The 144,179-nt window shown below is 41.0% G+C and overlaps 2 protein-coding genes across 10 annotated transcripts; one reads left to right on the plus strand and one right to left on the minus strand.

Moving 5' to 3' along the window:
* Positions 1-15,092: 15,092 nt before the first annotated feature.
* Positions 15,093-33,389, plus strand: NUP50 (nucleoporin 50). 6 transcript variants are annotated; one of them, XR_013958907.1, is made up of 9 exons: positions 15,093-15,412; positions 18,218-18,296; positions 19,564-19,647; positions 22,440-22,641; positions 23,948-24,607; positions 25,898-25,973; positions 27,033-27,151; positions 28,897-29,207; positions 29,301-29,439. XR_013958907.1 is itself a non-coding variant. In XM_080639212.1 (8 exons), exons 2-8 carry the CDS (start codon positions 18,228-18,230, stop codon positions 29,738-29,740), a joined length of 1,239 nt encoding a protein of 412 aa, XP_080495338.1. In that variant the 5' UTR covers positions 15,093-15,412; positions 18,218-18,227; the 3' UTR covers positions 29,741-33,389. The 6 variants fall into 6 exon arrangements, 4 of the variants coding, with proteins under 4 accessions (XP_080495338.1, XP_080495337.1, XP_080495336.1 ...); XR_013958908.1 differs by lacking the exon at positions 28,897-29,207 and adding an exon at positions 28,543-28,652 and having other exon boundaries at positions 29,301-29,410; XM_080639212.1 differs by lacking the exons at positions 28,897-29,207; positions 29,301-29,439 and adding an exon at positions 29,712-33,389.
* Positions 33,390-34,446: 1,057 nt separating this feature from the next.
* On the minus strand, positions 34,447-109,155 carry KIAA0930. Of its 4 annotated transcripts, none has more exons than XM_080639207.1 (11): positions 108,727-109,155; positions 73,807-73,955; positions 59,277-59,420; positions 53,659-53,763; positions 52,287-52,364; positions 49,669-49,770; positions 49,082-49,222; positions 46,778-46,972; positions 44,474-44,636; positions 43,190-43,345; positions 34,447-39,372 (listed from the first exon to the last, which is right to left on the minus strand). In XM_080639207.1, exons 1-11 carry the CDS (start codon positions 108,869-108,871, stop codon positions 39,332-39,334), a joined length of 1,419 nt encoding a protein of 472 aa, XP_080495333.1. In that variant the 5' UTR covers positions 108,872-109,155; the 3' UTR covers positions 34,447-39,331. The 4 variants fall into 4 exon arrangements, with proteins under 4 accessions (XP_080495333.1, XP_080495332.1, XP_080495335.1 ...); XM_080639206.1 differs by having other exon boundaries at positions 53,659-53,766; XM_080639209.1 differs by lacking the exon at positions 59,277-59,420.
* Positions 109,156-144,179: the final 35,024 nt, after the last annotated feature.

The following is a 144,179-nucleotide window of genomic DNA, read 5'->3' on the forward strand; positions in this document are numbered from 1 at the left end:
TATCCATACTAGCCTGTGTACATAGTGTACTGTATATCTATAAACCAGCAGACACTATCCACAAAAGCATGTGCCTCTCAGTGTCCTCCATACCACCTTTAAGTTCACTCCCTCACAGAAAACAGCTGTCATGCATCATAGGACAGTTACTGCGTACTATGGATGCCCTACATTTATGTTAAGAAACGTTTTGTAATTCTCCTTACATTTGACAGCATTTTTAGATTGATTTCCAACAGAACCCATTTCATTCAGTGTACACAGTGGATGACAGCCTCATAACACTTTGCTTTTTCCTCATTCAATGAGAGACTCAAGCCTTTCTTACTGCATGCTATTCAAATCCTGCTCTAAAACTTAAAATAATGAATTCCCCCCAACCCTTTTTCTTTTCCCTCGTAAGATTTCTCAGCAAAAAGCATGCCTGGTTGTCTCCTGAGTAGCGAGTTTACTCTTACAAATACCTAGCAGGTACAAAGAGTGGTGCTGGTGGCAGCTGAAGACCTGAGATCAAAAGAATCCCCTGATGTTAAACGCTAAGTTGAGGTATTGCTTCCAACAGAGAGGGCAACCCCAGCACAGAGCACCACTTGTGGAACATTTTAACTAGTGGCTAGTGCTGAACTGTGCCTTCTGCAGCTTTCTACTAGTTTTGAATTTTTAGGGATCAATTGCAGTTTCTGTGAATCTGAAGTCTCACTGAAGTCCTTATCAGTGAATTTTAAGTATGATGAATATTGTGGCTTTAAATCCATTTGAAATTGGAAAATCTTACTCATAGTACAGATTTTTTAACAAGTGATCACTAATAGTGTGTTCCTCATTTTTGCATCTCCAGATAATGGACTAAAATTTGCAGATGTCGCAAGCATTCAAGGCTGTAAATTAAATCAACTGACGCTGTGCCTAAATATATAAAGTACTGATAACACTAATTGCTGTAAAAAGCAAACAAAATGCCCCATTCTAAGAGATGTTTCTCTTAGCAAAGCCCTTCTCTTCCTCTCCCTTCCAGCTCCATATTTCTTAACTCATAATCAAAACTGGCTATTAGATAGCACACCTTTACACAGGATAGAGCAAAACACAGATTACTTGAGTCCTATGTACATTAGGTGACAGGCTCAGGTAGTGCAATGAAAATATGAAAATATATTGCTTTAAGATGGAACGTGCCTCATAAGCATGAGTGTTGCACATCTGCAGCACAAATTATCCAGAAACCTGGATAATCCTCGCATGGATAAATCATAGAATCAGAATCATAAAGTTGTTTGGGTTGGAAAGGACCTTAAGATCATCTAGTTCCAACCCCCCTACCACAGAGAACAGAACAGAATCTCTTCTCAAAGGGGAGATTGTATAGCAAGCAGCAGAAAGACCATAAATTGCTTTCTGTCCACATTAGGTAAAGAATGATGGTTTCCACTGTGTCAAATTCCAGACACTTAGCCTGAAACTTGTTATAAAAGGCTGTAACAGAAAGAATAGAGGCAGGATTCAGTTTTGAGATGAAGACATAAATCTAGGTGTCTACATGCAGGTGATTATACATGCACTTGGTCAACATGACCTAGTGGTAGATACCACTATCTATAAAGTTTTCAGCCCAGCCATAACATGTCTACTTTAGAGTAATCGAAATCAGTCTTTGGCCTCCACTGACCTAATTACAGAGCCAATGGTAATTTGCAGTCAACAAGAGCTCATGCACATCCAGCACAGGCAGAGGCCCAGACTATTAGTTCTTGAAAACATTAATCTCATTTATAACAATAAAAAAGAGAGTCCAACCATGAGGGAAATGGTTTCCTCTGGCTCAGGCAGCCTCAGCAAGTGGCACCAGTAATTTTCACAGACCTGTCCATCACCACATGAATTAAGTTTATAACCAGGTGGAATCCCTGTGGAACGAGATGCAGAAAAAGGGCCCTCATCTTCCTGAGCAAAGCAGAAGACAGAATAACTTTGTACTACCAGAGATGCCTCCATTTATCCCACGTGGAATAGGTATGAAGAAAAGCAAAATTTAACATATTATGCCTGGAGGTCTCCAGTTCATCTGCATTTGTATGTGTCCCACAATCTAAGTTGCTTATGAGGAAGCCTACTGGAGTGAAGTATGCTTGTTGAGGATGTTCAAGATTGTACATCTTCCTCTGACCTTTCATTAACACCAGCCTATACCAGGAACACAGAAGTAATACAGCTGGCCCTGTGTGAGCTTGGATTCACCAGGAATCTTGCTAGGGAAAGACGAGTTGGTAGCAAGGAACAATGGTGCTACCACCATTGATGAAAGAGTGGAAGAAGAAAAGAGGCTGTTACATTGTTAACTAAGTTAAAGGTTTAGAGTTCTCAGAAATACAGGAGGAAGAAGGTACAAAGTCTCCCAAACATGCGCTTACTAGGAGTGTGAGACTGAATCTCTTCAGGTGCTCAAGTGCTAAAACATCCCTAAGCCCTCTATAGAGGGCTCCAGAGATTTAGAATAGCACCTAAAATATAAAAAAGCTATTTAACAGTGGTATCAACAGGCAGCTGAAGATCAGGAAAACTTATAAAATGTAGGTAATGTGCAGAAAGCCATGTACCAGAAACAGTTTTGACATAGGGTTTCAGAAGGTCAGCCTTATAGACTGTTGTAGCCAAAGGAAATTAGGAAAGGACCATCTAAGGAAAAGCAGGGAACTAGCTCTATACATAAAATAACATGTCATTGTGCTAGATATTCATCAGGCAATGGAGTGATAAGAGGAATCATTGCCACTCCCTCTCCCCAGAGTTTTGTGAGTCTACCCAAATACCCACCTAGCGTCACAAAAGCAAGGCCAGATCTAATGAAAAACAGTTCAACAACTTCTACTGAACTAATTGCAAAGTATTTGAGGCTTCTGGAAGTTTGGCTCATGACAGCTAAGATAATTTTAAGTATTGAGAAACCTGTTCTTGATTAGCATGTCTTTACCTAAATGAATACACAAAGTCTTTTTAATGATAAGCTTGCTGACACTTTACAAAAGACTAGAAGTTTTGTAGCTGGGAACTAGGACACAATAAAAATCATACAAACAAATGAAGATTCATAACAAAATGTGCCTTTGCCTTGTTGTCCACCAGGTTAAATCACCAGCTATCCAGAGTTCTTCATGCACACTGCTTGAGTTCTTTTGGCTCAGAACAGGCAACAAATGCTGGCGAGCAAATGGGGCTTTCTGTTGATTTTCCCCCCAGCTTCCTTCAGTCAATAGCAGATTGAATTTCATTTTTCTAACAATGACTATAGGCTTAGAATAACAACTCTTACATTTCCCACAGAGATGATGGAAAGCAACAACAACAATAAAAAAATCCTACACAAACATTCTGGCCATCTGGACACTGAAAGGCAGAAATAATGCCTCTCTACAGCTAGGCTTTTGTTACATGCCCACAATCTCACTGTGGGTAGAATTAGGTGCTGTGTTTCTACCAACTATCATATGTAGATAATAACGTGACTTGATATTCATAAAGAAATAGTTTTCTATAAATATAGAAAATGTTAATAAACCTGGTGGCTTCTTAAAAGTTTATGGAGATACAGCCAAAACTATGACATCTCTTTGTAAAATGAGAAAAAGCTTACATGTGAAAAATAGCTCAAGTAATTAGTATTTTTTAAATTAAGACAGTTCCTGCTGCACAAATCTGCAAACTTGGTACAAACTAATCTTTTGTTTGAAGTCTGGTAGAGCAGAATTTACATTACAGTCAGAGAAGGAGAAAAATTGACAGTCTTGACCTATTTTGCAGCTAAGACTGAGCAGAAGAGTGCTGTAAGCACTTTTGGATTGCTGAGATATGTTACTATGACAAAATACTTCACTCTTTCAGAACATGATTCACCTTAATACTGGTGTGTTTGTAAATATTAATTAGGGCTAATGACCCCACTTTGAAGTAAGTAATTACTATTACAATGATGGTACAGTTCTAATAATGTACAGAAAAAACTTGAAAATGGCATCAAAGAAATCTCTTTTCACAGACATTTTTCTAACTGAGGTAGCAGAAACCAAACTAAACAGACATTCCCCTGACTTGGAATTTTGACTTTGAAATAGTCAAATCTTCTTTGGACAAATTCATTATACGAAGATTGCACATTAGTTAAGGAGTATTTTACTGAAACATGCTCCACTACCCAGTATAGGGAATAGTGCAGAAAAAATCCTACCCTTTCCTTTCCCCAATTTTTAAACAAAATTATTAAAACACACACACACACAAATAAGGGAAACATTTTATTTCATTTTGGACAGATCATATCAACTGCTTCTGAATTTTGTAATTTTTGCCTTTGACAATGAAAATGTTTCAAGTTAATATGAAATTCTAATTTTTAGAATATTTTAGGGAAGGAATTATTAATAATTCACATAGCTCCTCTACTGTACTGACCCTCTTTAAGATGTGGTAGAGCTCTATCTCCTTGGGGAAATGGGTGTCATGTCTTCCAGAGCTCTTTGATGCACAGGGATGAACATGCCTCATGCATCACCCCTTAGAAGCCTATATAAATGTGCTAACTAGCCTAGACAGCCACCTTTGGTACTTGGCAGCACTGGAGATGAGCATAGCACATTAGGAACAGCTTACAGCAGGGACAATCCTATTAAGAGACAACAGGAATGGCAGTTCTGCTCATTCCCTACAACAGTATTCTAAAAAAGGTGAGTTTTCATACATTCTCAAATGTTTCCCTTGCTGGGGAGAACAGTCGTATTTAACACACCCTGGCTTTAGTGGAATTGAGAAAAAAAGTAACTAAAAAAATTGGAAACACTGCAAAGAGGTTTCGGCCTAACTTTACATAAATGAATAGGGAATTGAGAAATAACAACTGGAATCCACACGTTACACACCACTAGAAGAAATGTTCCCATTTCTTAGCCATATTAATGGAAAAGGTTTGGATTTTATTATGTAAGTATGGTTTATTTTTAATGTAAACACTAATCCTTCTCTAAGAAATTTATTTCATTCTCATTTTTTTCATCAACTTTCAAATTTCTAAGTCAGTCCATATTCTGCAATGCAGCTTTTGTAAAAGATCTGTCACATGATGCCTGACTTTGCAATTGTGATTTTTGCTATTGAGGAGTTATTCAGTTTTGTTATTTAAGAATAAACTCTATTTCATTTCCACTCATATTCTTTCTCACTGAGGACCATGAGACAGTATGATATCCTGAGTGGCTAATTAAGAGATTGGTGGTGACATTTCAGCAAATTCAATTCCCTGCTGCGAGATATTCCTTTAATTCCCTCTTTTACAATTTTTGGCTAGAAAGAAACAGACAAGAAAATAAAGCCTTTTTATAGTTATTTTGAGGTACTTGGGGTTTTAACAATTGATCAGGTAAACACTGCAAAACACAAAATAACAAGAGGAAAACCCGTAACAACACTCTAATGCTGCACCGACCTGTATTTTGTTACCTGCCAACAGAAAAGTAGGTGCCAATGCCTGTATTATCACACAGCGCCAAATATTTCTAGTCATCAAGTCTTTTCCACAGTGTAGGTCAGGAGTCCTTCACATTAAAATACTTGTTAGTAATTCTTCTGAAACCTTCCAGGCAACAATGTCCAACCATACAAGCATAAAAAATAGAATGAGGAAATGCCAAGAATCCTACTAAGTGACCCCAGAAAACTCCTTATCGAAAGAGCATTTTATAAATGGACCTTTTCTTTAGCACTAGGAGTTGACAGGTAAAGCAATTTAAAAAGCTACACTTCTGGAATAATAAAAAGTGCAAACAGTAGAGAACATGTTTATCTCCTTTAATAAAAAATGTATTTAATAAAAAAGAAGATATTTTTTATTTTCCTGTTTATTACATTTCAGCATGATATCTCCATTCAACTTCTTGGCTTTTTTTCAGCAAACTACACCTGAAATGCCTCACCCTTGGTAAAAACAGAAGCCTCATGCCTTTAACGGACCTGGCATGGTGGGTGATGCAATCATGTGGGCAGTGACCTTTTCAGTTTAAATCGAATGTGTCTTGTGAGGGCAACGCTGGATTCGTCTTTCAGTTCCTCTTTACATGTTCTCTGCCCCCTACCGAGACAAAATTACAATCTCTATTTTCAGCATTCAGGCTGAAGATGGAGTCGGATGCAAACCCCTGTCTCTCTTGTCTTATACAGTTATTTCTGATGATTATTTTTGCTGCTGGAACAAGACACTATTTAGCATTTTCTAGAACAGGACTTCATACAGCTCTAGTGTAGCTGCAAACCAGAGCTTGATTTAACCCAGCTGAACAAACAGCTTAACTGCAAGCCTTGGAGTGAATCTCTATTCCTCCAGCGCACGTTTGGAGTTGGTATTTTAACTGGAACCAGTCTAAATGTTTCAAAAAAAAAAAAAAAACCTCTATGGGAGTTTTCACGCATCACTAAGACTCTGCCTAACCATGCTTTTTGGTTACTTCGTCCAAATACTTCATGGATCAGAAATCTGTGCCAAAATCTGCTCAAGGCAGGTTATGGTTCCTTGAGTCTGCAGCACACATGCAATTCATGGGATTGGTATCACTTGCGCCAGCTGGCAAAGGATGAGTGGGCCACCTGGCAGCCAAGGCTGGCTGGAGTGCAGGCACCCCCCAAACACCCCTTCTCTCACTTTCTGCTCACCAGGAGACCGGAGCCAGCTCACACCTGCCAGAAAGCGATCAGATGCAATCTCTATCTGGCAGTGCTGGTTTGCCCCAGAGGGGTTACGCTGGAGGCAGAGTCTGATCTTAAGACTGTTGCAATAATGAAAAGGAATAATTTTAAAGCCATTGTAATGGGATATTCTGATTACAAGAGAAGTGATTGACCTACAGATTGCTAACATCAGTGTTGTCTGATGCTGATGTGAAAATTCAGCTCCCTGGGCAGCAGAAAGTATTTTCATGTACTGTACTTTCATTGCTCACTCTGGAAAACAATCAGTTATTACAAAAGCATAGGAGTCACCTGGCTTACATCCACCTAGGATGACACATAGTGCCATAATCACGGTTTTGGTTGCTTAGACCATAGGACTTGCATTGGGAAGCCCGGTCTACTGGAGGCTGATGTGGCCTGTTTGACACAGAAGGGAGCGAGCTGCTTTGGACAGAGACTTGCCAGGCTGGCCAAGGCAGCTTTAAAATAGATTTGTTGGGGGAGGAGAGCACCGATCCATCCCAACGCTGCCAGTCAGATGCCAGTACTTGTAATGAATGCTTGGAGCAATGTAGAGCTACTTCAGCCACTCCAGCTAATAAGTCGGCTTTATTTGGAGCTTGGCTCAGATGCCTCTATACAAATAGACATAGTATGGAGAATAAACAAGAGGAATTAAGAGATGTGTGCACATCTATGGGGACATGGTATCACTGGATCATGGGAACATGGTGGGATGGCTCCTATGACTGTAGTGTTGGAATGGTAGGTTATAGGCTCTTTAGGAAAGACAAGCTGGGCTGGAGAGTATGGAACTCTGGCTGGGGACAGGTGATGGGCCAACTAAGAGTTTGTGGGTTAGGGTCAAAGGGAGAACTGCTATGGGGACATTACTGTGGGGGTCTGATAGAGGCCACCAGATCAGGAGGACTGCTCTATAGACAGACAGTAGCAGCCTCATGCCCTTGTCCTCATGAGGGACTTCAACCACCTCGATATCTGTTGGAGGAATGGTACGGGCCAACACAAGAAATCCAGGAGGTTCCTTGATTGTGTAGAAGACAACCTCCTCTTGCAAGTAACAGAGGAGCCTACAAGGAGAGTTGGTATGACCTCATACTCACCAGCAGGGAGGGTCATGCCACCTCCAGGTGGCTGGAAATGTGACGCTCCAAGGCAGCCTTCGCTGTAGCTATCATGAGATGGTTGAGTTCGAGATCCTCAGGACAGTGAGAAGAGCATGCAGCAAGCTCACTGCCCTGGACTTCAAGAGAGCAAACTTTGGCCTCTTCAGGAACCTGCTTAGTAAGGTTCCATGGGATATAGCCCTAGAGGGCAGGGGAGCCCAAGGATATGGCTGATATTCAAGGATCACCTGCTCCAAGGTCAGGAGTGTTGTGTCCTGACAAGAAGGAAATGGGGCAGGAAGGCCTTCATGAATGCATAAGGAGCTGCTGAGAAAACTCAGAAGGAAAAAGGAAGCTTATATAAGGTGAAAGCGAGGACAGGCGACCTGGGAAGAATACAGGGAAATCGTCCAGGAAGCTAGGACCAGGTCAGGAAAGCTAAGGCCCAGTTAGAATTGAGTCTGGCCAGGGATGTCAAAGATAACACGAAGGGCTTCTATAGGTATGTTGCAAACAAAAGACAGACTAGGGACAACGTAGGCCCTCTCCAGAAGCTATCAGGAGAACTGGCTACCCTGGATTTGGAGAAGGCTGAGGTTCTCAACGACTTCTTTGCCTCAGCCTTCATCAGTTTTGGCCATGCCATTCAAGTCTTACAAAGCAAACGCAGGGACTGTTAGAACTGAAGACCTTAGGCCCACTGTAGGAGAGGATCAGGTTCAAGATCATCTAAGGAACCTGAGTTCAGGTTAGGTATAAAGAAGAAGTTCTTCCCTTATGAGGGTGGAGAGGCACTGGGGCAGGTTGCCCAAAGAAGTGGTAAACGCTCCATCCCTGGCAGTGTTCAAGGCCAGGCCGGACAGAGCCTTGGGCGACACGGTCTAATATGAGGTGTCCCTGCCCACGGCAGTGGGTTGGAACTAGATGATCTTAAGGTCCTTTCCAATCCAAACCATTCTGCGATTCCATCATACCCCTCACCATACCGTGGCTGACCATGGAGGTGGGCATTCCCTTGAAGATCAAGTGGCTTAATTTACTACATGAAGGATTGCAAGCTCTCTGACACACTTATCTCTTTTCTCAAAAGTATATAATTTCTTATACTAACAAAATTATAGTAGAGATTTGTAAGACTAAACAAGCTGTGATCAAACTCAATAAGCTTATTTAGCTTTATTCTTTATTTTCCAGAAGAAGCATATATAGAAATGTGGTGCTAGAGCCTGAAAAGCATACTGCCAATATCAGGTTGTTTTTTTGCTTAGTTGCATTTGTGGGGGGTTTTTTGTTTGTTTTAATAAGAGGATTAAGTATTTAAGCTTTTCATTTTTACTTTTACTTAGAAGCTTAAGTAAACTCTATACACACGTTCAGGTAGTTTATAGTGAAGTGTAACTACAGCAATCATTTTAGCAGACATTCATCTGGACATAGTGGACTATGTGGAAGACAAATACAAAGTTTAGTTCAGTTCAGCATCTTTCAAAATAAGACCCTGAGCCTCTTAACACCCACACCTTTGAACAGGCCTACTGAGTTTAAGACTGCTCAATCATGTTAGCACTGAGGATTCCATACCTAAATTCAGTGCTGTTGCATCCAATGAAAAATGCATTACACTTCAGGTGGTAATATTTCAAGATGTGCTACATGAAAGCACTCTGGAAAGAAAATGGCACATCCATGCACTGTAACAACTGCAAAGTTACATAAAGCAGAGATGACTCAATTTAAACTAAAAGTTATTCAGAAATAGATAGCTTTGTACTTTTATGCAATTGTCTATCATACTGTACTACAAGGTGAGAATATAAACTAGGCAAAAAGTATTCATAAATGAATGTTTAGAAACTGAAGAGAGATCTCAAATATCTTGTTTTGGGCCAGGCCACTATCCTTGTTCCAAGTGCTCAAGGTATCAGAGTTGGGACTCAGCAAAGGATTTTGACAAAATCCTGAAAATGTAGTAAAAATGTTTGATTTATAGGAACAGAAAAATACACATTTATACAACTATTCCAAATTATCAGCTCTCCTTTTCCTAATTCACTTCAGCTCCAATTTATGCTCCAATCTTTAAGGCATACAAGTTCAGTAAAGGCTAACTTCAACCTCTAGCACAACTTGGGAGAAAATGGCATACTATCACTGTTTTAAAAAGCAGCCCTAAAGAGTATGAATAGCATACTCTGGAGAATACTCTTACATGGTTTATTATGCAGACATGAATACGTCTTCTGTCTGGATTCCAATGTGCTGGGTGCTGTACAAATCTAAGAAACACAATGCCCATCCTAAAAAACTCCATAAACTGAACCGATAATGTATATATCTCTTTAAGAAGCACCGTGAATGTCACTGTGAGACTGCACATGTTAATAACCCATACAGTTCCTGACTCAGAGAACAGAGAGTACTGGAAGAAAACTAACAGGAAAACAGAAGCAAGTAGGAAGACAATATAGCAAAAAAGCTACTGTTTGCATAAATCACATGGGGGTTGTCCTTAGAAATTTGTTATTTTGTATGAAAATGCTGTACATTCCCATGCATTTCTTGATCAGTATGTTCTTTCTGAAACACAAGTAGACAGATGTTGGTGCAAGTTTGTTTATTTTAAGGTTTGCATAGGCATTTTGCTTCTGACAATTATGTTGTCAGACACATCATTTCACCTTGCAACCAGATCAGCCTGGAGACGTACCCATGTACCCTCATAATACCTTGAAATTGCCCAAAGTACATCTCAACTAGAGGTAATAGAAGGATAATGCTGGGCAAGACCTCCACAAATGATACAAAGTGTAACTGAAATATATTTGTCATTAATCTGTAATTAAAAGTTGTAATGATGAATATCTAGTGATTTTTTCTTGGTAGCCTGTAACAATATTTAATTCTTACAGAATTTCTTATGTTAGCTTCCACTCTCCATGGCTATAAATAAAGACTATTGAGACTTACTTATTCCTTCAATTGACATAACCGAGGTTTTATTATTTTTCTAACAACCTGCTACCTACTGGAGGACAAATCATCCTTCAGTCCCCTCATCTTCACTTCTCTTCATCAGACAGACAATTATTCTAACTGCTTCATTGCTCATCTCTTCTTCCCTGTTATAATCTTTTATGATTGCATGTGGATATTTTGCATCCACCTGAAAGCTTGGCGCCTAAATCTGGACAAAGTATTTTACCTGAGGGCTTCTAATTATTTCACTGTACTCATTAGTGATATCCAAGCCTTAATTCCTCTTAGAACATTGCCAAACAGTGCTTGTGATCTGCTATAAAGCCCCAGGCATCTCCAGTCTGTCTCTGTTGTACCAGTTATTCCACACTCTGCATTTGTGGAGGGTCTGCTCCTTTTATTTCTGAGGTGATACATCTTTCATTTTCTTTCTGGGATTTCCGAAGTCCCGTGCTCATTCTTAAAACACTTTCAGGTCCATCAGCTAAGTCACTGCCCTCCACTAGGAGGAATTTGCAGCGACCAATTGCACTTCTTCTGAGGAACTTCTAAGTGTTCAACACTGACTGACTGTAGTATTGCACTAAGCTGAACCTCAGTTTTTCTACTATGAGATGACATAAAAGGTCATCCTATTCAACCATGACCATCATAAACACCTCAAGAAAATAGCTTCTAAAACTTTCTTTTTAACTAAATTCTTTTAAAATGTTGTGCAGTACCCTCTTTTTAGTCACTTTTATGTTTGTCTTTGAAACCCAACCAAGAATGGGGCTCCTCTGTGTGTCACGCACTGCTCAAAGAAAGAATATTAATACTACAGAGCTGCGCAAGCAGTGTGCTTTAGAAGTGCACAGGATAGAGAAACGGTGTACAAAACAAAGGAATAGCAAAAAAGCATAATGGTTTTATGTTGAGGAAGAGAATGAGACAATCAGGGAAAAATGAAGTCAACAGTGGCTGTATGAGGGGAGCATGGCACAGGAAAAGTTAAAGGGACAGGAGTTGAAGGAGGCTGAGCTGAAGAGAATATGAAAGAAGGAATGGAGAAAAAGCAGGTGACCTGCAAAGAGAAGATGAAGTCTATTTAAAACTGCAGAATTCTCAGAACGCCTGAGGCTTTTTGCCTTCAAATTCCTGCAGCCATGCCTGCCTGCTGGCGTCTGTAGACAGAAAACTGCTTCACTGACCACTTTAGTGTCTCTCTACAGTTTCATTCTTATCTCAGCATTTCTGAACACAGATAACACAAAATACTTGGTAAATAGTACTGACCTCACCCATAGGCATCCTTCTAGTTTTGTATTACACGGACCCTCAAACATAACTACTTATTAATTTTTAGATAAATTAGACAATTAAAAAGTCTATATTCTTTGGGAGGGACAAGAATCATCCATTTGATCCAGAATTCATCAGGAGAACATGGAATGCTTCTGTATGTTTATGCAAATCGCACTTGATTAGGGTTATCTACTCCTTATTGTACTGCTATCTGCCTGGCCTTAAAAGAAATAACTTCTGTGCAGAGCATAAGGATCCTGGGAGGGGTACAGATAGAGCCATCCTGGAACAGCTCCCAGCAACTGCAGAGGTCAGACAATAGCTGAATACAACAGTAGTTACAGGCAGAATGAAAGGCGTTCTTACCACAATTCAAAGAGGTGGAGTGAAAAGCAAGCAGGAAATACAAGTGCCTTTAAAAACTGCAGAGGGAAAAAAGCTCCCTAAGCAGGAACTCGAGGGAGCTTGCCTGCAGAAGGCAGCAACTTTGAGGTTTTGGGGCTAAACAAGTGGAACACCACAAAATTCAGGGAGAAACCTCCCCAGCTTAGACAGGAAAGTTCAGGAGCACAGATCTGAAAATCTGTAAATCTTGTGATCAGACAATAGGGTCACAGTGCTTGCTAGTAACAGAGCCTTGCACATTGTTTCTGCTAACAGAACCAAAGAGCAGTTATTTTTTCTCCTTTAAGACTGTGTCTCTGTTACTGCAACTATGAAGGAGCAAGCTAGAATATACCCAAACTGTGGGAAAGGATAACCTTAACCTATTCAGAACCTTCAGGAAAGCAAGTTCCTGTGGGATATTGTCCTGGTTTAGCAGTAGCAGTCATTTTTTCTACTGGTGCAGTGCTGTGTTTTGACTTTCCGCCTCGGAACAGAGCTGATAACACTGATGTTTAGACTGACCAAGGACTTTGAGAGTCTCATGCTCTGCCAGGGAGGAGGAGAAGCTGGGAGGAAGCAGGGACAGGACACCTGACCCAAACTAACCAAAGAGGTATTCCATACCACAGCACGTCATGCCCAGGATGTAGACCTGAGAGTGCCCGGAAGGGCTGGATCATGGCAGGGTGGGGGTGAGGTACCGGTTGGTGAGCGGTTGTATTCTCTTGCTTGTTATTTCTTTTATCATTATTACTATTAGTGGTAGCAGTAGTGATTTGTGTTATACCTTAGTTATTAAACTGTTCTTATCTCAACCTGTGGGAGCTGCATTCTTTTGATTCTCCTCCCCGTCCCTCCAGGAGCGGAGGGAAGAAAGGTGTGTGTGGGGGGAAGTGGACTTCGTGGTTCTGATTTATGGCCTGGGCTTAAACCACGACAGATATTTACCACAGATAATAAGGGTATTTCAAGGGTTAGGGTTTTTAAGCAAAAGAGAACTTTTCAGAAGGGCTGCCAGATTGACAATGCAACAAAAGGCCAAAGGAGAATGGATTTTTTTGTGTGTGTTCCTGGATTAGAGGAGATATTAAAAACACAAGGAGTCAATGATGGAATCTTAAACATAAATGGGTTCTAAACCAGCAGAGTGCCAGTTAAAGATTTAATGGCACTGTGACAGTGATACATTTAATTTTATATTCAAGGCAATAACACTGGTTTACACCATTATAGTGCAGTGAGACACATTTTAAAAGTGTATCTGAAATCCCAGGAGGGCAGGTAAAATCAGTTTTCCAAATTATTACCTGAAGATGGTTCAAAATATTTGTCCATTTTAATAAAGAAGAAAAACACGTGTTGAAAATATATTGTTTGAAGGTTAGCCCAGGTAACAAAACTGAGGAGTAAGTCTATGCTTTGGGAGTCACAGTGTCACAGATACAGTATCAGTGATTCTTATTTCACAGAATCACATTTGGGTTTGAAGGGACTTTAGAGATTACCGAGTTCTAGCACCCTGCCTGTGGCACCTTCCACTAGACCAGGTTGCTCAAAGCCCCGTCCAACCTGGCCTTGAACGCTGCAGGGATGGGGCAGCCACAGCTTCTCTGGACAACCTGTGCCAGTGCCTCACCATCCGCATAGTGTAGAATTTTTTTCCTAATATCTAATCCAAATCTCCCCTCTGCTAGTTTAAATCCATTCCCCTTTGTCTTATCACTATATGCCCTTGTAAAAGGTCCCTCTCCAGATTTCTTGTAGGCCCCGTTTAGGTATTGGAAGACTGTTACAAGGTTTCCCCTCAGCCTATTTCCTGCTAAAAGCTTTTTGTTGTTTTTCCACAATTTAATCAACTTATATGCTTTAGAATAGCAAGTTCTCTCCAGAAAGTAATCTATTTCTTAAAAAAGAAAATACACTTAAGTCAAAGAGTTTCAGCCTGCCAGCATAGCACCCTAAGCCTCAGCTGTAAGCTAGCAACTACGGCAGGGCATGAGAATTGCAGCTTTTAGGTTTACTCTAACGGGCTTAATTTTTACAGCTACTGTTGCAATGTAGTACATGATTCCTGTACATGATGCAAAACTGGGAGCCATCGCTTACAACCTGTAACTGTAGCAGAGCACGGTACCTTCTCTCCAGTCACTTCACACTAAAACTAATCCCACGTACTAATACACCTCAGGGAGAACAGGCCGCAGAAGGAGCGGCAAGTAAATCCAGGCTTTATATGCACAGAGCCCGGCACACAGCTGCATCTCCCGCCGCAAGCCAGCCTGGAGCCGGCCCTCCCCCGTGAGTCAGCGGCAGCCGCTCCTACCCAGGCAAAGCCGGTAGACGGCTGTGCCGGGACGAGCGCTGCCGGCCCGGCCACGCCTAATTTCGATCCCCCTGGGGCGCCATGCGCAGCCTCATGCGAGCGGTGGAACACCACAGCCGCCCCCCCGGCACCGGAGCAACCGCCCCACCTCACACAGGCCCGCGTGACGAGGATTTGAACGGCCGGCGCGACACCCACGCGCTCCACAAGGAGCATGCGCGACCCCGTGGCTGTTGGCGAGACGAGCCCGCCCATTGGGCAGTAGCAATCATGTGACTCACGGGCCAGTACCTCCCGCAGGCCGCTGGAGGGGGATGCGCATGTGCGACGAGCACCGCGGTGGCCGGCGGCGCTCTGCTGTTTAAACGCATTTCTTCTCCCGTCGTCCAGGAGGGACAAAATGGCGGTGGCTTGACACCGGGTGAAGCGACACCGGTTAGCCGCGGAGGTTGAGGGTCCGGCCGGGGGATGGTGAGAGGGTTCCGAGCCCGGGTATCCTGTGATCACACTCCGTTTCCTGCCCGACGCAACTTCGGCCCGGCAGCGCAGCACCGCCGGGGAAGGCCGTCTGCTCGGCCCTGCGCCTGTAACGGCGTGCCCTGTGAGGGTAAGTGTCAGCTCTCCCTTCCTCTCTTTGCTCCCCGGATTGCCTGCTTTGCCCAGGCGTGGAGAGGGCACGGGGCTCGCCACTCCAGGGCTGAGGCCGGCTGTGGGCCTGGGTGGGGTGGTTAGGGCCGGCGTATCGGTGTCCCTGGAGGGAGGTCGCCACCGTTCCCGGCGGGTTGGTGCCTCCCCCGAGACGCGTGAACGGGTGTACGTCGCCCCGCGGGGCTGTCCGCCCTGGCCGGCTGCGGGCATCGCCTTCGTCAGGAGAGGAGAGAAGAACGCGTATCTGGGGTGAGAAGAAGAGAGGATCTGGCCTCATATGTCACCCGCGGGCCTCAAACGGAAGGGCTGTAGAGCCACAGGGGCGGCAGGGAGGGAGGAAGTTCTCCCTTGGAGCCTCTCCCCGGGGCCTGGTTGCGGTGCTGAGGGGCAATGGCGTTATGGGCAGTTGCACCGCGGTTGGAGGCAGCAGTACATCAAAGCGCTTAAAAATCGCAGAGCTGCTCTGTAGTGCGTGTGCGGGGGGGGGGGGGGAAGGGGTGGAAATTGGGGCAGTTCCAGGGGGCTGCAGCTAGGCCTGTGGTGAGGAAGCGAGCTTGACTTGGTATGTTAAAGTCGAAAGCCGAAACCCGAAGATCCTCACAGGACAGGGGAAACGTGGCGCAGCTGCTAGGCGGCAGCCCGGCTTCCGCCGCTCTTGCGCACCCGAAACGCCACAGGCGTTTCCTGCTCTTCTATGCACCCAGGACCGAAAAGCGTCTGCGGCGTTCTGCATCGCCCGCCTCAGGTCTTGCAAGCATGAGGAGATAGCAGAGACTTCGGCTGGACCCCGTCCTAGGTTGGGCGCTCCAGTAGCGCGGGTGTTCTAGCCTTACAGGTGATACTGTGGAATGCAAATGGTAAATTAAGCCTTGTTCTCAAACTGCTGCATTAAGTAGGGCAGCTGTAGTTACTAGGTGGATTTGGGTAGTTTAGCAAACATCTGTATTGTGGATTTTTTTTTTAATAGAGCTGTTTCTCAGTATCTCAGCCTGTACAGAACATTTACTACTAAAACTTCTTCAAGGTATTGAATGTCAGATAGAGGTGATTTTGTGTTGCTTCTTGTTTCACAGGTTAGAAAAGATATCTATGATTCTCTTGCTCCTGCCCTCAGAGATATTAGATTCTGTTGTCAGTATTAATGTAGAGCAATTGTGTAAATACACATAGGTGCAAAGTACTTGGAGCCAAGGCCAACAGGCTTACCCCTTTTCTATGAGTGGAGAACAGGCTTTGTAGTTAATGTGCATGTCATGCTTAAGTGGCCAGGTTGAGAGTGGTAATTTTATCTTCCGTGGAATCCAGTGGTGTAATTCCAGGTTTTACTAGCCTTTCAGCTCTGTCTGCTGCCAGAGAGATGCAGTCTTGTCTTCCTCTTGTTGCAGGTGTTTGTATATCCTTGTGGGAAACTGGACTGGGGAGCAAGTATGATTTTAAAATAAATATGTTTATAAGTGGGTTCCCCAGCCTGCAGAGAGTCAGGCAGGGCATGGTTGGACCTCTACTTTCACACAAAACAGTCTTTTGTCACTGTACTTGGAAAGATCCTAATAACTTGACCTTATTTGTGAAGCATGTCAAACCAGAATTAATGACTTTGATGCTTAATCCAGCTGCACAGCAGTCTTGCGAAGATTTACTGTTCTATTTACAAATATTTCACCAGCTAAACAAGGTGTTCTGTAATTATGTATTTTTATCGTTTTAGGTTCTGAAATTCAACTATTTGCAGATATTTTCTTAATCTGGTCAGGTCTTAGTAATAAACCTGAAAGGGTTTTTATGAAGACTTCTAACTTGTGTGCTTGCTTGAGACTTAAATTACTACAGAACTGCATCTCTTCTTTGCAAGGTTTTCAAATTTAGATGAATAGTAATAGTCAAACTATCAGATATAAGCATGGTTATTAAAAATAAACTTTTTTTGCATATAAAATCTGAGTGATGTGCTTGCTTGCCTTTCAGGTACAAAATATCATAGCTAGATTCAGCCTTTGTTTTGTATATAGCTGACAAGTTGCACTTTGGTAAAATGGAACTCAGAAGTTAGAACTATTATGGACATTGTTTCCTCAAAGTTATTTTCCTTTACATTGCAGAGATAACTAGCAAAACGACAATTGGCTGCTTACAGTAATGCTCCAAAATCTGTGATATGCTTTATATGTCCTTTAGAGGAAATATAATCTGATTTATTTGTAATAGATTTTTTTACAGATTTCGAATTAGTAATATTCTATTGATCCTATTTTTTCAGCTGCTGTAAAGCAACTTAACTTCTTAACTTATCTTAACTTCTCTTGCTGCTTACATGGGTATTGAGGCAAGAAGGAGTTGAATATGGAATATTTAAACCAGATTTTTTTCCCCCTTTTTTTTTTTTTTTTTTTTTTTTGCAGCCCAACAGAGTAAGTGGTGACCAGATACATGACTTATGAGACTGAAAGTAATTTTTCTAGCCAGCATTGCTGCTAGAGAAACCTCATCCCATAATTGAACTGTGTGTTTGTGTTGTTGCTTAAACTTAAGATCAAATATAATTTATCAGTATAACTTGAATCTCAAGTTCCGTTTCCTGTTGACACAACAGTCGTTAGAAACACTTGGGTTTTAACTGCCATTCCAACTTTGACCTACTTCTGTATTAACTCCGATTCCCATTATTTGTTCCAATTAAAACTCCACTGTTCTACTGTTGCTTTCAATTTAATTTCTGTGCAATTGATTCTGTGCATTTTTTTTTTTTTTTTTTTTTTGCACACAGGTGTGGAAAAATGGCAAAGCGAATTGCAGAGAAGGAACTGACTGACAGAAACTGGGATCAGGAGGATGAAGCTGAGGAGGTAAGAGATATATTAGACTCCCCTCATACCAACCCTTCAGGTAGGAGGGTAGTTATTTTACATGTGCTACTTATCTTGTGGGTGAAATCCAGTAAAATCGATTAAAAGTGTAGCAGTTAAAGATAATTTTATAGAAGTGGGGTTTTTTTTGTTTGTTCTTTTCTCCAATGAAGTTTCCGATACTTCAGACCATATGGCAAAGCAGCTTTTAACAGTTAAAATGACATCAGCAGCCAGGGGAAAGGAACTTTACATTTCTAAAGGGAACTCCAGGCTTGTTAAAATGGATAATACTTTTGAACTCTTCAGATGCATGATGGGTATTTATTAAGATCAATAAAAGCAGTTTTGGGATTTCTTGAGACAAATATTTTTCATGTCTCATGTCTTTTTTTTTTTTTTTTTTTTTTTAATTAAGGTCAGTAATAGTTAATTTCAGAACTATGTTAACATTGAGTGCTTAGTTACATAGCCAGGGGATTTAAGCAAACAGTCAAATGATCTGCTTCGGGTGACATGGTTTAGTGTGGGGTGTCCCTGCCCATGGCAGGGGGGTTGGAACTAGATGATCTTAAGGTCCTTTCCAACCCTAACTATTCTATGATTCTGTGATTGTAAAAGGGAGATTTTCACATTTCATGTCTTTTACTTACTTATGGCTGATGTATTATCTCTAAATAGACTGTGCTGCTAAACGTGTTAAATATTTAAGCTTGTAAAATGTGAGAAAGAAAACTGATAGTACTCTTCCAGAAATCTGAGTGTAAGAAAACTTAATTTCCTCATTTATTACAGGGTAATAAGTAATTAGTCATTAGCTGCCTTTGCTAATACTTGAACTACAGTGGAGTGCAGGACATTGACTTACAGCATGCATCTCAACGTACGTTCTCCAAACTGAAGATTGTAACAGTGCAGTACTGATAGATTACCTTCAGCAAAGATATCTTACAGCTTTTCTGAGGGAAAAAAAAAAAAAAAAGTCTTGAGCTACTTACTGTAATAAGATTGAGATTGCGTGAAGGGAAGTGTAATTTAGAACAATAAAGGCAGAGTTTTGAAAGAATCAACTAATGCCCAAGTAGCTGGCAAGCTAGTCACAGTGCTGCGTTTTCTGGGTGTGCTGGGTTGGTTTTTTACTTCCCTTACTTGTTTGGGAGCACCGTTACAGTTGTGTTACAAAACTGATCTCTGCCATCTCTTCAGACTATGATGATTTTATGCATTCAGAGAATTTCAGTAATGATTTCATAACGTTCTTTTAAAGGTGGGAACATTCTCAGTAGCTAGCGAAGAAGTCCTGAAGAACAGAGCTATTAAAAAAGCAAAGCGACGAAATGTTGGATCAGAGGTAATGTAATCACTGGGCATTACTGTTGTAGCTTGACTCAGTTGCTAAATGTGATATCTGTGCTCAGGTTTTTACTTATTTGGGCTTGTAGTAATACTGTATAAAGCTGTTGTTTGGAAAGTATATGCAACTAGTCAGCTTACTGTTACATAGAAAGAATAAAGCTAGAAGGAAAAAATGAGTGATACTAGTATTAGACTGAGTGAAGAGAAGTATGTATTTTTGAAGTATAAATGCAGAGTGTTTTAGACACAGTGTCATCTACATACGAGTAAAATACGATTCTAACTGCTCCAGTTCATTCTTTGCAGAGATGGAAGCCTAGCAATTGAAAGTTAATCCATACTGGAGGGCTGGGGGATGCCTCAGAGGCTAAATAAAAGCCAAAATACAAAGCTGTTCTGAGAATAAAACCATGTCTTTTGTTAAGAATGTTGGAACTTCCCCCTCACCATGTGAAGAGTTTTAGTGCCACCTACTCTTTGCAGTAACAAATTGAGAATTGAAAGGAAGTTGGCCTTTGTTACAGGTTTAGTCCTTGCAAAAGTATTAACCCAGTCCAATCAAATTGTAGTCCTTCCAAAATCCCTGACAGACACTTTGTGGTATATAGAATCGTAGAATAGTTAGGGTTGGAAAGGACCTTAAGATCACCAAGTTCCAACCCCCTGCCATGGGCAGGGACACCCCACACTAAACCATGTTACCCAAGGCTCTGTCCAACCTGGCCTTGAACACCACCAGGGATGGAGCATTCACAGCCTCCCTGGGCAACCCATTCCAGTGCCTTACCACCCTAACAGTAAAGAATTTCTTCCTTATATCCAATCTAAACTTCCCCTGTTTAAGTTTGAACCCGTTACCCCTTGTTCTGTCACTACAGTCCCTGATGAATAGTCCATCCCCAGCATCCCTATAGCCCCCCTTCAGATACTGGAAGGCTGCTATGAGGTCTCCACGCAGCCTTCTCTTCTCCAGGCTGAACAGCCCCAACTTTCTCAGCCTGTCTTCATACAGGAGGTGCTCCAGCCCCCTGATCATGTAACTTCCTGTGAAACGTTCTTTGAACAAGGTAGGCACCATGGCACATATAGGACAGAAACTTTACCCGTAGCTTAAATTGCTTTTGGATTGGGTGGGACAAAGTACAATTAGGGGGCTAGATGTTTTTCTCCAGTGTGTTTGATTTCCCTTCTGTTGTCCAGGCAGCATAAATGAGGAAGCTGTCTTATCCCACTACTGCCTACAGCGATCATAGCCACTAGTGTGATAGAGGATGCAGTTAATTAAAGGATTCCACTGGAAAGAGGCTATGCAAGAAATAAACTACAACTTAAGCAGGAGGGACTTGGGGCAAATGGAATAAGAAAAACAGAACTAGCTGAGAAAGTCAGCCAGATGATTGTAGAAGAAATAGTCAGGAGGCTGGGAGTCAGCAGTTAAGAGATCAAAGCTGGAAGAAGAGCCAGGATGTGTTGTGGTTTTAAGCCCAGATGGCAGCTAAGTACTGTACAGCCTGCTGGCTTTTCCCCCCATGGTGGGATGGGGAGGAGAACTGGGGAGGGAGCGAGGGAGAGGGTAAAACCCATCGGTTGAGATAAGAATAGTTTAATAATTAAAATAAAATGTAATAATAGTAATAAAAGGGGAGATAACAAAAAGAGGGAAGAAAATTACCTCAGCTGACACCAGGACAATAGGCTGGGCACAGTCTAGAAAGCAGAAGAGATGGCAGGACAGCTGAGGTTGCATAAGTAACCAGTGAAACTCTTACAAAAAGGCAGTCTTGAACTTCATTTATGTTCCTGATGAAGCAAGCAGAATGCTGCAAAGAAAAAGGCTGCAGTTTAACTTGAACTTCTGGAGATGTAGGTAGGACTGATCAGAGAGACACAAAGTAAAAATAGCTACCTAGAAGTGAGAAACAGGACTGCACTGGAAAAAGTAAACCACAGAGTAAAGCAAAAAGCCCATGCCCAGCAGGCAGGATACTGGAATAGAACCTGAAATGGGCAAGGTTTGCTATTTCTTAAGTGGCAAAAGCAGGTGAAACTCAGAAACAATTCTCCTTTTCCTCTGATGGCTTTTCACAGACATCGGAAGTTCACTTCCAGTAATAACATACTCATTACCTCAGAAGACGTTATACGTAGTACGTAAAAGTGGCAATGCCTATTTATGTCTAAATCACACTGCATCTTTTAAAACATGTAAGAAACTGTGCCCTAAAATCATCTGGTTATAAAGAGTTATCAGAACTAGGTAATGAGAAGGCTGCAGAAAGCATACATATGTTATCAACTGGAGTCTTTGCTTCTCCCATCAGCCACATTGGAGTATTTTGGGCAAATCACAAACGTTACATAGGTGACTACAAAGTATGCTGGTTTTGATGAGTGGCTTAAAGAGTTGGACTCAAATTGCGATTGTATATGCTATATATTTCTGAAAATAAGCCTGCAATTATATTGCTGTGTAATTATTTAAAGAAAACAAGATGCTATGAATGCCTAAATAGGTAGTCAAACACATCCGCTGCTCTGAATAACTTTTATGTAGCCACTTCCTAGATCTGGTTTATTTTCATGCCAAACATCTGAGTCCTTTAAAAATAGTAGCAATATATGTCACAAGGAAGCTGTTAACTTTGCTTACATGGCTGACTTGGAATAATGCACCCAAATGACACACTGAACCAGGGTAGTAATAAAATGAATATCAAATGGGCATAGGATTTCCATGGAGAAGATGTATGTAACAGTCTGTCTTCTGTGTTTTTTTTCTTTCCCCAGTCTGAAAGTGGAGGTGCTTTTAAAGGTTTTAAAGGCTTTGTATTGCCTTCTGGAAAAGGAGGAGGTGGCTTCAGCGGATTTGGTAATGGTGCAGGAATAAAGCCTTTAGAAGGGCTGTCTAATGGCAGCAGTAGTGTCACTAGCACACCTTCTTTCAGCAGTTTAAAGACCAGTCCTGAAACACAAACACAATCAGCATTTGGTAAGTTTTGAATAAGCATATATCTTTATCAACAAATTCAGCCATAAAATCTGCAGGGTTCTTTTAATAATGAAAAAAAAAAAAAAAACAACCCAAATTAAGACAACCTTGTAGTTCTATTTTGAGACTTTATTCCTCCTTTTAAGTTTTCTTAAAATAATTTAGACTGCTGGAAAGACAAGTTACCAAATGCATACAATTTTAAGAGGTGGAAACTAAAATTGTATTTGATCTGATACCAGAGGCAAAAGCTATATAGGCACAAATGGGACTGGAAGACATTGGTATAAGACATTCTCCAAATAGTATAAAAGAGCTGATAACATGTTCCACTTAAATAATTGTCCTAATTCTCTGAATTGAATTAAAAAAAAAAAAAAAAAAAAAGGCAAACTAATGGAAAATGTCCATTTAGTAGGACAGTTTCTTTGTGTGATTGGGTTTGGGGTTTTTTTTTAAGGTTTTGTTTCTGTATTTTTTGCAGTTCTTGGTAAATATATGCTGCATAGCTAAAATCTTAACCTTTTAAGATACAACCTTGGAATATAACCTGTACCACTTATATTGCAAGCGGTCTTATTAGAATTTTATCTGTTACATTTCAAGATACTTGAACTATTCTGGCAAGTCTGGCTCTGGTGTCATGCTTTGGTAGTCCCCAAAGAATATTAGTTCTATCCCTTTGTGTCAGAGATGCAGAAACATTAAACATGCCACAGAATAGAAATAGTGGAGTTTGAAGTTTAGAGTAAATTAAATTTCAGTGAGTTCAACTAAATTAGGAGAAACTTTAATGAGGATTTTCTTAATTTGCTTAATATGGTTTTTATGTGCAAACCACTTGAAAATGTGCAAAATCATGGGCTAGTGTGTTCAGAGTTTCATAAAGTACGAGTAGCAAGAGATAAGGGAATATTTTGTTTTAATGACTGTCAGAGCTTAGTAAAGCTTGAATTAATATTTTGGAGGTTTTGGTGAAATACTAAACTCGTCATTTTTTAAATGTTATTCTATACAAGGTTTTTTTTGGATTATTTTTTTTTTTAAATACATAGTAGATGTGCTCCATCGGCTTTGTCTAGCCCTGAACTAACTTTTCTAAACTTGGTGAGCTTAGGTGTGCTTCACAGCATTGTTTATTTGTACAGCAATACCTGGTACATAGTCTTGTGATCCAGGAGAGGTATATAACTGAGCAAGAATGAGTGATTTGATAAAGGAATACGGGGAATATTAGTTAGGCTTTTATGAGAACCTTGCTTTCTGTGGAAAAAAGTGTTCTAACCCTTGTTTTTCCTTCTGACAGGATCCACTATGTCAAATGGTCCCACTACTACTGCATTTACTGAGAAAAAGGCTGCAAGCCCAAAAACTAATGGTGGCAATCAACCATCGTCATCTGGCTATGCTCAGAGTAAAGTTTGTAGCTCTAGTGTTTACCACAAACAGTTAGCAGGTTTAAACTGTTCCGTCCGTGACTGGATAGTTAAGCATGTAAACACAAACCCACTGTGTGACCTGACACCCATCTTTAGAGACTATGAGAAGTACTTAGCAAATATTGAACAGCAACATGGGAGCACTAGCGATAGTGGCTCTGAAAATGAAAGCAACAAGACACCTGGCGCTCAGTCTGTTTCTGCATTTGGGAATGTAAAGCTACAGCAAGGATCAACGTTTTTGTTTAACAACAAAACTGAGGACACCTTGGACAAAAAACCTGAAGCTGCATCAGAAAGAAAAGACCCATCGTTAGGAGCTACATCAACAGTCTCATTTAATTTTGGCAAGAGTGTCGACAGTTCTGTTTTAGGTTCCCTTGGTTCAGGAACACTCAGTAGTTTCTCATTTTCTCCTGGGAATTCAGGTTTGTTTGGGAAAGATACAAACCAGGCTAAGTCTGTCACTGCAGTATCCACCAATGTATTGGAAGCTCAGACAGAAAGTGGCAATAGTGATGATAAAGGTAAATTCTATTTAAACTTATGATTTTCATGGTAAGCTGTGAATGTATATGACTTAAGAATACTACAAAGATGAAATAATACTAAGTTGAGCTAGATCATAATTGCCTTGAATTTGAAGGTGCAAAACTACTGCCAGTCTGGAAATAGGTTGGCCTTGCCTCCTGTTTAAATAATACTAGAAATATATGTGATATGATACATGTTTTGTATCACAAAATCTGTCATAAAAACCTTTATCACAGAATCATAGCATGGTTTAGGTCAGGAGGGACCTTAAATATCATCTAGTTCCAAACCCCCTGCCATGGGCAGGGACACCTTCCATTAGACCAGGTTGCTCAAAGCCCCATCCAGTCTGGCCTTGAACACTTTAGGGATGGGGCAGCCACAGCTTCTCTGAGAAACCTGTTCCAGTACCTCACCATCCTCATAGTCAAGAATTTCTTCCAATGTCTAATCTAGATCTCCCCTCTTCCAGTTTAAAACCATTCCTCTTTGTCCTATTCCTACATGCCCTTGTAAAAAGTCAGATTTGTACTTTCTGTAATAGAATATAATTCCTCAGCTGAATACAAGACTTGAAATGACGAGATTTTAAAGCAACTGGTATGTTCCTCTTTGAGCCTGCAGGATATTTCAATCCTGCTGCTTTTCCTAATAGGTTTATCAAGATATCCCCTCAGTAAAATGGATAAGATACAGAACAACTTCATACATCTTACTTCATAGACTGTAAGGCAAATAAATTTACATAATACTTGACAATTTAACTCATTTATCTCATCTGTGAACAGTAAGCTGATAGAAATCCTAGCAGTTGGGACTTGATGGGCATAATCCTGCCACAATGTCTTTGCTGTCATTACTGCAGTTAATTCTCCCAAATTAAACCTGGCTGTTTGGAAGCATTTATTAATGCTTTACTTGGACCCATTTGTAGAGACTATTCTTTGAAATTTTATAACTTCCTCCCTGACAGAAGGTTTTGACTTCAGCTGGACTTGTTAAGCTTTGTATTTCTGGGTTTGATTGTTTGGTGGGGGCTGGGTGTTTTCATGCCATTTAAACTGAAGATGAGGATAAAGTTGCTTGAGGTGTGTGGCTGAACAAAAATAAGGCTGTAGCTGTTTCAGAGCCCACATTGACCTAAACATACTTTGGCAATCACTTACAGGCCACACATGTATATGTCAAATACAGCATGAATAAGTTAATTCTAATACAGTGCCAAAAATACTTTCATATTATATACTTACAATGTAACATCTTTTTTTTTTTTTTATTTAAAGGAGAAGAGGAAGAAGAAGAGCCACCAAAAGTCATTGTTAATGAAATAAAAGAGGATGATGCTTTCTACTCAAAGAAGTAAGTGACTTTGACTTAGACCGGTGAATAGAATTATAACTTGGAAAATAAAGCTTACATACTTGCATATTGTTGTTGTTCACCACTGCAGTGTGTAATTAATGGTATATATGTTCTTGACTTCTTAGTTAAAAAAGTTTGTTAGGAAGCAATATAGAATATGAAGTTCTACTTGTAGAAAAGTTAATTACAGACAAAAATGTAAGATCTTATTAAAACGGTTGTGTAGCTTGGACATAGGACTATAGTAGCTTGTGTTCTGCTTGCAGTCACTGTTTAACAAACGAAGATGTTTCTGCCTTCAGGTTTTGTAAGTTTAAATTGTAGGGCTTGTACCACAGAAATGTTGTGTTGTACTTCTGAAAAATCAGTCGGGTCCTCAGCTATTTGCATAGCCTGTGATAAGACTTTTTCATCCGAAAATGCTGATTGTTGTATGAGGGAGTGAACGAGTTGTACTTCTAAGTTCAAAATGAGACTAGCTGTACTAGAAGCAGGTTTTTAAAGCATGTTCAGTAGACCAAGTAACTGCTTATCTGCTTCACACTTGGCACAGAATTTGTCCTTCTACAAATTCCTGCATTATCTGAGGGAAAGTAAATGCTCATTTGCGAAGAATGGCATTAGATTTGTTAGTTTCACTTCCAAAATGTTTTAAATTTTCCATAAAACTCCTATTATAGCTCCAGAGTAATACAGCAAGTCCTTATGGCTTTGTAATTTGTGTTTTTTAAACATCTTACAGTTATTACTCCTTACAGACCCTGAGTACAGGTTACTGTGCATTCTACTTTTCCCTGAAGTAACACACTTGTCATTTTGCCACTGAAAGAAACAATCAACTTCCTCTTTCTGATCTGGAAGTACTATCTGTTAGCACTTGAAATAAGGTCAAGGGGAACAGAGATCTATGCTACTTGCAGCTTGTTCTCTTCTGATTATTGTTACACTAGTGACTTCTGGGAATCAGATTCATACATACAGTCTGCGTGTATTTGGGAGATATCATTGCATTCTACATATTACCACAAAAAAGGTGGTGTTTTTCCTTTTGCACAGATGCAAACTGTTTTACAAAAAGGAGAATGAATTTAAAGAAAAAGGTGTAGGAACGTTACATTTAAAACCAGCAGGAAATGAAAAAACTCAACTCCTGGTCCGAGCGGATACCAATTTAGGTAAGTCAGTTTCTTCTAGTAGCAAGTCTTGATGTGAAATTCTCTGCCTATCATTAGGGTTACACAGCATAATAGACTTGATTGGTGGAAACTTTTCAACTTTTTTTTTTAGTAATTTCAAGTATTGAACAAGCAATTGGATGCCCCTAGAAAATAGTGCACATGAAGTAATATGAGGAAGCAAAAGCTTATGGTGTATGTTTTGAATGTTCCTTCCCACCCCCCTTTTTAATAGCTTTTCTCCATCCCTAACTTGAGTGCCTTGAAGTGTGGCTTAAGATCCACAAGTTACATATAATTGGGGATGAGAATGAAGAGGAAAAAAGTTTGTGCTGAGGTGTAGGACAGCTGTCATTTGTCTGCCATTCATCCTGAATATGTAAATTGTTGGCCATATGGGCAGACATGACACTGTAGCTAGTGGTAAAAGGGGGCATTATATAGGTCAGGCATGCAGGATTTTGCTGTATGCATTGCTCTTACTGCATGCTGAAGTCCAACTGTTGAACTGTGTTTCAGCTAACTTCAGCTGGATCACAAATGGTGGAGTAACCCATAGTGTGATAGTTCCTCTGAGTATCTTTTGAGATGAACATCAATACATACAGCTAATTAAAGAGGAAAAAACCCAACCATTTCTTTGCTTTTAGAAGTTAGGGGGCCTTGATATGTTACAGGTTTTTTTCCAAGTGTAATGTTGAGTGTTTACACACTCAGACTGTGCAAAATCAATTATTTGATAATCATCATTGAGAAATGTTGCTTTATTTCAGTACCTGATTGCAACACACTTGCATGTGGGGTTCACGTGCACTTGACAATTCCTATAAAACTGAATAAACATGGTGCTTACAGTAGACCTCAGTATTAAAGCCATGCTGCACTGCAGGCCATAGGTACATCTTACCTCACTTTCAGTTTATAATGTACTCTAGCAAGTCTTTATGAAGTCTCTGCAGAGGTCTGGTGAGATTGAGACTCCTGTGTTAGCCACTTCTGAATCATTACCTCTTTCAGTGGAGAGAAGGTTTGCCAGCAAAGAGCAGTTCACAGCAATAACACTAAAGGCAGATGTATGACAGTTGTCAGTGCTTTGAGCATCTCCCTGGGCATTTGAATGTGTTGAATAGAGCAGGTGAAAATTTGATTTCTCCAAGTTACCTAGTCTGTAATGCAAGTCTGAATTTTTCACTCAGCTGATGCTGATTTCCGTGATGTTGATTTTACATTCTGTTTGCCTTCATCTGAGGTGTGCTGTATTAGGAAATCTCTCCTGTTTTCTTCAGCTCACACACTTAAAGACATTTCAGCTTGGTGTTTCCAAGCATTGGTTTCTAGAAGCTGCTGCAGTCATAGTGATGCACACTTTCCTTTTTGCTATCTTCACACAGTGCTGTAATCCTTTCCTAAAATCTCACTGTGTTGAAAAACTGAACTGCAAAGGAAGGCGAAGACTGACTTTCCCCTAAACACTACTACCGTGTTCTGAACTATTTACCAGGTTTACAAACTGTGTGCATCTTCCGTGGAAGCAGATTTGAGTTTGTTTGCAACTGTTTTAATAGACCACTAATACTGAAGCTCTCAGACTCACTATGTAATTTAACAAGTTGATGTAGAGCTGCTGTTAGTAACCTGGTGGTAGACCACATCAGACATGTTGTACAATTTGATGATATAATACCATAGTTTGTCCAATATTAAATTAATGTGTCTCTGTGTGTGTGTGTGTGTGTGTGTTAAAGCTAACTTCTTGCTTCTGCTTACGTGCTCTGTGTGATGGTCAGAATGAGTAACTTGCATAAGCATCCACTAAGCACTGTGACTGGATTCCTCCTTTGCTTCGTCTCCCTTGTCCCCTTCCCTTTTTCCTGTGTGTCCCTACTATCACTTGATGTTCTTCAGAGTTCTCCCTTTAAAAGAGGAGGACACAGTATTTTCAGAGATTTCCTCATGAGGAAAGAAATCTGAGAACAGTGGCCATGAGCAGATGCTTAGGGAAGAGTAAGACAAGTATACCTGATATTTGTGAATTGCCTTCTTTCCAAGTATAAATGTAAGTCCCTATTTAGTAAGTATACTAACATCTATCCTGCAGTAAAAGCTGAAGAATTGCTAATTATAAATTTTTTTCCCCCCTCATACACAGGAAACATACTGTTGAATGTTCTAATTCCACCTAAGATGCCATGTACAAGAACCGGGAAAAACAATGTTCTTATAGTTTGTGTTCCTAACCCACCAATTGATGAGAAGAACCCAGCTGTTCCTGTCACTATGTTAATAAGGGTGAAAACAAGTGAGGATGCAGATGAGTTGCACAAAATCTTACTGGAGAAAAAGGAGGCTTAAATAAGTTGTAGTTAGTGATGTGAGGAATTATTGCCAAACTGCTGCTGCTCTTTTTTCCTTCCATAAGTTCACTTGAACACTTAACTCTTTACTCTGATATTAAGAACTGTTACAGGGATTCTGGAAAAATTCTGTGAGGAAAAGCTAAACTAGGTAATAAAAGCTTTAATAGAACACAAGTGTTGGACTGTGCTCCCTCATTTTTCAGTATCTAAATGCAGGACCTCTTGGGGATAAAGCACATTGATTTAAATTGAAGCCTGTTTTTAACACTGGTCAATTTGACTGAATGGACTGAAATCAGACTGCAAAAATATGGTACCCAAGCTTCCTCACAGACTGCAGTGCAATGCAACACCTGCCTCTCCAGAAGGGAGGATGCTGAAGTGTAACTGTTGAAACTGTTTCTAGACTCCAGATTTTTAATTTCAACTGGTCTGTAGTATTCTGGTAAGACTAAGTTTTCAAACTCTGTGACAACAGTGTGCCCCAACAACAATGATACTATATATTGTACTGTGTTTTACAGACTTGTGTGCTTTTGAGACTCTTGAGACTGCATCTCCAGCTATTTAAAAGAAAACTTGCTTGCGTAGTCTTGTTGACAGTAGTGTTTCTTAGAGAACTGTCAGTTCTGTTCTTACTGTAGCAACAAGCTAATGATGTGCAATAGTACAGGCAGACAACTGGAAGATTATCTTGGACCACAACTCCAGCTGGCATTCCCTGACTCGTGACAAGTTGAGGCAAAGGGTTGCACTTCCATTTTGGTCTCCGGAGGAATTCTTCCCTAGTCCCTTGGGGTACAGCTGAAACCCAGCAGAGGCAGAGTTGTCAGTGGTGTACTTGTCTTGCTACTGGTACTTTTCTGAAGGTAGCTTTTTTCACAAATTAATTTCAGGATTTTTACAGATCTTTGTATTGCCTCTGGCCATTACCAGGAAATACATGCATAGATGTGTGTGTCAGTCATTATTTTTCCCCATGTCCCAAAACTTCAGTGCTTTATTGTGTTACATTAAATAAAGCAGTAGTTCACAGGTTTAGGACAAATTTTCTATCATAAGTAGGGAGCCCTGGCTTAATCTATAACTTAGTTTTCAGCTGTGTTAAAATTAACCATGTGGTAGTAATTTGTTGGTCAGAACATCATTCTGGGCTCTGCTTCCATCTCAACTTTATCAGACCATATGTGGTTATTTAGTCCTTTTGCTTTTCACATCTTGTTTGCTGGAAGTTCCTTCCCTAAGAATTGGTTTTCTGCTTCACTTCCTGCTCTGGGAACTATGTAAGAGCTAGATATTTAATGTTAAACTTGAACTGCTCTCAGGTCCGTCACAGTGACCAGCTCTGGGGAAATAAAAGAGACATGACAACCTGCCTCAGGTTACTGTGGGCATGGAGGGAAAAATCCCATTCCTTAAAAAAGATAAAAGCATGATTCTGTGATGCAGTTCTTGCAGGGAACCTGGGAATCTACAGGAGTAGCATCCTGTGGTGGGGAGAAAGTAGTAGCACCAGTTGACTGAACACAGCGCACGGTACCTGCTTCCCACTGCTCCTTGGAGGAAGAAAGGGCTGCCTTTACTCTTAATTCACTGCACAATTCAGGTTATGGCCTTTCCCCTTCTCTCTCCCCCCTTAACTAAAAGGAGGAAAAAAACTCTAGGATCTTGACCAAAGTTCAAAAACAAAGGCCTTTGCTTGCTACACTTAAGTCACAGGAATTGCATTTTAACACTCAAGCGTAAAGGGAGCTCAAATATCATTTCAAATATTTGAAGTACAAACTGGTGCCTTTTTCTTTCATGTGGCTGAGTACTTACCCCTTAAAAGTGGCATTACTGTCCTCAAAATAGTGTCCTTTCTAAAAAAAAAAATAATTAAAAAATATAAAAAAATCTTGCTGATACCTAAATTGGAGGCCAGAAGCTGAAGACATGCCTGGTAGTTGTGTGAACAAAAAGCAGAATGTTGCCTGAAAGTTTATTACAGGCTCAGGTTTAATGTCCAAGGGCTCAATTAGTTTTGCATTTGTCTTCTGGCTGTAGTGTCTGAAATGTGTCTTAAATGTGTCTCCATGCAGAAGGGTTTATGGAATATAAGGCGCTGATGTTGTAGGTGAATTTCTTATGCATCCCCCAAAGAGCAACTGTAGAGGTTGTATAAGTGGTCTTGGGTTTGTGTTTACTGTTGACCGCTCATAGATGTCTAACCTTCTTCATCCACTGGAGCATGGACCAACTATCTTAAGGAAGTGAGAGACAACCAGCTTCCTCAGTATCCTTAGTTTGCCTCCACACTGAGGCAGTCTTGGTGTTTTGCATGCACCTCTTGGGCCCAATTCTAAAGCTGGCAAACTGAATTGTTTGGCTTGTGCATCTCTCCTGTTTCCAAGGGTGGGCATTCTGAGGGTGAGCACAGTGTAATGAAAAATAAGTAGAATAATAATAAATTGTGTTGGAAAAATTAAACCTTACAATACCAATGGTAGCAAATAATAATTTCTGTTAGAGGTGGGAAAGATCAAATGATGAGACACCTTAATTCTTTAGCACCATACATATCTATGGGTAAAGCTAGGGGCAGGTATATAACTGGAATCTCATGTAAATGAGAATGTCAAATATATGCATGAACATGTGATACTAAACATTTTACACAGGGAAAGTTGCCACTAAAAGAACAGGGAAGAATTTTACTGCAAATCAACATAATTAATAGTAACCCTGCCATTATCTGGACTATGACACAGTAAAAGTCAGTCATATGCTTCTCACTTAGCCTTCAGTTATAAAGCACAACCCTGCGCCAGTACTTTCACCAAAACAAATTCTTGATGATGCTTCAGTTTCTAGTGAAAAAATATTCAACTGTATCAATACTGTAAAAGACCAGAGATTATTAAATAGAAATAAAGGCTTAAATTAATTAAAAGCTAAAGTTAGTGGAAAGCATAAAAATTAATATGCTGATGCCTTCATAACAGTGTCACGTGCTATACAAGGAAGGAGCTGTGATCAGAATTCCAACTCGGTGAGACATTCCTGTATCTTGGTAGATACTTAATGTATGTAACAGTTGGATATAGGATACCTGATGTTAAAGATGCCAGTTTCCTCCCTCATCTGAATTGATGCCTTCACTGTTTGAGCTGTACATAGGTGGAGGAGTGTCTCATGGATCATGCATTCTTCCTTCTGATGTAATTTTGAAGTTTCAGCTGCTCAGAAATCTCTCCTTTCCCTCTCAACATCATCAAACCAGAAAAATCATGATTTCTGCTTCCTGTAATTCTCAGAATCATCTGTAAGGGAGATTATTACAGTTGGTTTACATTTTATTTTAGGATACTAAATTGCTATATGCAGGGATTCTTTTGTAACGTACTTAAAATTATCTATGCAGGAGCACAACAGCGTGTTCCTATAATCCCTTTTAGATGATAGATGTGAAAGTTTAAATTAATTTACAGCTCAAATGAACATCTTTTAGAACGTAAATCCATTCGGAGGTACGCTTTACTATTAAGAACTTAGCTCAGCTCCCTGTGCAGCACTGTAACATTTAAAATGTCCTTAAAGACTTTCTTTCTGATGCCTTAACTTATTTGCATTTGCTGAAAGTTTGTAGCTGGTGCCTGTGTGCAGAGATTACCTGACATTAAACAACTCAAAGTGGCATGAGCTCGTATAAATCCAATGAAAATGCTGAATGTGACGATCTGTTAATAGATTTCAAAGTGCTCTGAAGTTTTCAGAGGATACTTAAGTTTGACTTATCTTGTCATGTAACAATGTTTTCACTAGTTCTGATACATTGAGGAAGTGTACAAAAATCCATGGAAAATGTGAATAAAAGAATGAAAGATAAGTGTCTTGTGTGGATCGCTTTCGCTCTGAGTGTGTGACACTGCATTAATAAAATGAATTTTACAATCAGTTGCTTGCAGGTGAGCTCCTTGCCTAGAAAACCCTGCACGTGGCCTTAGTACTGCTAAAAGCAGCAATGTCCTACTCTGCCCCTTCCCCACACTGCTTTAAGACCTCTTGCACTGCAAAGAGCCAGTTCAGCAGAAAGGCTTCTTGCCAGGTCAGTGAGCAAAGTCGTCTCAGAGGGAGGAGGCAGGGCTGCCTCTGACAAGACAGAGGAAAACTAGTTCTTACAGGCTAAAAGAATGACTCTTGAGAACAGCCACTAAGAATTTCTCCGCTTGAATACTGAAAGATTTAAGAGCAATATTAATTGGTGTTTGCCTGATTAACGATGCAGAACTTATTTTAGATGTAGCCTAAAAGCGCTATCCTAAAGCCAGGCCACAACGTGATTCTTCTCTTCATTGGTTTGTGATAGTTTGATAAAAAACTCCACCAAAAATATCCCAAATCAACCAAACAATAAGAATAAAATCAAAACAGACTTGTCATGACAAGTGTAGATCTTGCACAAATGAACCATGAACTGCTGAGACCATGAGAGCGCCTGTCACCGAACTGTACTTCCTGCCATTAGCCACTATCATGCTGTTTAGCCCTACACCTTAATTCTGTTCATAGCTCTGGACCTACCCACTTTATGCCTGCAAATGGAAGCTACTTCTCACATGAAGATACACTTAATGGTTAGCAAAAATAAGTCAACATCTCCCCATCATCACACCCCCAGTTACAATGACGGAGAAATTCAAGAGTCTGTGTTCCATTTTTCAAGCATGCAGTTGCTATTAATAGCCACACTTCTACCAGAATTGCCCGGTATTTTTTTGGCTTCCCCCTGCAACAAAGGATAAAGAGGCTCTGCCTCCTGGGTGCCTATTTGGCAATCTCACCATAAGTGCCACAGCACATTATTCCACCCTTTATGCTCACTACCAGTAAGGAATACATTCAAACTCAAAAACCACTAGGCACAGTAGAGAGAAAACACTATTAACAGAATTCATGGTCATTTAAGAGGTCTGTTTATTGGCTGCAGGGTCCAACACTTTCTTCACTGCTGCCGTATGCAAAGTCAACTCCATTTTTGGTGCACAAAGGTTCTCCTTGCTCTTTGTTCAAAGGGCTCAGTATAGTGCCAGCATGATTTTCAGCCCATCATCTTCTAATCAACACTGATGGATCAATGAGGCAAAAAAACCCAAACCATGCAACATGTGTTAGTCTGATAAAAGTAGGCTGAGAATATTTATATATTTACACAGAGAACGTTCAACATTGTAACCTGCTTGCAGCCTTGTATTACCTTGACCAAGCATCAAAACAGCTACATTCTGGTGCAAAATACTTTTTCATTTAAGGTTTGGTGTAAAAGCTTTCACTTCACAATGCCTTTAACTGGATTCTACCACACCTATTTTTGACACAGAATTTCTACACACCAGTGTGACACACTTCTAGTCGTACCTCACAAAACAAGATACGGCATTCGCAGATATCTGACTGCTGTAACCACAAGGAATCCATTTTCCAGAGCTTTCAGCCGTGACCTTTGGAGACCATAAGTCTTTCAAACACAAAGGGTGAGTCCATAGGAGATGAACTGTTCTTCCAAGAACTATAAATTTTGCCATTTCTTGACGCTGCTACACACAACATGGATAGAATTTAAGACTACTTCATTAATTCCCTAAATAAACATTTGTTCTTAAACCCCACTGGATAACAACAGGGCTTAGGCACTTCTGAAGATTTTATCTTATATCTGTCTGTAATAAGGGGAAGCTTCAGACTACAAAAGACAGGACAAGCAATCGTCTGGGAAGGGAAAAATCAGTGACTGTCAAGAAGCAGATCAATAGTCTTGGAGTGTAGACTACGTATGTGGACTCCACATCCATACGGAACTTCAGTGACAAGGTGGGATTCTCTACATCAGGGTCTGACAGAAGAAATCTGTCTGCAGAGCCAGAGCCTTCAGTGTTTTAATTAAAACTTGGTTTAAGAATATACTTTGGGAAAACTGTTTTACTGCAATAACTCACCTGTGCAAACAATCCTGTTTTCTGGAAAGCAAACTGTGCCCAGAAATGTAAAACTGAGTAACAGTGATCCAGAGCCAAACACACTTAAGTCTTGTAAACAATGAAGACCAGGAGAATAAAAAGAGAAGGAATGTGAACCTACACGAATCAGATTAGCCAAGAGAGATTTGTGGCATTTCTAAAAATGGCTTCTTTTAGAAGGAGACTTGGAACCCACCCTGCGCTGGCTGGCTATAAGAGAACACAATCTCACACATGTCACTGTCTCTAAGGCAGAGCAATAATCTGCTAATACAAATTAATTAATTTAAGAGCTTTCTTTAGAAAACAACAGCTTTTACTTCTTAAATCAACAGCAGTGAGAAACCTGTTAAAGGGTGAGAAGATTTACATCCTTGCATTTGGCATCTATCAAGATACGTCATCTATGGAGAGTTCAAGTAGTAAACCTCTATCTCCAGAGAGAGTGAATGAGCAGAAGGAAGAAGTTAACTACTTCAATGAGGTATGGTGGGATTCTGTAAATAAATAAAGCTGCTCTGCAGAGCCTCCCAAATCTCTTAATCATGCTGCATTCTCAATCATCCACATAACTAATGAAAACCATTGTGCTCCAACAGTTAAGACATCGACAGCCACACAGCCTTTATGGCACTCCGAACACACCAGTTTATTCCTCAGCAATTGTTTAAATGGCCCAGAGGCTCAAATGGTTCACTGGTTAGGAGCTACAGAATTAAGAGCCCCTCCAAATTAAACAGGTGAGAGGCTCCTACTAACATTCCCTTTTCTTTTTTTGGTTTAGTGCAATAGCATGCTAAGGGTCCAGCTGTGCCATTTTGACCCAAGCAGAACTTTAGTTATCTTCCCCGTCAATCTGTCTATACAAGGACAATGAACTACAGTTTCCAGGGTTTGTTTAAAAGCAGAACAAAACATGGAAACTGTTTCCCCCCACTTGATAACAGAAAGTGGGAGCCAGGGACAATACATAAGAAGTCTAAGTTTAGAGAAAGAATAACTGAGAATCTGGCACATCTACTTGTTTCCAGAAAGCACTATTGACATTCAGTAGACTTTTTGAACTCTGTTTTCTATGGATGTACATCTGGGCATACCTGTACCATTTTCTATTAGAAAAGGCGAGACCTTGTACCTGCTATGTACCTACAGCATATCCACTAGCAAGATACAAGTAATAAATTGGCTCTTTTTAGGACATTTACATTGCAGTCCTTCAAAAACTAGGTATCAAAATCCACCCGCATACATATAACAAGCAGATGATACCTCCTGCATAACAGGTGTGGGATCTGAACTGTACCTTCTGTAACATTGCCCTTGTACTAATGTACTAGTTTATAATCATTCATTTGCTCTGAACTCCTATGCAGCAAGATTTGCTCGGTCTTCCAGATCACGTGAAATTAACCTATCTGAATGTTATACACAATAACAAGCATTTCAAATTACTGTCAACCGAGAAGTATTCAGGCACCTAGCACTGGGGTTCCAATCTGGATTCATTTCCTTTTCACGTGTGTTATTCCTCTAACTGTTTGACTGAAACATATCAATTGTCACTAGTAGTACAAATATTAACCCTCTCTCCCTTCCCTCCATACTGAATATTTAAAGGAAAACTGAACACTGATTGGCCTGGCCCATCAGTATGAAAGTGCAGAATAAGGAGCATCTTGAGAGGCTTCAGAGTAGGACTGGTCTTCTAGCTGAAGAGTGGCTTAACTCTCTCAGCATGGGCACAGGGAGAATATTTCTACTGACTGACATTAGGCACATTGCCTCAGGACCTCAGGTAAGCACCTAAGCTGCCTAGTGAGCTCCTTGAGAGGACACTTCAGCTGCTGACTTAGGACTCCACCTCTCTAACCTGGCTCAGGAAGAAAGCCTAGGCACTCAAGTTACATGCCTCAGGTTAGACCATGTGCACACCCTGACATACACACACAGAGAGTACCACATAGTCCCACAGAGCAAAGTTAAAAGGCTGCAATGTGAAAAGTGGCTGTGCTGGTAATGACAAAATGAACGTTTCTCTAACGCTGCTGCAACACATTTGAAGCAAACTGAAAACTGGTCAGCTGTCCCTGCCATGCACGCGTGCTGCCTAGAAATTCCATCACTCTGTGCTATGGTGACTGCTGCTGGGCCTAGCCTCAAATAGAAAAAGACCTCCTTACCATGCTGGATTCACCATGTTGGGCTGAATGATAAAGTTAATCTCTACCTTTATGCTGAAGTGGAACTATTCCCATGGAATCTGAGGAAAAAAGGCAGAAAGTCCTATTCCAGAGGTTAAGTCATCATACGCTATTGGCAGAATAACAACAAAGCACTTTGGGAGGGAGACGAAAGTACAGACTCCAAGCACGTGCCACTTCATAACTGTGGCAACAGCATTAGATTGAGGCGCTTAGAGTCTGAAAAGTGACAAAAATGGCATCTCACTTTCCCTTTGTGCATGTATGGAGTTTCCCATGCCCTAAGCAACACACTACCCCAACCCACTGCTGTGCCAGTTATGCAGTCGTAAGTAAACTAAGTATTGACTGGCTCCCATATCAAAACAGTGAACCAGACTGCAGTAGTCTCAGTATTGAATCATTTAGCTTTTCAAATGTCAAGGACAGCAGAGTTCTGCTATGTAGAGAAAGCTGCATTTTACCTGTAAACATAAGGCTTTTTTCCTGAGAGCTCCTGACACAACCTTCAGGCTTCCCACTATGCATTTTTAGTCACTTCTTAGAGCAGTATTACATTTCAATCTAGTCTTTCAAGAAAACGCGCCATGCTTTGGCATGTAACGGTACAGTGAAACACCAACCAGGAGATAAAGAATCCAGGCAAGCTGCCCAACCATTAATCAGCTCTCATGCTCTCCTTGGCTACAAATACTACCACAAGGATGACTTTATGTACTCTGAAGTCCAGTGCATGCAGGAGGATATTGGTTATTGGTAAGGTTTTTAGATTCTGGAGTCCCATTATGGCCTCCTATTTTTCCACTTGAGACTCAAACTTGTATCGATGCAGCTAACAGAGAGATAAGCAGCATTAGTACTGGATATGAACCTCAGCTTTACTATAGCAGCACATTTTAGCCTTCTTTTCACTGGCTCATTTTCTTAGCCAGTTCTTGAGGATGAAAATGTTGCTGTTCTTTGGTAGATACAAAAATCTGTCAGCAGAGTTCACCTGTCCTAACACTGACATGTGAATAAATGGGAGCATTTTCAGCCTCTTAAGCTCTGAGCCGCTGCACGTACCAAAATGGTGATGTATCTTTGTACCATCTTTTTCCTTTTCCTTTCCCAGCAGGAAATTATTCTCTCACCCCTTCAATCCCCACACGCACACACACACATTCAGACAAACATTTAAGCCAAACCGACAAGGAGAGTGTATGGGTGACAGTCTATGGAACAATGTTCATTAGCACATCATTATGAAATTCTCAGGTTGTTTCTTTCAAAGAATATAAAGTTTAACACATTCTGTACATGTTGTTGGTTTCTTAGTTATAAAGTAAACACAGTAACAAACTGTCCCTAAAGCATTGACTAGTTTTAAACACAGCCCCTTCTCGTTTTATCTTGCTCAAAGTTCTCTTCCAGTCAGAAACACTCAGGTGATGTACTGCAAGTGGGCATTCGGTGTATGACAGCAGAGGAAGGAAGAAAGAGGCACTTTTGATCGGCTGGTATTCTTGGACTTCCCTTTTTCCTGCGGAGGTTTATGTTCCTGAACACTAGATGGTAGTGTTAGCACAGAAAACCGCTGTGGTTAGGCACTTGGCAACAAGGCTCCAAGGCAGTGCCCGCTCTCTGCTATGTCATCAGAATTGGTTTCTGCCGCACTTCCAGGATATCTGGGCAAGAGGGAAAAACAAAGAGATACAGCGAACTTAGAAAAGCTCCTGAAAGTTGCCACAGCACCAGAAAGCATGAAGAACCGGAGATGCAATTGCGGACTGCAGCACAGTCCCCCTTATCCTGCTAAAGGAATTCAAAACACAATGAGTATGTGACTTTGCCTATTAAAGTCCAACTTAATTCCTCCCCAGCTGCATCCTAGTTGAAAGATGGTAGGCCACAAATATATCCCATCATGTAGAGATGACAGCTGATCTATTAATTATCATTTATAGTAGGATGAAACAACGTGCATCAGACATCGTGGTGTAATCTTCCAGAGAAACAAGTGGAAGTGCCATTAGACGGGATGCCAAGGGTTTTTCTTTTCTTGGAGAAATCCCCAAGACCCTTAGACAGACTTTTGGTCTGAAGATGTGGGGAATTATTTATTCAACTGTTTAATGCATTCTTATAGCTTGAAGCCTGTATTTCTGCACTCAAAAAAACTGCCATAAAGCCCACTCCTTTTGCTGGTTTCTCAGCTCCATGTTGTCCACATGTGACAGACTGTGAACCTGTAAAATATCTGTCATAATCACGGGCATCTTTCCAAATGTGGACAGTAAATCCAGCGTGCTGGCACAGCAGTATGTAAGTATCTGGAAACTGTGTTCCTATGTCCTTTTCAAAACTACACAGAGAACAAAGAGCATGGGAAAAGGGAGCACATGCTTAATTATGACTTAATTAAGAGGCTGTTCATACACAGCTGCACAAAAATTGATCCACAACTCCAGAGGGCTCCAGCCACACTTGTTAAGAAAGACACATAGCGGAGTCAATGCAGTAAAGGACCACAAAGAGCACTAAGGGATTGGATCATCTGACACACAAGGAGAGGCTGAGAGAAGTGTGATAATCTAGCATGGAGAGAAGGCTCAGAGCAGAGGAAGTCTTATCAATATGTATAAACTCCAGACATTTTAAAATGCGCTTTGATCACTGCCGCTGGGACTTAGTTTCTTAGTACAGGCCTCCTAAATTACCCAAGGGAGATGAGCATCTTTTCCGCTTTACCCTGCCCCACGTGTAATGCTCCCACTTGCTGGAAAGCTGCCATTAGCACAAGTACATTAATTCCAAAAAAGCACTGAAAATGGGCTCTACCCAATGTGCCAAGCTAAAGCAAACACAGGTAGTGAAAAACTGCAGATTAGAATTCTGCCTTAGAGCCCAGACATTTTGTGTCCTATTTCTGTGCATCTCAATATATACACCAACTCCTGCAACCGTATGTTAAACAAATTAAGTCTCAGAAAGGATGTTCAAGCTCAAAGCAAATATTTGAGCATGGAGGCATTTATGCCACCCACTTAAGCAAGTATTAAATGCCAGCAGGAACAATACATCTTCTGTGAACTCCAGAATGCCTGTGGTGAGAGAATGAGTGAGCTTGATAACTCCAGCTAACTAGCTGTAAGATCATCAACACAATTATCATAAGGCATAATTGCATGTTTTGCTGAACCATTGTTCAAAATCCACCCTTAATTACAGAGGAGCAATTTTTACTGGAATCTGTAATTTCTTCTAAATGGAAATCAATCTCTACTTACAGTGAAAGAGCAAATGTAGAAACATCTCCTTGCTAATTATAATTTCCACCTTTACCTTACCAGCTACGATTTCCTTCTCTGTAGAGTAAAAGCCGGTCTACTTTTGCAACAGGCTCTGAGAGCTGAGCCTGCAAATGAAGACAAGACTACTACAATCACTGTGTAATAGACAAGGTGTGTCCTCTTTTTAGACCCACACAAGAAAAAGCAGGCACTGATCAAAAGCCCACAGCTCAGAAAAAACTATTCAGCAGTCACCCCACCTGCCAGATAGGAAGAGAAGAAAGAAGATTTCAAGTTCTTAGAGGAAGTAACAATTCTAAGGATCTTCCAAGGTTAGAGACAGAACTTTACATTGAGCTGGAACCACAGCTTTATTCCAGGGGATTCAAACTTTATTCTGGTCTAGATTTTGGAGTTCAGCAATGGTTTTGCCTGAGATCAAACTTTCTTTCTGTCCGAGAAGATTACAGAATCACAGAATATCAGGAATTGGAAGGGACCTCAAAAGATCATCTAGTCCAATCCCCCTGCCGGAGCAGGAACACCTAGATGAGGTTACACAGGAAGGTGTCCAGGCGGGTTTTGAATGTCTCCAGAGAAGGAGACTCCACAACTCCCCTGGGCAGCCTGTTCCAGTGTTCTGTCACCCTCACTGAGAAGAAGTTTCTTCTCAAATTTAAGTGGAACCTCTTGTGTTCCAGTTTGAGCCCACTACTCCTTGTCTTACCATTGGTTGTCACCGAGAAAAGCCTGGCTCCATCCTCGTGACACTCCCCCTTTATATATTTATATACACTAATAAGGTCACCCCTCAGTCTCCTCTTCTCCAAACTAAAGAGACCCAGCTCCCTCAGTCTTTCCTCATAAGGGAGATGCTCCACTCCCTTAATCATCTTTGTCGCCCTGCGCTGGACTCTCTCCAGCAGGTCCCTGTCCTTCTTGAACTGAGGGGCCCAGAACTGGACACAATATTCCAGATGTGGTCTCACCAGGGCAGAGTAGAGGGGAAGGAGAACCTCTCTTGACCTACTGACCACCCCCCTTCTAATACACCCCAGGATGCCATTGGCCTTCCTGGCCACAAGGGTACAGTGCTGGCTCATGGTCATCCTCCTATCCACCAGGACCCCCAGGTCCCTTTCCCCTTCACTGCTCTCTAATAGGTTATTCCCCAACCTGTACTGGAACCTGGGGTTGTTCCTACCCAGATGTAACACTCTACACTTCCCCTTGTTATATTTCATCACATTTTTCACAGCTCAACTCTCCAGCCAGTCCAGGTCTGGGTGTTTCCAGTAGTAGGCACCAGCAATGTCTGTGTCAAAGAAATTGCTACTACGTTTAGACACAGGAGACAGCTCTTAACCACTGCTGTTTTCTTAGTTTTCAGAATTATCTCAAGAGTTCCACAGGCATCCTCACTCTGCAAGCTGGATCCTTTTAAAGGCTAACAGGCTTGCTGATTGATAAAGAGTTCAAGCAGACCAATTGTTTTCTGTAGCCCACCCGTATTTGTAGGCAGTCAAGAGTTATTTGGATGAAAATCAAAACTTCATTAACTGTCTGCAGAATGTAAAACCCAACTTACTGTACTATCCTAGCTCAGCTGAACAAATGCAGAGTTGGCTTTCATCAGTGTAGTAATTGACATAGCTGGACCAACAACATAGGGGACTCTGATGATTCATGGTATGACACACAAACATCATTATGTCTAGTTAAAGACACTGGACACCTGACAGATTTACAGACATCTTGCCTAACTCTGACCAGTCCAAGCAACTTAGATAGAAACCAAATCTAAGAGTCAAAACTGGCAAAGGACGTCACTCCAAATTCCAGAGCTGCCTTTCTGTAACCCTCCCACCCACAAGTCTTGCTACAACTACTGATGTCAGTGGATGGGCTTACAACAAGTTGCATACACTCATGAGATGGATGAACTTTCCAGTATTAAAGCAACTAGTGTTCCCCTGGGTGTTTGTCAACTTGCCTGAACCATCACAGAGCAAAATCAGCCTGCAGCCAGAGTACAGGTTGATACCCTTCTACTTGTTCATACTGATTTGCTGCTAGTCAGCAAATGAGGTTTGTGATGTTTCCTTACAAAGAATACTTTTTTCTCTGTCTTAATAGAGGAATCCCCTGATACAGAAGACTGTCTAGGAACTAAAGGACTCTCTGCTTATGTGTAAAACATGCTAAAGCTCACCTGTTAAAATCCGATGCAATGGCAAAGTGATGTAAGTTAAGTGTGCATAGAGTAGAAAGTTTTCATCTGTTCTGTTCAGCTTCAGCCACGAGCCCACCAGAGAACGTCCTGTTCCGGATAAGGACCGTGACCTCAGATTCGTTGCATTGTGCAGATCTGTAAAGGCAAAAGACAGCAAGCTCAAGGTGACTGTTGTACTTTCTGTGTTTCACTGGAACACTCCTGAAAGTCAAGTAAAAAAAAGGAAGACAAAGGAAAGCCTGCTATTCATTGTCTAGAGGTAAGTCACATGCAATACACTACTACTATTTTTTTTTATCAGTCAGGTCTTGCCTGACACAGAATTCACTATTTACAACTGAAGCTAATGAATGGTATCAGCAGCTGGCAGCATTTGTAAGCAGCCAGGAGAGGGAATGAAGCCTTTGCTACCACATTGCACAAGCAGAATCCTGACCCATACACAAAAAAATAGAATATGCCTAAAATTAAGAAGTTACTCATGTAGAAATTCACAAGTGTTAACAGAAGAAAAATTGTTTCTTATGAAGAAAATTGACATCTACCAGATAGGGGAGAGTCAGCATTAATATGCCCTCAGCCAAACTTGGTACGCTTCAGTAGTGCCATTCTTCTCATAATTAGAAGTTCACAAATAACTTTTAAACAAAAGGATACCAAGTCCACTGTCAGCTAGAGACATGTTTTATAGCTGCAGGTCTCTTCCACAGCCAGGAATGCATATGCTGCATTTTTTGAGTGTTTCTGAACTTTCCCTCCATTCCCATGAAAAAATAAGCCCTGTGCCACAGTGCTAAAAGCAGATGTTGAAGTGAACGGAGCAATTCTGGACAAGAGTGATCCAAGCTCTGGGATTCATTTGTTTAAAAGTAGGTCCTGATCCAAACAAAGAGGTCCTAGCAAAGGAAAAATATGTAACAGCAGCTACTCTAGCAAGATGCATTAACAGTGTGGGAGGAAGGAGGCTATTCCATCTCCCCACACATTACCATTATGCCAAGAGCATTGTGATCATCAAGTCAGAAGAACCTGACTCTGGTAGCTAGGATAAGTATAATTCTCTTGCTGTTTCACACTTGCACACAGCAGAAGTAAGCAAAATGGGTCCTCATGGGCTGTTCCTGTCCACAGCAGGTCTGTCCGCACTGGAGGCAGCATAGGCCAGACTAAGGCCACTGTTTATTTTTCACCTTTCATGAAATTCATCACTGGGATCTGTGCCCTCTCCAGACAAGTCTGTTTAGCAGATACTACTCCTCTCACCTCCACCGTCATCATCTCTGAAGAACTCCTCACTGTCATTTGCTGAGTGTGATTTTTTCATCTCAGCAATGCGATTTCGGGGCACTTTTCTCTTGAGGGATGGAGAGAAAAAGGATGGGCGATTGTTGCGTTCTGGGGTTGGTGGCGTGCTGAAAGAAGTGACCTGAAAGGGAAATAAAACAAATGCTAAAGGAAGTTCTGTTTGAAAAGTTCTAATGCTTCCACTAAGAAATAATCAGTCTCAAATATGTGCCACGAGGCAACGATATGTGTAAAATAAGAATCATGACTGGCATCTAGCTGTAAGGTTTATCAGCATGGCCAGAAAATGTCAACTGAGGAGTCATCTCAGCTTCGAGATGCTCATCAAGATGAAAATGTTTTGATGTATCATCAACCTCCACTGTTACAAAGTCTCTCCTGAGCTGATGACTTTTAAGAAGGATTTATAGTCATGAAAGAAGAAAATTAATAATTTAGGCACCAAGAATGTCAATTTTATTTTTGCATGTTGAAATTCAGGAAATTTAATGTATTGCACACACTAAAATTGTGCATCTTAATTTCTTTCACAAACACAAGGTAGTAGTTTCCCTGCTTAGAAGGATGTCACATGGGATCACTGTGAAAGCTCACAGTGTCTCTGTGAAGCAGGGTCATAAGGCAATTACTTAGCTCAAGATCCTGACACAAAAGTGAAGTCAATGTACGATTACATGTATATTGTATTTCAATAGAGGATGGGAAAAACAAGTTGAGATGCCCCTGAAGATTTGGTCAGTTCAAGTGATGACTAACACAAGTATATAATTGTCTATGGTAAAACACAGATTAGGGATGAAACTATAAAGACATCCTTCCTTCAGAGCAGTAGTTGCTCTTGAGTAAACCACAATTATAGTCAACCATACTTATTTCAGAAAGAACTGAAATGTAGTGCTTATATACTGGTTTTGCTAGTAATATTTTAGCTTCATCTCAAATGAAGAAAATAAATAGGGATATCTACTTTGCCAATTGAGGAAATTTTTATCTAATCTTTCTTTCTTCACAGTTAATTTCACAATCCCATAGCTATCCCTGAGGTGACACCTGATACTGCTCATCTCTGTCCATACAAATAAAGAGGGAGATGACATGTGAGTGAGGATGACAGGCAAACAGGTTGGTGTTGCACTGCAGAAAAACACTGTGTTGTCCCTCTATCATTACTGTTAAAAAAAAAAAAAGTAGAAGCATTCTACCACCCAAGTAATCTTCTCTTTAGTGCAGTTTTTTAATTCTGCAGCCATTTCATATCACACCTGGAGGGAAAACCAGAAACATATAAATCACCATTAAAACCATTAGCTAAAAGCAGCAATCATACATTATCAAAACTATTGTGACATTTTCCAGTTGACACTGGAATTTTTGGAGCCAAAAGTTCAGGAAGTCCCTCCAGGCCTGATCTCTCCTGGCTGTATCTCTACAGTAGAAAGCAAGCACATCCAGTTAACGAGCTCTGTGCTGGCAGCTCATTTTGCCTCTTAGGAAGCCAGAAACAAAAATCATACAGCTTGTATAGAGACATTCGGAAGGAGTCCTGCAGATCTTTAAATTACTCAACTTAGCTGTTTCATACACAGGAAACTATACTAGAATCCATCAGGAACCATCCATCCCAGGTCAGGACATATCCGTGTAGGTATTCTGAAGACACTGCCTAATCCGCATTAATGAAGTAAAATGCCTCTACAGAAAACAACACACAGGACTGAATAAGGGTGAAATCAGCATCTATGGACTGATTCTATTGCCATTTTACTCCAGTTGCATTAAAACTAAGCAAAAATATGGTAGTGCCTCTAAATCTGCTTTAATTTTATACAGGCTTCACGTTGGCAGCATTCATCAGTGACAAAATCTAACAGTATCATTTCCTGTGAAGGTTAGAAAGCAACCTACGTAATATACAAATTCTACATTTCTAGGTAAATCCCATCTTGTACAGAAATGGAATCTATTAATTTTCATAGAAAACAGGCAGAATCATCATTTTCCCTGGCATCAACATCGCTGTTGTTTCAACAAAACACTCCTCCAGAAGTATGAATCATCCAGTCACCTCTGTATTTAGCATGTGCTCAAGGAAAAATGAGCTAAAAATTCATCTGCATATACTGAGCGTGTTCAAAATACACACAGGGAAACCCAAGTTTAGAACCCTGATGTAAATTAATCCCAGCTTCAGTCTGTCTACTGGCTTTGGAACAAAATATGTTCATGTTTAACCTTAAGTCAGTATCTCCATCCACTACTTACTCTCTCATGCACTGGGGATTCTGGATTTGAATCTTCTTCTGTCCCATACGGTGAAGTGTCACCAGTAGAAACTCTACTCACTGCCATCTCTGCATGTCCTTTCCCTTGTGGCCCTTTCATTCGGACAAACTCCATGTTGTTGTACTTATAAAAGCCAAAAGACATTCTTTGAGCCATCTTAGCTGCAACACTCACCTACAATGCATCAAGACAGGAGAGGAAGAACACGTAACATTACCTCCATGTTTCAAAAAACAGAATGTTATCAAAGTTATCTAAGAGTAAGTAAAAAACATAGTGAAAGTCAAAAACGTAGTAGATAATGATCATTATCTGGATTCTTGAGAAGCATGTTAAGCACAATCTGAAGTGATGTCCAAAGGGGAAGCAATCTTACAGATACAAAAACAGAGGCTCAGAAAAGAATCAACTCCTTCAGCTATCCAAAAGATGGAGTTATCCAGTGGCACCCTGAGATAAAATAAAAAGGTTTTCATCCAGACCCACACAATGTGCCACACCAGATCACAAGAAGCCACATGCACAACTAAACACAGCCTGTGCAGGGACACTCATTTGAGTCCAAAATGCAATAGACATACACACACAATGCTTCAAACTAGCAAAGTGCGCTGCACAATTCTGGCACTACGTGGTGGCAAGTCAATTCAGACATTTGTGCGTCCACATTGTCAAGGCCAAAGCTTGAAGAACCAGCCTCCATGTACAACTAACCTGCCTTGCACTGCTTGCCTCAAAACCCTGACAGCTTTTGAACCCTCTTAACAGACAGAAGGGCTCAATTTCCAGTTAACACAACTGAACTGAAAACTGAACTGAGAACAGAAAAAAGGAACAAATCAATATGAAAACAGTCAAGATTTTGCCAAGTGAAACAAGTAGGACTTACCCATATGTTTAAGTGACTTATCACAACTTTCAGCAGTTTATAGCCTGAAAGGGCCAAGATGCCCATCATGTAACACAAATCATACTGCACTAAGAATTACAGAATCATTTAGGTTGGATAAGCCATCTAAGATCATGTAGTCCAACTGCTATCCCATTAATGCCAAGTCCACCACCAAAACACGTCCCTAAGGGCCACATCTACACATCTTTTAAATATCTGCAGGGATGCCAGTTCCACCACTTCCCCAGGCAGGCTGTTCCAGTGCTTGACACGCCTTGCGGTAAAGAAATTCTTTCTAAAACCCGATCTAAACCTCCCCTGATACAAAGAAAATCAAGTAACCTTCAACAGCATAGAGAGATTGCTTCTGTTCTGTCAAAAGAATGGTCAAACTTCAATTTTTACCTTTGGCCTTAATTGAGTATTTGAAGTGATAACAATGTAAAGTAGCTGTGTGGTCAAACAGGACAGTCCTAGGTTAATAGGTGACTTTGACACATCAAATCCTGTCTTTCCACTACAGGGCTTTCTTCTTACATTGTCTTTAGTGATTCTGCATTCTCATGTATTTTCATAACCCACCTACAGATTTTGTGAGGCCATAAGACAATGGTGGGACAGAGAAACAATTCCAGTTTCATGTTCCCTTAAAAAACTTCTAGAAGAGAGTGATTACTCACATTTAAAACAGAGATAAAGGAAATTATTCAGAAATTGTCCTGACAAGGGTAGAAACAAAGGGAAATGAAGTTTAGAATCACAGTAGATATTGTGGGGACTTTTTTTTGTTTGTTTCCAACCTCTCAGGACTGTCTTCATAACAGAGAAGTTTATTGGCTTTTGCACTCTCTTGACCTCAGCCGTAAGTACTGAATTTGGAGCTAGGAGTGCTGGCATGTCATATTTCTGTAGGAAAGCAAAGAAAGCTTCTTTGTGTGCCAGTGAAACTACAGTGGTCTTCTGAAAATAGCCGTCAAGTGCAAAACACGCTAAAGAAGAACACATTTTACATAAACTCTGATAACTACCTTGGTGTAAGTTCTCCATGCAAAACATACCTCTGAAGTAACCAGAAATATCTGTGACCTTTCACAAAAATGAAGGGGCACCCAGAACAATGTCATTCAGACCCATTCCTGTGTCACATTCTTTACTGCTTATTAACTTCACTACTTCATTCCTTTTGGCAAACATCAGAGTAATATATCCTGATCTGAATAGTCTCAGCTGTCCGAGCCAAAAGCCTTACTTTTCAGTTAACTTTCAAAGCCAAGAAAGACAGACTACAATGCAGATGATAAACAGGACAAAAAGCTAACATACTAAGCAGCAAAGAAAAACTGGTCAGAGCTCATCACTGCCAAGGACTCTGTCTTTCAGAAGCATCTTACCCTGTTGTCATAGACCTTCTTGAGTGCTTCATAGCGGATAGACCCCTGAAAAATCACCCCTTGGAAGGTGTTGCTTTTGTCACTGGCCACCAGCTCCACACAGACCATTTCTCCTTCTCCCACAGTCATGTCACTGAAAACCTGCCAAAGGTGCAAGATGAAACACTTTAAGGCAAACCGCAGCTGTTAAAGTTCAAATATATTCAGATTCCCAGTATTCCCCTTAGGCCCAAAACAGTTTCAACATAAATGGCAGAAGGCAAGGGAGCTGTATGCTCCACCCCAGCCTTTCAAAAAAAAAAAACAAACAACAGACTTCAGGCAGTCCACATTGCAAAACTTGTGTTGAGATAAGCAGCTCTCAAATTAGCCTGTCTTGCTTCAGTTCATCATAAAGACAGATGCCAAAATCCAGCTTTAAGCTCAGATGTCAAACATCAAAGAAACAGGAAGGTCAAATAAAATAAAAACTACTAGAAGATAAGCTCAATTAGCCAAAAGCATTTGTACAAAAGGTACAAGAAAACAGCTGATTGGGGCAGAAGACTGGATAGGACAAAACTCCGCTGCTGCAACAAGGAACTTACCTCTTCAAAGCTGTCAATCATGAAGAATATGTTGGGGTAGCTGATTTTTGACTCCTCTCCTTTACTGTCCATTGGGTGTTTGCTAGGAGATGCAAACACTTGCTGAGAAAGACATGGGGGAAAAAAACCACCAAAACATCTCAATTAAATGTACTCAGGAATGAACGCACTGGACAGAAGGCAAGTAATACCAAAACACCACAGTCCCACACTGCTCAGTCAGCCAAGGTTTTCACTTACACTAGAGATGCTGGACATGCTGCAGACAAAGCTGAGCTGGTTTCTGACTACAGCCTGTTTTGCAATAGTGATAAAACTTGTGAAATCCTTGAATTTTCACATGCAAGTTATCAAATACCAGCTGCTCCACAGTAAATGTCCTTGTGGGTACCTGACCTCTCACCATCCCATGGTACAGCTAAGGTATCTGCCTTTTCACTAACAGAGAAAACCACCTTGAGCTGTCTTTAAGTTACTGCAAAGTGCTGCAAAATAAAAGCACGCACAGCAAGAAAGTTACTGTGGAGTAGCTGACCTAGCACTATTTGCTTGTACAGTTAATTTCATTGTTACTGTTTGCTTAGTACCACAATGAGATCAACATCACTCAGTAATGAGAAGCATGGCCCTCAGCAAGACAAGCATTTGATTTCTCATCCTCAACTTCTGCTTCTGTTTCTTTCTCTCTTCACTGTGCTTCTTCTTGCATGTTCCTCCCTTTGAAGCAGCTCCTGAACTCCTTTGGTCACTTCACTTCTCAAAACAACCTGTGTTTAAATAGCTAAAGGCTTCAGATTTTATCATTCCAACAAGATTAACAAGCAGGTAAAGAGGAAGAAGAATTCATACCAGGTAGCTTTCTTTGCTTCCACCTCTGTTGGCAAACAAAATTTTGAATTAAAGAATCTGTCAAATCTCAGTACACTGTGAATGTGCCCAGACTGTCAGGCTTGTCATCCTCTCACTACAAACCACTCCACGCAAACTCATGAGAAATTGCTTTTCCTTATTTGTACTTACAAAGCCTACATGCACATTTAAATATAGGTTATTAAAAAGAAAGGTTGCTTCATGACAAGAAACAACATTAGACAGCAACAAGTTTCTGGTTGCATAGCTTAGGTACTCCACTGGTATGAACAAAATACATTTGTCGTAGGTCTGGAGTAGCATAGCAAGTCCTATCCCTGAATACGACTTGCTGTCCTAGGGCTTCTACCTGTTCACCACCTGGCTACACACTGACAGGATAATAAATTCTTTCTAAAGCAAGAACCATCAGGTCCAAAAGAGTTGGGTTTTGTTCATTTAAAACTGAGCCTCAATGGTGCATGTTACAATGAGATGCTCTACTGCAAATATGCTTTCCACAGTATATGGAATTGCCTTTTCTCTCCATAGATCAGCTTCATGATCCTGAAATTTTACTAATATTTACTGGTAAGTTCCAATGTGTGCTGAGTTTCTCCCAGAAAAGGGGAGACAAACATTCAGAAGCAGTCCCACAGTCCCACATTCCTCTAGGAATGAGTAACAGAAAACCTCCTCCTTACTCTGAACAATGCTCATAGGCACTGAGGGCAGGTACCTCATCTTCCTAGTTTTCAAATCTTCACTTTAAAGATTCTTCTCAAAAAAATTTTGCAGAAATTAATTGGGGGTGTTTCCACTAGCAAACAGTGGAAAACGCAATGAGAAATAAAAGGCCTACATGAGTGCTGAAATGTGATGTCTCAACAGCACCAGGAGAATTACGCACCTAACTAATGCAAATTGCACATACAATAATCAGTGTTGCTAGTTTTGTTTGTAGGCAAAGCAATGCTTGTTTCAAAATGGTAAAACAAAATTAAGGGATTAAAGAGCATTGGTTTATTTTAGGTAAAGCCATGCAAGCAGCTGAATGAGCTAAAGAAATGGAAATGTCTGGGAGAAACAGCCTTCTAAAGACAGCAGGAGCCTTCAAAAGAAGGATTTCTGCCAACTAAGAGAAGTTACTGCAAGATCTGCTGGAAACTGATTAAAGAAGTCCAGAGCTTCATGTTCCTATCCCCTCTGTGCTTATAATTCAGTCTTCTCTACTGTATTAAACCCCGGATTAACTGTATGCTGCACAGAAGCAAATGATATACGCCTTTGGCATGGAAAAGGAAGGAATGAGCAGCTTTAGAGAGAAAACAAGAATCTCAAAGTAATAAAAAGATAAATTGATAATCAGTAAATTTTCTACCATTCAAAACCCTATAGTACAGATACACCCTGAAGGATTCTCATAACTTTGGTCTCATAAAATTTCAGGTTTACCCTCTGACTGGTCAATAGTTGGGCATAATCCTCCCTCAGCACACACACTCTTCATCCTCCACCCAAAATCCTGTAGGCAGAGATTATAAATCTTGAAAGCATGCAGAGGTCTTTATAACGTTTCGAGCAGGGCTATAGAGGACATTTAGATGCCTGGCAGGAAAGATCACTAAACAAAGACTTGAGATGCTTCACAAGAATGCAGCTGTCAGATCCTAGCCTGAGAACCACAGCTCTGGTTTTGATACAATTTTTAGGATTAGGTAATACTGCATGCCAACCTCTTATCCACACTAATAATACAGTAATCTCACCTGAGATTTCTTCTTGTGAATATGAATATCTCCTCCATCGGAACGCGTGCACACAGCACATGTCACTACATAATCCAACTATAACAGAGCACCAGATAGAGAAATAAAGGTTTAGTTAGAAAAACAAAGCATTCATGTCTGTGAAGCAGAAGACATTCCCTCATCATTTTTTTTAGCTGTTTGGCTAAAAACCAAGATGTTTTGATATTTCCATTTTCTTTATTCTCTTCACTACACTGAAACTCCTACAATTTTCAAGCCTGTTTGTTTGTTTATTAACTCAGTGATACTGAAATTTTTTGCACAGATGCTGCTGAAGTGCACAACCTGTGGCTAAAGAAACTTCTGTGAATACTGTTTAACACTGGCTTACTGGTCAGTTGGAGGAATGAGCATGACACACACACACATATATGAGCACACTTTAAAGTAGAAATGGAAAAGATAACCTCCCTTCAAAAAGGGAAAAACATAAACACTAATGAACACAAGCAACACATTAGAGAGGTCAGAAACCATTAATGTAGCCTGCCAAGCCACCTGAAAACACATGTAAGGAGCAGGTGCAACAGCTCTGGACAGCAATGCCCAGCTGTAGCAGTATCTCTGAATTCTGACTGTAGCAAACGGATTCTGGTTTTATTGAGCAAATAATGGTGGAAGCTGCTCTGTGCAGAGAAGTTCTGCAATGAGACTTTTGGGAGGAAGGAGAGAGAATGAAGACAATTTATTTTCTAGGATGTGTGCAATGAGCCAGCAATCAACAGAACTTTTAAAGGATCTCATATGACTTTAGGAACATTCAGTTTCCCTAAGCACCAATGTAACATATGTAATAACTAAACAACTTATGAGTTAATTAAGGAAATAATTTGTGCTAGCTTTGTATTTCCAACAACAGCAACAAAAGTTTTATTAAAGTTCTAATAAAGAGCAGCAAAATCCCAGTGTAATCCATAGGACCTTTACTGCACTTCTGCCTAGCAGCTCCCCCTCTTAAGCTGCACCACTACTGTGAACTCTAACAGAAACGTTGCTTGTCTAACAGTCTTGTTCACTCTCAAAAGCCATCAAACTTGACAAAGCCTTCCATTTTGCAAAACTTCGCTACAAAGCATAAAATTCAGCCCAACTTTATTGGATATATTTACACGTTTTTGAGGAAAGCTATTAAGCCTCTACTGAAAAATAGCAAACATCTCAAGTCCTGTTCATTTAGACTCTGAAAGGCAAATTAAAACCATGTTTTCCTTACATGCTCCAGAAGTACTCAAATCCCCCAAGCTAGGGAGGAAAGGGGACAGATCAAAGCTTACCCTGAAACCTCACCAGCATAAATAGCCCATGAAAATTAGATAAGCACCACTGTTACCTTCTGCAGGATGAGGTTCAAGTAGACACTCTCTTCCCAGTCAATGTCGGGGTCACCCAGGCCAGGAAGCTTCTTAGAATCTCTCCGGTAAACTTCAACTTCAACCTGCTAAGAAAATATCACAAATCCTTGAAAGATATTACTTAAAGATACCTATATGCAAACATAAATTGACACCAGAATCTGCATGTTGTGGAGCTTCCTGCTATGTTTTTCTGTCAGAATTGGATTTTGCTGACCATACAAGGTCAGCCCTCATGGAAGACTCTGTGTGGAAGCAAAGCTGGGGATGTGAAGGGGATGTGAAGAACAGGTGAGAAAGGCAGGTCTGTGCAGGGGAATCTCAGTTATGGACAGCAGCTTCATTTATTCCTCATTGCAGGTATGGTTTAGCAAATATTAATAAAATCAGGGATACACACACATACGTATTTTTCTTACCACAGTCCCTTGGAAACGAACATGTCACTAGACTAATGTTCAACATCATCTAGCAGGTAGCTGTTGCATGTTCCCCATTGGGATGGGAATCTCTGGGAAGACAAAGTCCACTAATTAATTCCTTGCAGAGGACATTTTGGTAACCCTTCTGTATTGGGTTTATGTGGCAAGGTTTTGGTAGCAAGGGGCTCCAGGGCTGGCTTATGTGAGAAGCTGCTAGAAGCTTCCCCTATGTCTCATAGAGCCAACGCCAGCAGCTCCAAGATGGAGCCACTGCTGGCCAAGGCTGAGCCCATCAGCAATGATAGTAGCGCCTCTGGGATAATGTGTTTAAGAAGGGAGAAAACTGCACCACTGCAGCCAGAGATAGGGGTGAGAATGTGAGAGGAACAACACTGCAGACACCAAGGCCAGTGAAGAAGAAGGAAGAAGTGCTCCAGGCATCAGAACAGATGCCCCTGCAGCTTGTGGTGCAGACCATGGTGAGGTAGCACACTTAACAGATATCAAAGCTGTAAACTATCTTGACACAATACCTCAAAAAGCATTTTTTCTCTGTATTTGTGAATACTGTGACAAGTTGACAAAGCTATAAACAGGCAATTCATGAAACTTTTTTTGGCTTTGGTCAGGGCAGAGGATGAAGGGTAGTGCTCATCTGTTAGAAAACAGATTGTCACAGAAGTCAGAATATGTGAAAGAAACCAACTAGAGTAAGATTCAGCCCTATAGTAAGTGTGCATTTATTTCAACTCCTCTGGGAAGACCGAAATATAGGGAAGAACAGTTAAAGAGTATTTCAAGACTGACACTATCATCAGATACCATGATAGCCAAACACACTTTTCTATAATGCATTTTTTTAATTCACAAACATCTGTTTAAAATGCCTATAGACTCATACATCATTATTCCTTTATTTATTTTTAAAGCTCTGTCGTGGTTTAAGCCCAAGCTGTAAATCAGAACCACGCAGTCTACTGCCCCCCCCCCCCCCCCTTCTTCCCTCCGCTTCTGGAGGGACGGGGAGGAGAATCAAAAGAATGCAGCTCCCACGGGTTGAGATAAAGACAGTCCAGTAACTAAGGTATAACACAAATCACTACTGCTGCCACCAATAATAACAACGACAAGAGAAATAACAAGGGAAGAGAATACGATACCGCCTGCTGGAAAAGACAGCCCGCCCGAAAAGGGGACATGCCCTTCCGGGTAGCTCCCAGTTACATCCCCGGGCATGACGTGCTGTGGTATGGAATACCTCCTTGGCCAGTCTGGGTCAGGTGTCCTGTCCCTGCTTCCTCCCGGCCCCTCCTCCTCCCTGGCAGAGCATGAGACTCACAAAGTCCTTGGTCAGTCTAAACATCGGTGTTATCAGCTTTTTGTTCCCAGGCCAAAAGTCAAAAACACAGCGCTGCAACAGCTACTAAGAAGGAATAAAAAACTGACTGCTACTGCTGAACCCAGGACAAGCTCCTAACCATGAATTTTTTATTGGCAACAAAATCTCACAAACTAATGAGAGTTACCACAAAAAGCTAATACATCTTTCCCAGCTGAGGGAAAGAATCCAATCTAAATTCATCACCAAATAAACAAAGGTGATATTTGCACTTTCATGCCTAAAAGCACAGAAACATCACATTTGCAAGATTCCAGAAATACCCTGTGAAACAAAAGCCTTCCCTGTCTCTGAAGACATAGCAGGAGGATCAGGTAAAGGCAAGGACTGAGTAATTGCAGGGTACAACTCCAGCTCTAAGGTCAGGGTAAGCAAGATCAAGTGCTCAGCAGACACCACCTCCCTCTCTTCTGCCTCCATATCATAGAATCATAGAATAGTTAGGGTTGGAAAGGACCTTAAGATCATCTAGTTCCCATGGAACCTTTATTTTAATGCAGGCAGTTTAATCGCCTCTTAACAATAAAGTTAAAATTTTTTCAGGAATCAGCCACTAATTTTTTTCTGCTGGTGAAATTAATTGACACACTGAACTACTTCTCCCCAGCAATTACAAAGCCATTGCACAACTTTTCCACAGAATGCTCCACAACCCTTTGACAAGTAACAACAGAGAAAGGGCCCTTCTTCAATGAATTTTTCCCTATGCACTAATTTACAGTAGGATTCCTGGGTGGTACAACCTGTGAGTTAGGGCATTGTGGACTGTGAATCACCACCACGGCTATTCTCCAAACCAAGTGCTTAAGCCACACTCTATTACAAAGGAAAATAATTTAGTCAATTTAAGGAATTCAATTTTTTTGCTGGGCAATTAAACAGCACAAGGTATAGACCTCTATTCAACAGGTCAAATGAGGCATGACAGGAGTGACCTCTTCCCAGAGAGAAAGGAGCCGTAAGAAGCCAGATGCAACAGAGGCAGCACTCATCAGACCTCAGAAAGACAGAAGATGGACTTCCAAATGCTCTCTATGGCGCTGGCACCTGCTGGACGTGTTTTGCAGCTCCTGCTCGTGCCCAGGAAAGCATCCTTGGTAGGCACCAGAAGAATGAACCAGCTTTACCCAGAATTACAGTAGTAGCACCAAGAAGCCAGCGCTTGCTACAGCAGCCAGTAGTTTTGAATGCCTTACTTTCAACACCATCAAAGGATCTGCTCTATAAAACACAATCAGCCCTCACCAGGATGCTGTAATAAGCAACACCACTGCTCCCTATCTGACTAGTAATACGCTTCAAAGTGCAGGCACCCAAATTACAAATCACTTTTGAAAAAAATCTCACCCCTTATCTGATAAACACCTTTATCTGCAACATCTGTCACTCATTTCTAAACAATTCTTCCAAATATAGAAAAGGTATCCATAAGGCATCTTGACACTTTCCAGGGGCTCAACTTCCCATGCAAGTGCTCTAGGTCACAAATTAATCTCGGCTACCCTCTGCTGCCATGGTACTGGACATGTGAAGGTGGCTATGCAATATAATGTGAAATAAATCAATTGGATTGGTTCAACCCTTAGCAAATGATCCTGCTGTCACTGGCACACTGTGGAGTCTCAGGCAGGGCCAAGGACATAGGACAGACTGGGGCTGACTCAATTCAGACCCTGCAGCATCAGTCAGTAAAGGAGGCATCCAAATCAATCATTAAAAATAAATATAAAATCTAAAAACATCTCATGCAAACAACTTTAACCACAAATTTTCACCATTCTATACACCTTAACCACTAGTGTTTAAATCAGCAATCTAAATTTCTTGGCAGGCTGACCTAATTCATCTATGTCCCAAGGAAGCTTGCTCAGCATCACTGCACTTATCTTCCTGGTACTACATACGAATGGCATATATGCCATGAATAGAAAAAAACAAAACCTGAAACCTCAGAAACTCCCATTACTCAGGCTCACTATGTGCAAAAGATGTAAGACCACATAAATACTGTAGAAAGAGTTGACTTAGCTGTCATCAAGGGATTTTCTTCATTTAAATCCCAATCCAAAAAACAAGGGGTAAGTACTAGCCTTTTATATTCACTTTTATATTCAAGTGAATAATTTCAAGTGAATATAGGCATTTGTGATTGACAGCATAGGAAATAGGAGACCGGAGTGTTCACTGTTCTGACCTTTAAGTGCTCAGACAACAGCAAATAGGAGTGCTGTCAAAATCACAATGATGTCCCAGTAACAGAAACCATTATGTGAGTTTAGGTAAGTCAGTGTTGCCAGTGCTAAGCACAATGCTTCCTAAATGAAGAGAAACACCTGCTTTACAGAAGTGTTGTCTGGTATTTACATAGAAATCACAATGGTAAATGTAGGCCTATTTTTTTAAATGTATATATAAAAATATATTTAAAATATCAACCAGTAAATAAACAAGAATTTCTTAGTATACCTCATGCTTTTCATCAGAAAAGGTTTTGTGATACTCTGGGATTAATTCATGTTGTCATGTTTGTCCTTCTGGAGTTAAGAAATGATATGGCATGCTGGATTTTGGACACCTGAGTCCTCCCAAGAAAACAGGCCTTTCTCAGTCAGAGATCCAGGAGACACTGGGTCTTTTTCCAGGTCTCCTGCTGGTTCACTTGGCCATGCCTCTATGCTTGTTTATCTGGCTTTAGATTACATGTGCCTTCCTGCAAGAGTGAAAGTTTATTAATAGAAAGAACTATGTAAATAGTAATTATTTATTCCCAGTGAAATCCAAAAGCCAGACTGGATATTTCCACATTCAAGTGAACGTAATGACCCTTCTACAGTTTCAGCAAGCTGAAATCTATAATGTCACCTTCATAAAACTTTCACAGGGTTATTAAGCTGAGGCTGTAAAGGAATTACATCAGCTAGGCTGACCTCCTACGTGCCACAGGCTTTTTACCCTGCTACTTCTTCACAAAACCCAGTTAATCACATTTGATTAGACAGTGCCTGGGAAAATACCTTACTTTGAGAACTCGTTCCAATGATTAATCATCCTCTTGGCTGAAAGTGTGCAACTTTATTTAATTCAGCTGCTTTCCTTTTGCAGGCTCTGGTTCTCATCATGCCTATTTTCACTGTATTAAGAAGCTCTTTAATACTCAGGTGGGATTTGGTGGTGGGTTTTTTTTGTTTGTTTGTTTTGGTTTTGTTTTGGGGTTTTTTTGGGGTTTTTTGATCATTTATAATCTGCCAGATAAACCAGACAAAATTTCTTTAGGAGGTCTCCATGCCTCTCAGCAGGGCACCTCTGCAGAACTTGTGTTCCTTTATCACCAGTACTGGAGTTTTCTGGTATGGGCAAAACGCTGGTGTGCACTCTTACCATTTCTTGAGAACTGCACTTTTTCTGATCAGCAACACTACTGCATGCTAAATAACTTGCACTCTGTGCCTTGCCTGTCATGTCCAGAGCTTGTGTGCATGCCTGACACTGAAGTATTGAACTATACTAATAAATGGATCGACATTTCCTAAAGATCAGGCTGCGCAGTCTGATAGTCATGCCCTCATCATTCATGCAGCACCAGTGTGTCACTCACAAATTTGAACCCACTGCAATTTTATAATCCTGGTCACCAACCCCTTGCAAACACCTCCACCTGAGGTTGTTCCCGCCTTCGCCCGCTCCATTTTACCACTCCTGCTAGCCAGGACCCCCACCATCACCCTGTCATTCCTCACTCCATTTCTTTTCCCTGCTTGGCAAATGTTCTGGCTACCTTCTTGCACAGCTTTTGGGTGCTAGTATGGTCCACCTCTGGGACTTCATGGGCTTCTGTGCCACAATGCGTGTGCCTACTCCAGAGTGACAACCAGAGGTCTTCGGGAGCCTCACAGGTACTTCCAGTTGCAGCTACTCCTACCTGCAACACACATAATTACCAAAACTGTTGTCAGGAGTTACCATCTGCACAAAAAAATCCCTTATCATAAGTGTATAGGAGAAAAGTGTCTATTAACAATGATGTATTTTATTCATGAAAATACATCTTTTGAAGAGGTATATATTATGTGCTGATTATCTTTACAAAAGAACTCAAGCCACACAACACCTTGTACTAGAAGCCAATAGAATGCATGTGTAAAGTTACACACAGACAGCTGGAACACTTTTATCATAAAACCCAGAAAAACCCATCTAATACTCCAGTCTAGATTCAAAACCTTTGTGATAAACTGGATACTTCTTCCACCACACCTATTTGCTCCCCAAAATTTCCAGAATACAATCAGTTTTTTTAATTGATATTAATAATAAGAATACTGGCATATTTAGTACCTCCCCCACACCCTGAACACCTCTCACTGAGAATAGCAATAATTCTATATAGTTCCCAAGGCATTAGAGCTGTTTGATGAAACCATGTGAATAGGAAACACCCTTGTTTGCACTGCTTTGCACATAAGCCTTTGAAAAACTCCTGAAAGGAAATCTACAGTCAAAATCAATAGAGGCTATCAGCTGAGCAGCACAGAAAACATGGGGTAATAGGAACAGGGTTTGCAAGAGGCACTAGTTTGTTGGTATTCAGAAGCCATCCAAAAAAAGCAGATTCTGGTTTTCTGTTAAACAGAAATATAATGGGACTACAGGTTGATCTAGTAGTAGCACCACTCTTCAGGGTTTTTTCAGACCATAGTCACTAAAAAAAAGAGTAAAGGGGAGGAGGTTGAACATGGAAAGGGAGAGAAAGAAGATATAGTGAACAAAATTCAGACTTTTTCCACAACAGAAGCTCAGTGAGGAAATACTCCTACTGTCCCCAGAGCCAGCTCAATACAGAGTCTGAATTTTTATCTTTAGGATTTTACACTGACAGGTTTGGTTCAAAAGATCAGGAAAAAAATAGGGAAAAAAAAGTTTATTTCACAAACTAGTCCATCTTCTACAAAAGCACTGACCAAAAGAGCTAATGTCCTCCTTTCCCATGCTTCCGCTCCACTCCCAAACACACTCCTAGCTTGTTCTGCTCTTTTCTTGTGCATTATCTGCCAACTACTCATTTTACTTCCTTCCACTTTAACAATCTCTTTTTAGCACTGATGAACCTTTACATAAACGGTGTAACCCAGACAGATGTTAACAAAGCAAATTGGTATTAGCAGCAGCATAGCATGTCTCCATTTTCTAGACACTTGAACACCTGATGTTTTGTACCTCCGCAGGCACTTATTTAAGCACCTAATCACATAGCTGGGATATCTGTGTGGCATCCTGTCCCCTCACCCCAGCCACTAAACCCACAGCAATAGGAAACCAGACAGGTTTGGTACTGGCATCTATGTAGCTGCTGGCACAAGTCAGGAACTCAAGCTGTTAAGCTTTCCTGTTCCATTCAAGCAGCTTCATACGGAGTAGCACCACTCCCACAGCATGAAGTTGGAAGTAAGGATTTGTTTCACAGTCTGCAAACAGTCACAGACACACATATACCCCATCCAGACCCTCTCCAAGCAGGAGTGTTGGTGATTCAGGACATCAGAAGAGCCACCCTATTGCAGGTGTGATACTCAGCTGTTTTCACATCAGATTAATATGTAATTGATAACATACCATGCTTCATACAGCACAAGGCATTTAGTCACACATTCAGACTGTGAAAGATTACATTTTTACCAGCATAAACAATCATGGTAAATTTTTTCTCTTATGGGAATGAAAGATGTCTTAAAAGAAAAACCACGAAAAACATTTGAAATACAACACTGAAGTGGTGCTGAGTGCTAGACACTGGCCATCGAGCAGTGTCAGGACAAAAAAATAATTAATTTAACTGCAACGTTAATTTAAGTTCTACTTATATTCCCAAGATGGGCAGAACATTGAAACCCCTTTTCTATATGGATCCTTTGAATACAGATTACAAGTAATGCTACTATAGAAAGACATCTTATGGATGTGAGGGGAGAGAACTTGTGACCACAGCAGATTTTTATTAGAACCCAATGGACAGACAGCAAGAACAAATCTTAGAGCATAAGCAGTCATCTTGGGCTCCTTTAACCACAGAAACAAACCTGTTTTTCCCCAACCAAAGACATCGATTCTCACTCCCGAAACTCAGGTGTCCAGTAACTTGACAATATAGTACCTTCAATGGATTCTCAAAAGCCAATATACTTGTGGACTTCTGCATCATCTCCATGACTAATCTTACCAAGGCTGTCATTGATACAAATGCACTTTGGAGGCAGCAATCAAGCTGCAATAAGCTACTGGAATGCTTGGAAGAGCTTCTAAGAAACACATTAAGAGAAAAACCCAGGTCCTCTGATAGAAGCAGACCTCTATTAGAATGCCAAAGATAAAGGGCATTTAGTTTCTATGCTTTACTTTCAGTGTAGCTCTGAAACGCTTCAAATCCCAGCAGGCTTGCCCCTAACCATGTCAACTGAAAGAAAAAAATACATGCACACCCCCTTAGAACTTTCAGAGTATTATTTAAAGATCTAGCAACCCTGAGTTTTGAATCAGTCTCACAAATATTTCAAGCTAATTTAATACACTGGTGCTGGGAAAGGAAGAGTTATATTGATTTCTGCACCTAAAAAAATATAAATCAATTAAGCTTCATGACCCTGATTTAATGCAGAGCACTCAACCCTTGTCTGAACATTTATGGTTTTTTTACCAGCATGTGTCAGGTCTGAGACTAGCAGATATTAGAAGGTAGATTCAGTCCGAGCCAAGCTACCCAGTACCAGAAGAGGGTTTGTGTGCAATGATTCCTGTTCATTTTGCTCTTGAGGGTAACTCATTTAAAAGAAAAGGAAACTTGGAAAGTAAGACTGCTGCCTGAAACCCAGTGGCAATACTGTGTGACAAATGCCAAAATCTTTGTCATGTCTCCAGCTTTAGCACCTCCTCTAACTCACTGGAGCAAGCACAGAGACTGATCTCCAAAAATCTGCCAGAACACACCCAAACTTTCCCTGCAGTGTGGAGCTGCCATTACAGCACCATTCACTTCTTTCAGCAAAAACTTCCCACCTCTAGACCACTGAGGCATGAGTCACTCCTTGCTTCTTTGCCTACATACTAAAATGTATGAACAACAGGATGCAATGAGGTTGTAGTGAGGTGCGTATCGGTCACTTCGCCCTGTAACAAATGACAGGACAGGAGGAAACGGCCTCAAGCTGTGCCACGGGAGGTTTAGACTAGATACTAGGAAAAATTTCTCCACTGCAAGTATTGTTAAGCATTGAAACAGGATGCCCAGCAAAGTGGTGGAGTCCCCATCCCTGGAGGTAATTAAAAGATGTATAGATGTGGTGCTTAGGGACATGGTTTAGTGGTGTCCTTGGCAGTGCTAGGTTAATGGTCAGATTTATGATCTTAATGGTCTTTTCCAACCTAAACAGTTCTATAATTTCTGCAGCCTGAATTCAGAAGGAGGTATCCCAGGAGCTGCCAGGACTCCTTGGCACTGAGATAGGGCATTTTCCCAGAACAAGAAATCACCACAGTCACTTATCTCCAAAAGAGTTGTGCCTCGTGTGTATTTAACAGGCTGCAAGAAGCTGCAGTAATACAGACCTGTATATAAAGCCATGTTTTTGTTCTGTAACAGCCTGCCGAACATCATTGCAGAATGTACACCCGATAAGACAACATGAACGGATTCAACCAAGTCACCCATGAAAATCCATCTGCTCACTCATCCGCTCGGCATCGACAGACCTGTCTCTATTAAATGGGAAGAAAATCGAAGTTGCCTGGTATTTTCTGGAGCGTGCAGAGAAGCCCTATGGGAAGGGTGCATCCCCAGCTCTGTCAACATAGAGAAACTGCAGAAGGGACAATGGCATTGACAACAGATTACATTATAAGCCTTCCCTAGAATGTTCATATCTGACAGAATATTTAAAAGGGGACAACTATATTTAACAATGCCCAAATATACTAAAATAAAGAAGACAGATTATTTCAGATGCCATATGGGACTTTCCTGGGATTATGGCTACTGTAATTTTCACTGGCAGTAACTGCAGAGAACAACAAAAAGAAAACCCTGCAAAACCAAAATCCAATTCCCTTTTCCCGGACACTATTAATTATTCAGAAGTTGCACCTGATCCTCCTGGAACATACTCTGGAGCCCACATAAAGGCAGCGTAATGCCCAGTAGCTATGGCAACTTCACACCCACCTTAGCTATAAAGCTGAAACAAAGCCCACTGCAATAAAGCGACTGTAAACTGCTTTGTGCAAAAGGCAAAGGTCAGCTGCAGACAAAACCAACCATTTTATAAAAATTTGCTTCAGTATCAATTACTTTGATTTCTCTCCCCACAACCACTTTGTATAATCAAAAGCTGACCAACCGAAAGCACAGTAAACGATGTAAAAAGCTGACAGTAATTTCTAGTGTCTCTGGATAAATCCGAACAGCAAGAAGGCATCTCAGTCAGGCTCCAGAGGCTTGCAAAGGTTCCTTCAAAGGTCCAAATGGGACAAACTGTGTGCCCAACAGCAGTTGCTCATCTTTTCCAGGATGCAATTACCCAGGAAAGTCTATTCATAGCTTTGGACTCCCTCTTCCATTTGTCGGCATGAGAAATGCTGGGTTATTGGAACTTCTGCTACTTATTCATGACTTTCAAGAAGAAACTTTGCAGCCCATAGGCAGTATTCATGACCTACCATGCTGACATTTTGCTTCAACATTCAACTTGGAAGATTTACTGCAAATGCTATGTGTATTTGTCAGCAAGGGCACAGGAGGGTGTTTGCAGGTAGAATAAGAGCCTTGGAGAATGGCAGTGGATTATCCTCTTTCATCACTCAAGTTGCAGGACGGCTGATGACACATGAAAGGTGTTACTGCAATAGACACTGCTCCTACTCCAGACCATACTACTCAGGAGCAGGACGTTCACAGGTGGCTACCATCAAACATACTTTTTAAATTGAAATGTAAACAAACTATTCACCCTGTTTTGTCACACTTATCTGTAAAAGGGAGCGAAACCCATTCAAGCCAAAATTATGCAGACTAGATTGCAATAGCTGCAATATTTCCTACCTTGAAGAAGCCATGTCAGTTTAAATAAGCAGCTGAACTTGTTGGAAAATGTCTTCTCCCTTCCTCTCTTCTTTCTCACATCTCTTCTATATATTTAGGACTCCACAACAACAGCAATAACCTCATGTAAATGAGAGATGCACTTTGGAAGGGCCCAGTCACAACAGACGAGAAGAGAAGCAAGATTAGTCAGAGATTTTTACAACAGATCAGACATATGCATATGCCTCGCTATATTATTCTGCAATTTATTTTACCCATATATTTAACGGGAAAGACATTCTTGCCCTCAGAAGTGAATGGCAAAATTCTCAGCAACTTCAGAAGAGCTAGGATTTCATTTCAAGATTTGCAAAGTATTTGCAACTTACGCAAACATACCTCAAGGTAAATTTGATATTGGTGTATCTACAATATTCTAGATTGAAATGTTTAAAAACCAGGCAAACCACTGTAACTATGATCAGATCCCAAAAGGGAATAATTACATGTTCATTAATATGAACATTCACCACACAGGACCTTTTCTTTGCGACCAAAGTAATTTGCTGGATTTATAGATCTATTTGCAGTCCTGTCACTGAAAGCCACAGACCTTGTAAGGTTTGTTAGTCTGTATGTAATAAATAGATAAAGCAACAGTAATGATTATAAATCACGCAATGAGTGCTGAGGAAGCTAAAAATAAAACATGAGATTGAATAAACCATTTCTATTTGGTACAAAAATACAAAGGGCAGTAAAATACTGCATTGTAAGAATTTAATTTGTATTCTGTTGTCACTAAAAGACTCCACTTGCAATTATGAAATTGGACATACACATTTGGAAAAGAGCCATTACAAGGAGGATCACTAGCATGATTTGCACTACTTTTTTATTCCCGAGGATTGATATTAATTGAGGAGGTTAAAACACGCAGTGATTTCACCATATGTAAATTTCAGCATGGTTCCAAATCACTCAAGTTTAGCTTTTATCAGGCAAAGAGCTAGAGCTATGCTTTCTTTTCATAGTAAATTTGGCATTTTAAAGAGTAAGCTGACTAGGCTGACTGCTCTCCCTTCTTTGAATCAAACAGAACTAAATCCTTAAGGGAATAAGATGATCACAAACTAGATGGCTCGGAAACTTTTCCTTGTGCTAACCAAGAGCTTTTAGGGAGCAAGTCTTGTACACCTGTGAAGGAGAGCAAAGCAGCTAAAATTCCAGTCTTGTACCACTTCATTATACAATCCTCTTCTACCTTCCACCAATGCACAGTAACACTGAAAGGCTCAGGCTGGGGAAACGGAGGCAACTGTACCCACAGACCAGTTGACTCACAGCCTGTTCACCGAACAAGCGCAGTTGCAGTTTGAGCTTGAAAACCACAAAGTCAATTCACACATAGCCTTTATTCCCACCCATTTCTTTTCCTTTTGATATTCAGTTCTACAAAGCTATTCCCTCTACTCACATGGGTTTCAGTGCTGCTATAATTCCTTACAACCTAACCTTTCTCCTGTCATTTATTGAGCTGGTTGCAGATGACAGCTTAATGACATAAGACTGCCCTAAAGTCAATATTTCAGTTCACCTCAGGGCGAAAAGTGCTCTGATTTGCTACGTCCAGCCACTGAAATTCAAGGTTAATTATGCTGCTCATCATCCCAACTCCTTTCAGAAAAGATGAGGTATCCCTGCAAACATCCCCAATTTCAATCCACTGGCAGTCTCTCCTTCCACCCAACTGCAGTTCTGGAGGAAGAACAGACTCTGGTCTATGACTAAGTCTGAACTAAACAGTAACCTTTAAAAAGTCAGACCTCATTTACCTCTAATGAGACAGGAGTAAAAGGCAAGCAGGGCAACCTATAGCATCAGTTAGCAGCTAGAAACAGCAGCTTCCTCCTTCTTCAAAGACAGAAAACACCCTCCTTATAACCTCTGCATTCTGTAGCCCCACTCATTTGAGGGCACACACCAAACTACTTAGATCCTGCACTGTCTTCAGTATTTTTTCACTGAATTCTCACTTTCTTCATTATTATATAAGTTTATATCTCAATATTAATCACATTAAAATCAATCACAGCTCTTACAAAAATAATCAACAGGAATTCCTACCAAACGTATTCTGTTTTCTTCTTTTCAATGAGCACAATTCATTCCTTCTGGATCAGAAAGTAACAAAATCTTTGAAAACAAGGATTTAACAAGCTTACACATCTAACTGTTCCCAGTATCTGCATACTGTACATAGAGAAGCAATATGAAGAACAAGTAAATTATAAGACTGAGAAAAGCTAATGGGACCAAAAGAATTACAGGCTAACTTCAACCAGCCATAATTGAAATTACTAAGGTGAAAAGAACCCAAAAAGCCTAGTTCCATCTTTGCAACTCTAGCAATTGCAGAAGAGGTATAAAAAATGAAAAATAAGAAAAGTGCAAGTTGTTCAAATTACAGGAACAGCCTGAATGCTTGATGATGCTCATCAGACAAATGAGGGGAAAGCAATAACATGCAAACCGTAAGATACACAGGGTATGGAAACAGATTTCCCCCTGCACAGCTCTGGCACCAAGAAAGCCATTTTAACTGTGGCTAAGCAAGACAAGGATGAGAGTTAAAACATGCTGATCACTATCAGCAAAGCAAGAAATCACTGTATTTGAGTTATTGACAATGTAATCCTAGCTCCCGCCTGACACTTTGTACTTCATTAATTGCATCAGCTTTGATTCCCCAATTCAAATACTCCATGAATCTGCTAAACTGGAGAAGGCTCAAGGGAGACTTTATATTCAGGTCTTCCAGTACCTAAAAGGGATACAACAGGAAATCTGGAGAGGGGCTTTTTACAAGGGCATGTAGTGACAGGACAAGGGGGAATGGCTTTAAGATGACAGCGGAGAGATTTAGATTAGATATTAGGAAAAAATTCTTTACTGTAAGGATGCTGAGGTACTGGAATAGGCTGCCCAAGGAAGATGTGAATGCTCCATCCCTGACAGCGTTCAAGGCCAGGTTGGACAGAGCCTTGGGCAACACAGTCTAGAGGAAGGTGTCCCTGCCCACGGCAGAGGGCTGGAACTGGATCAGCTTTAATGTCCCTTCAAGTCTTGTGATTCTAAATCAGCTTTCAAAACCTGAAAATGCAGATACATATCTGAACACTTAAGCATTACCAAACATGGCACCAGACCACAGAGTAGCCAATGTTTTCAGGTGTTACAGGTTGCTCACTGTTACCTTATTCCTGTAATACTATTTCCCAACCTTTCTGAAGTCCTCCTTAGAAATCCACAAGTGCCTGAAGCAACACGTAGCATGCCTCCTGCAGAATACAGTCAGCAAAATAAGGAAAGGCATGCTACATCAGTAACAAGGGCAGCAGACTAGGACATAGGAGAAATAAGATTACAAAATGTTAATAAATCATTGTATTTCAAACCATCTCTTTTGAATGTGGAAATGCATAAATTGGGTTACTGACCAGAAAACGCAAGGGAACAACTGGTGGACAGACTAGATATCTAAATTCTAATTACTGGTGTTATTAGAGATTTGATTGCAATATTCCAGGGCTTCAATTCAATTGCATATTAATTTCCACACTGAAACCAGACATTTTCATACCCCTAATAAACAAGCTGACACTGACTGTAATCCACAGATCAAACACACAAAGTGCTGTGCTGACCTAGTAGCCTGATGGGGCTTTAGGGAGCTCCAGGCTGACACTTTTACCTTTTCCAGGGTGCAAAGCCCAGCCTAGCAGTGCTCTTCTGTCCCTCAAGCCTCCGTGACTCAGATATGCTGCATTTGCGATATTGAATTATTCATTACAATTCTATCAGATGGGGAAATTGGGTCTGGGCTTCTTCCCAACAAAGTTTTTCTCTCTGCTGCAGACAACAGAGCACCTCAGCCACATGACTCTGGGCTGCCATGTTTCACTGCAATTCATATCAAATTCACTTCTGATCCTGGCTTTCTTGTCACTTCTATCTGACTGCTTAAAAAGCATTCTTCAGAGACTGGAAGCAATAAAAGGCACTTCATTAAAAATACCCCTGCAGCCCACACCCCCTTCCTGAGTCAGGAGTCTACCAACTGTGACATCGTGAGGATATTTCAGCTGATTGCTCACTTTGCTTTAGACACAGATTTACTTTGGAAATAGGACAGAATATGAAATCATCTCCACCCTGAATGCTCATTAGCCTGCCAGGTATGTCACAAGCATATTACAAGTCACAGAGAGACCCATTTCTGTTTGGGCAGAGATGTTCTTGTCACACCTGCAGCAGTATTTTTCTCTTCACTTTTGGCAGGCAGTCTGACACAGCACACACAGGAAATGGAGACAAGTCTTGCAAAAAATGCACTGTGAGCAGAGGCTGTCAAGTATCAGCTCCTTTATGTTCATGTATTTAAACAACCAAACATCAGCAAAATAGCATGAGAAAGCACAGAAATTTCTGAGAATAATTGTAAAAGAAAAGCCAAATCTGCATTTAAGATGTTGAACTCCTTACAGAAAAACCGTAATATCAACCTGATAATGCCAGTGTCCCTTTTTCATTCTCCAAATGAGAGCAACGTTGATGGATAAGAGAATGGTCAAGGGGGGACACTTTACTGCTCTCTACAACTACCTGAAAGGAGTTGAAAAGCTGAAAAGTGGGGGTCAGTCTCTTCTCCCAATTAGCCAGTGATAGGACAAGAAGTAACGGCCTCAAGTTGTGCCAGGCGAGGTTTAGATTGGATATTAGGAAACGTTTATTCACCAAGAGGGTGCTCAGGCATTGGAACAGGCGGCCCAGGGGAGTGGTGCAGTCACCATTCCTGAAACTGTTCACAAACCGTGTACATGAGGCCCTTAGTGACATGGGTTAGTGGCAGACTTGGCAGTGCTGGGGTAACTGTTGGACTTGATGATCTTAAAGGTCTTTTCCAACCTAGCTGATTCTATGATTCTATGTTGTCCTTCTGGAGAAGCAGCCACTGCTCCTACTCACTGCAACACCTCCACAAACTTAGCACAACAGAAGAGTAGAGGCAGAACAGCTGTCTTTCTGTACTGACTTGCACATGTTGCAATCACTGTTCCCACATACTCTGTGTAAAAGGAGAGAATTCATTTGGCAAAACGATTCATTTTTTGGCTGTTTATTTCTCTGCTGCGTTCAGATAGCAACATGGAACCCCCACTGAAGTGCACCAAAAAGTTCTGGAGACATCTGTTTGCTTACAATGGATAAACAAAAAATAGCACTGCTCTGAAAGGTACAACAGGAACAGCAATGTAAGATTTTATAAACTTCCATTTCTGCTGGATGCTGAGTTCAGGTTTTCAAAGCTTCCAGCCAGACAGATGGTGATGGTGAATTAGAGATTCAGCTATGAAAATCCTGTGATTTTCAGTGGGAGTCCCGTGCCTGAAGTCATTTAGCTTTGGAAACTAACTGATCTCCCACCACAGCCAATATCTGTTGTGTCACAGGTTCAGATGCACATAAACATGTAAATGATGGCTCCTGTTCAGTTCTGTTTCTGAAGCTGCAGCCACAACATCAGTAGCCTAAGCTTTTTGAAGACTTAGCAGCCTGAATGACTACCTCATGCATTTGGCAGAGCTACTCTTCCATGCTGAAGAAAACAGAACCTACTCCAAAATCCAGGCAAGCTCAGGATACATACCAACTGTGTCTTAAATTTATCTTTTTTCACTGCTTTGTTCTATAAACACAGCACCCTTTTCAGGTGACAAAGCATGATGCAAGGCTGAATGGGTTAATACAACCTCACTCTGCTGGCCTGTCACTAAGGTTTTACTTTAGTTTCCCTACTTGGCAGCTGTCTCTGTTAACACCATACCAGCACCTTCCACAGTCCCATAAGAAAGCAAAGCTTCTCTACAGAAAGATCCAAAGCTTGCAATTCTAACAAAGCATACGCCTGTTGCGCTGGAAAGAGCCAGAGGTACTAGATCTTGATCTAACACCATTTTAAAATCAGAATCCCAAGTCCAACCACTTTAACCTTTTAAAGCTGTAGGTTTTAGCAATGTACAGGACCTTTTGTAAGTAGGGATCGGGGCTTACATTTTCCAGTAGGTCCCATCAGCTGGTGTGTGAGGCAGCAGCAAAGAGGTTTCTTGAGTCTTGACTTAACAGCGCATACAAAGCAACAAGTCAAAGCAATTCCACCTTCAAAAGCCTACTAAATCCCTAAAGAAGAGCTATGCTCCACAGTGCCCTGCCTGCACAGGTCCTGACAGATAGGGACTGTGATTTTGCTTAAAGACACAGAGAAGAAGTATTGTCGAAATTTGGCAAATAAGAAAACACCTGCAAGAGTGTTAATTGTGACATGCCAAAGAAACACAGAGTTGAATGCGCTCCTCTGGGATCCAAGAGTCTGTGTAATGGATACAGCCTAGAATACAAGATGGCAGTTCTGCCTTGGCACAGACCATATTAAAAGATTAATTGCTGTTTCACCCACACATGCACCTTTTAGAAATCGGTAGGGTGCAAATGAAAAGCAAATGGAAAGACCAGCGAGTGCATGAAGTAGATCACTTAAAAGGCCCTTTAAAATAAAATTCATGATGATAGAGAACTTTACCATCATCACCTACTGATACAGCAAATTATGAAATTTATTACTTTAGGCAGTTGTGACTAAGCTGCATCCAAAGCATTGTCATACAGATTTAAAATTGATCAAAACCTCTAATCTTGAGCCTATCAGGTTTTTGCTGCTTATCCTCTATTACACTTCAACTTAAAATCAAATGTTATTGCTGACACTCTTCAGCTCAGTAAGCACAGAAAAAACACTGCAAGCAGGCACGACTTTTAATCATACAGGACAGCCATCAAAACCTGAAAAGTGTTCGATAAATAGACACTTGCCTCTCACTGACATGAATCATTACACCATGGCATGTAAATGATGCAAACATGCCACATGAGCTCTTCATCTCAGAAAACAAACATCATCATTGTCAGCATCGAGATAAACAGCCCCTCTCCACTCAATCCAGTTTTGTTGTTGTTGTCACCAGTCCTACAGATTACTGTGCTCAAAGCAGTGCAAATCTTATTTTCATGCATATAAACTAATGCTCTGAGACGTCATGGCACAACGATTCAATTCATGCATCTCTGCCAGACTTCAGTCAACTGACAATTGCCAGGCAAATGCAAAGCACATATATAATATCTATGGAAGAACTACAATGAACTTGTTTTGCATATATCCAAGCTACAGAGAGACCTACTTCCATGGTTACCTAATATTCAACCTCTGCATGGCCCATGGAGAAATAATCATCAGACTGTTTGGCACAGCCTGGGCACAAGGCAGGAGCCAACATTCAAGACAGAATGTCCAAAACTACAAAGTAAAATAAAACCTGTCTAGTCATAATTCAAAAAAATAGGAGTAGTTGTTTAGCGTCTCACTGCACAGGACAAAAATTAGACACAGGCTCAAAAGTTAGATACAAGAGGAGTTTTAGCAGCGAGCTAAATATCAAACAGGAGATCCGCACAGATAACAAAGAATCACCAAACTATAAAGTTTTACAAAGCAGCTAAAGTACTTCAAAGCCACAGGAAAGGTCCATTTCTCAGAAGGTGAGCAAAATGCACAGTCAGGGGGGAGCTATAAAATACTGTGTGTGCTATAAGGCACACCCCCCATCTTAGCTGTTACGGCAAGCGATTCACTAATGCTGATTTTGTAATAACTGCCGCTTACAAAATCACCTTACAAATTAAGATTATTTATGATGCTTTTAGGAGGTTTAAATAAAGCTCTGAGAACAAATACAAGGGTTTATTTCACTGTCTCCTCTCCATGAGAGGTTCAAATACTTTAAACTGAATAATAAGGTAAACAGAGATTGATCAGGGTCTGTGAATCAATTTAAGTGACAAGGCTTCCTCTGAGGTTCACCTTCCTTTTTTGGGAAGGACAAGAGGTTAAACAACCCATACTTTTATTAGGTTGAACAAAGCCACAGTATTGTTTGATGTGAAACAGGAATGCATTTATAGTCATTTAAACAACAGTTAGGATGAAAAGTCCCTCCAAAAGTCTTAAAACTCCAAGGGTGCTGGCTGAAGTCAACTAAACAATTAATCTGTCAGAGATTGTGCCATCTTCTCCTTCGTGGCTGTCATGATGGAACTTGGATGAGTGGGGGAACAGCAAAGATAATTCTGCCCATTTCTGTATCGCCAACAAAAAACATTGGAAAAATTTTCTGGGACCATTTTCTCAAGGGAGCTGACAACTATGTCAGCACATTTAAACCCAGAGAACCTAGTTAAAAATACTATCACATGCACCAGGGGCAAACATCTGTGATTCTACAACACTGTAAATTATTTACATGTGTCAAGAAGTTAATCACAGTCTTTTTTAAATCCATTTATCTTCCTGTTTTTGATCCTCTGCAGCCATCTCCTTAATTCCCAATAAAACCATTATTTCTCACTTCTATATTCCCCACCTAAGAAACCTGTGATGAAATGCTGAAAAGTTTCTCAAATCTCTAATGGGAAAATACCTGTGCAGCAGTACTAGGCTACCTTATCACGTTTTCAAGAAAGAATACTTCTATAGCAGTGGATATTGTCTTCAATATAGATTCTATGATTATGAGAATACATTTGTTTCTTTACTGTTTGTTACTACTGTATCCCACCTACAGGAGGCTGCATGCATTCTGCTACTTAATACACAATGAACACAATAGGTGTTCATTCCTGATACTCTCTCAGGCAGGGCCTTTCAATTTGTAAAATATCATAACTGATTAGCAAACCAAAAATCAGCATGGATGCCCTCCCTTTCTGCATAAATGTGTGCTGACCAATATAAAAGCTTCCCCCAAAAAGCATGTAAACTCTCTATCTCCTCAAGCCTGTGATAGTGAAGCTTATTTATACTGCTGATACTTCACAGTGCAGTGTATGTTTTCACACATACTTCATATATGCATATACCACTATAAAGTATATGCACACACTGCATATACTTCACAGCATTAACCACAGTACTTCTCTATGAGCCAATTCTGCATAACTTGTGTTGGGCACAGCTGGAGATTCCTTATCCTTGGTTTGTAGTTCTTCAGATGTGTTAGGTACTCCAGATGACCAAATCCCATGTTAACTTAAATTTCCCCGGTTAAAATATGTCATTACTCACCTTTTTCCCCTCTGTACTATCCCCAGTGACATAGGACAGTTTTCGACGGACATAGAAGAGCATATCATCTTGCCGGGGTGCCCATTTCTCCATAAAATATGTTGAAAACATCCAAGTCCAGAACACAATACGGTCATCTTTGAAACACCCTAAAAAGCATAAAAAGAAAGGAGAAATGAGTTGTGGAATTAGCATGTCACATTTGATTGTGCTCAACATGACACACAAAGTCTTTGCTACGCATGGTGCAGCCAAGCCCAAATGTAGCAGAAATACCCTTCCACAGCTCAAAGCTTCTCTAGAGTGTACAGCATAGCTGTCATTTTGCATGAACCCACAGCCTGTCTTTGGCTGTTTTCAACCAAAACCACCTTCTGGCAACCAATCTGCCCCTGTGCACAACAGACACAATCAGGGACCACAACTGTGTGGCTATGCCTGTGCCACAGAGAAGGACAAGACCAGCACACTGAGCAAGAATACAGCAAAAAAGCACTCAAGTAATTTCAAAAACATGTAGCGCCAACAAGTACTCCAGCTAATGACGTGAAGCCATCGGCTTCCAAGAGGTCTATTATATGCTATATAGCCAATCCATAGCACATATTGGCAATATAGCCAATCCTTCAGAAACTACCTTACTTACACCAATACACAGAAACAAGAACACATCTATGCAGGCGAGACTGTAATTTACCCTCTCTCTGACAAAGAACAAACCCCAGCTCCTCCTCAAGGAACCGAGGAGTTCTGAATCCCAATTAAACAAGAAAAAGCAGTGGGAGAAGGTGAAAAATAGGAGAGGAAGATGCAACAAAGTCTTGTTCAAGGAGACAAATTACATCAGCAATAGCTTGGCAGTTGGCTTCTTGCCAGGAAAAGGAGGTGACATCACACTTTGTGAAGCTCTTCAAAGCACTTCACTGTAATAAAAGAGCAGAAAGTTCTGCATCTCTTCCGTGGCATAACGCTTGTACACTGTTAAAGAACAAAATTTATACAGACAAGAAGAGACGCCACTACTGTGCCTGGTGACAAGGGAGCTGAGTTTCTCCACTGCTCCTACTGGAGGCTCTTTGATGGAGTAATTGCATCCTCTCCTCAGAGCCCTACTGAGAGATAACTGCGGCTGTTAGCAGTGTTTAGCTGTCCTAAAACCTGCGAAGAAACAAAGACTAGAAGTAGCACCTGTATTTCTGAGACACAGCAAAACCCTGAAATGGATGATGGGTAGTAGCATTATGTACAAGACAGCAAAACCAGCGGGGGGTGTGTATGTATACACGTGTCGGTGCCAACCTGTCCTTCAGAACATCTATCCTTTACACATTATCCTTTGGCTTATCTCCCTAAAAGCTATACGTCAGCTGCCAGATTGGTACACACATCACTCACCAGCTCTCAGCTACCGTTCAGGTTGGTGTGTTTCCCTCCCAGCACTACACTGCATATATGAGATATGTTCTGCAGAGGAAAGAATCTTGCATGAGACAGAAGTGACATTTATTTACAGCGGTATCTGAATTAAGCTTTAGAAGATTTTTTCCAGTCAACTGCTGACACATACTGTAACAGTGAACACATTTTTTCTTAGACACTGGTGGCTAACTTCAGGGCTTCATAAAGCAATCAATCAATCTTTTAATTCACAAGTGTAACTCAGCACATTTTCCACTTCACTGTGTGTGCAATATTTGCCAGACAAATCTTTCTTCCAATCTTTAATTACTGTGGTGGGCAGGAAATTAGACTTTCAAATTTTTCAGCAGACAAATGGGTGATTGAAATCAAAATCTCCAACTAAAGCCAAAAGCAATATTGAAAACAAAATGAAATTCCACTGATGGGCCATGCACAGAATACACTAATCAACATCAAGTAGGATAGTATTTGAAAACATGTACATAGCTGGTTATATTTAAAAACAAAATAAAATGAAAAGGCTGAGAAAGAATAGAAAAAGGCCAAGGCAGTTAGCTCCTATGCAGATTAATTCCAGGCCATGCTGAAATTGCTTTATTTGCATGGCTGCAGTGAAGTCATCTCAATTACTTAAGGTGCAATAAAACATAATGTGCAATCGTGAATAAAATCTGCAATGCATTCAAGTACTACCCAGTTTTTCCAGCAGAGAAAGGGAATGAAGCACTAGAGAGATGAGATATGGGATGGCGGGCACTTGCACCATCTGAACCCCTCCCTTGGGCATGGGTGAACAGGTCTGTATGGCAAACAGCTATGTCTGACAGCCTACCACATAACAGTGGATTCAAATGTGTTCAGACTCCCAAAACCAGGCTGAGAAAAGACAGTTTTATCATTAGTCAGTATATTCACAGATACCTCAAGAAGAGAAAAACAACTATGAAGGTTTAAGACTATACTGCTGACACACGGTGAAAGGCTCTAGCACATCTGCAGGTTGGAAATTTAAATTCCATTCCTAAGCATTCAAGTAACGAAGTTGAGGAGCAGCCCCCTCAGTTGCAATAGTGAAGGTAAAAATCCCTACAGCTGTAAAGATAGAGCTCGGCTTGGTTAAGAAGTTCCATGTGGTACCAGTGACAGCCAAGGACATGAAAACCCAGTCCCATTGCCATATTTAGCCAAGAATAGAAAACCGGGCATGCATTCATTGTGACTCATTAATGGTTTCAAAGAAACTTATTAAATCTCATGAGGTTTGAGTACCTGAGTTCCCAGCCTTAATTAAATGAGGGAGGAGGAGGAAAGGGGCAGACAGGATTGCCCTGAGTTCTTCTGGAGTCTAATGTTCAGAAGTACACCCCTTTGGTTTTGCTTCATAAATGAGTAAACAAAACCCTATCTGAGCCACTCCTAAACTTACATAAGGATGATTGTTTGTTTGTTTGTTTTGGGGGGAGGAATAGTTTTTCCCTTATAAAGCAAAAATCACTGAGTTATCTAAATCCACCATAATAAACAAGTGTTAAACCCCTTCTAGATTCTGTCATTACCAGCAAAGATCTGAGAAGCTGTCACATGAGCTGCTTACACTATCAGAGAAGTTTTATGCAATAAAGCAGAGAAGTTCATGAGCTCTTCTGAACTATTTATGGGTGGTTACAACAGAACATTACTACACTCAGGAGAACAGCAGAATGGGGTAAAGTACCAGGACTCTGGGTGCTTTTACCCTTGCAAGGGAATGCAGGACGAACTAATCCAATGTATTCACCATTAACCTAAACAGAAAACCAGAGGACAAAAGTGCTGCAGCAGTGAAGCTACTTCAGCTCTGCAGCATAATGCAGAAGAAAAAAACCCTGAAAACCCTTATAGCAAAGTTGGATGGCCATCAATTCAAAACCCCACCTGCAACAGAGGAGATGTAAAATTGCCCTCCAAGCTTCAGGGATGATTGCAGACATTGCTGTAATTAAAACCAGCCTGAGGATGTTCTAACTGTTCCGACTGCAGTGGCTAAAAGACTTCTCTTGAAGCCAAGAAGAGCCAAGCCACTGCAACACAGTTGCTTTTATTAAATTTTAGTAGCAGCAGGAAGGATGAGGAACAGCCTTTAAAATCTACTATTAAAGAGCATTAACTTGGAAAGGAGACAAGAAAATCTGTAATTGTAATGCAGACTTCCTAAAACTTGAGAGGGGGAAAAATCTATTCCAATTTCAAGCCAAAAACTGTCAGATCCAGTACATCCAACCCAAGCTTGCCTTCAACTATTAGATCCCCAAAAGCACAGCATACCCTCACAGTTCTTTTGGTGGTTTACAGCATCTCACTGGAAGCTTTCCAGCTTTGCCGGGAAGAAACCTGGAAACTACTTTTAAAGTTGTTTTGGGTAATGGTTTTGAAACTGTCAGGCTAACAGTCCAACAGACAAACTTACTCTTTCCAATAGACAGAAGAAAGCACAAAGCCTTAATTTCTCAGCTTTTACCACAGCACCCTGTTGAGGGGTCTCAGCTGCACTGAAGATAGTAGAGGGAACAGTTCTGTCCCCATTACATGCCTCCCACCAAAGAAGTGGACAAACTCAGCTCACAGTTGGATTGCTGATGACCTTAACCCTCTGCTATTATTCTCCATACTACTTCTATCCACCTGGCAAGGGCTGAGATCAAAAACCGAAGCCAATTTTTCATAGCCTGGAGAATCGTGAGTTCGCAGCAGCTATCTATGACATTGGTCATCGTTTGAATAACACTCAGAAGAAGCGCATGCACACACATACTCTACTGTTAAGTTGGAAGGCCCTTAATGAAACCCGGCACTTAAAAGCTCTTCAGTATTTGGGGACACTTTTTAAAATGCTAACATTTTTTTTGTTGCCAGAGGAGAATTTAAGCCTTCTGCAACAGCAGAATTAGATGATATTTGCAAAGGAATCAAATGCCATCTATAGTTGAGAGCTTGTCGCAAGTCAGCTTCCTGAAAACACTCCTCCCCTAGCAAATTCTGCTGCTAAATAATAAAATGGAATTAAGACTTCAGACTATAAATCTTGGTACACTAAAAGTTGATTATATAATTATGAGACCTTTGTCATGAATAAATCCTAATTACAACAACTTACTGTAATGATTCATTTACATGGATTTTATCCTCATTAGAAGCAAGATTTATGCCAGCTGCTGTGTAATAAACGTCTTCCTTTTTACCTACTAGTTTTCTATTCAGCATTCATTTCGGGGAACTGACACCAGATCCACATAAGAAGTTGTGGTTATTATTATTTTTTTTTTTTAATTAATGCTTTTCAAAGTATCAGTGGACAAAGAGAAGTGTCAGCATATTATATTGCTTCAGAGGAATAGGAGGAAAGATTTTCCATTTGGTGGATAATAATTTTTTCAGCATGTACCACTTGGAGATTAGAGGAACAATAATTTCAGCTAGAAAAGGGTATAAGGCTTGCATGACTTGTTTTCACTCCTGTAGCCTGCCATGAGCTACTCTTCACCATGAAACATCGTAAAACTCATTTTATCCATTCTGCCACATTACGCATTCATCCGTAAAATGAGAATCCTTAGATGTTTAGAGGTTAATTAAATGCTTATGAAGTATTTCAGTCCCAGCATGGAAAGCAAACTACAGTTTTAAGTGATTTGCACTACGTTTAATTTTTGAGTTTAGCCAAGTATTCTGCAAGTACAAGATGAGAAGTGCTTCGCATAGACTAAAGCTGCCTTTGATATTATAAAGTTATAATTATGACTGTATAAAACCAGAATGGACATTCTCTGTCCAATGATACTTGCCAGCTGTCCAGATCATTAGAAATCTAAAGTTCTGTCTTCTTGCCATGCCCACATAAAAGAACAGCATTTAATCCTTTCAGTTTGACCTCATACAAACACAGGACTTTGCCAAACTCTCTGAAGTTCACTAGCAATCAACAATGTGAGAGCAGGGAACATAGAGGGAATGCATCCCCAAACGAGTAACCTCCAGAGCACATCCTCACAGCATGTTCCTCTCTTAAAAATATTGAGGCTGGGAAAGGAACACTGCTGCTGAAGCTAGCTGTAATGACATCACACAGTGAGAAGTGTGCTTTCGAAAGCAAGCAAGTCCTAAATCTGTCAGAAAAGACAACGTATACCTCCAACATAAGTTTTTCTGGCAGAACTCTAGCTAGAAAAGGAAGCTATCATGGTAACAGCAGCTACAGGTCCAAGACGGATGCCACAGATTAAAAATCCTGCTTTGCCACAGACAAAACCCTCTTCTCCTTACCCTAGAATGGACGTAACTATTCTCCTATCCCATCAAGTGTTGCATCTACACATCCATTAGCATAATATGAAGAGGATAAGAATATAATTAAAGATGATAGAATAATTTAATAACAAATACAGCACATGCTTCTCTAATAACAGACAGTAATTTACAAAGAAGATAGATAGAAGCTCATTTGAATTGGAATGAAGAACAGTTGAAATCAAACAGAAACATTGCTCTTCCCTTTCTTTCCATGGGCATTTTAAGAATATGTCCTTTAGCATACTTTCAAACTTGCACACATATATTAGACTTTGTTAAAGCAACACAACTGATTTAAACCTTGGCTTCATAGCATATCTATAAAGGAACAGACAAAATTTGCGCTTCAAGCATTAAGCCATCAATGTTAAAAGGCTGAGGAAAACATCATCCAATTACTCTTATAGCTGCTGTGCCATATTTACTCATTTGCCAACAAATGATATTGCCTCTCTTGTATTTCTCACCTTCTAAAGGACTAAAAGGCAGTCATCACTACGATCCCCAGAATCACGATGCAGTTTCAGTACACACCCTAAATTTCAAGCCTGTTCTCACCAGATAGTTGGCTCAAAGGCCCAAAATAACAGGAGCCAGAAGCTGGCACTTGCATAAAAGACAAATGCCATCCTCTGTGTGGAGAGGGAAAGATAAACACATTTCTATGTTCAGGAATAGACTGCAGTAATATAGTCTTCCATGAAGGCCTGTGAACAATTCCTGCAAATGATTCCATGAAATAATAGGTCCAAAATACTTGAGATTCAGAGAAACTGACCTCATTTTCAACTGATAACTTCCATTTCCTAAACCACAGAAATGACTCATTGCTGTCTGAACAGAAGTTGTGCTTAAGCCTCATGGTGAACAGGTAATGAGTGCAGGAAATAGGTAACGAGTGGTGTCCCTCAGGGATCGGTGTTGGAACCAATCTTTGTTGGCGACATGGAGAGTAGGATTGAGGCACCCTCAGCAAATTTGCCAGTGACATTAAGCTATGTAGTCTGGCTGATATGCTGGAGGGAAGGAATGCCATACAGAAGGACCTTGACATGCTTGAGAAGTGGCCAATGGCAACCTCAGGAAGTTCAACCAAGCTAAGGGCAAGGTCCCCCACCTGGGTTGGGGATAATCCCAGGCACAGCTACAGGTTGGGCAGAGAAGAGATTCAGAGCAGCCCTGCAGAGAAGGACTTGGGGGTGCTGGTCAATGAGAAACTGAGCATGAGCCAGCTTCAGTGTGTGCTTGCAGCCCAGAAAGCCAACCATATCCTGCATCAAAAGGAGCATGACCAGCAGGTCGAAGGAGGTGATCCTGCCCCTCTACTCTGCTCTCATGAGACCTCACTTGAAGTATTGTGTACAGTTCTGGTGCTCTCAACATAAGGACACAGAGCTGTTGGAGCAAGTCCAGAGGAGCCCACAAGGATGATCAGGGGACTGGAGCACCTCCCATATGAAGATAGGCTGAGAAAGTTGGGGCTGTTCAGACTGGATAAGAGAAGGCTGCGTGGAGACCTCATAGCAGCCTTCCAGTATCTGAAGGGGCCCTACAAGGATGCCAGAGAGGGACTCTTCATAAGAAACTGTAGCAATAGGACAAGGGGTAATAGGTTTAAACTTAAACAGGGGAAGTTCATGAGAGATATAAGAAAGAAGTTCTTTAACGTGAAGGTGGTTTGGCACTGGCACAGGTTGCCCAAAGAAGTGGTAAATACTCCATCCCTGGCAGTGTTTAAGACCAGGTTGGACAGAGCCTTGGAAGACACAGTCTACAGTGAGGCATCCCTGCCCATGGCAGGGGGTTGAAACTAGATGGGTGTTAAGGTCCTTTCCAACCATAACTATTCTATGATTCTATGAAATAAACAATAGTGGATAAAATGCAGTTCTGTTCTAAAGATCACAGTTTATCCTAGCCTGTAACAGGTTCCCTCCTATACCTCAGAGCTTTAACTTTGAAACTCTTGTAAATGTCAAGCCACAGTTATAGCAATACAGCTTCATGGTCCATACTTGTAAAGCACCTGTCAATCACATCACATCCCTATCCCCTGCTTGCAAAGTGATAGAATTATATCACTCTGGGAAAAAAAGAAGGAAAATGCCACAACATCAAACCTGTTGATTAAAGGACTAAAGTATAACCTTCAGGTATATTTGACATTCACTACTGATGGCTCTCCACTATCCCATGCTCCTCCTGATCCTTCAGGCTGTCCCCAGCCCAAATACAGAGAAATTTCATTATATAATTAGATACAGAGTTTGCCTAGATCATGAAGTTTTCTCTTTTATTCACATAGGCTATTCAATCACAGTCAAGGCTGGTTCATCAAGGAATATTCATCACAGAGGTGGCTTTTAGGAGATACATATTCCCTGCACCATAACCATACCCCTACCTAACCACCTGCTTTTTCACCAGATGGGGCAGATTAGTGCCATAACTGTTAAGACAGAAGCTTTGCTTTCAATATAGCACAACTTCCAAACATCTAAACGACAGACACTTCACAGTTTATCTTTGTCACCACGATTTACTGCCTTCTTCAACACAGCATGCATGTCAACTACAACCAGTTTCCTGTCTTCCTGGAAAATACAAAATAGCTCATTCATATTGCAGCATCACTTCAGGTATCATAAACAAGCTCCTCCTTTCTGCCTAGGAGAGAAAATTCATGCAAATTAAACTTGCTTGTGGTTGTTAGGAATGCATATTCTTCCCAACTACAAATCATCCATGAATAACTTTGATGACACAAAATGTGCCTTAACAAAACATCCAACAGAATGGAGACAAATCCGAATCAGACAACAAAATCTACATCCATCCATCACTCAGTTCAAACTTCCTTCTTTTGTGACGGGTCTGCAGAAATTAGTACAAGGTGTATTATACACAGAAGACATTTCTAATATTGACCGTGTTTGCTCAAATTCCAACAGCAAGAAAAAACAAGGCTAACACCTGAAGGTGGAAGTGACCAACTCCTTCTACATTACAAAAATTTCTAAAGAAATTCAAATGTTTCAAGATTAATATCATGTAACAATGCTCTCCTTTCAGTGAAACCAAAGATACTGCTTTTTCATGCTAGCATTAGAGAGTGCTTGCCCTCTTGCCAGCAGTATAAAAATACTAGCTGTTAATATGAACAACAACATAAGCCACCAGCTCTCCATGTGGAGCATTTGCTTACTGAAGACCAGAAATACGTGCCAAAGAAGCTTAATACTACTAATAATAAATAATAATAAAGATATCTTGACCCTGAAGAGCTCATAAGGAAATACTATTATGGAAACACATGAAGGATGAAATCTGAGAACTGCCATTCCAACTTATGCCCAGCAGAACATGGAATACCACACCTTGTTTCTAACAGGGGCCACGAGCCTCAAAAAGCGAAAATCAGTTCACAACAGGTAGGTATGGGATACCCTTCTGCACAACCAGGTCTCATCATAATGCTTAGCAGTTGGAGCCTGTGCTGCACCTTAAAACATGAAGATTTTTGTCCTTTCTAGAACACTGGAGTTACCCTAATTCACCTCAATAACTTCGGGAAAAAAAAAATCATCTTAAGAATATAGGAATTCCTCTTTGCAAGTTGCCAAGTCCTCAGGCTCAGTTAATAAATTCTGATAGCAAAGAGTGGTCCAGTTTTGGTTGGGATTTTTTTGGGGTGGGGGTTGTTTTGTTGGGGGGGGGGTTGAGGTTTTTTTTAATATTTCATAACACGCAGAACTAATTTTGATGAGGATAATAATAGAAAAAGTGATACTGCTCATGTCAAAACTTTAACTTTGCCACTTTGGGGAAGAAAACACATTGCAACTCAGCCAGCTAGAGTGTTCCTAGAGCAAGATAAAATCCCTTTTGCAGCTTAGCACAGGAAACTAGCATATTGTCATAGAAATGAATGAGCAATACCAGCACCTGGTTACTAAGAGCAGGTGATACATTTCCAGGGCAGTGACCACAGACAAACACAACAAATCTTAGTGCACAGCCAAAATATCCTCCAGGTGGTTTTGCTACAGATATCTCCTTCCAAAGCCTTGAATTTCTCCATTAAGTATTAGTTATTTTAAGCTTTTTTCCATAAAAAGAACAGATTTTTTTCCTTTTTTAAATGCAAACAAAAGCATCTGGGATGAAAATGAAGAACTACACTGAGAAAAGGAAAAGATTACTAGAAACACTAACAAATCTCCTGAGCCAAGACAAAGCCACCACAAATGATGCCAGATTTTTCAAGCTTCCGTAATGACCAGAATTGGTATAAGTTTTAGCGCTATTCTATTAACTACGTACTTAAAATATATGTCTCTTAAAAACACAAGCAAAAAATAACTGTTTCAATGTATTACATTAAAAATATCTGCTTTGGCTATAAAACAGGAATTTTAAATGGACTGTGATTTGTTGCAAGTGCACGCTGAGACTACAAGTGGTGACTGAATGGTAAATACCTATATCAAGAGACCAAACTAGAGTTAAGAAGTCTTGAATGTATTATAAAACTTAATGCAAAAGACATGCATGAAACAGCTCTTCCAGTCAACAGGAGTATTTCTTTAAAAAAAGGCACTCACAAGTAGCAAGCAGCAAAAAGAGAGAGATATAAACATCCTGGTAGAACAAGATTATGTCTTACAAATCTTTACATCCATGCATTTCAGGAGAAAAGAAAGAGGCCAGCTTTAAAGCTAACAGCTAACTGAAGTCAGCAGTTACAATTTTGCTCTCCAATGCTAATGAAAGACCACACCAATCTCCTTTCAGACGCTAAACTTCAAAAACTTAATTTCTCATTAAAACCAACCCCATCGAAGGAGAGAAGCAAGAGCACTTCACAGCAATAGATGGCACAAAGAAAGGCTGCCATCACAGCCAGGACTGCATTGCTCACAGATGCAGTGCTCTGGCTTTGGCTTCTGTTGCAGGCTATTTTGCCTGCCCTGGGAAGCTGCCCAGTTTCTTCTAGGGAGTAACGGATGCTTTCTCTTGAGGTCAGCTTTGCTTCTTCAAGTTGGGAAAAACAAACAGACAAAAAAACAAACAAAAACCAGATACAGCTTTTTTTTTTTTTTTTTTTTTTTTCCAAATTTTATTTAAGTCTTTGTACTTCTCGAGCCATCTCTGAATTCTCCGCTAGTATAATAATGCACGAAACGAAAGCTGTGCTGGCTGAAAAAAGCAAGATGAAACAGAAACATGCCCCATCCCTACTGGAGTAGTACTTGTAAAATTTAAGATATTATTTCAAGGCCTTACCCAGTTCTTTCTACTCCGCACTTGCACAGATTCCCGTAACTGCACAACATGCCAACAAGGTCAGGCGTGTGTATATGGCGATGCCTGCATGCTCTGCCACTGGCTACGGTGATGTGCTAATACTGTATCCCATTTGCAGCATAACAGTGATACATGTCAGCTCTTCATAGTCTGAATATCTTTAAAGTCCTTCTACTCAGGCTGCAAAGATACAAAAGGATATAATTCCAGACTTTTTTCTGTCTCCTTTTTTTGTTTCTATCTGTGAGACTCGGCCAGAATCAAATTTCCTTCCCAAACTTACTATGCATAACTGCTCTGGTATCTAAACCCTATTGAGATTTCATCAAACACTGTTTGAATGGGCCAACTTCAAAAAAAGGTGAAGCAGAGTATGAATACTGTAGTGACATCAACGAGCAGGGAACTACAGGGAAGAGCCCTCAACACAAGCCTGTTTGCCAAGTAGCCAAAGCAGATTACACAGTGCAGAACATGATAGAGTTATTGCTAAGTTGCCCTAGAACCAGCATAACTTAGAGGCAAGATAGGGTACAACAGAAACAGCAAAAAGGAAGGGGAATATGACTCATCTAATGTCTTCTAAGCCTACTTTGTTGTTTCTCTCTCCATAAAGCCCAGATTTATGGGCACCATCACAAAGAGAAAACTACATTCATTTACCCTCCATGCATACTGACATCCATCTTCCTCTGGTATTTGTATCATCTGAGACCATGGACCAAACCACAGAAGTTCCTGCATGTTTTGGGGGAAATATGGACTCTACTATCAGGCTTTGAATGCCATTTTGACACAAATACTTCTGACTATGTGGAAGGAATGCATTTCTTGAGTTAATTTTCTTAGCCAAACACCATTGAGATTCAGAATGTCTGAAAGACTAAAGCAATAAAAAAAAAAAAGGGTGAATTTAGTATTAAAAACACATAAATACATAATTATTTCACCGCCTTTCAACATAGTTCAGAAATGCTAGGTGCTTCCCTGAAAGACATGTGCTGAGCAGCCAAGAGAAATGAAATATTTCTGGTTTTACTAACAAAGACTCCAATCTTTCTTGCTTCTGGTGAAACAAGAACTTCATTCCATTATGGAAAACACCTAAGCTAATATAGTTGAGTGAGAAGCTGGTGCAATGGGCACACACTCCTTTCCTTTGTTCCAATTTCCTTATGATTGAGTTGGGATAAACAGCTTCTGATTTGCTATAAGGGAGGGGGGGGGGGGGGAAGTCACCACTGAGATCCAGCACTCGTGCTTCACAAATTAAAGACCTCAATTCATATTTACTCTCCCATCCAGCTTTCTTTTGTGTAGGAAATCTGACATCTTGATACTTTTGACATACGCATTTCTTTCTGCAGGAACAAAAATCACAGTGTATCAGCTGTCAAGCCGTCAAGATGACTAACACTCACATCACTGCCACATCACTATTGTTGTCCTGTTTAAGCACTAAAAGCGTTTGTCAGAAATTTTCTGTCAAATTAAAATACAGAAAAGAAAATAGCAGAAATCGTTGTGAAAGAGAATTCCCAGCTGGAGAAAGAAAAATAAAAATAAATCATGAGTTAATTACAAAATTATCTCTCCTCTAAATATTAACATGGATGACTGTAATACCTGGAATAAATAAGTAGTTATTCCTAAACCTGATGTGTCAGGATGATAAATTGTCAGGAAGAAGGCACTTCCATATGTTAGAATTTTGTACTGTTAGATGAAGCTTTTGACTAAAATGCGTAATCAAAAAAAGTGAGAGAAAACACACAGCCTTTCTCTAGCACAGCGCTTGTTGAAAACAGCCTAATGCCCTATTTGGTTCACAATTTTTCTCTTGGGGTGAACTAAAGTTCAAACCCTGGGCACTACCACAAGTGGCCTGGGAATACAAAGGAATACATGAAAGTATCAACTTTCCCTCATGGATGCTCACATGGCAACTCCAAATACACTTACGTATTTTCTGTTGGGAAAAATCCAAAGGATGTCATCTGTGGCTGATAGTTCCTTCTCCCACCACAAATTAGTGCTCTTGGCATGGGGACAGCAGAACAGGTGTTGAATTTACACCTCTACAGTGGCAGGTCAGATTATTAACATGAGCTAACATTGAATTCTCTTTTTTTCAGTCTGCCCAGCTGGGAGCACCCCAGGAACAGAACCAGCGACTGTTCTGCAACCTCTGCTGTGGTGGCAATCATCTCCAGCAGACAGCAGGATGGACACAGCCGGGGCTTGCAGCCTCTCAAACCCTCTCAGTATGAGTCTGCTGATCATCTATTACATGTCTTTTCACATTAATTCCAGGTATTTGTCCTCTAAAAGCCCAAGCCAGTAATCTCACAGATATGTACTGCTTACAGGCTAGAACTGCCTTCTAGAGCTCATGGAAAAGACAGCAAATTAAAGGCACTAAGCTAATAAAATAATTAGACTCAATACTACAACAGCAAGAAAAACTGAGATCCTAGTTTAATGCTTATCCAGAAAACAGCTGTGGATCAGCCAAGAAATCCATAAAAGGGTCTGTAACCTGGCTGCAGCCAAGCAAGCATTGATTTCAAGGAAATCCATACTTACACTGCGCTATAAAGCAGTGTAGTTACAAATTCAGAAAGCCACCCCACAGCATCAGTGAACTCTTACTGCATTTGGGGCTTATCATCAACCAAATTATCTGAAGGGAATCAGAATGGAAAGAAGTTGTCCCCTCTCTCTTAACATGAGAAAGTAAACAGCCCCCCTTCCTCCACTTGAGTCCAGAAAGGTGAGCTTCCTTCTTCCTTTTCATTAGCTTCAGAAACTAGAGAACCTCTTGGAGGTAAAAAGAAAGGAGATCAGCAGAAAACACCACTACAGAGAAGCAGATACCGAAGAAGTCAAAGGGTTTTCTTACATTGCTCCACCCAGCTGCATAAAGACTAAGTGTCTGAAAAAGGAGAAATCCTGAACAAAAAAAGCATATCAATTGTGTTTTCTTCAGCCTTCAGGCGATTTTCAATGCCACTTCCCTCCATCTTCTCCTCTTTGAGATGAAATTCTTCTACTCATCCCCTAGACATTGCACCAGAAGACCTGCCAGGTCTCTCCAGCCTTGCAAAACTCCACAAAAATGGCCATGCACTTCCATGAGTGGGTACACAGGTTCCTCTCAGGTGTATACGTCCACCTGTCACCAAAGATTTTTCAGCGTTTTGCCCGAGCAGTCAGGAATGATACAGTGTCATATGATGTCATCTACATCTTTCCCTGCTTAGGATGCCAATCATCCCTATCGTTGTGTTCAAAGTATCATGCATGCTTGTGCTCTTCACAGTAATGGCACAACTGTTTCAAAACCTGAGAAAAACTCACATAAAAAGCCTTGTAAACAACTGAATGAAATCCCTGTAGAAAGACATATGACACAACAATAAGGAGAGTTCTGTAAACGTGATTAAAGTCAATTTACTATCATCATATGCACTGAACAAAACGCTTCTTATAAAGGCATCATGTCCCCTTCGCCACCCAATTCTTACAAAATACTTTATGCTAAGGTAAGAGAGGGGGTAGGGAAACAAAGCACTTAAAAACCTGCTTAAGACCTGCTCAGGGACCCCAGGAGCCCTGCGAGTGGCCGCTGCGCTGCAGCACAAGGGACAGCGCCCGGCGGCCCTGCCCCTGCCGCGACGCTCCTGCCTCCTCAGCACCAGCGTAACGGCCGAGCACGGAAAACGGCTCTAGCTCCCGCCAGCACCGGGAAAAATTGCCCCCGCTCCTCCCAGCGTTCAGAACAGCTCCCCAGGCAGGGAAACTGAGTTCAACTCAAAAAGAACCCAGGAAACACGAGCTCGATGCAACGTCCAAGGACACTGGTTATGTAGACTCTCTGAATACATCACAGAGCTTGAAAAAGCCCTATGTTTTCTAAAGTGAAAATAACAATTTCAACCTGCACATGTCGACTTTAAGCCATATATATTAATTTCAGCTAACAGCTGTACAAGCAAACTGGGTTATCAGGGATAATGCACTGTATGTCATACCATTTCACAGATGTTGCAGCGTTTCACAGACCTGTTGAAGAACCACCACGCCCATGGCATGGGGTTGGAAATAGATGATGTTTAAGATGATCCCTTCCAACCCAAACCATTCCATGATTCTGTGACAATGGAAAATCTGCTTTTGTCCCAAATCTGAACCACAGCACCACACAGGCTGTGATGAAAAGGGCCAACTGAGCCAAACTCAATACAAAGGCCTATCTGCTCAAATGACCCATGTGACATCTAGGCCACAAATCTCCAATATAAGCACAAGCCACACCAAGCCAGGCCACCAAAGGTTCTCCAAACACTCAGGCAAGAGGCTCCTGCCTTCATCAACTGCCTGAAGCAGATGACCTGCATGTGGCAAGTGGCTCTGAACCAGTGTCCCAGGACAGTCCCACCCAGCCCATCCCAAAAGAGTCAGAACCTCCCCTGGTCATCAGTGGAACCTGGTACAGGAGCACTCCCCTACTCCTTTCACCTACAGCAAGCACAGGCCATAACCAAGTACAAGAAGCATGGCTACCATGCTGCTGGTCCTTACTTGGGCTGTCATCCTTCTGCCCAACACCACCAACTCATTCACAGAATCACCTATGTTGGAAAGACCTTTAAGATCATCAAGTCTAACAGTTACCTCAGCACTGCTAAGTCCACCACTAAACCATGTCCTTAAGCGCCTCATCTACACAGTTTTTGAACACTTCCAGGGATGGTGATTCCACCGCTTCCCTGGACAGCCTGTTCCAATACCTGAGCACCCTCTTGGTGAAGAAATGTTTCCCAATATCCAATCTAAACCTCCCCTGGTGCACCCTGAGGCCGTTACCTCGTCCTATCACTGGCTAGTGGGGAAAAAAAGACCAGCCACCTCCTGGTACATCCTCCTTTCAGGCAGTTGTAGAGAACAGTAGGGCCTCCCTGAGCCTTCTCTTCTCCAGACTAAACAACCACAGTTTCCTCAGCCATTCCTCATCACACTTGTGCTCCAGACCCTTCACCAGCTCTGCTGCCCTTCTCTGGACCTGCTCCAGCACATCAATGTCTCTCTTGTAGTAAGGGATCCAGAACTGACCACAGGATTTGAGGCGAGGCCTCACCAGTGCCAAGTATAGGGGGATTATTACTTCATTTAATAGCCATTTCTCCACTACATTGGCACTAACACATCAACTCAGAACCATCACTTAAAATTATCAGTTGCTCAAACGCTGACCTACAAATTACTTAAAACAATAGAGTGCCTTTCTAATATTGTTTTGAATATAACAGTGACTGAACTGCCACAAATAAGTTCAGACTCTCCTGAAGACTGATTTTCACAAAACAGCTCCCTTTAAAACCATCCCAACACTTTGTTCACCTAGCACCTCCCTATCAGTGCATTTGTAAAAGCTCTGCTCTCAGTAAACGGGCTGCCACTATCTCTCCATCATGCTCATTTTAAAGATTCATTTAACCAGGCTTTAGGCTCAGAAATTTTTTAATTGGTTATTTAACAAACAGATAAATACAACAGGTACTACAAGAACAGCTTTTCACAGTAGGCAAAGGGTTTGTCTATTTAAGTCATGTAACAAATAAAATGCACTCTTTTTAAAACAGGTTAAAATAGATATATTAAAAAAATACACAAGAACAGAAAGGAAAGCTAGGATAAACAGGCTCTGCAAAAGGTACTTCTCTCGAGCAGGGGGCTGTCTTTGCCTGAGTGGTTGTATGTGCGTGACACTAGGGGTGTCTTCTTTTTACATGGCCTGTTCCATCCACACAGACAATCAAGAAGACTCTTCCACCAGTTCTGCCTGAGAGGTGACTGGCTATCCTTGACAATTTGTCCATGCTCCACCAAGTCACACAGGGAACCAGCCAACAGAGCGGCTGAGGCTGAGAGTTAGGTGACAGCAGCCTACTTCCTCTCCCACTCATGCTCCTCCGGCCAGTCCCTGGTGAGGAGCTTGAACTGGACCTGCTGGGGGAGGCTCTTTCTTCACCCTTCCCTTCGCATCATGGCCACCAAGGTCACTTGGAGATGCAGACACTGCACTGGCAATGCCACAGGACATGTGAAGGTGTGGAAGTGCTTTTCCAGCTCCTGGGATGGAGAAACCAGACAGCACGTCCGCAGTCAGTCCTGGAGCTCCCACCATCACCTCCCCAGTGCTTTCTGAACTCCAGGGCCCGTTCCAACCACATCTAGTCAGGCAAGGGAAGTCCAACAGACAATGTCCACCTAGAAGCACCAAGGAAACAAGAGATGCAACAAAGAAACTCCCTGTTAAAGGCCTCTGGTGCAGGGCAAGGATGAAGCTTGAACTCACCCTTACAAACCACGGAGTCCATCTGGAAAAACAAACCCAAAGTACCCACAAGCCCAAACTGCCCAAATGCTAGTCCTTCCTCACCAGCCAAGAGAAAAAGTAAAGACCTGGCAGGTGGCATCCCTTCTCTGTGCCACACAAGTGATCAAGCCTCAACCTTGGTGCCACTGAGTATGGAATAAACCTGATGAGAGGTTTGGTAAAGCAGCATTACCTTACCCTTCCGTAAGAGATCACACAGAGTTTCAGCACACAAACTTCACTACACTGCCATCATCCATCAGATCCCTTAATTTGTTTTAGAGACATTTCTGGCTCTTGCTATAAGCCTTTGGAAAAGCCCTTGCAAGGGACTTGGAGGATCACAACCACCAGAGCCTGGCTACCCAAGCACTCCACAGGGGAGCTGCCAAACCACTGCTCCCTGACAGCTCAAAATCCACACAACCTGCATCACCCTATTTCCTTCCCAAACAGTTACAGGCAAGGAAGGAGAAAGACCAAAACCCTTACCCCTGTTTGCCTTCTCATACTTAAGTATTACACTAAGGCTTTGTGTAAATCTGCCTTGATTAACAAGCAGCTTGGCTACAGAACTTACTTCAAAATCAAGTAATTAAAGAGGATAGCTGGTGCTAATCTAACACATGTACACAGACTTCCTAATAAATGTAATCATAGTATTTCTGTAACACATTTTGTGTCTTTCTACCTCCCCATTAGCTACTGGCAAGCAGGAAGAGAAACACAGACACAATGCCAACAGATCAGAGCATGGCTCTTTTGTGAAGCTGCTTTCACCTGACTTGATATCACATTAGAAAAAAGAGGCATTTAGGTTGTTGATCTGTCAGTTATTCCTGGTTTATTAACAGTAAAGTTAGTTGGCCTTGCTATCCTACAACTGCCTTTAAAACCTACATGCTCTTTACCTACATTTTCCTGCAGCTCCTGTTTTAACCTCTTCTCCTCCTCTCCCTAAAAGAGCTGCCTCCTTTCTGTGCATCCAGAAAGGATAACAGACCACAACTTCTAGATTCACTACTGAAACACCTAGTCTTCATAGATACTGTACATTAACACTGCATAAGAATACAGCAATAGCACTTCTAGTCAAAGGCACAGTTAATGCATGTCTAATCCTGTGCCACAGACCTGTGTATGTGCAGCACCCAATGGAGCTCTGCTCTACTCACCTGTCCATGCTCTCCTTGGATTTACGCAAGCTTCTACAACCTACACGTATTTGTGACCATGAACCACACAACAGCTTTTACCAAACACTGTGTGTGTAGTTTTTCAGGGGGTTGTTTTCTTTGTTTCGGTTGGGTTTTTTGGGGGGTGCGTGGTTTTTTGTTGTTCTTTGGTGATGGAGTGTTTTGGCTTTTAGCTTTTTTTTTTAAACCTACAAACTTCCAATTTAGTATAATGGCTTTCTTCACAAGACGACACAGTGAGTAATTACTGTGTATAAACTGTACTTACACCACCCACTTTACAATTCTCCATCACACACAAGACCTGAAGCATTCTTCTTACAGGTTGAGAAGTCCTAGCCTACCAGTTAAACATGTCCTGTACAGAAATTATCCCCATGGCACCTCTGCTGCCCTTCATTGAACCTTATTAAGATGAGCATGTGCCATGGAATCATTCTGCAGCAAAACATTGATTTCTACCCCTTCCCTCATAACTTCTAACACCTGACTTCCTCTCCTGACTGCACTGAAGAACTATTATGGAATTACTACAGCTCCAAAACCAGGTAATACCAACTTGTTCTGTGAACACAATGTTTGAAACTCAGCTGAACCCAATATCAGAGTTTCTAATGCAACCAGGTTTGGGGCATACACGTGCCTTTCCACAAAACTATCTCCTCTTCTTCCCTGCTCTTCAAATATTCCCATTGCAGAGCTCTACCTAGCACAACTAGATGAAACATCCAGGAACAGCAGTCAAGATTTCAAATGTGCCCTTGTACAAGAGAACACACTAACGGGCCTAGAAGAGGGTATAATGGAGCTCTCATAGACAACACTTAAAATACAACCACAGTATGAAATTGCACAGCTTTGTATTGAGGAAACTGAGCCCAGAGCAATTTGGTTTGAATGGTTACAAAAATATGTAACACAGGAAAAGAGCCATAACAAAGAGGGAAACTCAGTATTTAATGTGCTTTAATTTTCCAAGATTAAATTCATGAAAGCCCTCTGCAGCAGCAATGGAAACAATTCCACTCACCTGAGGAACTCCCTTGGAACTGAAGAGCAATCAACCAACACAACCTGTTTCTCAATTGCCTTCTTACTGATAAGGTCTTGTACAGCTGTTTCTGAATTCAAAGCATACTTTTCTGCTATTTTCTGTTTTATTGAATTCCAGCCAAAAGAGAAGGGATTCGTAAAAAAAAAAAAAAAAATATCCTGAGTGTGGCTTTAGGCACATCTGTAATGTACAACGAAAGCAGAACAATATACAACACAAACGGAAGTTCTTCCACAGACTGAATTACTTTTTCTAGGTCAAATTTAGCACCTCCTTATACAGAAAACAGCTAAAAAGCAGTAGAACAACTCCCACGAAAAGATATTGTGAAAGAAAGACACCTTGGCTCAAAGACTAGATTTGTTAAGCATTCTCTTGGGGGTTTGCTGGTGTTGGGGGGGGGGGTTAATTTTCTATTTTCTTACTGAACAAAGATTTTCTGCCCAGTACTCACCTCACCATTCTAGATACCAATAACACATCTTATCTATGTATTCAACTGCTGTCTAAACCCCTTCTTGTCACCTCAGAAAACTTTAGTTTCTAGAGCACTTTGATTTCTGCTTTCTAAACTTTGCATACCATCTGCCAGTTCAATCACCTTTATCATGTTTGTTTTAACTTTGTTTTCTCCCACTGAGAGGAGAGGGGCACTCAGGAACACAGAATGAGCTTTGTAAAGGTCTAGCACGAGTTCATGTATTAAAGTCCAACTCCTCAACACATATTTGTGTAAGTCATGCAAAGAGAGTAACTCAGCTGATTCTGCAACTCATGCTCAAGTATATTCTAAGCAAATGAATACTTGTACTTAGTAACACAAACATTAAGGTGAATGCTTGTTTTCACATGACAGCCACATGATATCATACATGACAGTGCTGTAATACATTTGATGCTGGCTGCCAAAATACAACGGGCATACAAATCTTCATGAAATATTTTGAAAGACCACTAAAAGTGACAAAGATATAGCTGAACATGCCCAAGTTTGAACATTCACAAAGTGTTCACAGAGACTGGCTGGGGGCTTAGAGCTTCTTTAAACGTAGACCATCTTTTGATTCCTCCCATCTCAAAGACAAAAAAAATCTTGCTTATTTGTTACTTCATTTCATGCAAGTAACGAGAATATTGAAGTAAAACAACTGTTCACTCATACAAAACACGAGTATCAGTGATTGGATCCTGGGCACTGTGGTTTTCCCTTTATTTTCTTTGGGATGGTTTCTGTATTACTCAGAAGAGGAAGGTGGGGAAGACCTTTCTGACATCCAGATTTGTTTCAATTCTCCATTTCCATGTGCTCTTCTCCTGCTGCTGAAGACTGCTGTGTATCACTATGCCTGGGAACACAAATACAGCCTCCTCTAGGGGAAGAAAAAAAAAAAAAAAAAGAAAGAAAAAAAAAGGAGAATGTATTCTTAAAGCTCACGCCTCTCTGTCAGTCTTCTCTCTTCTATTGCTACATATGCTGTGGAAACCATCATTTTAGTTAATGCTTAACAATGAATCAAAGCCCACAGGATTTAAAAGCATGAACTACTGTGTACCACCTGCAGATACCCACTTTGAAAAAGTGGAATTCAGACTGAACTGTAAAAAATTTGAGAAGCGTTTTCCAAGATGGAGCAATCTCAGATGTTAAATTTAAAGAGAAATAATTAAATACCATATGTCAGTATGAAATACCAAATCGTGTCAGCATTTTACAAGCATCTGCCAGTTTACTTTAAATATCTAATTATAGCAAGGGTCAACATAACTGACAGGATACAGTTATCTGCTACTGAACTTTGGTGCACAGAAACTACAAACTCATTTTCACCCAACAGTTATCAGCTATTTTGCTGTAATTCAGCCCCTCATCACACATGGTAGTTCAGTTTCCCAGAAACTGCATCCAAACCCCACTCAAACCCACACGCAACTCCAGAAGGCACTGAAGCATCATTTCCAGATTTCATTTATTCACTTCGATAACACCAGAGGAATCACCTAGTTATGCCTTTCACGTTAGCAAATAATGCACATAGCTTTTGTGTTTCCTTAACTGACCAACTGCGGAGAATTCATAACAGGTGCAACCATCCTCCCTTCACAGAGGCAGCTTTGAGTCCTCTGGATACAACCTCTTTAAACCCAGTGGAAGAGGGATGAATTGTTACATGTTCCCTGTTGCTCCTTCCCGAATCACCCAGTGACAGTCCCAAACTTTCCAAGACCTAAATCAAATCTGGGAAGATCACTTGGCAACTTACGAAGTGTGCTGGCACTGCTGGAGTGCAGGAAACTTCTTCTCAGTGAGGGTGACGGAACACTGGAAGAGGCTGCCCAGGGAGGTTGTGGAGTCTCCTTCTCTGGAGACATTCAAAACCCGCCTGGACACATTCTTGTGTAACCTTATCTAGGTGTTCCTGCTCTGGCAGGGGGATTGGACTAGATGATCTTTTGAGGTCCCTTCCAATCTCTAACATACTGTGATACTGTGAAATGTGCATTTTCAACTCTAGATATACATGCTATTTTTGTTCTCTGCCAAAGCAATCACAGATCAAAGACTGCTAGTCCTGTAAATTCATGACATCCGATGTCTCCATTTTCACACTTAATAAATACCACTGTTGAAGCACTATCTGAGAGACTATTGTGGTAGATCAGGTAAAACCAGTAAATCATATTTTGGAAGAGCTCCAGCCTTATAAAACTACCTAGAGTGTGGCTGTTACAGATGTTCTCATGTATGTATCTCCCCCAGCATTTTATCTTTGCTGCAGGCTGCTAGTTAGCATCATGTTGGCAAGGCAGAAAGGAGTAATTATTACACCAGCAGTTTGCAGGGAAGCAGAGCTCTTTCCTACACATGCCTACCACCACACACTAGTATTTTCCAAATTCAGTTTCTTTGTTCTAAGCAGTACATCAGTAGCAGCTTTCTGAGTGAGCAGTTGGTAACTCTGCACTGGAAGCTGTAATTCTCACTTACCTTCTAGACCACAAACCCACTCGCTTTTAGAAGCTGACAACCAACACTTTCACCCATCTTGCGGCCAAGATTTAAAAAACCCCAACTGTTTGACACTGCATCTCTCAACTGGGGTCCAACATGACATGCATACGTAAGAACACTAGTCTACAGAAGGAGGTGGTAGTAAAAAACCCAAGCCCTTTAAAAATCCCACTTTAGATTATTTTCTAGAGTCTTCAGGCTAAAGCAAAGTGGTACTTAATGTTATGTCCAACAAATGTAACATCTTTGCCAGTGCCTAGATATTTAAGTTAATTAGTCAGCACTCCCTTTAGCATTTCCATTATTAACAACACAGGCTTCTACGATTACAAATATAGCTGTTTGGCTAAAAGTGAAGAGTGCCTGCCCACTCACATACATCCCAGTGAAACCTCCCCCTCCCTGCGAAAGCAGGCTCTTCTCTTTAAACAAACCACATTCATACGAGGAAGAAAAATGTTTCCTCTAACAGCTTATCACTTCACTCTGAAACCATCAAAGGAACAAGGAACCAGTCTGAGGCCAGCCTGTTGGCATTGCATGTAGCTTGCAAAACTGCAGATCTGGAGACCATCAATCCCCTCAACAGCACACCAGCCTTTTGTGCTGCAGGCATCTTGTGCTTTACTTGGGGCTGTCAAACAATACCTTTCCCCACACGTATAAGATTGTGATTTAGTCCACAACAGAGCTATTGAAAACAAGAAAAATTGTCTCTCTGGGAAAACAGACATTATTGATTAAAGCAGAGAAAGGAGAAACAAAGGAAGAATTTTAGTAACATGCACGACATACTAACTTCAGGCAGAAAGAACACAAAACAACTGTCCTAACACCAGCAGCACCCTACTCCCTCAGACAGAGAGCAACTACTGCAAAGCTGCTACTCAGTTTAATAAATGCAGGTCTAATCTACCATTAACATGTCAGCTGCTGGAAACATGCCATCTCTTTCCATTTGTAACCAGCACCACTACTAAAATTTTCCTCCAAAGCAGAGGAGAGCTTGCACAGCTATGAATCCCTACAGATGCAGAAGGCTTGCATATGGGTGTACTACAGTGAAGTGGCCCAGGGAATATGATACTGGATTAAATATTTAAGAACCTTCTAGCTTTTTTCCCCCTACCCTGCAATGGGACTATGGTTTGACACTTCACCTCTGTTTCTTCTGCCCTCCTTGGGTCTCTCTCCCACCCACCACATCACCCTCAACAAGCCACTCCCTCCAGACTAAAAGACTGTTATGAAATACGGTTTATAAAACCAGAAATAGTCACAACCTTTATCTGTTGGGAAATCACTACCTCTGTCCCATGACAGTTACATGGCTCCAAGTAAGAACATGTGAGTTGAGAAAGAAAGGTCTTAGAAAATTCCTCAGCAAAAGCACATGAAGGCAATGTCTGTTTCTGCTTTTCCCCACCATGGGGCTTCAGAACACCCTGGCTTGTGATGTTGCCACAACAGTTTTGAAATAAAGAACATGAATCTTAATTTTCTTCCATTCAATCATCAAAGCACTGAAGCATAGATCTTACATTTGAGGCGACAGATAAAGGCTCCAGATACAGCCGGAGAAACTCCAATTTCTATTTGTGCTTTTGTTTTCCCATATTATTTGAGAAAAAGGCCTTCAACCTCAGGGTTCAAAGACAGTTATGAACAATACAAGGTAAGTGCTACACTCTTAATTGCTGCATTTTTCACAGAATTTGTCTTAAGAAGAAACATTTGTGATTCCTTTTAAAGTTTCTTGCCAGGAAAGTAGAAAGAAGGAGATCATGCCTATGTTTGATTTCCTTTTTTTGCCCCATTCAAAACAATATAGGATGAAAAATGTAAAGTACTGGCAGATACACAGAATAATTCACCTTGGAAAGGACTTTAGAATTCAAATTTTGACCCCAAAAATCCCACAGACTGCTCTGTGTTCATGGCTTTTGTTAACAAAGCAAAATTTATGTTATTTACAGGCACTGGTTTTATTCAGATGGGGAACAAAATCATTAAGTCTCTTAACACTGCAATATATGAACTGTCAGTTCATATATTTCATATATGTTTTCGCTGTTATTATCATTTGCTCCATTTTTCTGCCAAACCAACAAGCTTGGGAGTGAAGAGGACAGTCCACACTGGATGGACCCATACTTTCCCTGACACACTCCACTGTGGCTATGCTACTGTACTCCTCCAGGATGCTGCTTACGGAGGGAGCTCTCAGCCCTCGCTCACCCTTTGTCCTTAAGACATTAGTAAAGTTGTCAGCCATAGTTCTCCCTCTGAGGTAATGGCTTATTATTTTGAAATACCAGACTGGGAATGCAGGTGCAGAGTGCCAGCAACTTCCCAAAATCACAGAAGAAATCCACAGGAGAGCGGACACTAAACCCAGACCTCTGATGTTCAGCATTAATGGTTGGTATATCCCTGCTCAGTGTGTGCATGCAGGGCTAGGGACTTCAACTGTGTTCCAGGTTAGAGTGTGACTCATTCCTCCCCCTTCTCCTGTAGGGCCAGACCACCCAGTAGAAAGAATGATGAACAATCAAACCTCAGGTTGACTAAAGACTCAAAGTCTCAAGCAAGCACTGGATGGATGACCTTCCTCTATCCCCTAGTAACACTTGAAAAAAGTCCCATGACAGTAAAATACCACTAGCTGAAGGTGATGATCCTGGCCATGTTACAGTAAGGAGCAGCCTGCCTCTGGCGTAGAGGACAGCACAACTTCCAGAAACGGGACACCAGCCTGATTAGAGTGGTACTTACATCATTAATAGATACTTGCAGCACCAGGACCATCTACAAATGTCAAATCATAAAGCCACAGAGCAAAACATTAGAGCAAGTTCAAGACAGAATTCCAAGCCAGTCCAAACATTTTAATTTCTTTATGCTGGAGATACCTAGAGATGGTATTTTAGAAATAAATGCAAAACATCAAAACTTAGAAGTAGCAAACAGCTTACCTAGGATCTTGCACTTTGCCTGCTTTTTCATTTCAGGCTCACAACCAGTTTTTCCCACTAGCTTCTAGGAGCAACTAGACATGCTAAAACAGGGGACAAGTACCAAAGGCAACATTGTTCCATTAAAAAACAGTTTTATCTTGTCATAGGATCCGTGCACTGAATTAAATATGTACATATATATATATGGGGGGGTGTGTGTATGTATCACCAAATAAGCTAGCCTGACAGTTGCTGAACAGAAGAAAGTTAAAAACTTCACAATAATTATTCTGATCCTGGAACAATTTTAAAGCTCCTACAGACCCAGAGCACCCAACACAAAGCTTTAAATCTTTGTTCCTTTTTTAACTGAAAGGAAAAGAAAGCCAATTATGACACACAATCCAGTCTGAATCTGAAGAGTCAGACCAAAGAACACAGCATAACGTAATCTTGTAATATCAAAGATCAAAGAGGATGAAATTAGTTTGTCTTTATTTACATAAACCACAGCCTACTCACAATTCACATGATGCTTTGACTAGAGTTTAGTCATCCTTGCTATGAAAAACACAGGTCATCCATTCAAGTCTTTGTTATTAGGCAGAATTACACTCCTCATTAAAACCAAGGAAAATAAAGTACTTAAACATTCCTATGAAGTGTACAGAAAGCTAGATCATGATTATTTAGGTAGCCACCTGGGTTCACAGAGATCTCTATTTCCAAGACATACTGCAGTGAGTTTGCTGCTTTGTTTCTGAAAGGATCAGGCAGCCAATAACCAAGCAAAAGTGACCTGTACAAGGCAATAAACTCATCTCCTCAAGAGACTGATTACTAAAATCACACTAAACATCTTCTGTATTATTATTATTATTATCCACCTCTCAGGGTCCTTTAAGGCAGGTAAGTAAACATATTCCTTATTTAAGATCTAACATTGCTAGACATTCAAAAGCACCTCTACCTGTTCTCTGAAAAAGCAGAGGAATAAATGTCTGGTGAAGTCTTTCACAGCTCTTAGCAGAATACTATAAATTCATTTCAAAACACTTCCCTCATCTTGATGATGTTTAAGCATCTCCAGGCAATTAAAATCAAACTCTTCTTAGTGCAAAGACAGCTCGAGCTTCACTGGCATTTCAATCCATCTCTCAAGTTCCTGCTGATCACATGAAGCCCTGCAAGACAGGACCAAGAACTCTCAACGTGCTACTTCTCCCTTTATCCAAACTCGGTCGTTAGACATGCAAACACAGATTGGAGCTAAACCTATCTATATTATTTCCAGATACAGATAATCAGAAGTAATGTATTTTTCACATATAACTGATCAAGGGAAACACTATGAAGTGTTCAAAGGGCAAATGCTGCCAATATTCCTTCAGAAGACCCTACAGGCTGCAGCTCTGGCAGACTGATAAAGTTGTAGCAACACCTAATGCAAATTTCCTTAAACAGAGAATGCAGGCATGGAGACACCCCCTGCAATTACTAATATAGTGCCTCTCTGCTCTGTGGTAGCTTACAAAAAGCTAGGCTGCTACTGAGCCAGAAGGATTTTCCTCACCCCAGCACTAAACACATCAAACCCAGGCTGCCGACTCACTGAGCACATCCCGGTTAAAGGGAAGAGACAAAGCCCAGCAATGTTATTTCCCATGCGGGAAACCAGACACAGTACAACAGATCAGGTGGCCTCAAACGCACTTCTGTTGAACTGTGCCCAGGTTACCCAACTCCTGTACAGGTGCAGTATGATGCTGCATCTGGTATTTCTGTATTTTATTTCCTGCATAGCAGTAATCAATATATTCTTTGGCATCTCACACTCGAAAAGAGCAGTCTTGATTCTCTGACATTCACCCTGCTTAGCCCAAGGGGCTGCAAACAGACCAAAGCAGTTTCACATTCTTTTGAATACCAACTGGAAGAAAGTAGCTTCACTATTCAGGGGGTTCCTGGGATCATGAAGTGATCTTGAACGCTTTCTCCTTACACCTTCTCATTCACTTCACGGTAATACTTTCCATGTCAGTAAGCGGCCACCCTGATCCTACTTAGCACATTTAAGAGCATAAGTAGATACAACAACCATTACTAACTATTTAACTGCAGGGTTTTGGTTTTCCTGAACTGTAGCTGGAACATAAGACATAACTGTATTTCAACTGTTTATGTCTTCTTTTTCTATTGACCAGCATCCTGAACACAGATGAGAGAGAGACCAACATGCTTCATTCTTCGGGAAATTAAATTTTTCTTTTCTTTAGAAAGAATCCAAACAGATATACTATTAAATTCTTAAAGGATCAATCCTGAACTGCAAAAGTAAGCTGCATTTTAATCCCTAATACAAACCTTCAAACCATCTTAAAAGTTCAAAATAGAACCCAGACTTCAAAATGGATTTGTAACTAGTTCCCTAAAGACTTAGCGAATATTCTGCTAGAACAACAAAACCAAACAGTTAAGCTATCTAGAACTACAGTATTACATATATAAGAGATGGATGTTTTAAAATACCCTGACTATTCTCACTGTCAGGCTTACAGATTCATAATTCAGGCTGACTGACTCATTCTCAAAAATTAGGTATCCAGCAATTCCCGACAGCATCCAAAAACGAAGAGCGGCATGCCTCGTTTTAAAACCAAAATTGCTTATTTAGAGGCGGCAACAAAATATCTGAAGGATATTTTGGAGTTTTTTGGTTAGGTTTGTTTGGTGTTGGTGGTTTGTGGGGTTTTTTTGTTTTTGTTTTTGCCTTTTTTTTGGGGGGGGGGGTTTCTGTTGGTGTCTTTTAAAGAAATCTTGGCTCCTTGAGGATCTCCACTCTGACTCTCATAATTTGAAGATGTATACTCTTGAGCAGGACATGAAAATCCCATAAAGTTTCATCTCCATTAAAAACAAAGAATAAACTAATAACTCAACTGCTCAAAAAAACATGTAAGAGCTGTAATAAAAGAAAGACCACATTGTATTATTGGTCTGGAATGATGTATGTCAAGCTCCTGACAGAAGCTAACCTTTCAAAGTCAAATTACAAATCCCCTGGCAACACTGGTGTGTAATGGAAAGCCTGACAGGCCATTAGTGACAAGAGCATGAACAAGGTTCTAATAAACAATGAAATGGAATTCTAAATGAACCACCATAAAGAAAAAAAAAAAAAAACAACAACAACAAACAAACAAAAACAAAAAAAAAACCAACAACAAAACAACGCAGCATTTACCCTGTAGGGCTGCAGCCCTAGAGTTTACCCCAGATGGCCATTCCCCATGACTTGATCCTACACGGATATTCCTAAATATCCTATGCTTGATTGCTGAAGTGACAGGATGGGATCCTAGGGCAGCCTAGAATCTCAAAACTTCTTCTGACATGAGTTATTTTCAGCCTTAATAATAAAGACCATGATTTGCCTCTGCCTGTAGAAGAGGATTGCTACACAATCCTCTTCTAACATGTCAAGGTCTCCCAGTCCCAGGGTGAGATAGCCATTTGTCCTGCTCTCAGTCTCACCAACCAGCACAGAAATACACCCAAAAAAAAAAAAATAAAAAATCACAGCCTCTCTTCTGCTCGCTGATACCAACAGAAGGAAGTCTCTGCAACAAAATACAAGCCACCCAGCACAGCCCTGCCAAAACGGCAATTTCCCAGCAGCAGCATTCAACTACTTTGTTCTCATTGATGCATTGCAGCTAGATGCATTACCTTAAAAACCTGCACCCTGGTTGCAAAATTACCTGCTCCAGCCCTGCTACAAACTTACCTTCCACTGGACTTGCCTATGTCTGATGAACCTGAAGTACAAATAATACTCTTTGCATGACTACTACTTGCTGCGGCCCACCCCAGTGCCGCAGCACAAGCTCTTCTCTCCCACCCAGTGGTTTCTCCTACACCACCCTGTCCAAGCACTCACAGGCATATCAAGAAAAAAAAAAAAAAAAAAAAAAAAAAAACCAACAAAAAAACCCCAGTAGCTTTAAAAATCATCTTTCCCTTCTACCTCTAAAAAATATAAATCTTATTATACCCATTTCCATTATACCTGGAATTTCTTTGCTATTTACTCATATTTCTCCAACACAAATCTGAGGTTCCATCCCCAGGATGAGCTGTTAAAGCACTTTGACTTCAAAGTACTTATTTTAACTCAGATTTAAATAAACTGTTCTGATCTCACTTTGCATTTGCAATTTCTGGAACTTTTTCTGGAAAGAATCTTCCTGGCTGGAATGCTGTGATTTTTTTTAATTTTAATTATTTTGGTTTTTTACTGATTATGAAGCACTTTATAAACATTTTTGTTTTACTATTTATAAGTTACATTAGTATCTTTTATTGCTTCAGTATTTGACTATTCATTTTTCATTGAACATTTCACATTCATTAGCTGCAAAACATTTCATAAATAGGACCAAAGAACTCGGACAAATATTAAGGTACAAGCAATAAAAGCTGTATTTTAAACTATAATTAAATCTTTCTAAAAGGCCTGAATGAAATTAAATTTTTCAACACATTTGTATATTAAACTAACTCATTATAGGTGACATTACCAGGAGTTAGTGAACTTGGTTGTGTATGTCCCTCAAGATTCTGTTAGCATAGATTTGATCTGTCATTATTCTTGCTTTTCACACTTGAGAAAAAACCAAAGCTTCTCAGGTTTGGTAGTTTCTCACCTTTGACTGGACAAGTCACTGAACTCCAGGATGATCCACAAATGAAGAAAATGCTTTGCTTCTGCATGAAAGCTACTCCTGCCAAACCAGTTCTGTACTGCTGCAAATTCACACCAGACAATTCCACCTACTCAGTGGCTACACTTTCTTCAAAGTTTCAGAAGCAAATATATATAATCCTTCTTGAATATTATAATTCAACTAAAGTTACTACACTATGATAGAATTAAGGCATGAATCTAGTACTTTCAAACCAAAATTACTCATTCTTCTTTTTAATTCTTCATTTTAACCTCTTTTGCTCTCCAAACTTTTCTTCCATCATTCTTCTACGCATGTTTTCCCAACCGAGTCTTTATGTTTCCAGCATATTTTCACAATGCTCATGTGCACAAGCACTTACTGTATGCCACCTCACCTTTCCTCCTCTCAAGAAGGCTAGACACCTATTTATTTCCAGGATTTATTCATCAAGATAATTTGGCACATGAATCATCCCACTGGCTTTACTCACATGACAAGCCCCGAGGTGCCCTGCTGCACAAACAAGTCCAAACAATCCTCTGGCTCTAAGGATGAACATTACTCCTTCTGCTGTCCCTATGCCAAGCACACCCTCCTCTGCCCTCCTCTAATACCTCCTCTACCACCAGAAAAACCAAACAGCAGAAAAACTTAATTACTGGTAAGACTATAAGGCTTTTTGCAGGGTCCAGCCTCTCCACTGGCACCTACGATCATCACCATTACAAACAGTGCTTGGTGGCAGCAGTTTTCAACTGAAGCCCATGGGGCAACCACCTGCTTCTCAGGATCGTTGTCTTCATATTTCACATGGCTACACATCTCCATTGCTGATCAGCCACAAGTCAAGACATTATTCACATCTACCTATTCATTTCTTCTTACTCATTATAATTTCCAGTATTCACAAAGTCACACCTCCATGCAAGCACACTGTGCTACATTAACAGCAGGGCAATTAGGAAAATAGGGAAACTAAGCATCTGACAACATTACACAGTAGTTTCAGCCAACACTGAAAATAAAACCCTCCCAGTTCAAGGCTTTGGCCAAAAAGGTAACTTCAGAGCCTTACGCACAGCCTGGCTGAGGACACATACAGCAAGTAAGCTGTTTCCCCAGAAGAACTATTTTTCCACAGAAATGTTCTAACAAACGGCATTTTGGAGCAAGCTCTGCACACAACACCATTGTAATACTCTATACAACTGGATGACACTCACAGCCAGCTGAAGCTTCTCAGGAAGGCATCATCCTTCCCCTCAAGCAGTGTGGTAAGGAGTCACTCATGAGTCATTATTTTTAAGCACGATGTCAGATTTGCTGTATTTTCTACCTTACATGAACAGGACAAAATGGAAGATTCCATGCAAGGAGGCTTACATTTTTGGACAATACCTGTCCAAATTCTCATATGATATTTCTGATATAAAGCAATTCCTCTCACCAAAACCCAGTGTCAGCAAAAACAGCGACTTCCTCCTTAGGCTGGGGAGTAGGGGCTCACTTAAAGGCAATACACAAAAGGAGAGAGGCTGTCCAAATTATGTCCCAGTGACTCCCATTTTATTGTTGAGGGGTTAACAGCACTCAGGGAAAACTCAGAATTCAACATCATTGCCAGCTGATATTAAGAGACTCACAACAAGTTTAAGCTACTGACACAGCTGGAATGGATTTGGGAATTACAAAAAGAAACACCACTAATATAAACCCAGATGTGGGTAAGCTCATCCTGAAACCCAACAGGTGGGTCCGTTTTGAGTAACATCACCCAGGCACAAAAAGCAGACAAAACCTCTCTATTAACCACCTGAACCTATATGGGACTGTGTCCACTTTCTGAAGTACTGAACTCAAGGAAAGCCTGCACCTCTGCTGTGCTGCCGGTGCCCAGCATATTCCAGAACAGGCCAAGTTATTCTGACTTTGTTGCACACCCTGCAACAGCATTCACTAGTGCAATCCAGACACACATAAATTTAAGCTGTAGGATTACACCTGATAACCTTCTGTTTATCTGTGAACTATATATTGTGCAACACTTCAGAAGCTCAGTGCTTTTCTTAAGAGAAGTGTTCAAACTATTTACTTCCCCATAAATAAATTACAGAATAGGGAAAAGGAGCACTCATTCACTGGGAGTGACAATGTTATATATCAGGTAACGTGCAGCACACAATGAAATTAAGATCTTGGAAAACCCTTCAATATACAAAAGCAGATATTTATAGCACAGAGAGACCCTTCAATATACAAAAGCAGATATTTATAGCACAGACTCACAGAGGAAGCTTCCAGTGTGTTCCTCCCAAACTTCAGGTAATAATATATGCAGATTTAAAAAAGCTGGTCAGATACTGTGACAATTTGCATATTCCTATGACAGCCTGAGTCTGCAAACTCTAATCCTACAAATGGTCCCACTTTGTGACTGTAGTGCTTGGGGATTAACAAGGGGAGTGCCAGCAGGAACGGATATTCAGCAGCTACTCTCAGAAACAGCCAGCATGGAACAGATTCTCCCTGAATTAAAATCACGACAGCCACCACAGCTAAAGATCTATCACATCCACAGCTGCCCAGGGCAGGGAGATCCATGGCACTTTTCCACCTGCAGTACACTGCACTTGTGAGAAAGACATAGTGGCTTGGCAAACTACAGTGCTCTCAGCTGAAAGTTCAGCTCCATTCCCTGGATATAAAAACTGAGCAGCCAAGGCACTCCTGTGGTGACATATAACCTATTTCCACACAGGTACAGACATACACAGGCAACTCTCCACAGCCAGCATCAGGCCATCAGTCCAATTTGCTAAGTAGTTCTCCTGAGGTTTTCCCTTTAAGTCTTCATCTGGTAGAAGTGCAATACTGTCCCATTACTTGTGTGATTATCCCCAAGTTACACAGCAAGACTTCTCATGATGAGCTACTGTGGATGTGTGTTCACAGGCAAGCCAAGAGGAAGCATTTCTATGTTCTTACCAGCCACCACAGTTTTTCCCTTGCCCAATTTCAGTAAAAGAAACCAATGGTGGTATTTCTTTTCCTGTGAGCATTTATCTTTATTCAAACATGATATGGCCAAACACACGCTGACAACAGCTTTTCAATGAACGAAATCTCACAGGCATTTAGATTTTGTGGCTTTTTTTCCTGTTCTGTTTACAGTTTCTTTGCCATAACACTTTATTTGGCCATGTAACATTATTACACTACATAAAGCCTGGAGATCCAAATCCATTGGAAAAAAAGAAGATAAACAGGAAAGACTCATCTCTTCTCTTTGCACAAGCTTCTTTACGTGCAAGGCAAAAATAAAGAAGGGAGAGCCCACTCCTCTCCTGGGAGACCACAGTAAGCGCCGACAGACAAAGTGACACATGAAGGTCACATAGACAACCAGAGAGATTTCCCATGCCAATCCACATCATAAAGACAGTAAATCTGGGACAAAAACTCATTCTGAGTTTTAAGGAAGACTCAGAAAGGGAAACTTTCAGGACCTTAAAATGAGCTGAAGAAGGAAGAGACAATAAATACTTCATGGAAGAAACAAGGGAAGTACTGCACATCAGCACTCATAATTTAAAATCCTGACCCTGCCAGGACTTCTGGGCATTCATCCCCTTAAAGCACAGGTTCAGTCCAGGATATACAAAAGTTCTGAATAAGGTATAAATAATTTCTCACATCAAAACCTTCTGCCTATGATCTCCTATTGCACGTAAACCCAAATGATTTCTACTCATTAGCCCAGCCAGAAGAGTTCCCTGATGCAAAGTATTTTGGTTAAGAGAGCTGTTGTTCCACTCTGTTGCCTAAAGTCAACTGAATTGCAACTTCAAACTTAAATTTTGCAACACATAAGCCTTTGCCAAAAGCTAAATAAAGACGTGTCCTGTAAAATCTGCATCAGTCGAGAGGTAAATAAACAGGATAGCCAAAAAGCTGAAGGAAACCTCCACAATCAAGAAAATTAACAGATCACCAAGAGCCACCACATTCATCATGTGTTTACTAGACCACAGCAAGCGGCGTGAAGTCATATACTCAGAGAAGGGAGGTGTCTGACTCAGAAGAGGAAAAAAACCTATAGGGATCATTTGAGAGCCATATGAGCATATGCACTGGAGAAAGTAGCACAAAATTTGTTCTGCTTGTATTCCAAAACACATGATACATAGTTTACACTTAAAGAAAACAAATGATCAGCTCATGTGCGTAGTGTCTTCTGACCATTTATCTCCAAGGGCATTTCAGACAATGGAGCAGAGACCGCTGCTCCCTCCGGTTCCCGGAGACTTCGAGGAAAAGGGGCCCATCCCCGCGGCAGCAGCACAGCCCGGCAACGCACAACAGGTTTCCAGGCCCCTGTCGCCGGTTGCACACGGCGAACCAGGCGCGGGCCGGCCTCAGCCCGCAGCCATGAAGGAGCAGAGGGGTCCCCGCTGCTGCTGAGTTCTGCCCGGCCCCGGGGCGCCTAGCCCGGCACCCACACCCAGCCCGGCGGGGAGGCCCCGGCTGCCGACTCACCGAGGCCGCTGATCTCCTGGCGGAGGCCGGCGCGGCTCCTCTCCTCCGCTATCGCCCGGAGCATCTGCTGCAGGGAGCGGTCCAGGTCGCCGTTGGCCTCCTCGTCCCTCGGCCCGGTGCGGCCGCCGCTCCTGGCAGAGGCCATGCTGCCGATGATCTCATGTCAGGCCGCCCCGCGGAGGCAGCCGCGGCACCGGGCGCTGCCGCCCCCACCGCCCGCACGGCTCTCCCGGCAGCGGCGGGCGGAGCCGGGGGCCGCCCGATGGCAACAGCGAGAAGCCCTCCTGGCCCCTCTACCTGCGGGCGGGTGAGGGGCGCGGCGCCTCTGGGCTCGCCCCTCAGAAAGTTACCGGGCACCGCCTGGAGCCCACACAGACACCGCAGTCCTCCCCACAGGCGCTGCCCGGCCGCGCTCCGCCGCTTCCTGCCACAGCAGACACGGGGGCGGTGCTGCCGGCTCCTCGTTCCGCCTCGAGGCGGTTCCGGGGCGGGGCCAGCAGCCGACGGCCCCGCCCCCGTGGCGGGAGCTTCGTTGTCCCCGGGGAGCATTTTCGTGGTAATGAGTGGATATCATAGGGTCACAGACTGGTTAGGGTTGGAAGGGACCTTAGACATCATCCACCTCCAACCCCCGCCAGAAGGTGCCCCCAACACCTTCTTACCCATCTTTGCCTCTCGCCACGTCCTACACATTTGCCCCCAGACTCCTGCCATCGCAGACAGAGCTCTCTGCCTGTTCCACTGACATCAAATCTTCTGAGCTACTGCTTCCTTCTTGTTCGCCTACTCCCTGCCAGCTGTAATCACACGTGTATAACACTACGGGGACAAAACCCAACCTAAGGCATCCTCTTGAAATATCTACCCAGAGCTGGGCCACCTCTTAGCATCAGCACGTTTTCTAGAGAGGTGTAATGTAAATCAGGAATGAGTGATCCCAGGGAAGAATCCAGCTTGTGCTGCAGAGACTGGACCTCAAGCCCTGCTGCTGCCGCTGGTGGTTATCCCCACCAGATACCAAAAACAGCCAAAGCTTCCTCAGCTCATAAATTCAGGATTTGCTAAACCACAGATGGAGAGCAATACAGCTGCCTGCCAGTCCTTCTGTGTGAACAATTTGCTCAACATTTGTTTTGTTCGCAATATCACCTTATACTCTCCTCAGTTCCTAAAATTATTGTTAAGGCTTATGCAGCCTTCTGTTCTCTCTGAAGTCCTATTTGAAACTTAGCGGGCCTTGAAGGAGGTGGTGGGAAGGAGAGAAGGGGACAAAGGGCCCAAGATTTCAGTTGACATGATTTTACAGATGAGCTTTTCGCTACAGCTAAATAAGAAAGAAAAGTTTTCAAATGCTGCACGATTATTGTCCAAAATAGCAAAGATTTAACCCATGTTTCCAGTTTCAGTTTCATGTCAGCTTCTGACACCAATAAACTAACAGACACCTGCTGGATGCTATTTACAATCATACACTGATTTCCCGTTAAAGGGGTATAGACAAGAGCATTTTCTGTGCAAGGCTGAATGGGACACTTCAGAGAAATCTGAAGTTAACCTAGCATTTTTCTAGTAAAATATCTACTTTTTTACAAAGCAATGGCAAGTGTGGATACACAATCACATGAGCTGAGCACCTCTTCCACTGTTCACTCTGATAGTTTTCTTTCTTGGAGAGAATGAAGGTTTGCAGTCACACGCTGGCCCTGTAAAAGCATGCTTTAGAGTTACTTATCCTATGGGCTTACAAAGGCGAGGAGCATCAGAAGACTGTCCTATACTGTTAGTCTCCAAGTTGTCCATGACATTGCCAAGATACGACACTTAAGACAGGAGGAAGGAATCTCTCTGCTGCAAGAGGACATCATCTCATTTGCCTCACATCATGCTGTACTACCCAGGGATTGGCCGTTTTTCCCCAGTAGATTATCTCTTGATCCAAACACCACTATCACATAAGGGGTACAAGGAAATACTTAACACCTGTAGTGCCACCAGCCTGTGGACAACCCTGCAACAGATTCTCCATTGCCTCCAACAGTTCAGCCTCTCTGCTGAACCTTGAACTCTCACCCTAAAGTTCCAGCAACCCTGCTTAAAAAAAAAATAATTAAGCAAACCTGCTGCTGCCCCATCCAGGCCTTTTGGGTAATGAAATGCTATTCCTGTCCCTATTCAGTTCCTAGCCCAACCTTCCACTTTCTCCAGCTTCTACCAAAACAGGCCAATAAATAAAATCCTCAGTTGTTTTCTCTTCATAGGCCTCCCTAGCCAAGCACACCTCCTAGTAGATCACAGCTCTTGTTCAGGAGAGGGGTAAAGTCTGTTTTCTTAAAGGGGGTATTGATTAAGTACCCTTAGGATCAGTTAGGAATCTGAAATGCTAATTGATTTTGGTTCTTAAAGATACCATGGTACTTTTTAACAGAACAAACCCCTCTGTCTAGCCGAACTCTGGTGGAGTTCTGATAGAGAGGAAGGATTGTATTCTATCTTTATTGCTCCTAAAGGTCTTCAGTGACACCTAGAACCATGTTATCACTATAATGGGTACCAGGAGTCCCATCCTACCATGCATGCTCTCACTCAACTCAATTACACACAAAATAATAAATTCTCTATCTTGCAACAGAGTAATGGGTGTTAGGGCCATGGGGTCACTTTGTGGCCTTAATGGCCCTGACCAGCCTCATCTGAGGCCTCCACAAACACGCACAGGCTGGGGACTCTTTAATCTCAGCCCTGAGACTTTCTGACCTATGGTGAAAGCGTGTTGCTGGTCTTTGGTTCTGTCCCAGTTGTGCCTATGTCTGATTATGGATGCTGTTGATCTGGAGCATAACCTGCAGGATGACTTCTCAGCCATGAATTTGTCTGATGACTGTGGAGGTACTTTTTGATGTAGGCTCTGCTTTACCGTGTTCCCTTGCTTAGGTTCTGTAGTGGCCCCAAAGGCCCTCTCAACCTGGGAGTCTCCCCCAGTTCCCTGGCCCCTGGGGAGCTTTCAGCCTGCACAGTACCCTAACAACAGATCCCTGGGCTTTCTCACACAATAATGCACTTCGTGTCCTGGTATAAAAAATGTATATTAATCAACAAGATGATTAGGCCAGATGGGTCAAAAGATAGCCTGAACTCATATTTTTAACTTAGGATGTGTGATCTATACAGCAGAAACCTAAACCAGTACAAAACCTGAAGTTCATTTTAAGCAAGTGACTTAATGTTGAGAAGAATGTCTTTTGAATTAGTCAAGCTTTACTACCTGTACATAAGTTGAGGAAGTTATTTATATAAGGCTATGTTTTCCTTACTATGTTTATTTTGGTAACAGCTAATAGTGACAGTTTGCAGTGCTTGTTAGTAAGACCACGTTGTGTGTGAATATCTAATGAGTTTGTAAGTTAGCAAATATGGGCTTATTTAATGCATTTGAATGTGTATCTAACAGATGAGCCCCCACGACAATGCCTTACAGTACTAATCCTGTCAAAACTTGTGTAGCTACTTATAGCCTGTCAGAGATCATCATTACTTACGTGCTTCAAGCTCTGTATGTGCATAAACTTTTGCAGAAATAGACTTTATAATTCTGAAGCTTTGAAAGTTGTATTCAACCTACTAAAAGCATGCAAAGTAGCTTCATTTTGTAATGTCTTTGTTGATAATAATGAATTCAGATTTATAACAGCTACATGTTGCAAATGAACATTATACCCACTTTGAAGGGCATGAAATGCAGCTTTGTGCTGAAGAGATTAAGCAATTTGCTTAAAAGTACTAATTATATTTTAGTCATAAATTGGGGTATCTCCATCTTCAGCAGCCTGCTGCTTTCTGCTCAAGGCATGCTCATGGGTCAGTGGGCCATCCAGGGAGTTTATATGCAGAAAATTACTTCTGCAATCTCTATTTAATTGCGTCTATAACTGCATCAAGGCATTTGGACTCAGAACACAGCAGGTTTGGACTTCACATTATAAATTGTGTCAAACTGGTCAGCTTGAAAGATAATTCAGAGTTACTTCTGGAACTGTCCAGTGTTCAGTACAGGACTAATTCTGCTGCAAGGATTAAACCTACAATTAAATATTCTGAAAGTTATATCCATATAATGTTGTGAGATTTTTTTCAGCTGAAACTGTCCCTTGTAATTACTCCTCTGAATGCACAGCAGAGTGCTTAAGAACTTGTATTTCTGAAGTTAGAGCTATTCTATCTGTTTAGCTTTCTTTTGTCCTTCCCCCCTTGTGCTACTCTTGTCATGACTGTCGCTACTTTCATCAGTTAATTGCCACAGGATATGCTGAATGGAAGCTGGAGATGCTCAGCCTTGCATTGTAGGAGTAGAAACATATGTCTGAACTTACATGAATCGTTTTCAGTCTAGCCTGATCCCTCTATCCTGCAGCCCAAACTACTGAGTGTTCTGCACCTGAGCCTTTTATCCTAGGCTGCTTCTCTGCTGTTCCTGAGAGTGTAATTATCTTAATACGATTGAGACATGAACTGTAGCCTTTGTGATAACAAGCTCCTGGGTTTTATAAACCACTTGTACAAATCCATGTTTCATTGTTTTCCTTGAGATGTTTCTGGGTATAGTACAAGTACAGCTCACCACTTATGAACCTACCCCAAGCCCTCCATCAGCTCAGTACATCTGAAGTCCACGTAGGAAATAACTATTTTTTTCTATTACATATACTTCCCTATGAGGAAATGGGGCAGCCCCTTGGTAAAGGCAAGCCCCTTGTGGGAAGGAAGCTTCTGCCAATCTAGGTATGGCTTTGTATTCAGGGTACAGGATTTTGATGAAAAAAATGAACTGTCTGGGAAGTTTCCTCAGACAATAGAGGCAATGTGGAGCTTGCGCAGACTAAGTATCTGCTGGGAAGTTTGTCCAAAGCAGTGACAAGCTTAGCATTGCTTTCCACTGCAGTGTTACTTGATGCTAATACATTGCTGAGTTCCTTAAGTTCAAGGAACATAAAGTATTCACCTTATTTATGTCTTTATGCATGTGTGATCTTCGGCCTGTATGTGTGTTGCAGGCTTTGAATGCCCAGGCAGTAATAATAAAGAAAAGTTCACCACCTCTAAGGGACACAGGATTTATGAACTATGAACGTGTAAAAGAGTGCTTGAGTATGACCTATGTCCTCTGAGATGATGAGAGATGTCCGGCTAAAGAGAACTGGGTGGTGAGTGTGCAGTGGTTCAGCAAGATGAGTCAGTGTTGTGAACTGACCTTGTGTGACACCGAGCTGTACCAATCTGGCTGCTTACGGGAGTCTTGCATGTTTGCAGTTCACTTCGGATGATGGTGAAGGCTTGTGCAAGACCTGTTTGTAGCCACAAAGAACAAGTTTCAACCTGCCTTAAAGAAAAAAATTAAATCCTAACAGACAGTAATAGAGAGTATAAAAGAAATTACTTTAGAAAGATTATCAAATAATTCACAATTTATAAAGAATGAAGCGATTAACTTGATTGTTTTGGGAAAAGATGTGTGATAACTTTCCAAAAAGCCCCTGAATTTTCAGCAGTAATTTATAAATAATTACATGGGAATTTGGAAATGAGTATTTAAACTCCTGAATTTTTGTGTAGACTTCTAGAAAAGTGAACACAAAATCAAATTTGAAAATGAGTAACCATTGTATGAATGCAACTAGTAATGATTGAATCTTTTACTTTCAGAAATATCTAACAAAATGGATATTTGAAAAGCTTACAATTTCTGTAATAGAACCATGGTTTTATGTTACTATTTTTAATGTTATGTTGATTATACTAAATTGTGTAATTATGTTAGTATGTCAGTATTTATTTTATTGAACGTTAGTCAGTATTTTAGATAAGAGGCAAAATCAACAAAGAACTTGTGAGCAGAAAGCAAAAGGAATCACACTCGCCAGCAGACTTGGAGTTGCTCTAATAAATGGCATAAGCAGCACCTGTAGATAAAGAACTTGGTATGATGGGTTTTCTTTAGATTCATGGTTTAAGCAAACATTCCGAATGGGTCAACTACATTCAAGACAGTTCAGCTCTGGGACAATGGAATTTTTTGAAGATGGGTCTCCAACTGCTATGGTGTGTTGGTGATTTTGAGTATCTTACTCATGACAACATGATTTTTCTGCACACTAGCTCAAGATTAGATGCTAAGGTATTAAGCTCACTTGGTTGTCTCCATAGGATTTTGCTTTTCCACCAGTGGTGAACTGAGAAAATGCAGTTAGCTAGGGTAGCTATAGCCTTAAGCTATGAAAACGGTCTGTATTTTTTAGTGGCTTGCAAAGCATTTATTGGTGCCCTGAGTGATGATTACTTCTGAGAACTCTTAGCCACGCTCCTTCCAATAAATGCTTTTATAAATCATGGGATCTGCTGTTGCAGAAAATTATAGAAATTATACCTATATGTATTTCTTAAACTGATATGCATCTAGTGAGTTCACAACAATCAATGATCACTTCAAATCATCCTAAATTTTGTTCATCTGGTATAATTACAAACAGTTGCCTCCTAAATTTCAGACTGAGTACCTTGAAGGTCACATGTTGTACTTTTATTGCACAGTAATTTTAAGTGTACAGTAATTTTAGTGTAAGTTTCGTGCACAGCAATGCCTGTAAAGTTACGCCTTGTATTTGAATCAACTGTACCTCTGAAAAATTAATATTTATTTAATAAAATTAAACAAGTTCATACTCACAAGGTAAAACACAAGAAAATAGATACAATAAGACTTTTAAATCCTAGTAAGGCCTTGATATTTCAGGAAGCCTTGGACATTACTAATCTAAACAGAGTACACACTTTCAAAAAACTGGTCCTGTCAAATAGCTGACAAGGGAAACTGCAGGAGAGGGATTGAGAGAGACTTTTTGAGGTCAGGGAAAGTCCAGAACCAAGAACTAGCTTTGCCAGAAGGCTAGCACCTAGCCTCCTAGACCAGTACCCTTGACAAATGTATCACTAAATACCTAATTAAATTCTTGCCTAACCAAGCCTTCAGCTGGTATAATTGGGGTGGTGGTTTGGTTTTGTTTTTTCACATGGACACAGGAATTGGTATGTCACTTAAACCGTCATATCAGTCTGGGTTACTTTAGACTAATTTTGCCTCAGTGATTGGCACTAAATCCACAAGGTATGAAAGTGCAAGAAACTGTATGCTGGCTTCAGTGGCACAAATTGCCTATCAGTTTGAGTGGTTTATTCTGAGGCAGAAAGATCACTTATTTTAATGGAAAAAGAAATCTGAAATTCTGCTAATGACTATAAAAGAAAACTTGACTAAAAATTATGTCAGGCTTTATGAAGACCACCTGCATCTAGTGAAAGGAATCTGAAGAGCAGTAGGTGTGTTTTGGTGTAGACTTTAGCTACACAGGTATAATTAGTGACAATGAAGGAAAGAAGCTTTATGAAAGAGCTAAAATAGTGGGCTGGGAGGCAAAAAGTGTATTGGTTCTTGCATTTTGTAACTAACATACCTCGTATCTGCACAAATCATAATGGCAAGAGTGTTTAGTGCTGCACACTCTTTTCGGAGTTATGGGTTCCCTATCCATGTAAGAGTGTATTGCTACTAATTGAGTAATTCATTAATAGTTGCTGACACTTTGAAATTCTCAGCAGAAGCAGGCTATTGAGAGAAAGGAAATGTTGAGAAAGATAATTCTAAACTTAGTAGAAGCAGACATGCAAATCAGCAATTGACACTGTCTGACCAATTCTCTTTTACAAGCCTATTGATAGAAATAGATCTATGTTCTTAGTATTTCCCATCAGCCTGGTATTTCCAGCTGAAGGCAACACTAAGCTCAGATTTTCTGAAACAGCTTATCTTTAGGTGTATGCAGCCAGATTCCTCAGTGGGGTTGGAGTGGAATTAATGCTTTCAGGATCTATTAAAATGTCTGGTTTTCAACAGTTTCTCATTCAACAAATGTCCAAGCTGCTGAAAAATGCCATCCTAAATCATGAGGGTCAGAGTAATGAAATTAATGGCTGGTTTATATCTTTGTCACCTTACTATGTCTATTAATGTTCCAGAGGAACCTATAGGAAAGGGTCTTTAAATATCAAGATAACATCTTTGATTTAATTTCTTCCTCTTCTTCTTGCTCCCTGTACTTCTCTCAAGCCACTGCTGAAATCCATCTTCCTTATGGATTAATCCCTGTTCCTGAACGTAATTGTCTTGGGCACCTTTGCCCTAGTGTCCCTGTTCTGCATATACTTGCCCAGGTGTTTCATTTTAATCAAGTACTAAACAATGACTAGGCTGAAGTGACAAATTTTGAGTAATATTGATGTATTTCACCTACTTGTGGTGCACATGAACATGGTCATTTGATTGGTAATGCATTGGTAAATGCATTCTCCATAATGATGCTTTGATGGGAAGGATAAAGGCTAAAGCTGGAGGTGTAAATAACTGGTATCTGCTGACTTGTTGCTCTTGTTTGTTCTATTTGTTGTTCTATTGTCATAGGTTTAGCAACATACAGGGGTTTAAGGACAAAACAGGCCAATAGTTCATCTCATTCAATTGCCTATATACCACAGGTCATTATGCTTCATGCAATAAACTCTACACTAAGCTCAATAAAAACAAAGGAGGATGTTAATTTCAATAGACTTTCAAAAAGCATGTTGATAAAAGCATAAATCTTGAATACATAATGTCTTATCCAAGGCTCCACCAATCTGAAGTGTAGTGAAATTAGTTTAGTTTTCCATTTTTCTAAAGGCATGTTGGTACCTGACATAAACCAGAAGTTGTTTGAAATACAGTAGAGCTTTCTGTGGCTGGACGTTATGGTTTTACTTCTGGAGAGTGTATGTGTTTTCCTACATTGTTTAGATATTGTCTCTTGTTAAAAGTAATTTATATAAACATAAATCTTATCTGAGCTTGTAGCCTCCTTTCACAATGCAGAAAGAATTCCCCAGATGGTGTTTCAGAGGGATTCTGTTTCCTAAAGTAAAAGTTTCTTTACTGTTTTGTGTACAAGCTTACTCTCTGCTGGGTACCACCAGCAGTAGAGAGTTGAACCATTTGAAGACTTGAGGTCTCTAATGTTCTTTCTGTTAGTGGCAGGTTGTTCATTGGCCAGATGTAAACTCCCACACTTTTCTAGGGAATGCTGGACTTGAAGGAGTTTATCCTACTCTAGGAATTGTGTGAAGATTATTTTTCCAGGGTTAATAGCAAAAGCAAATTACTACAAGTTAATTACCAGACATGAGATGTCCTGCTTTCCCTCCCAGTAGCTGTGACTGTTGCGGCCATCTCTGCTTGCTACTAGTGCTGAGGAGTGAGGCTCATGTCAGACTGGAGCAGTCAGAACAGGAAGAGACAGTTTGTCGTCTGCATAATCTAAGGCCATTCGTGGTTTCTGGGTTTTCCCCTGACATGGTACTTCTTCATGTAGTGGTGCTCCTCCTTAGCCAAATTTTTTTGGATTAAAAAATGTGTTCCCCGGATCAGCTTAAAAGGTAGAGACATCTGTTAGATTTAGGGAGCTTATCATGTGGCTTACCTCAGGCAAAAGGCTATGGGATTTCTTTTCCTGATGCAGTGTAATAGAAAAACAGGCAGTTAAGGAGCTTCAGGAGGCAGGATGCCTTTTTCCTCTGTAAAAAGGCTTCTCTTAGCATATTTAACATAAATAAGCTGAAGAACATCAATTTGAATTTCACTGTTCTAATTACTTGTAGAGCTTTGAGTGATTACTTGATGTCTTGAATTCAGGCAGAAACCTTTCATTCCTGAACATGAATTTGATTCCTAAGGCCAAAAGCAACAATGTATTGTGAACAGCTCTTCTTCTTTCACAGATGTCCTTTTCCATCTACCCAAAATGTGTCTGTCAGTTTCTGTCCTGGAAAATCCTTTATCTAGTAAGTGTTACTTGTGAGGAGCGCCAAGGGGTGCTTTGAGTTGAAGGCTTTACTGTGCATGCCAATGCTCATATCTAGTCCTAACTGCTTACAGGGACTGCTGAAGTTTTATGAATGTCAGATGCCAAATGCACAGAATGGTTTCCTGTGTCTTACTAGCTCTTTGTGGAAACGTTAAGGGAGAAAAGCAATTTCCTGTCAGGAAGAGCTAATGTCTCTAAGTGCAAGCATGAAGTCCCTGCAGAATGGTTTCACATGCTCTATCTACTTGCCAAACTCAATCAAGTAAATGGAAAGACTTAGTAGGTAATTAGCTAGTTTCATTGTTCATGGATGCCTGGCTGTATATTGGCTCTGACAAATGCTTTCATTCAACAGCGTAATTGATAACTGCCAGAGTTTCACTTAATGAGCTACTTTGATGTCGGCTTTACTATGGTGGCTTGATTACATCTTTGCAGATAAGCTTGGGTCAGTATCCCCATTGTGAGGCTTACGTGGTCAGAGGTGTAAACACATATACAAGTCTTTGCAATAAGTAGAAGAGTATCATGCCACTTGGGAAGATCATATGCATTTGGGCGATATGAAAAGAATAAGGGTAATATTTGCAGATTAACCCAAAGGAAAAATGTCATACATATAGCTTGGAATGCTTCAGTATCCCTTGCAACATTAAAAGGCTCTAAATTATGCTGGGTCTAATTACTATGCATGTACAAAGGAAGAGATAGTCTCTGTCCTGAAGAGATTAAACAGATTAGTTCTATTTCTTATGCACAAAGCTTTAGAAATCAATGTTAGAAGTCTTTAAAAAATCAGACATGGCAGCAATCAAGATAAAGGAATTGTCATAGCAAAAGCATCCCAAAATGTCAGGTCTTGGATGTCACCTGACATTTCACGCACAAAAATCTGTTTTCCGTAAAGCTGGCTGCAAGCCTCACTCGCATTTATTTTCTTTTAGTTTTTCCCCGTTCTCCAACCTTTTTGTTAAACCTAGGTGACTCCTGCAACCCATGAGAGAAAGGAAACCTGTTTACAGCTCAGTCTGCTCGTTCTTTACATGCTTTACTGCACCTTTACTAGCAAACCAAGCAGACATGAGGCTGGCCCTGAACCATGGCACACAACTCTTCCATACTGGTAAGAGTCACTAGTGCAGCTTTGCTCTGGGGAAATGGTTCCCAGCTGCGGTCTGGGGGCTTGCACAGGATGGTGACTTGTGGTGGTGACACCTTGTCCTGCAAGATAAGCAAGTTTAGCTGTCTGGGTGTCAGCTGTGCCCATTTATCGAGGGGACAGAAGAGGGTCCCTGTCTTATGTGCTAGTCTTGTTTTTATTATAGCCTTTGAATCTGATGAATAATTCAGGGTAAAAATAAGTTCAGTAAGGGAAGTACAAATTAATGAGCAATAACACCTACTGAGCATGTCTCCCAAGTCTCTTCAGTGAAATGTACTCGATCAGGAAGATATCAGGAGATCACATTTTCGGTCTGGGGATCTTGCTGTAGTTGAATTCAAGCACTATATACCACATCTTCAAATGTTAAAGAGGGATAATAAAAATGTAAACAGACCTAACAGCACACAGAGGAACAAAATATGACTGGGCAGAGCTGACATGGTATATAAATGTTTAAAATCTGTTGGAGAAAGCTGTCAGAGCCCTGGGGCTTCGGGTGCCTGGGCTCAAGGCTAGCCCAGAGTTGATGTAGCTGTTAGCCTTAAAAGAAAGATAAGCTTCAGCAGAGGCTTCCCCTGAATATCTCTGCTGAGAAACCTTAGTGTGAGTTCCTTGCACTACTTTTGAGAGCTGCTTTCAAGCTGAGGCTCACACCTTTAATAGCATGAGCTTTGCTGCAGCTATGCCTATGCCTGGCAATCTGTCCTGCTGATCTGGACACTTGGCCAGACCTGTGATCTTGACTTTACAACCTATTTGCTGTGAGCTTACCTAATGCTCAGGGTTAGGGACTGCCCGTGAGCACCCCTCAGGTCTGCTCTGCTTCCTGGCTGGAGGTGATAGGGCAGGCTGTAGCTGGTGAGGACCCTGCACTGCCACAATCCTGTGTGGATCCCCTGCAGCTCATGTTTCTCCTCATGCAGAGCAGCCAACTCTGACAGCACCCTGACAGAAGCTACTTTTGGTAGTCTTTCACCAGTGTGTGACCCTTGAGAGAGGTTTTCGAGCATAAGAACATGTGCCAATGTAAAGAAGTTTTGATGCAATGTTCCCTTAGCCCTCAGAAACAGAAGGGTCTGATGTCATTGCAACAACTGTCATCGTCTTGCACTATAACAGCTATTATTACGTGTGGTAGGTGTATGTAACAACCTAATATTGCTGGATGGATAATGTCAGCAGGCTGCCACAGTAAAAGTGTTTGGGTTTTTGGGTTTCATGGTGGGTTTTTTGTTTGTTTATTTGGTTGGGGTTTTTTGTTTATTTTGGGAGATTTTGTATGTTTGGTTTTTTAACTAAAATTTATTAACCTGAAAGTAGAACATTTTGCTTTGGAACTAACACTGGTGTATAGGAGTGAGGGTCTGCCACTCAAATGGCCCAGCACTGAGGGGATTCCATGACAGTGTGGGCTAATAAATATGTTTCTTACAAATTCCATAGAAGGATTTGTTTTCGAATTAAATATATTATTTTTTACTTAAAAGAGACTTTGGTTTTTTTTTTATATATATATATATATATATATATATATCTCACCACTGTTTGGGACAGCAGACACTTCACAAACTCCCGTATTTTTTACCTCCCCTTTTTGATCGGGGGAGGGAGAATCAACAAAACTTTCCATGGGAGAGACATTCAAAATATTTCTGCTATAGTGATAACTCCATCAAATGTCTTTTGACACATCCTGAATATTCACCAGGGATTAAGGAACACTCTGAAAACATGTGTCTTCACCTCACAGATTGTCCTCTCAGACTGATATAATACCTCACAAAATTAGGTGAGAGAGAACCTGATCTTTCTTATAAGCAGCTAAAATGGGTGACTATGTGAGGAAAATGAGATGAAGGAAAGAAAAAAAGAACAACAAAAACATGGGTTTGTGAGTGACACCAGGCAATTTTTTGGCTAGAAGGGAAAAATGCTGTTATTTTTACCATAATAATTGTTATTCCCAGGTCCTTTTTGTGCTAAGTATTGTACAAACAGAACAGAAATACAAGGTCTTTCTCAAAGAATGTATGGTTTGGCATAAAACAAGAGAAAATGAGAAGATACAGATTAAAAGAGCACAGCAAAATACAAAGCAGTAGCATAGACACTACAGAACCATTTCTAATTCAATTCATTCAAAAGTGTCTATACTAGAATTTGCAGTTGCTATCAGGCAGCCCCTGGTCATTAACATAAGCTGAAAACAAACATTCAGGGCAGATGAACTGGCAAATTGGTCCTTGTTAAATCTACAGAAACTCCACCTTCCACACAGCCATATCTGATGCTGGTGCTTGTTGCAGCAGCAGAGAATTTTCTCTTCCTCGAAGATTTTACTGGCTACTCAGCAGCATGTGCTGTTCTGCTGGACGTTTGATGATTGTTGCTTTTCATTACAGCAAAGTAATGAAGCTCTTCAATCCATATGTAGCAAAGATTAGAAATACCTTGACAAGCTTAGGAATGTGGGAAATCTAGATTCTGCTCCTGGCTGTGCCACTGACATGCTGGCCAGTCCTGGACGAGTCAGTTCAGACCAGTGTGCCTCTGTTCCTTGTGCAACCTCTCCTGTGCCAAACTTGTATAGACAGTAAGCAGTGATTTATTTCTGTCCCCTTCAGGAGATCCATACGTGTGTGAGGCCTAGCAGAGCAGATCATTTAGCATGATGGACCCTTTAGGTAGTGCCATAATGGTAATACTCAAAAGGAGGAAGCTTCTTATCTAAGCAGTGAATGGTATGTATGGGGGAACTGCAATACAAGCTTTCACATACTTCTAATTTATCTTCATCTTGAAGGACAAATCTAGTGACAGAAAATAATCTAGCTTCTCAGCCCAGCAATAGATTATGACTTGGTTCCTTTCATTGCCAGAAAAATGTGGTTTGGAGCTGCACTTTCAAAAGTGCATAAAAAAATAGCTTTGCCTTATATTAGGTCTTTATGATCTGGTCAAAATGACAAGTGATGCTAATGATATTAGGAAACTGTATGCAGATGTCTCATCCCGTTTTAAAGTCAAGAATGGATCACATTAATGGCATTTCCACTTGTTTCCAAAACAGTTGACAGAAGTTCTGTTTTGAGGTAGAAAAGCTTGGAGATATTCATCATTCATTAGTATCCACTCCTCTGAGAAAGACTTTAGAAGCAGAAGAAATGAGCACAGCATATGTGATGTTATATGAAACATCTTGGGTATTCAGGTGCAATCCATGGTACATGACTATTCAGTTTTCCCAAGTTGGCGTAACTCCCTGTTGCATAATATTTCAGAGCAAATAAAGTACTGATTCTAGTGTGGCTGTGTTCAGGAAACAGTGTGGTAACAGAATAAATATGTCCTAACACACCTATCTACTATATTTAAGAAATGAAACCAGTCTCATGACTACTTTAAGCAGCAGAGAATTTCATGTGGCTCCTCAGCATATGAAGTTCTGTAGATAGTAGAAATGATTCTCAGCCCTTACCTTGTCAAATATACATAGCTATAATCAGCTGGGCCTAAGTAGAATGATGTTAGACATAAACCTTTTAAAAGACTTTCAAATTGCAATGTTTTCAATTACATGCTTCAGTGTTTTAAATGAGTAATTGAACCTTATTATAATATTAACGTTCAAAGGATATGGGTTAGGAGCAGGGGAATTTGTTGACTCTGTGAATATGAAATCAGAAAAGCTGAGTGACTTGAATCTGCCAGTAGGATGACAGTAATTAGAAAAAAGTGGCAAAAACCCCCACTGAAAAGCAGTCATTTATTTTTCACTCATAGAGGAAAAGGCAGAAAGGACTAGAGTTCACCTGGTCTTGACCAAAGAAAAGTGAAACAATTCATTGTGTCCTTCAAAAATCCAACCCAAAGTCCCTTGTTAGTGATGGTGATAGCCTGAATAGAGCCTCTAATGGGCAACCACACAAAATTACCATTCAAATGCCTGTGAATTTAGGGGTGTTTAATGACATTCGTGTTTAATGGTTTCCTGATGAAAAGGGCCAGAGAATATACACAGTACCACAACATGACTCCAGAAAGTGTGTGAAATAACCTCCTGTGCTTCTAACTTCGAATGCTTGGCTTATATCGAGAACAAGAAACGTATCATGAAATATGTGTCTATATTCAACTGATTACTCTGTGAAGTTCTGAAATGTTTTTGCCTTTGCCTCAAACCCCTCCCCTCCAAAAAAAACCATGGTGGAGGGAGTGAGTGAGAGGCTGCATGTACTTGGTTGCCCGTTGGGGTTAAACCACAACAGTCTCCTTGGTTTATTTTCTGATTTTAAGTAGAGGTTGCCCAAAGCTACATAAGGAAAAAAGAAAGCTTGATGGGTCAAGATGGTTCAACAGCCAAGAGAAATATCCAAAATTTTGGACCTAGGCTATGACAATTTAGTTTATTCTCCCCTTAAATTCTTTGTACATAAAGATTTATGGGTTCTGGGGCTTACTGGCTAAGTATATACTAGTAAATACCACAGGCCAGGGTCTAATTCTGGGGGTAAATGCTATGACACAGCCTGCACTCAGATTTAAATACTCTAGGCACTTTCAAATTTCCCTACTAGGCATTTTTGGAAGTGCCTAGTAAGCACTTCCTACTAGGCCCTTCCAAAGAAGTGGAACGATCTCTGTGCTGCATTAACTTCTGTGGGATATCTGACAGACTGCTATTGGTCTGGGCTGAAAGCATACAAACGACTATAGTAACACTTTAATTGTGTAGACAATTATGTCCCAGTGCTTAGGGCTGTATACTTATTGTATACTTATCCCATATACTTATTGTCCATTCAAGTGTTACTTTTCTTCCTAGCCAGTCCAGGCTATGGATTTCTGTGCCTGTTCAGTATGTTTCTGTGGAAATGAGGTTGTAGAAGTGCCAAGAATTAGGTAGGATGACCAATATCCTACACTTGGGAGGAAACCAAATTTCTGACTGGTTGTGATTTGTGCCTGAAGTTTACACCAGTACAGACAGCCATGGCACCGCACACTGTTTAAACCATCATTTGATGAGGACGTTCAAAGTAACTCAATGCCCACAGCTAAGTGGGCCTTTCAAAAGTATTCCATACATCTGGCAGTGATTTATTTCAAATAAATGATATCAAATAATGTGTCACTTGTGGTTGCTGAACTCTGAAAAATGTAAGGAGTTGCTGGTGCTGTTCAGATAAAACTACAATCTTCAGTATTTTTGACAATCTGGTTAAATTTTGAAGGGCTTACTGAGGCTTCTACTGATTCAGACATAAGAAGCTTTCTGCAGGATAGTAAATATCCTGTGTTGTGTATGAAGTAATTGGTTTTGTTTTTCAGTGAAATAGTACAATACATATGTTTTTCCTCAGTTTCTGTGCTAAAAAATGTATTTCATTACATCATGAAATAAATCGTAAAGAAGCTAATAGCTGCCATCAGGTCAATCTGATGCAAGCCTAATCAAAGTAAATGGATATACTAAGACGCAAAAAGAAAGAAAAAGATATTTCCTTCCTCATGGTACAGTTGCACACAGTGGAAGGTCTGCTGAAGACAGTGTTGTGTGGATTGTAGATAATGTTAAGATACTTTATAGCAGGCTGTATATAAAATAGACAATGAAAGTCAGCAGAAAGCTTGGAAAAGTACTGATAAGAGCATGAGAAAAGAGAGAAGCACATTTCATGTTCTTCTTGATCAAAGAAACAGTTAACTATTGTTTCCTTTCAGACTTCTAGATGAGTTTTTATAATATACAAAATTCCTCAAATATGCATTCCTTGTGATATCAATATTGTATTGAAATGGAAATAAACCTGCAACTCTGAATTTAGGCTAACTATTCAGGAAACAGCAATTTCCTGTATGTTGAGAGACAAATGTATGGTGGTTTGTGGTTTCCAAACAACTGAAAGAAACCACAATGTAACTTATCATTTCAGTGCATGTTTTTTCATTATGGAAGTTTGACAGAAAATAGCAACAAGTCAAATTGGCTGCATTATTTATTCTGCACTGGTTAAGTAACTGTACAAGAACAGTGCTGAATCTCGCTTATAATTCTAGCTTCAAGAATTCCATATGTCTACAGTGTATAATGTGTAGAAATACCACAAGTGGCTTGAAATAAGCTGGTTCAGATTTGATGGCGTTAGCAGAAAACTCTGCCTAGGCAAGTTCACTCATACTTTATGCTAGGTTGGAAGCTGCTCTGCCTTGTGTTTCACTGAAAAATGTAGCCAGACCTGTACAACTGAGAACTGTTCAGACTTGGGCAGCATTTATTTTGTTAAAGAGGATAAAGGCTGTGCACATTTTCTTATACCAGCTGCTTAGAAAACCAGAGCTTACAACATGACAAAATCACCAAGAATCGGTTCTTGGTGAGAGATCAGGACTTGACAAAACTTATTTTCTGGATAAGTACGTTTTAAAGGGACCATTTTAATCTTTTCCTGCTCTGTACCAGTCAAAGAAAACTAAAGTTAATGTGCTCTTCTGGCACTAAAGTTGAAGTCGAAACACTAACTCTTCCACTGTCATCTATATCCACCTTCAACATGTAGCTGCCTTCCAGTAATGGTTCAGCATTTGTCTTGCATCAACAGGGTATTATAAGCTTAGCCTGTGAGCAGTGCAGGAAGTGCTTCCTTCCTGCTCTGATATCACCAGTATGATAAGCAGCCCAGATCAGTATATAATTGCCTTAATGACATGCATACTGCACTCTAAGCATGGCTTTAAAGGAATTGCAGTAAATAGCTGTGCAGCAGTTCAGCTGTTACTAGCTTGTCACAATTAGGGCAGAAAACTAGTCATGCTCGGCTTTAGATTTTGATTTGGGTTTGTTTTGGGTTTTTTTCTGTCTGTGCAACACAATGAACATTAACAAAGAAGCCAGAGCTTTTAATTTTAGAGATATTAAAATTGTTCAGTGGATGCCTTATGTATTCTTGTACCTTCTTTGTGGTGACATTGGTTTTAAACAGTCACTATCTTAGCTGGACTGTTAGAAAAAAGGTGAATTATTTAATTCAATGCCACGATGTCTTTGAAATGACTTCTTTAAAGTTATATTATAACTTGTAGAATGACTGATTTCTAGGAAAAGCCAATGAAAAGATACAAAAATCTCTTTTAAACAAACAGTCACACATGTACATGCACACATGCATACTCATTCCTTGTTGTCTTTGTTATCCAGCTTAAACTTTCTCTCCTACTTCTGCTTGGTTTCATGGTTAAACGTGCACTTTGTTAGTAGTAAATTACTAAAAATCTTTAGCTGTCCAGTTTGGGTAATAATCCCAAAGGTGGGTTGGTGCTTTTATTTAAAGACCACATCACTTGTTGTCTATAATATCTCTGGCTCAGATGTTGCAGAAACTAGGTAAGTATGGTTTGGTAAATATGATCTCCTGAATTAACTCAGTTGAAATTGAAGTCCATGCTTTTTGTGCCTGGAACAAATGACAGAAAATATAATAGAGGTGAAAGATACATAGGTCTTGCTTTCTGTCACAGGGTATTCCAGATAAGTGTAATTTTTTTGGTGATTCTTTCAGTGCCTCAGACTTACAAGGGTCAAATCAATGCTATCACTCATGTAAAAAGTTTTTATGAAATGCAGTTGTTGGTTTTGAGATAATCAGATAGTAATAATGAAAACTGTAAGAATATATGTGAGACAATTGATTATTCCATGGTAGAATGAGTTTGAATTCATCATAGTGAGACAGTCAGGCAATGACCGCTGAAGGTAAAACAAGGTATCAGTAATAATTCCATTTACTGATCTTAATCCATCTTGTTATATGAATGAACTTAGAGTCCAAGGAAAGCTAAAAAACATGAGATACAGTGAAAGGCTTTGAAATTAGAACATTTCTATATCTTTTTTGCAATTAAAATACTCTCCTGCTATGAACTTTAAGAATGCAATTATATAAGAAACTAATCAAACGCAAAAACATCACATACATCAATCATGTACACTCTTTCAAAGAAATACGTAAAATGGGGGCTTTCCCTTTATAAAAATTAGACTGAAGAAAAAGAGACCAAAGACACAAAACCTTCTTTAAATTGATAATGACTGCTTTATGACTGTCTTTGGGGTAAGATTCTGAAGGTTGGGTTCTCAGTTGGGATGTATTGGCTATGTAACAGTGGAGCTGTGCCAGTCTACAAGGGCTGAGGATATGGCTATTTGTTAGTAAATAACATAAATCTTTAGTGTAACTATCTTGGACACACTATCTGCTTTTTGTAGCATGCAGTGTACTTGGGTTTTGGTCCTTAATGAATGTGGAGTGAAATTTCACAGCTGATTTCCTAAGACGCTTACAAAAGTCAAACCTGAAAGGACAGCTATAACACAACACACTGTTTCAGAAATAAAGCTCACATTACAAAAGTAATCACCTTTTTGTGGTTTTCTGATCTATGTCATTCCTAATAGGACCCACTACAATGTAATACTATACTGCAACAGTCTGCCTGTACAATAGTAAAACTCAGCAAATAAACTCATTAATCAAAGTAATGTCTACTGTGGAGTGCACATATACACAAACACGCTGGTTTTGAAAACTAGCAGAGGTAATTTCTCTCACCCAGTCTTATGCTTTACCCTTCTCCAAAAACATTGGGGAACGCAGGACTTGGCTTTTGAAGTGCTTTCAATTAGCAAAGTGGTTTGTATTGCTTTCCAATAGCCTGATGCATTCAGTGTAGGAAGCCCTCCCCTCCCTGCTGGCTTAGAGCTGGCAGTGCTGCAGGGTGGCAAAGGACAGCCAGGTCTCCTGGTGCAGCTTGGCCCACTTGCTACGCACTCAGATCACAGTGGAATAGGGGTTCTAAGCAATGAAGCAGTTTGAAATTGCCTGAAATGGATGTGACTACAGAGCTGCACAGATTCCTTTGGGTCTTTATGAGGATCCAGAAGCACAGTACGTATCATTGTACTGTGGATTTATTTTGTTGTCACAGCCTAAGGTCATTAATCATAGTGTCTTGGGTTCAGCAGCAGCAGTCACATTTTTGCCTTCTTAGTAGCTGGTGCAGCACCGTGTTTTTGACTTTCGGCGTGGGGACGGTACTGATAAAGCCGATGTTTTCAGTTGCTGGACAGAATGTTTACTCTGACCAAGGACTTTGTGAGTCTCATGCTCTGCCAGGGAGGAGGGGAAGCCGGGAGGAAGCAGGGACAGGACACCTGACCCAAACTAGCCAAAGAGGTATTCCATACCACAGCACATCAGTCCCAGGGATGTAACTGGGAGTTACCCGGAAGGGCACGCGCTGCTCTGTTGGGCTCGTTTTTGACGGGTGGTATCATATTCTCTTCCCTTGTTATTTCCTTTATCATTATTATTATTGGTGGTAGCAGCACTGGTTTCTGTTATACCTTAGTTACTGGACTGCTCTTATCTCAACCTGTGGGAGTTACATTTTTTTGATTCTCCTCCCCATCTCTTGGGGGGGGGGGGGGTAGTAGAAACTGCGTGGCTGACTTGCTGACTGGCTTAAACCATGACAAATAGAATCATACAATCATAGAATAGTTAGGGTTGGAAAGGACCTTAAGATCCTCTAGTTCCAACACGCCTGCCATGGGCAGGGACACCTCACACTAAACCATGTCACCCAAGGCCTCATCCAACCTGGCCTTGAACACTTTCAGGGATGGAGCATTCACAGCTTCCCTGGGCAACCCATTCCAGTGCCTCACCACCCTCTCAGTAAAGAATTTCCTCCTTATATCCAATCTAAACTTCCCCTGTTTAAGTTTTAACCCATTACCCCTTGTCCTGTCACTACAGTCCCTGATGAAGAGTCCCTGCCCAGCATCCTTGTAGGCCCCCTTCAGATACTGGAAGGCTGCTATGAGGTCTCCACGCAGCCTTCTCTTCTCCAGGCTGAACAGCCCCAACTTTCTCAGCCTCTCTTCATACGGGAGGTGCTCCAGTCCCCTGATCATCCTCGTGGCCCTCCTCTGGACTTGTTCCAACAGTTCCATGGCCTTTTTATGTTGAGGACACCAGAACTGCACACAAGACTCCAAGTGAGGTCTCACGAGAGCAGAGTAGAGGGGCAGGAGCACCTCCTTTGACCTGCTGGTCACGCTCCTCTTGATGCAGCCCAGGATGCAGTTGGCTTTCTGGGCTGCGAGCACACACTGAAGCCGGCTCATGTTCATTTTCTCATCGACCAACACCCCCAAGTCCTTCTCTGCAGGGCTGCTCTGAATCTCTTCTCTGCCCAACCTGTAGCTGTGCCTGGGATTGCTCCGACCCAGGTGTAGGACCTTGCACTTGGCATGGTTAAACATCATAAAGTTGGCATCAGCCCACCTCACAAGCGTGTCAAGGTCCCTCTGGATGGCATCCCTTCCCTCCAGCGTATCAACCGAACCACACAGCTTGGTGTCATCAGCAAACTTGCTGAGGGTGCACTCAATCCCACTGTCCATGTCACCAACAAAGATGTTGAACAAGACCGGTCCCAACACTGATCCCTGAGGGACACCACTCGTTACTGGTCTCCAGTCGGACATCGAGCCATTGACCACAACTCTTTGCATGTGGCCATCCAGCCAGTTCTTTATCCACCGAGTGGTCCACCCATCAAATTGATGTCTCTCCAATTTAGAGACAAGGATGTCACACGGGACAGTGTTGAATGCTTTGCACAAGTCCAGGCAGATGACGTCAACTGCTCTGCCCCTGTCCATCAGTTTTGTAGCCCCATCATAGAAAGCCACCAAACTGGTCAGGCAGGATTTCCCCTTAGTGAAGCCATGCTGGCTGTCACCAACCACCTCCTTGTTTTTCATGTGCCTTAGCATGCCTTCCAGGAGAGTCTGCTCCAAGATTTTGCCAGGCACAGAGGTGAGACTGACTGGTCTGTAATTCCCTGGGTCATCCGTTTTCCCCTTCTTGAAAATGGGGGTTATGTTTCCCTTCTTCCAGTCATCGGGAACTTCACCTGACTGCCATGATTTTTCAAATATGATGGCCAGTGGCTTAGCAACTTCATTCGCCAGCTCCTTCAGGACTTGCGGATGGATTTCATCAGGTCCCATGGACTTGTGCACATTCAGGTTCTTAAGATGATCTCGAACCATATCCTGTCCTACAGTGGGCCTAGGGTCTTCATTCTCGCAGTCCCTGCATCTGCCTTCCAAGACTTGGGTGGTGCCGTCAGAGTCTTTGCCAGTGAAGACCGAGGCAAAGAAGTAATTAAAAACCTCAGCCTTCTCCAAATCCAGGGTAGCCAGGTCTCCCGATATCTTCCGGAGGGGGCCAACGTTGTCCCTAGTCTGTCTTTTATTCGCTACGTACCTATAGAATCCCTTCCTGTTATCTTTCACATCTTTAGCCAAGTTCAATTCTAACTGGGCCTTAGCTTTCCTAACCTGGTCCCTAGCTTCCCGGGCAACATCCCTGTATTCTTCCCAGGCTGCCTGTCCTTGCTTCCACCTTCTATAAGCCTCTTTTTTCCTTTGAATTTTCCTGAGCAGCTCCTTATCCATCCAAGGAGGTCTCCTGGCCCTCCTGCTGCACTTCCTTCTAGTTGGGATGCAACACTCCTGAGCTTGGAGCAGGTGATCCTTTAATATCAACCAAGAGTCTTGGGCCCCCCTGCCCTCTAGGGCTATATCCCATGGAACCTTACTGAGCAGGTTCCTGAAGAGGCCAAAGTCTGCTTTCTTGAAGTCCAGGGCAGTGAGCTTGCTGCACGCTCTTCTCACTGTCCTGAGGATCTCGAATTCGACCATCTCGTGGTCGCTGTATCCAAGGCTGCCCTGGAGCATCACATTTCCAACCAGCCCTTTCCTGTTGGTGAGCACAAGGTCAAGCATGGCACCTCTCCTTGTCGGCTCCCCTATTACTTGCAGAAGGAAGTTGTCTTCCACACAATCGAGGAACCTCCTGGATTCCTTGTGCCGGGCTGTACCGTCCCTCCAACAGATATCAGGGTGGTTGAAGTCCCCCATGAGAACAAGGGCCTGCGAGCGTGAGGCTGTTCCTATCTGTCTGTAGAGTGCTTCATTCACAGATTCCTCTTGATCAGGCGGTCTGTAACAGATCCCCACAGTAATGTCTCCCATTGCTGTTCTCCCTTTAACCCTGACCCACAAACTCTCTGTCGACTGCTCACCCATCCCCAGACACAGTTCCATACTCTCCATCCTATCCCTAACATAAATAGCAACTCCCCCTCCCCGCCTGCTGGGCCTGTCTTTTCTAAAGAGTCTGTAACCTTCCATTCCAACACTCCAGTCGTAGGAGCCATCCCACCATGTTTCTGTGATGCCTACTATATCATACCCCTGTAGACGTGCACACATCTCTAATTCCTCTTGTTTGTTCCCCATGCTACGGGCGTTTATATAGAAGCATCTCAGCCAAGCTCCAAATGAAGCCGGCTCATTGGCTGGAGCAGCTGGAATATCTCTGCATTGCTCCGAGCATTTATTATAGGTGCTGGCAACTGACTGGGTGTGTTGGGATGGAACGATGCCCTCCTCCCCCAACACGTCTAGTTTAAAGCAACCTTGACCAGCCTGGCAAGCCTCCTACCAAAACCTCTCTTCCTCTTCTTTGCCAGATCAGCTCCACCAGCCCCCAGTAGACCTGGCCTACTAACTTGGGTTCCATGTTCAAGATACCTAAACCTCTGACTATGGCACCCCCCTTTTAACCATTTATTAACCTGGCCAATCCTCCTAGCTTTTTTAAGGTCCTCCCCTGTATCCTGGAGAATTGACAAAAAGACAATCTGAGCTCCAGAGCCCCTAACCACCTCTCCCAGGTCTCTGTAGTCCTTCTTCATGTTCTCCAGGCTACTGCTATCAACATCACCAGCACGCAATAGCCAAGAGAAAAAGGAGAAACTGCACAACCATCTTATATCCTTTGTGTCTCAGGGAACCTATGACTGAGAGGTGGTATCCAGACCCAAGCCATTGGAAACCAGAGTAGTGCTTATCTTCTTTCTTATTTTACTGCAAGTAAAGAACTTCACAGACCTTTAACACATCTCACTTGCCACCCCTTCCAGTCCCGCTTATACCTAGTATTAAAATCCTGTTTCAATCGTGCCCTCTGAAATGGCACGGCAAAACAGCAGCGTCTGGTGAACAAGATACCAGACTGCGGAACTAGACCTGACCTCTGGCCACAACTGATACAATATATGTTGTTGGTCAAATCACTTTTCTGTGAGCTTTCACTAAGCTTTAAGGACTGTTCCTCCTCTGTCAGGCAAAGTTACAGTATATGAAACCAGTCAAAGACAATTGTCACAACATATTCATTTCTTGTATGAGACTACTAAACCTTTGCTAAAATTAGGAACCACAGGAAAAGTTAATCCCACCATGACTTAAACTGAGCAACGCAAGGTACAGAGCAGTCAGAAAACAGTGACGCCACCCATTTTTCATGATGCATAGTTAAATGTAGGCATTGCTTTGGTTTATAGATTCATCTGTGGTACTCTAAATCTAGAATTCATTATTGGGGGTTTTACAGGGGCAAGCCATAACTGCAAACATGTCCTGTGATGCTATCTTCGCTACTGCAAGAATCCCAGTTCTGGCCTCTGCCTGGCCATGCTTGAACCACTAGTGACTCCAACTGCATGAGTGTGTTTGTTTCTGTATGTGAGTGTACAGGTGTGCTTGCATGGAGGCTCAAGGTCTTTTTTAAGAACAATATTCACTCTTTTTCTTATTTGCCCACCTGATAAAGAACAGTATTATGGCAGGATACATTTCTATGTGGGCTTTATTCCTTTATCTTGATGACTAGTAGTAGCTCCATAACTGCAACAGATTTTTCCTTTCTGAGATGAGATTCAAAGTGCTATAATGATTTCTCAGTCATACCCAGTGGAAAAAGAGAGACCTGGTTTTCACTTTCATGACTGTAAAGATGGAATTAAATGACTGGAGATGTAATAACATAAAACCAGTCAAACTCCCAGTTCTTTCCAGGAAATGAAAGCAGTGTCATATTTTGAGATAAGGTCTGGCTGGATATGTTCTCCCTTTTCATTTGAAAAGAAATTCCCAGAGAGTGTTCTTTCCATGCAGCTTGAGAAAAGCGCTCAGCCTGCTGCTGTACAGCTTTTGGATGACTTCAGTTTCTATAAAAAGAAGATGATCTCATCTTCAGTACTTAAAGATGTATCACCCTATCTTTTCCCCTTGCCCAGCACAAAGAGGAATTTGAATTTACGAAGCCTGAAGCGACTATGAAAGGATTGACCTGAATGAGAGAAAGGCATTAGCTTTAACCCCTTCCCCACTTCCCGCCTGTATGTGCTTATATCCTCACAGGAAGAACAGTCATTTAAAGCAGCTGGTAGTTGAGATTCACACAGGGTTTGTGTGGTGGGCTGCAGAGATGCTGCATTGCTTCACTGCAGACAGCACTGCTCCCTCTGAGTTACAGCATCACTGACCTGTGGCAGCACCTGGGTACAGACAGTGTGTAGCATGCTCAGTTCTAGAAAAATAGGTTAGGATAGATAATCCAGTTCATCCCCTGGATGGATGCAAGTACTGGTAGCCTCCTAGAAGGGAGATATTCTATATTGCAGGTTTGTTAATATTTTCAAAACAAGAAATGTACAGTGTGAACCCTGATGTCCTATTTTGGCGTGCCCACAATGATTTGGTTTTTAAAAGACCTATGGCACATATCTAAGTCGGCGGGAAATCCTTAAGGTGCTTAGGCTTTCAAGGGCCAAGCTGTTCATTTAGGGACCAGATACTGAAGGGTCTTTAGGCTTCAGAAACCTCTTGATGCTGAATTTTAATTGAGGATTTAAGAACCTAATTCAAAACACCTTGACCTGAGGGGTTTGGCTGTGTGTATGCAGCAAGGCTGATTGCAGAGTAGATGTTCGCTTTATGTGCTTGCATTTTTATAATAGAAGGGTGGGGTTTTTCTGCAGGGTCATTTAGTAAACTTTGACTAATTCCAAAAAGAACTTCTAAGAAATGCAGAAGGGACATATACTGTGAGAAAAAATTCGTGCAGGATATCTCTTGCATCCAACACTCAGACCCTTGTGTATTCTTGCAGTAGTTTCCCATGAAGACCCAAGGCCCAAGAGGAGAGAGACTGTAATGCAGAAATGGTCAACAGTACCATATTTGTTGCATTTCCTAGCTAAATATTCAGCTGTTTGTATCTTGTCACTACTTTGTTCCTGGCTACCACTGATAGCACCAACCTCAAACTGCAGTCCAGCCCTCTGTTTATATTTCAGTTCTTCCTGTTGGATCGCTTCTGAAGAAACTCCTTAACTTCATCTAGTAGTTCTAAAACAGGCCAAAACAGAGGCTGAATTGTCCTGAACACAATAGGTGTACTAATGAGTAAGAAAATTTCCAATATCCCAAAGTATCTTTTTCCGCTTTGTTTTTTCAAGGAAAAACTTGAATCTTTCAGACTGGTTCTAATCAATGCAGTTCAGTCATCTCAATTTACCTCAGCCAGCACCATGCACAGAAAGGTCGCTCTATATCAAAATTCATCTTCTACTGCCTTCAAACCAAGGCTCAGATCTTGCTGCCATGTGCAGCATTTCTTATTAGGGGTATCACTGTTATTTTATTACAACAGCAGAGACAGCTCACACAGAAGCACTGTAAAAAAGGGTGATTTCAAAGGAAATTATTTTCTACTGTGAGCAGTAGATGCTAATGTTATGTTTTGTTTGGAGCGGAAGGACAGAAGCTCTGGATTGCTCTTGCACAAAGCCCATTTTCCCTTAGGTTTCTCATTACCCATTCTTCAGTTCTGTCACAAACATAGTTCAGAAGCTCTCCAAGCACTCTGTAAATGATTGAACTTTACATACTAGAGAAATATACAGAGCAATGAAAAGGTACTCAAATAATAACAATTATGAACAAAAACACTTCATGTTTGTATAATGTTTTTCAACAAGACCTTTCAAAAACACTTATTTAGCATTAATGAAGTCCCAAGTATTTCTTAAAGGAAGACGAAAACTGTATTGCCTTTATGTGGTTTACTGGTAAAAAACTGCTGCTGTCAGGGCGCAAAAACCCAGCTATGTAATAACTTGCTATAACGTTCAGAAAGTGAGGTGTAAGGATTCTGCAACTGAAAACACAAGCTGAATTAATAGCAGTACAATACAGAATGATCTGAGCTTAAAGTTGGATGAAGTTTGCCAGAGCTCCAGAAATTAGTTTTGTGAGGTCTTCAGTGAGCAGGCAGGAGTTTTGCTCTGTGTTACAGCTTGACTAGGTCATGGCCAACACTACAATAAAACAATAGAGCCCTTCAGATTCTGAGTAAGGGTTTCTGTTGAACTCATTCTAACAATGATGTTAACACCAGAGGGAACAGATACTTTATTAAGACACAGCTAAACGTTTCCTTTTATGACAAAAAACAATGGTTGTGGAAATAAACCCATCATTTGACCCTACTTCTGGGTTTGAAGTCTGGAAGTTTGAAGTTTTACATTACTTTTGCTATACACACCAAATTACAAACTAAAAGTGGACTCTTACCCTTATACATGCTTGGTAGTTCACTTTGGGGGTAAGCTGGCAAAAAAAAATTACTAGGAAATAAACTTTGAAGTAGCAAACTTTGTTCAAATTTGAAAAAAGTTGTAGAAATAAGTAAAAAATCCCAAAGAAGAGTCAAAAGTAGAATTCGCAGTAAACTGTCCAATTTAGAATGTTATCTTACTCATTGGATGTTTTTTGTCAGGAGGTGCTTCGACCTATGAAGGACTGGGTCTTCATTTGCAAGTGGATCTTCTCCTTTTATACTAAAGCCAAAATCTCTGTTCAGAGCAAAAAGTACACATGTATCATGGGATTTGTAAACTATCTTAGAGGGAGTCTATTACTCAAAAGGCTTCCCAAGAGAAAAGATGAGCATGAGAAGAGGAATAGGCTTTGTATTATCCCTCTACCCTTCAAACACAGTCATTATCAGGTAAGAACATTCTGGCACCAATATCTCAGATGCCTATGGCAGCACCTCAGGTGACGTGCTCTGAAAATAGTGATTTTTTATGGTGGACTTTGAAGCTTCATTGACATTCAAAAGCATTCAGGATACTTGGGTTATGAATGGAGATGAGAAGGTAGCCTTGGGCAGCACCCTTGAGGCTGAGGTCTGTTCTGTTAGCCCTGCTGGCTAAAGCTAAGAAGTACTTTAGACAACTCCAGATCAAAGCCTAAGACTATGCATACTCAGAGTCTGTGTTTCTTGCTTTTATTCCCAATTTTAAATGAAAATTTAAGGCTGTCTTCTTTAAATAAACCTCATTGTTTTAATTTTTAATTTCTTTGCCATTTAAAAGGAATTCCACTGAACCTGACAAATTAGGGATGCTTTCAATTTCTCTAGAGGTACATACCAAAGTAGTGCTGTAGATAAACTAGGTGGGCATTTGAAGAACTGAGGGATATCTTCTCCAAAGCTGAAATGCCAGCTTAAGGCAGGTACTGTCACGGGCTAAGGGGGAGAACTCATCCCCTTGAACCAGGAGAAAGACAATCAATAGCCTCAGAAAATCTCAGTCTTCATGCAGTTTGCAACTGACCCTGAATCAGCATTATTATCATCAGCACTGTTTGCCATGAACACAGGAAAAAAATAGGTTCTTTTTCTCTTTTCTTCCCAGCTTTTTCTCCTTTATCACAAAGAAAGAATGACATTAATGATGCATTTTTGAAAGTCATTATTACCTTGTCAGCTAGAATCCCCAGATGAGACTGCTGGAAGTATGCAGCCTAAGGATCAATGAACTAAAGTGAAAGACACTAATGCAGAGCTATTCAAATGGTATTTCAGTGGTAGCAGTTTTCTCTGATTGCAGAATCTCTGGAATACATCATGTTACATTACCTAAATGATGATTTTTTTAATAATTGTGAGTCACACCATAAAAATATGAGTATATAATGTCTGTTCTATTGCCAATTGAATGGAGCACAAGAAATGGCATGAAATATGTCTTGAGTTTTAAAGAGAAAGAGCAGTTCAATCCACAAGAAGTACAGCTTTAAGCAGTCATGAGCTTTCTTGTACTAACTGAAAATACCCCATACTTTTAAGAATTAGTTCTTAGTCATCTAGTTCTGATCAAAAGTATTCCTTTATAAAAATAATATTTGCAAATATTTACTTGGTTTTGATTTCATGAATTAAGACTATTGTCAGAAATCTGCTGGGTTAAATAATACATTTAGCACAGTAACAAGTCTAACATCTCTGTATTTAACATCTCTATTAATGATCTGGATGACTGGGCAGAATGAACCCTTAGCAAGTTTGCAGATGACACCAAACTGGGAGGAGTGGCTGATGCACTAAAGGGTCATGCTGCCATCCAAAGGGACCTTGGCAGGCTGGAGAAACGGGCCAACAAGAACCTCATGAATTTCAACAAGTGCAGGGTCCTGCACCTGTGGAGAAGCAACCCCAGGCACCAGCATATGCTGAGGGCCACCCAGCTGGAAAACAGCTTTGCAGAAATGTCCCCTTCCTGTGTGTCCTAGTGCACGGCAAGTTGAACGTGAGCCAGCAATGTGCCTTTACTGCAAAGAAGGTGAATGGCATCCTGGAATTTGTCCTGCATTAGACAAAGTATCACCAGCATGTAGAGGGAGGTGCAGACACAGACATACTGGAGAGAATCCAATGTCAAATTAAAGGTCACAAGGATGATGAAAGGACTAGAGCACCTCACATGTTTGGAAAGGCTGAGAGCTGGGACTGTTTAGCCTAAAGAAGAGGATCTGGGGGATCTCATCAATGTATATAAATGCCTGAAGGGGAAGTGTAAAGAGGAGAGAGACAGGGTCTCAAAGGCAATGGGCAAAAATCTGAAACACTGCAAGTTCCTTCTGAACACCAGGAAACATTTTTTACTGTGGGGGTAGCTGAGCATTGTCCCGGGTTGCACAGAGAGGTTGTGGAGTCTCCTTTCTTGGAGATACTCAAAAAATATCTGGGCACTGGTCCTGGGTAACCAGCTCTAAGTGGCCCTGCTTGAGCAAGGGGATTGGACAAGATGATCTCCAGAGGCCCCTGCCAACCTCAACTGTTCTGTGGTTCTGTGTTAATGTTGGGCAGGAAGTTTAAAAAAACAAACATTTTCACGTTTCAATCCCACAAACTTGTAGTGATTAATTCCATGAATACCACAGAACTGTTTCCCTGTTTGTGAGCTGGCTGAGTTCATCTTGGATAGGCAGCAGAATTAGAAGAAGCCATTCTGAGTTTGTCTTCTAGGGAGTAACCCTTTCTTGAAAGGTGAAATCAAGCCCTTTGCTGATTTTCTACCACAGCAAAATTGAAGTAATGACATAGTGATATTGACCTAGAAATATATGAGTAAGCTTTCATTTCACATTCAAGGCTTGATTTTTCTTCTGTTAAAATCAGCAGCAGTAAGGACTACCATGAGTATCCTAATCTGACATTGAAGCATGAGGTTGAGGTTGTTCTTAGTCCAGCTCTCCAACTAACTGCACTGTGCATGGAGGAGTCCAAGTATGTTTAGCACATAGTGGAAACCTAACCTTGCCTTCATGGAGTCTCGACACTTATGTTGATATGTTCACAGAAATACCAAGGGAACAGCTGATGTTTTGGTTTTCAAGTGTATTTTAGACCTACATATAGCAATGTGTATACAATGCATCATTAAACAAATAAATAATTATTTGCTCACCAAAGTAAGGGACATTGCTAAAATAATCAGATGCAAAGGTATCTTGCCTCCCAGGTCCTCCTCTCTAGCCCTTTCTAAATTGAATTTAGCTCAGATTACTTAGCAAGTGTGATTCTTTGGGTGAAATGTATTTCTCAGCCTGTAAATACATTATTTCAGTGTAATGAATATGAAATGCAAGCTCGTAATTCGGTATATAATGTACATATCTTAGGTGTTACCCAGGGATGAATAGATTTTATTGAGAAGATAATGGTCTGAAGGGTCACTGCTTTCGATGTGTCTCCAAGTCCAAGCAGTGTTAAACTATAAATGTTTGAGCTGGGTAAAGCTGTTGTTGTCTTGCCTAATTAAACCTCTTCTGGTATCAGCTTTATCTTTCAGAAAATTGGAATTCAAAGTTGGTGAGTTCTCCCTAGATTTTTGTCACTGCCAATTATTAAGGCTCTCTTTCTGGTTATTGTTGGACAAGCTCTTTAATAACAGTATTGTTAGGGTGGTCACGGTATCATCAGCAATATCTAAATCAAGCTTACTGTTGTTAAGCTAGCTGGTCTATATAAAATAGAGGTTAAATACTTTCTCATATAAGTGCCCATTCTCATAATGAGGTAAGCAATTCCAGAAAGGTGAAACAAGAGAAGACATGCTCATTTGACTCTATGTTAAACTGAAGCTATGTTTACCCAAAATATAGAAATAAGCCTTGCTATAAAAGTTTAGATGTCTATTATTTTCATTGGATATCATAATATTTCTATATGTTCAAGAATGACATTGATGCTGAAGCCTGTCAAAAGCTTTCCCAAAATATGTGGCTTGGTGGGTTTTGCTATTCAAGTATATCTTTGATGAATATTCTTAGGGTAAAAATCTGGTGGGCACATGGTTTTCTGGAAAGAAATGTGTCTTGCTCTTTCTTTATTTAGTTCTTTAATTCTGTTTAAGTCAGTACTGTCTGCGGAAGACTAAAATGACCCTAAAGCCTGCATAGTTGTTGCGTAAGCTTAGGTCATTTCAGCATTTTGAATGAAATGCTGATTTCACATTGATATGAAAGCTTCTCCTGATCTCACAGTTTGTCTGTTCTGTTTTTTTAAAGGGAGAAGGGATTTTGTTTGTTTTTCTTTTTTTAACAGTTTGGTGATTTTACTGATAACCTTACCAATTCCAGCTTTTTGTGGCCAGTTTCTTCTAAAGCTTTTCATCTTTACCTGAAACTGCAATGGTTTTACATTTTCTGTAGCTTTTTCACAGCTTTGTTTGTGATGTTAAATGACTTGGGTTCTGGCTGTGTTTAATCTTTGTATTCTTTTTTCAGAGGCATTTTTGAGACATGGATGGTAGCTTCAGCTTGCATCTCTTATTTCACACAGCTTTATGTGTCTTCACTTATCAAACTTCAGATTTGCATGTCTAGAAAGCCAGTGCAATTGTTAAGGCTTCCTCAGCATTGTCACAGCAGATGTCAAGCTGATTTCTTGTACTGGTCTAACCATCCCAAAACTTACCTCATTCTTTGTTTCAGTTTTATATTGCTTTTGCTATGCTTTTATGTTAACTTCTTGCCCTCTGTAAAATGTTGGAGCTTTGAGGATTTATGTATTATTTTAATTCCATCTCACATTTTACCATGCGTGAACTACTAGAAAGACTTGGGGTGTTGGTCGATGAGAATCTCAACATGAGCCAACAGTGTGCACATGTGGCCCAGAAAGCCAACCTTGTCCTGGGCTTGATCAAAAGGAGTGTGACCAGCAGGTTGAGGGATGTGATCCTGCCTCTCTACTCTGCTTTTGTGAGACTCCACTTGCAGTTCTGCATCTAGCTCTGGGGCCCTCAGCATAAGAAGGACATGGAGCAATTCCAGAGGAGGGCCATGAAGATGATCTGAGGGCTGGAGCACCTCTCCTATGAAGACAGGCTAAGAGAGAGCTGGGCTTGTTCAGCCTGAAGAAGGCTCCAGGGAGACCTTAGAGCAGCTTCCAGTGCCTAAAATGGGCCTACAAGAAATCTGGAGAGGGACTTTTTACAAAGGCCCGTAAAGATAGGACAAAGGGCAATGGCTTTAAACTGTCAGAGGGTAGACGTAGATTAGACATTAGGAAGAAATTCTTTACTGTGAACATGGTGAGGCACTGGCACAGGTTGCCCAGAGAAGCTGTGGCTGCCCCATCCCTGGCAGTATTCAAGGCCAGGTTGGATGGGGCTTTGAGCAACCTGGTCTAGTGGAAAATGTCCCTAACTGTGGCAGGGTAGGGGGAAACTAGGGAAGTTTAAGTCCCTTCCAATGCAAACCATTCCATGATTTTATGATTCTATGATACTTCTGCTTTCTATGTCAGCACTTGTATATGCTCAGACATTCCTACAGTGTTTCTCCAATGAACTTTCTCAGGCATGTTCTCAATTACAGCATTTTGTTTTCAGGGGCTTGATTTTAACAAGAACCAGTTCACTGTTCACCCTAATAAATGTTTGTGCAATCACAACTGACAAAGGCATTCAGTGACAGAAATAGATGGCATGAAGAGTGGAAACACCTCTTTAAGCAACACCACTGGTTTATGCCAGCTTGAACTGTTAAAGGAGCTCCAGTGGAGGAGATGATCCACTCAGCAGTGCTGTCAGTCAGGATCTGAAGGCCACTGTACCACTGACCATTAACTTCAGCACACCCTCTGTGAGTGTTCACCAATGCACAATTCATCTTGCATGTGTCATGGCAGGTGTTTCATGCAGATCTAATCAGCTGTTAGCTGGCTTCTGCATCAGAAAAACTCCTCTGTTCTGAAAGTCATAATTAATGCTAGTCCTACTGAGCTTTGCTGCCTTCAAATTTACAACTTTATCATTAGCTGCCAGTGACTTTTATCAGCTCCTAAACACTGACGTTGGCTTTCTCCAAGTCTTGAAACAACATTAGTACATTTTTTGCCACCTCGTGTCTTCCTCTGTTGCACCCAGTTTTCTAAGTGCCTCAGATATACTTTGTTTTGTCTTTAAAATGAAGGATTCTCAACACTGCAGTTACCTAGTAGATTTTGCAGGCTTATCAAGCCTGCCAAGAGAAAACCTATTATTTTAGCAGGCTGCTTGCCAGAATAGTTATCTTACTGTGTTCCTGCATCTTTATTTGTTTCTACTGGGATAGTCTGTGAGCTTATGATTGAGTTTATGACCTTGACAACCATTGCATCTTTGATCCTTAGTCTCAAATTATCCAGTTTGTATGACTCTATCCAAGCTAAAGATCCTGCTAGCACAGAAACCATTTTCCTGTGCTAGCATTAATCAGTAAGCATTTTCACTGTGCTAGAGTGTACTCTGAAAAAGGAATAGTATGTCTTGAGCAGCATGACTCCTCTCCTAGAAGGAAGCGAGGACTGAGTGTGCTGGGTTCGGCTGGGATAGAGTTAAATTTCTTCACAGTAGCTTGTATGGGTCTGTGTTTTGGGTTTGTGCTGGAAACAGTGTTGATAACACAGGGATGTTTTAGTTATACCCCAGCAGTGCTTGCACAGAGCCAAGGCTTTTTTTCTGCTCCTCACCCTACCAGCAAATGGGCTGGGGGTGCACAAGAAGCTGGGAGGGGACACAGCCAGGACAGCTGACCCCAACTGACTCAAGGGGTATCCCAGACTATATCACATCATGCTCAGCATACAAACCTGGGGAAAGAAGGAGGAAGTGGGGGACATTCAGAGTGATGGCATTTGCCTTCCCAAGTAACCGTTACGCATGATGGAGCTCTGCTGTCCTGGGGATGGCTGAACACCCGCCTGTGATAGGAAGCGGTGAATGAATTCCTTGGTTTGCTTTGCTTGTGTGCACGGCTTTTGCTTTACCTGTCGAACTGCCTTTATCTCAACCCATGAGTTTTTTTCACTTTTACCCTTCCAATTCTCTCCCCCCCCATCCCATCGAGGCAGGTAGTGAGTAAGCAGCTGTGAAGTGCTTAGTTGCCAGCTGGAGTCAAACCATGACAGAAGGTTACAGCTTTTTTCTTGCACTTTATTCCATCTATTTGAAGTAAAGGAAGAAATTGTAAATTATTATAATTTCCTTTTTTGTTTAATTAGGAGAGACAGTTTGGGAAAGCTTAAAAAACACTTGTGTACTGGAAGTATTTAACGTACTTGTGTAGGTTAGCCCACCTCCAGCTATGTCTCACGTTCCCTTCCCGGAATCAGTTTCCAGCTTCCAACATGATGCAAACTCTTCCACATTGTCTTTCTAGAAAATCTAATTCATACAGCAAACTTAGTCAAATTCCTTGTCAAATATGAAAACTAGAGCTGCTCATAAAAGTAGCTTGGGAAGTCTTCTGGAGAAAAACGATTGCCATGAGTCCTGAATACAGACAATTTGAGAAGCTCTGTAACTTGTCAACAAAAAAGTACCTTATCTTAAACAAAAAATACAACAAAGAAATACTTTTCCATGAAAAACACTTTTGACAGGAAATGCTCAGCAGCCTTTGTGTAGGCAAGTGACTCTTGTTACAACTCCCACTTTCTGCCCACTGCTTCATCTGCTGCCTTCTTGCATGGGATTCTGATACTACCCTGCTCAGAGCACACAGAATGCAAAGACAAGGC

Source organism: Psittacula echo (genome assembly GCF_963264785.1).
Source record: "Psittacula echo genome assembly, chromosome: 1".
Taxonomy (NCBI): domain Eukaryota; kingdom Metazoa; phylum Chordata; class Aves; order Psittaciformes; family Psittacidae; genus Psittacula; species Psittacula echo.

Excerpts from the sequence above, each read along its gene's own strand:
- KIAA0930 (XM_080639206.1), bottom strand. The coding sequence starts at position 108,871 with ATGGCCTCTGCCAGGAGCGGCGGCCGCACCGGGCCGAGGGACGAGGAG. Across the intron at positions 59,421-73,806 it reads ATAGTACAGAGGGGAAAAAG|GTAGGAGTAGCTGCAACTGG; the intron begins GTGAGTAATGAC and ends TGTGTGTTGCAG. Across the intron at positions 43,346-44,473 it reads CAGAGATGATGACGGTGGAG|ATCTGCACAATGCAACGAAT; the intron begins GTGAGAGGAGTA and ends TTGCCTTTACAG.
- NUP50 (XM_080639210.1), top strand. The coding sequence starts at position 18,228 with ATGGCAAAGCGAATTGCAGAGAAGGAACTGACTGACAGAAACTGGGAT. Across the intron at positions 18,297-19,563 it reads AGGAGGATGAAGCTGAGGAG|GTGGGAACATTCTCAGTAGC; the intron begins GTAAGAGATATA and ends GTTCTTTTAAAG. Across the intron at positions 25,974-27,032 it reads GATGCTTTCTACTCAAAGAA|ATGCAAACTGTTTTACAAAA; the intron begins GTAAGTGACTTT and ends CCTTTTGCACAG.